Raw genomic sequence first — 123,661 nt, 5'->3', positions numbered from 1 at the left:
TAATAAACATATTTCAAGTTAATTAATTTATGTTATTATACCCACCCACCCTTATTTTCAATGTGTAGCGACCGCTACACCTAGTAATAGGGTTGGTCGCCACTAGTGATGTGCAACTTTTTTCGAACCTCAAATTTTCTTTCGACCCTATATACCGACATTACGTCTTATAATAGCGTATGATATTATAATATACGATATTTATATATTTTATTTGTATAAGTTAAATTGTACGTCATATTTTAGGCGATTTGATAAATTTATTCGGTTTAACTAGATAATCCAAAATTTAAAAAAAAACAAGACAATAATATCACACGACCGTGTACGACGTCACATCGTGTAGAATTACGATTAGGTCGGCGACGACGGTACAAAATGTACGTACTCCATATAAAATAATAGGCATACGTATTGTCGTCGTATATTATATTATGACTTGTTCATTCGGTGTTAAAAATACTTATTTCAAAAAAAGTCACAAATTAGTGTTGAGTATATATTGTGATATTTATTTATTACGTTTTCATCTATCGTTTATTATATTTTTTAAAATAAGAAGAACTCTGAATGCATTGTGTTGCAGTAGTGTCTTTACTCTTTATACAAAGAAATCATTATCTAGATAGCTTGCTAAAAGAGCATGTTTAGAATTGTTCAGTTAGTAGTCTTCACTGACAATCGCACAAAACATCTACCAAAAACCGTCGAAAAAATATGTCATGTAAGTACCGCAACGAGTATGTTTTTTAGCCGAGGTCAGAACCATTTATCAAGTGTTTTGATTTGTCGTTGTTTTCTTATTTAATACCGAAACATCATACCGAGTTGAACGAAGTAAAATGCTCTTTTGAGTTAAAACACTAGATTTATACGGGGCTGAATTTTTCAAATATAATTTATAGATTTGTAATTATTGGAATGTTTTCCACCACCGTCATTATCGAGTTTCTTAAGATTAAAAATAAACTTATATTTTAATACCGGTGATGAATTTATTAAGTTACATAAAGTCAGCATTATTGTCTTATGTTTAATATTTATGTCTGAATACCTTTTCAGTATAAACTACCGAAAGTTTGTGGAGGTGTATAAAGTAATTAGGAACCTACCACCTAGATATGATTTAAATTACATTTTATAAGATTATAATTATATATACCTCTACTCTATTTTAATTAAAATATTTATAATTACTCATTTCAAATGCAAGAAGAACATTTATAATTGAAAACATTGAACTATTCTCGACCAAAAATACATCAGTAATTGGTATAACAAGTGGTACATTTTCAATTCTGTACAAACAATTATAAAATAGTATAATATGCAAGCACATGCGCGAATATCAAATATCTTTATTTCTACTCATTGTATTCGTTTAAATCTTACAAAAAAGTTTGTGATACGAGTTGCAATTTGATCGAAACTACGGAGTAGCATGGTATAAATGCCACTCGACAATCCGGAAAGGAGTGGATAATAGTGAAATGCATATAAGTTTACATTGAAGAATAAATTGGTGGGAATTCGGGGGACTTGGCCTCTCCAAAAGTTTTCCTAACCCCCCCTAAGATCGGTAGAACAAATACTTTTAACATTTTAGATTTACGAATCTAATCTACACAAAATGGTTGTAAGTAGGTAGATTTATAACTGAAAAAAATATGTCTGTAGTCTGTAGAATATTAAAATATTTTAATAAATATTTTCTAATAAGTAGAGTACTATAGCGTATTCTAACAACTTAAAAAATGTTGGAAAATTATAATTTTGACATTGTCTGCAAGATATTGCACTTTTTTGCAGTCAACTATAATTATTATCGTCAAGTTCCGTTTCACGGCCACGCGCATCAGAGGGCGTTTTTCGATTTACAACATTAAAGTTTTCTTTTAGTTTAATCCGTGTTCGTGATTTGCACGATTTCTAGCTTATAAACTTACGTATAATACTCGCGTAAAAAAAGTTATTTACTTTACTTACATAATGACTTTCATAATATAATATTTATTATAGCAGGGGTCGGCAATAGGCGGCCCGCAGGCCTAATTCGGCCCGTGGAGTGTAAATAACTGGACCGCCAACAATATTTTTTTAACGCTAGTTTTCTGCACATGTAGGGATAGGATATATTTTGATATATTTTTATGTTGTATTTGGATGTAGTTTGGCTCCGCATACATATTATGTGAAACGTCGTTATTCAAAATTACGTTTTTAAAGAATAATAATATCATTCAAGATTATCTGACCACCACCTTCAAAACACTCATCGTATTAGTTGTTCTCTAAAAGTAGGTACAACATTTAAAAAAAAACTTGCTAATATTATATTGTATTAAATAATTCGCTTTACGTAGCTTACACTGTATTTTTAACACAAAAATAAACACATTATATTATTAACTAATATTCAAGTTTCTCCTGGCCCCGGACAATTTTTTTTCACACCGTCTGGACCGCCATATAATTTAATTGCCAACCCCTGTATTATAGAGTATGGTGTACACCCTGCGGACGCGGTGTTTGGCGATGTCAGAAAAAAATAAATACTGTACAAACGTGTCGCGTTGGGATAAAATGTCAGATGTAGGCGATTGTAGCCTCTGACTCTATAATAGTAACATCATCGGGTAATCGAGGACTGGAAATAATATGTCGGAGCGACTTTTTGTCAAGCTTAAAACGGAGAAGGAGAGATTCTTTTTTCTGTTTTTCACACGACGCGTTAGAAAATTGCGCGACGCATATAACGATCCGTGTCGACGTACTCGACTCTTCGCCATATATTCGACAAACGGTGTGTACGGCACGCTGTAGTGTATTATTATTATTAATTCGCATCGAGTAAGTACGAATGTCAAAAGTGGTGTTTGTTTGTTCGTTTATTTTATTGATGAATATATATCGCTGCGACTCGTGTTAAAAAATTCATGTTTTCGATATCGTTATATTCTTATTGAAACGACAAAATATAATATACCGACACCGCTAATTGGATAGGCATAAGATGTAATAGTAATAATAATAATAATAAAAAAAAAATGTCATACTATTATGGGCTCATTGTGATTACGACACGATTTCCCTCGTTTTGTACGCACGGCAATTATAATAATAATAATGTTGTTTGAAAAACCAATCGATTGTATTATACCTATAGAACACATTAAAGCACATTATATTAAAACGCATTTATTTGCTTAGGTAAAATTATTGCCCATGGCGCGTATTCCGTTTCAGATACTACTTATATATAGCGCGGGTTATATATTCCTCGTAGCAGATTAACATAAGTTGATACAACTGGGAATTATATAAGTATACGAAATGGAAACTTGGGTACATTGTTTGCCCGCACCGCAATAACGAATGATCAAAAAACAATAAACTTAACGTCGATTTCGTATTAAATTATTATCTCGGCTAAGATGAAATATCGAGACATCGGTCTTAATGCAACATTGTTTCAGGACGATGAATGGTATATATATATTATTATGTTATATCTGTGTCCATAAATAACAATTAATATGAGAATTGTGGTTTACACTATTTAGGTGCACGAACGCACTACATCGAAATCGAAAATTATAATTATTTTGATTGTATATTAACCTTGAGGCTTAACGCGTGATCGCAAGTGAAATGATGACCTTATATTATACAAACCGTGTTGAACACGTTTAAACGTTCAGTTACATACTGAGCGATTTCCGTATTTATTATAAGAATAGTAAGAATAGTCAATATTATGTATTATATAAAGAAGACCCTAAACTAAAATGTTTAACGATTTTCCAATAAAACTTTTCCAGAGCTTACGAATATTGTTCCTTTTCATGATTCAGTTGAATACTGATTAATTATTTATTGGATTATAAAGTCCCGAAGCAATTTTAACTCCACTGTTTAATGCTGTGGAAAAATAAACGGTTTTGTAATTCGTTAAATTCCCAAAATGTACGTTCTGGTTTTATGCATCAAGCAGATATTTACAAAAATTAAAACTTCTTTTTTTATACATCTATATTTATAAATAGTTATGAAAATAAATCATTTACTTATGGAATATAACTATTACTTCCTAAATAATATTGTGGATACTTCAAGTTTATAAAATGATACAATATATAGGTACAACATTATGATACTTAATCATTCGTATACAAGCTAAGCTATATTTTTTATAAAATACACGAAGATCTTGAATCATATTTATTCATATTTATTCATATAAATTGATAGTTATATGTAACTTTTTTAATCCTTATACCTTAAAGAATATTGTCATACCTAGATATTATTTAATTAGGTTACTGTTCGATCATTATGTGAAAATGTTGTCCACAAATTTTTCAAACTTAAATCGTACAGTTCTTAAATAGATTTTACTGCGGTTAAAACTTTTCCAGTGTAAATTACCATGTGAAGTGTGGTTGTGGGTGATAAATTGGGTTGCATTAAGATAAATAGTTTTGAACTAGTTATAAATTGTTAATTCACATTGTGTACATTTATTTACAAATTTAATTCAGTGCATTAATATAATTTGGTTTTGTCCTGAGATATAACTTCAGTGGACTTCAATTATAGTCTTATCACATTTGTTGTAATGATGGTTGGATTTACGATAAGTTATCAACCTATATTTAATAAAAAAAAAAATCGGAAAAACACTCAGAGATTATAACGGCCAAGATCGTTAATTTAATCCGATTATTGTTTTATTTAATTTTTAACGAAATAGTTTTACACTTCCTAGTTTTAAGCTAAACCATTTTATAAGAGCATCACGTCACAGCAGGTTTTATACAAGTATAATATGTATATATTGTATGTTGAATTTAAAAAAAAATCAACAACAAAATTAAAAACATTAATTTGCAAAATTTAATGTTTGTAAAAATTATTTAATCTTAATGAAAAAAGTCTTAGGTTGGCACTTTCCCGGAACTATAAACGAAATAATTTTTTTTTTTCAGACATTAAAATGAAACAATAAAAAAGTTAAAATGCTTATGAAATAAATAATAATTAACTACGAATAAGCGTATTTTAAGCGCACTTAAATTCTGTAACAATTTTTATATCGTTGAAATAGTGAATTCCAGTATAATTTAAGTTTAATTCACTCATATTAAAGTTTTGTTACACAAAACATCAGTGGTTACAAATTATTACATACCATAAAAGTTTTAAGAACTGTGCTAAAATATTTAATATATAATATATATTTCCCAGCTCTTCAGACATCTGCGAATAAATAAATCAAAGTATTCTGTTAAAAACAACGCACATAATTTGGCTTTTGAATTTGGGAAATTCCTGAGAATTGTAACTTGGCGAGAAATCTCAGGAATGCACGAGAATTACTGGACATATTGAATAATTCATGATAATCAAATAATGTTTATGACAATTATGTTATCTAATGGTGCTTCTAAAAAATATAAATAAATAATTAACTAGGTACTATAAGTGAAAAATAAAATAAGTTGTGATTTTCTTTTAACACCTGGTTTAATATTAAAAATTATAATAATAATAATCAAAATAATAAATAAATTGCGTCGTGGAAACAAAGAGTGGAAGATATATCATGATGTTTCTATGCGAATAAGTAAATGTATAATGTTAATAAAAAATATTAAATTAAAACGAAAGACGAGACAAAAATTTGTATAACTATAGTTATTGATGACCGGTAACGTTATAACATTCGCGTGGTGCTTATCACTGCAGACATTGTACCACAGAAAAACTGAGAGATAAATATAATTGTTAATTATTTTTATAAAATATGAAGAGACTAACTCAGTTCAACAATAAATAGTTAAATAAAATATATTTTAATATAATTTTGAAGTAATATTAAAATGTAGGTATTTCATTTCCTGAGTTAGATTTTTTTTTTATTTATTTTAAAAAGTATATTTACAATCTATACCAAACAAGGTATAATGAGTGAGTGTGGTGACACATTAGACATAAAAATAACATTAATAGGAAGGCTCCCAGCAGTGACACTTGACCAGAAATATTTCCTAAGTTACTGACAAATTTTATTTTCAGCGTAGATTCTGTTACTCTATTATTATAAATAATATTTTTATAAGTGATTCAATTATTAAGTACTTATTATTAAAAAAAATTACATACAAAAATAAACTTTTTTTTCGTAGGTACTTCCAGGCATAATCCCGTTCACGTGACCCTCTGGGAATTCCCGAGAGTGTTTCCGTTTCCGTGAATTTCCGGTAGTGCCAACCTTAATTTTGAGCGAATCTCAGAATGTATACATTTAATAAAAAAAAAATAAATCTTTGTATAAAATATAATGTATTAAGTAACATATTATTATTAATAATTTTTTTCTTTTGGTGTAAGTCACCGAAAAGATTCACGCTTAAGGAGATTGGAGCAAAACTTTTTTCATATTTAGAATGTTCATAGTACACGTACATTTGAACTGTGCAATTGTTTGAGCTAGTAGTTAATTAAAATTAGTATGGACATTACTATATACGTTCCGTATCGATCAGCAAGGTGAGCAATAGATCACCCTCACCCGCATGCAAAGGTCACCAAATTTATTTTTTGACTTGTTTTTGTTTTTAAAATCGGTACAATATAGGCTAAAAGAGAACAATTTATTTTGCTACTTACCGTGACTTGATTTAAATTTTTCAAAAAAAATCTGTATTTGGTTACTTTTACCCTAGGTAATGTACGAAAAATAATAGATGATTTAGAACTGGATGTATGGGTAAAATTGAAAAACATTTTCATGGTTTTTGAAAATTTTAAAATTTTTTAAAGTCTTATTGAAAATTGAAATCAAAAACTTCCTACATAACAGATTAACAAAATAGGTTAAACATCGAAAATTATGTAAACTAATCTTCCGCTTATTGGTCTAAAACCACAAAAATTACGTTATGCTCCAACAACCTTCATGATACCAGATTACACGTTCGCCTGGCTATTAGTAACACGGCGCCTTGAATAGGCTATTTAATAGCATACGTGTGTACTATGATCATTATTATAGAATACCAGTTAGGATTTTTTTGTTTTTATCTCAAATATTAAACAGATTTGATTTTTAATCATCATTATTGGGAATTTATATTTTAAGAAAAATTGTAATATTATATAATACTTTAAAATCCATTACATTTAATAACATTTAAAACATACAATATTACAACAACTATTTGAAAAAAAATACATAAAAAGTATGAAACTATTGTAAAAATATTAGAGCTCGACAAATTGGCGAATAACATTGCTGAGTACTTACACATTTAACCGACACTGTACCGCATTAATTAGGTACCTAAACTCATAAAATTATTTTTCAAAATTCATATTATATTATATTATCTCCTATGTTTATTCGAATTTAATGATTATTTTCCAACTCATATGTTACACACATACCAATACTTTATTATAAGGTTAATTATAACCTATTACCCTTGCTGGTTTTCATTAAATTAAGTCAATAAGTGATAAAACGAAGACCCAAAAGTGTATACACACTTCACCTGGGGATTTTAGTACGCTCAGTTTTTCATACAACTATTAATTTGAAGTTGTTTAGTTTGTAATACACTTTTAAAGTTTTTAAATATAAAAACTTGTTTTAGGCTTCTATGTGAACATTATATAATATATAGTAACCTTATATTCTGTTCAGCATGGCATGTCTGTCTGGTCTCGAAGTTTTTTCATACATTTTCGTTGCTAGGGTTACTACAAGTTTTACAAGTATGAAAATGTATTCATAAAGTAAATTTACAAAATAATGTGATAGAGATTAAACAGGATGTTTGCTTTAAAATGTATAATAATAACGGTAATATTAATTTAACTGTACGCACAAATGAGAGCTATAATAAATATTTTTAAGTGAATAATAATATGGAAAAAAATTTAACTGGCTCGTCATCTGACACTCTGTACTTTAAAAAAAAAAATAGTATACTAAACTTAAATATTAGACTATCGTTTTTTTAATGTGAGTACATAATATAATAGTAGCGCCATGCTGAAAACGATCCTCGCCAACATAATATTTATATAAACCCTATAGAGCATGAGAAAAATAATAAATTCTCTTAATTTTTAATGATTTGAAAATCGACGAGACGATAAGCTTATAAAATATATACATAACATGTTTTTGCAATAAACGTTTGAACACTTTTCTCATACTCCTCTCGAGTATCGTACACAATTTTTTTTGTCATAATAACATTATATTGTTATGTCTCAATCGTTATTTATATTTTAACTATTTTATTTATTACAATTCCAACGCCCATGTATAATAGCGTTTTGCTATTATAATATACGGCGATGTGTATTATACCGATATACCTACGTTATAGTTGTTGTTGTTTCTGTCGTCCTACGATCTGTTCATATTGGAATATAACAGTGGCAGTAGTTACCGGCATAGCACACAAAAGGTATATAATATATCGACGAAAATGATCGGCCAACTCTTGAAAGCATTAACGCAGCCGACGCGACGATGCGGTTGTTGGTTACTTGGCAACAGATTAAACGATAGGTCGTTCAACAGATTATAAATTTGTGATTAGACTACACTGGTTTCAGTTTCTATTGAAACACGACCAAAATGGCAGTTATACACAATTAATATACATATATTATTGAACAATTACCAAACAACACGCTGTGAACATAAGCTTGAGTTAATCACCGGAATATAACAATGCGTACGGGCCAATAATTACAATTACGAAGTTTTCTGCAATGGCATATTGTAAGTTATATTGTCCGGTATCCGATCCGATCACGTAGGTGACAAAATCTCGTCAGAAACTTAAAAATAATAAATATTCTGCTTCCTGAGTAAATATTATCATGCGTCTATTACTCACAAAGAACTAGGTATACGATAAAAATAAAAAAATCAACAAAATACTATGACACGGAACTAGAAACGTGTCAACTATTGAAACTTTAAATGTCAAACGAATAAAAATATCTTATTTTTTTTTATTGAAATAGATCTACAATCTATTCATTTTTTGTACAATAAGTTAGTTTGATAAGTGGAAAATAAAAGGTTAAAATGAATCGTGAGATAAGGGAAGACACCCAATGGTAACACCCTATAAAAAAATGTCTAAAACTATTCCATAGCTGGTAACTGTATATCATAATGTATTAATTACGGAAACAATTTCTATCGAATTCGCTCAAAATACTGAGATAAAATCGTCAACTTACTCTTTGCTCATATAGTTAAATGTATGATATTTCCGTGTTTTATATTATATTTCAAAGCGAGAAAAAAATCTATCGTGCAGTATACGCGTTATATTGGTATCGACAATAAAATATAGGTTTGTTCGGTGATTGAAGTGTTACAGTAATATTTTTTCAGAATATTATAAAAACGGGCTGCTAATTAAAAAGCGGTGACGCTGATTTTCTTCTAATTTGTCACGATTTAATTTTAGAAACAATACAAATTTTCAACGAAATCCAATACAAACGCGAACCCTTACAATACAAAATCCTGCCTCGACGCTCAAATAACGAGCAATAACTACTCCACAGCATAAGATAATAATAGTCTATATAGGTACGGTCTATTCATCGGTCGTACGACTGAAGTATTACGAGAAGAGGTTAAGAGTTTAGAGTACGCCACGTCTCGGTAGAAACGGTGGCGGCGGCGGTGGGGGAGGGGCACATAATATAGTAAAATCGAAAATCCGAATACTTCCATCACGAACTGCGATTGCCGCCTTGAGTTGAACTAAGAAGAAAAACAATCAGGTTAGTGGATGTCGCTCTGCTGTACAGTAGGTAGGTTACAAGTGGGTCACTGTATAATGGATGGTATTGAATTTAAATTCAATGACATAATATCATTGTACAAAACGATTCTGAGTGGAGATGGTTTGTCAGTCTATTTTATTATTTTATATTATATTTATATTATTATTACTCGTTATTAAGAGGCTGTCAGCGCAATATTTGTTTTCTCTCTCTGGCTCACATGCAACATAGACAAAATGACATATCGATTTGTCTAAATATTGTCTCAAAACAATTTAAACATCATTTAAATTTACAACATTTTTTTATTTATTTTGAAAGTCGAATACAAAGCCAAATAATAATAAAATATAAAATCGATATGTCATTCCCTCAAAAATATTATTCTATATCTTTTTTGTAATAGGTGACTTTACTCTAAGATTACTTAAACGCATAGAAAAAATGATTTTGCGTAAATATGTTTTGTCTATGTTACGCTTGGGCCAGAGAGAGATAACAAATAGTGCGCTCACATCATCTTAATACGGTAGCCGATAAGTTAAATTAATATTTAAAACTATACAAACAAATAACTAAAAACGTTATCTTGGTTATTTAATATGTAATTTCGTCTAAATTTTAACATAAAATAACTATAAAAAAAAAAACGCTTGCCAAGTAAGAGATCAGCATGTAAACTTTCTTGATTTTTAGTTTTTAGAAATGTAATAACTGATATCACACCCAAGCGGTATAAAAATTTGAATACAGAAAAATGTCGGTGTGAACAGCCCCAAAAAAAATCATTTTCATTTTAATTTAGTGAGATAGATCTCCGAAACCATTGAGCAGATTTTGTTGTTTGGGCTCTTGTACTCTTTTTAGATTCACATTGGTTAGTAGAAGTGCAGAGAAGATTTTTAGAACTATATCTTTAATAGTTAATTCACTACAGAACGTTAAAAAAATAAAAACACATTTTATTGGGCGTTTTTTGATGTTTTTTAGTTTTACAGCTTTATAGTGAATTAACGATTGAAGATAAAATCTTCACTGTACTTCTTCTAGCCAATGTGAATCTAACAAGACTTCAAGCAACAAAATCCGTTCTTCAGTTTCGGAAATCTACCTCGCTAAATGAAAATCTAGCGAAAAATAACTCTTTTTTTTTTTTTAACTGTGAAAAAAATAAATAATTTTTAATTCCACATTATGTATCTATTTGATAATCCCTTTTTAATGAGTTATCAACCAACTTTCTAGCTATCATAGTTTAGGATAAAAGTTAAAAAATAGAAATTTTGGAACTGTTCACGCCAACGTTTTTATGGATTCAAATCGTTATACCACTTGGGTGTGATATCAAAATCTCCCTCATTAATATTTTATATTAAATCTAGCTAAATTATCCAACTGCTCATCATAACATAAGTTTTTAAAATTCAGACTTTTCATTAAAGTATTTCACACAAGTATTTTTAATCAAGTAAATTTACTTGATTAAAAATCAAGGAGGTAAAACTGTGTTTATAAATTTTTTACAATTTTTGGTTATAGTTTAACCTATATATACGCGGAGCCTTGTTTTTAATTTTCAATCCATAGCTATAAAAATTGAACATTTTATACATTTTCAACTACAAAATCATTTTTTGTAAAAATTCGAACTCTAAATTCTTATAAGAAAATATCGTGCGTATGTATTTTTGATACTTTTCAACTAGCTTTTGTTACTATAACTATATACGTTTCAGAACGGATTCATTCGGTTAAACTGTGTTTGCTATTATATACACGATGTCACGATATAATAGTGTCCAATATCATCTGTAGTAGTTGTACACAATACGCCGCCTGCATCATTGTCTCGTTCAAATAGATAAAAGTTTTTTTTCAACGAACAAAATAAACATTTATTTTACTGAACCCGTACAGTGAAAATAGTCAAAATGATTGGTAAAAACGTTGACATTTTTAAAGTAAAATATCATGATGCTACGTTCCCCGCAGGACGAATAACTGTAACGATGAAAGCGTCGGCGGTGGGCCACATAATAGTATAGGAAAATCGAAAATCCAAGTGAAATTTCGTGCGTAAGTACCTTTATATATGCGGATAACAATATATATATATATATTGACGAGTCCAGCCATTTACGAGTGGACCAAGAAAGGATTCGGTGGGTTTAACTACGTCTGCTATTATGCACGATAATATTGTCCAATATCTGCAGTAGTTGTACACAATACGCCACCTGAAATCATTTTCTCATTCAAATAAGTGATTATTTAATATTTCTTTTTTTTAAACGAAAAACGCAAAGATCTATTTTACTACACATGCGTACCATTGTAGTGATATGACTATACGAGTGATATCATCTCTCAGTGAAAATGGTCAAAATCACTTTAAAAAATTCGTTATTTCCAAAGTATGCTATACTCCTCACTAGGTGAATAATAGACTAGGTATCTACGATTTCAAATAACAACCCAACTACGTACGCCGTATTACCTATTAGTGATTTATGACCGTTCATTTGTCTTTATATTAACTACTGTAATATATTATTATAGTATCATAGAAGTAACAACTCTTATTTATATTTATAGTAAGGGCAGGTAGAGGTACTAAAAATAAGGGTTTCGTTGTAATCTCTGAGGTGTACGCGTTAGCAGTACCCTTTAAATTATGTGTGAATTATGACGTAAGGTCTAGTTATAAATCAGGAACTTAGAACTAAATATAATTTAATTTATAGGTGTATTCCCCTGAATAATACAACTATTGGTCTCAAATTATGGATATATTATAATTACCCTTATTAATAATTATAATATTATAATATTAATAATTATATTGTGTGTAATATGTTAATATACTCATGTCTGTCAATGGTTGGCTGTTTTAGTTAAAATATAATTAAATAAATAAATGATACAATTTTAGATTATGAACGGAACGACGAATGTATTGTTTTATTTGCATTAAGTGCATAACATTTTTCTGTTATATGTACCTATTGATTGTTTTATAAAAAATAAAAAATATTTATTAACAAAACACTCTTTCATTCAATCGACTGCGGTATATAAAATAAAACATTTTGAACGCGCCGCGATGGTCCTAAAAACATGTATTTAAATAAAATACAGATCCAAATTTTTGAAAATGTGGCCGCTGTATCATATTATTTTTAAAAAGCTTAGAACGTAAACAAGATTTAGTATTTTAATGTACTCGCTTATTTATATATGGTTGTTACTTACTTTTTTTTTTGTTTTAAGTCTATACGATTATGCGTACCTTGTATAAAAACAAAACTAAAAATCAATTATGTCATAATATATTCAATGATATTGATCATTGATCGATCAACCTACTAAATAATAATAAATATAACAATAGTTGTAGCCATTGCTTGTAGTTTATGAGGTTACTGGATCATAATAAGTAACAAAGAATAGTAAACTTAAATTATCTCACAGTATTGTTATATTGTCGAATGCCGACGCCTGCGACTTGAAAAAATAAAAATATTGTGTATGGAAATTAGTTCTAAGTGGGGAATCCAATTGATTAAATGACCAATCGTTGTTATAAATTTAATTTCAATATTTAAATAAAAGTTGTAAAATGGCAAATAAAAAAAAACGATCTTACTTAACAATGATTGTAGTAAGTAATCAGCAGTTTTTATTTAGAATATTTATTTTTAGTTTCCCGTCCTTTATTGATCATCCCGATGATATTTTTCATACAAGTGAAGTACTATCATAGCAGCTTAGTAGTTTTATAAGTAAAACAATACCGTAGAAACTCTTTGCATCTCGCAAGATATATTTATACGTGTTTTGTATAGGAACTAAAGTTTTAATACCTTCTTCATATATTTGGCCATTTGGATACTTAACTGACAGACACCCGGTAAATATTTACTAAGAGCTGTTTGTCTTGTAGCTTGTTTCTTCATACTATAAACATATACGATATACCTAAACATAATATCTAAACCTAAAACCATAGTAAAGAAATAGAAAACATAATTAATTAACGATAGTTATAAAGTTTAATGTAAATTAATATGTTGTCGTTTCAACATAATATAATATCAAAACATATGAGTAAATAATGATATATTTATTGAACTCCATATCAATAGAATATTTTATTATTATTTTTAACCAGAGTGCGATATTCTATAAATATATTATAATATTATAAATACTAAATATATTTCACAGTCTGTAATTTTAGTTTGGTTGGGTGGGTGGACTTATGTTAATGTTTTTTGTTTCTAAAATCGATTCGACATGTTTTAATACATGTTAATATCGTTTTAATGAATAAAAATGTGAATAAAACTATACAAATATTAAATAACATAATTAATATTCTGCTTTGATGGCAACAATACTACGCATGTACTATAGATTTAAGTTTTAAACCTTAAATTTAAGAACATATAATATTATAATCAAATTGAATAAGATGTTAATTTCGTGTTGAGATAAAACGAAGAGAAATTATTTTTCTAAATTGATAACAATTACGTAATAATTAATAACTACGTGTGCATTGTTTTCTAACTATAAGCAAAATACACGCATCTTAAACTTTCAGTCTTTAGAACACTTTCTTTAGGAGTTTCAAAAGTTTTACCTTCATTACTACAACTAAAGTATGTAAAAAATTTTAATTCAACACAAAGCCGCGATATTTATTTTATGATAATATTACATAACCCGTTATAAATTATAATGTTATATTATTATGCATACACGGTTTTACTATTTGCCATCTATTGGAAGTAATTTTCAAATGTAATTTCTATAAGAGCTTGAGTTTTCCGGACTGTATAATATAATATATAGTTACACATAATTTTCCGCTAGTTACACAATTTTACAAAGTTTTACATTCCTATTTTTAGGTTAAATATTTCCCATGATATTTCAAAAAAAAAAATAAATAAATAAATACCTCTCATAAAATGTATACATTTTACGCACTTACATTATAGTGATAAATATTTAAAGTAGCGCACTTATTAATGGTGATATAAAAATATAATAAATGGTTCATACAGATTTTTTGTTCAATTTTTTAGTTCTCTTTGATTATCGACAGTATTTGATGAGTTTGATGATGAATTTAAAGTCTTGCAGTTCAATAGTTGATAAAAATGTGCGCAATGTACGAAGATTTTTAGTTTTTCTTTTCATGTGGCTCATTGTAAAACCTTAAAGTAGGGTAGAGTTTTCTCAGCCCCCTCCACACTGTCACTTTTCCCGCCAACTCGTCACCTGGCCGGGGATTTATACTCCCTTCCATTTCAAACTTTTCTCAGTTCCGGATTCTCGACCTATACCTTTCCAAACTCGACGATATTTCTCTATCCCATCTCCGTCTCAATCTGCTCCCTCCTATTTACTATTTCCGTTTCCACTTCAGCGTATCATATATCAATAAACGTAAAGCTGTGATATATTGTGATGTATGCCATTATATTTTTGACTGTCCTTATTACTTACCTTTATCACGATCGTTCTGTTCTTCTTTCTCGTCTATATAATATATACATTTTCTTTGCCATATCTCCGTCTTTCGCTCTACCTCCACCTAAACTCAGGTTTTTGTATACCTCATAATATTCTCGTGTACCTACCTAATTTATTACATCGTAAACTCTGTCTTTTCGATTTAATATTTCTTTGAAGTTTTTCCAATTGCTCATTTCCCGTGAAACCATTTAATATCGCGTCGATCTACAATATGTATACTTTTACCTACCATAATATAATGGCTGTACAAAAAAATATATCGACGTGTACTGCCGCAGTGTGCATGAACTTTTACTAATCACCGGCGGTGTAAACTTTTAATCAGCACAAATATTTAAATGATAATTAAATACCCATTGAAAACTTAACTCACAATTTATAACAATTTTCCAATAGGTTCAGCTAATTTTCGTTCAACGCGCATATGAGTATTGAGAATAATTTTTAGCGATTACTAAGATAATATAATGTTTTTAACCCTTCAAAATGGTACCTATATAATATCTATGGTGACCCACCGTGCATGCTCACCCCACACCAATTGTATCCTTTAATATAATGCATAATATTATAATATAGTCTTTGTAATAATGTTTTTACGTGAAATACGAAATGTAGGTAATGTGATTTTAGTCTATACGATTTGCTGTAAAAAAACGATTGGTTTCGTTTCAACAAGTTTTTATCGCTACGGAACACCCTTTAAATGGTATAAAAGTATAAATATTTAAAAATATGCTTTAATTAAATATACTTAAAAACGTAAAAAATCAGAGTTGATATCCATTATGTGATTCAGACCATACCGAAAAATGGGGGTGAGCATACTTTTTTAGGCTTTTATTATAATATTTTTCACTATAATATCATTATGTTTTCAATCAATCTGGCGACGAAACACCGTTTTTAAGCACTTGTCAATTAATTTAATTGGTACGTAATAATTTGACGTGTTAGTGGGGTCATTAATATCACTCGTCAATTGGTAGTCGGCTTCTATAAAATAAATAAAAAAAAAAACTATTGGAAACCATATAGTGCATTATCTAGCGTATAATAGAACTAACTTTAACTCCAATATAATACATAAATCAAGTCCCCTCGTTGCTCTGAGGAGGCTACACTAAGATTTGTTGTATTTTTTTTTCACGCGTAACAAAGCAATAAAAAGTTTGGTTGGTTGGTCTCAAAACTAAGGCTTAGGCCTGAAGATTAATATTAGAATTTATTGATCTATTTACTAAAGGGTAACATTATATAAGGACATTTAAAGAGAAAAATATCACTAGTAATTGTTATGGTAGCTAGTGAGTACGTACTGAATACTGAGTAAAGTACCCTACATGGGTCGAAATAATGTATATTTCTATTTTGAAGTTCAACGTTAAAATATGTTTAATTTTTAAATTGTATTTTTATAATATTCAAAGTAATTGTATATAGAATTAATAAATATTTCCTAATTTGAAATCTACTTTTTTACGGTTACAAAGCGTAATTTTGAAGAGTCAGATTCAGGAAAGAGAGAAAGGATTAAGATGTAAGAATAATCTTTTAATTATTGTTGATAATATTATGAAACTACTCAAACTAAGATTGAATTCAAAGAATGGGTATTATGAATAATTCAAAACAATTTCATAAAACAGCAAAGTGAATTATTTCCAGCTCTTATACAACTATATATATATATTATATATATATACCTTATATACACCTAACGGATAGCACTAATATAATATTATAATATTTTGAATCATACTAAAGTCGTAAAAATAAAATTATAGGGTATAATATAAGCCACGATAAGCTATCATTAGAGAGAACATGTTTGAATACAAATATTATATTAAAACGAAGAGGATATACCTATATATATATATATACACATAATATATTTATGTGTATAGATTAAAAGTAATGTTTGTATATAGGTTAACGAATGCATTTTTTCTACGTGTATACCTACATCTCAATGTTAAAAAATTCCATTATTTTAGCGGCCCGGACATACATAGTAGTAGTAGTAGTAGTAGTAGTAGTAGTAGTAGTAGTAGTAGTAGTAGTAGTAGTAGTAGTAGTAGTAGTTGTAGTAGCAGTCGTTGTAGTAGTAGTGGTATGGGTTTTTGAGCTCATTGGGTTTTTTGCAAATACCACTCAAATAAGCTTTTTGAAAACGCGTTGGCTGTGAAATTAGATGTCAACGTTTTTCTCGTGCTATAGCACCGAATAACGTAAACGACCGTAAAAGTAAATTGCTTTCCATTGCATTTAGTGGAAAGGTTTCCGCCGACGAAGCAGCGGTGAAACAAAACTAATACACACCCGCTTGCTATTCAATGAATCAGCAGCCAATTTAATTGGACACCGTAAAAGTAATCAAGGCATTAAAACCGTTTTTATGAAAACAATTTTTGATCACAGTTATTTTCGGCATTAAAGATAATGTCACGCGTTATTGTTGCACTATATTATAGGTTCTCTGCAGTATAGATATTATATGTAAATTATATTATAATGATCGCATATTTTCACCCATGTGGCATCTGTTCTTCTGACTTATCGCCGATCCTCGGTAGCAGAGTAATCAAAACAACCCACTCGACAGCTGTGGTTAACCGTGAAACGTGATTGTTCAAAATACTATCACATTAAAAGTCACGTTTGTTCTTCATATCAACTCAGTATGTGGAAATTAACGAAAATACATTTTGAACAAATAAGATCGCAACACTTCTTTCATATACACACTCGTCGTCCAAATAGTAAGTTTGTTTAGTATTTAGAAATTGGGTTACGTATAAATGAGTTCATCTCGAAAAGAGACTTACCTATAAGTACCTACCAACATTTGGTGGTCTACTTGTATCGAAAAACCAATCCTTGAACTACTGTTTTGCAGAGACACAAATGGAATTATTATGGTTATACTTATAAGACAAGTTCTAATTAGTACCTAATTAAACACAGCAGTACACAAATTATGGTACCTCGCCGCAGTAACTTATGTTCATTGCATTACACAGATATTAATTCAACGACAAATGTATTATCGCAATTAGTAAGTAGGTACATTTATTTTGAAAATTACATGCAATTTTAATATTTTAACATTAATTAAATTGCTTCGCTATAGCTCAGAACCAAAAGGCATGCCATCTAAAAATATCAAATTATCCAGCAGGATAACAATTTCAAACTTCAAACTATATTACCTACCTATATTCTTACTTAATAAATGATTTTTCATGATTGTCAAATCTAAAAACTAAAAAAGTTTTCTTCGTTAGTCTTGTAATTTGGATTTTTTTAGGGTAACTTGACGAAAAAAAAATACAATGTAACAAATTTCAGTTAAGTACCAAAAGCTACACGGATAGAATACATTTTATTGGTTGTGTATACCATATTATTTTCACCTAATTAAAACTTTATTGTCCTATGTTTCTATAAATTGATGTTTCCTGAAAACAAAATTGGCTGAAACAGAAGAAGTTGTGACGTGATGTTACAAATCAAATAATATGGTGGTACATTTATTTACAGAATTTTTTTATTTTGTTTACAAATGTACAATATAATTAATAATATTGTACGAATATCATATTATTATTTTATAGTTCACACAATAAATATCACGCTATTTTATTATCAGTTATCACTAATTTATTTTTATCGTGTAGATAGTAAATAGGACCTGTAAAGGTTTTAACACGATTTAATTAGAACCTTTCAGCTCTAATTAAATCGTCCCTATGAAATAATACATATTTTGTAAATGGTATTGATTTATAACCTTTTCGCTCTCAATCATTTTTTTTTATAACGCATCTACTCGGCTGATCCTGAGTTTGAACTATAGAAACTATAGAGCTTTGATAACTAAACCTATATGCATATTGTATGAGAAAAAAAAGTGAATATAAAAAAAAATTCAAACTATAGCACCTTCTGGGTTTGAGTCCATGACCTTATAATTTTTATATTAAAAAAAATCTTTTAAATATTTATTTATAATAAAACAAACACCATACCAAAGCTCTGCTCAGAAAAGTACTTCTAATGTGAAAATTCATTAGAACGTCCAGACTTAAATTATTAAATAAATAATAGCGAATATACGCCATGCTGAAGTGAGTGGTGCGAGGCGACTTATGACGATAATATGTACGTTCGTTTACTTAATTGAAATAAAAGCATACACATAATGTTGATATTAAAAAATAAAAAGGTATATGTGAGTAGGTAAGAGTAGATACATAAAAATCATATTAACCGTATTGAAGAGTTTGAATGTTTGATACATTTCGAATATCAATAAAAATTGTTTTAATACTTTCATCACTTAAATCAATATACTATCCAAATTTCAAATACATCCAAACACATGCCCAATTTTTGATGTACTTAATCATTTCATAAGGTTTCTCGTTTATAATTATAAATTAATTTATTGTAGTATTGTAATACGGGCATGCGAATGTTTAATGCTTGTAGAAATAACCACTGCGCCGATAATTTGAATTCGTTTTTAACTTCATAGTATATACTGAAACTCAAATAGGTTCATGGGTACTATTATAGCTTTAAACATTTTAAACAATGGTGTACCTACAATAGCTACTAAAAAAAAACTAAAAACAAAAAAATCATATGACACACAATTTTCAATTTCCAACCTAAATATGACATTAAACCGACACTAGCAGTACCAGCTATGTACTCATTACTATTTTTGTAAAACTTATTTTGATTAAATATAACAAGTTTTCAATTTAACAAATGCATCTCGTCGTTAGGTATTAGGATTTAGGATACCTAGGTTTCGAGATAGATCAACGGTCTGTTTGAAATACAACGATGTTGACTAATACGAAAATCATATCGTTATTTACAAATCATCAATTTAACTTTGCGTATATATAAGCATAGAATAACACGATGCACATCATATTATGTGCACAAGTTATTCAAAATAACACAAATATAAATGTTGAAATAAAATATGTACTATTTTATATTCAGCTAGTTAGGTACAACTTACAGCCTACAGGTTATTTGTATTAATTTCCTCCTAGTAATCATATTCATAGAATTTCTATTCCATTTACCCTAAACGTAATGAATATTTTTGAGATGTATATTGTGTGTAGTTTATTTAAAAATGTTGACTCTACTTCGTGTATTGAAATAATTTCCGCGTCAATTACATTTTTTGACATGACACTCGATTTGTTTGTCAACTAAATTATTTTTATGATAAAGTGCTTATTCCTTAAATCGCAAGGTATGCGATTACTACAAGGTATACGTTACTCATTCTAAACCGTAACATTTTCATAAAAATCGAAACACAAAATTCATCATTCATCAATAAATTATCATTATTTGGCTGTATTTAATCATATCTTGTTGATCTTCGCATTATTATTTTATATTATTGACGCGTCTCGCAAGCATTCAATTTCAGATGGAATATTTTAATTTGCTTACCAATGCAGCCTGGGAATAGGCAATAAAAGGGTTTTAGTGCCTCCTCATAAAAAATAAACATTTTGTAATACGAGTATTTCACGTAGTATTTTCATAAGTGATACATCAAATTGAATGTCGTATAATTCTATTTTGCCCTAAATAAATAATGGTAACAGCGAAATAGTATACCATATTATACCAAATATAAAATCATAGGGCATGTTATTCCAATGAATATATGGATGTGTGCGTAAATAAAAAAATCATGTAAAACCTACATACTTCAACGAAAAAAAAACCGTGACTTTTGTCTTAAAAATGTATTTTCTTAAGTATTAAATTATTTTATCAAAACTAAATTCGTATAAGGATTAAAATTGCGTTTTAATCTTATTAAAAATCTAGCTTAACCATTATAATGCCTTTTCGACTATGATTAGATTTTTTTTTAATTAGTTTAAAATATGGCAATGACGAAAAAAAGAGATAAGCGAAATATGCTCGGATGGCGAAGAATTTAATATTTGATTTACTGTGAACTATTATTTTCGTTTAATGTTTCTTTTATATTATTATAATTATTATTAAGGAAGAGAATATATTTTACAATCTGTATCACTAAACACAATAAGTATGTACGAACAATAAACGGACATGATAGCTTGTTTGAGGGGTGCCCATTGACTCAGCTTCAAAACTTGTTTAGAATAATTAAACGGTTAAACCATCGATAAAGTTGAAGCATATCAATACATAGATATATGATCGAAGGATAGAAATATTTTTATTAATAATTCGTGATATATTTTTGTAATTTAACCTCAACCAGGAATAATAAGTAAATATTTATTCAAACGAAAACGTAGGTTATATTCTACCATAGGCAAATATTAAACATTTAAACTACGTATTAAACGCAAATTATTTGAGATGCACCTTATCAACAAGAATACTAGTAAGGTATAGCAACCACTACCTAACACGTATATAATTTTGATCTTATATTTAAGTAGAAAAATGTATATGGAATTGTATCATACATTCATATTCCTAACCAATCAAATATCAATCAAACCTAAGGTCATTCCTAGTAATTATATTATGAGAAAATAATATAATAATATAGGTACGTACAATAATAATATTATTAACATCGAAGTTTAAAAGATGTAATTATATATATTTCTAATAATATTATATTATGCACAATCATACACTCATAATTTATTACTGTAATTAATTTTGATATGATTTATTAAATTTAAAGGACAAAGTCAAGTTGTATTTGATCATTCGGGGTGCAAAGGAGTTTAATCCCCGCGAAACGCTATCTGTATATGCATATAAGTACCTACTCAAAATAAACTTAAATAATGAATTACTTTATTTTTTTTTATCGTCAAAATGAAATTGTCAATAGTATCTACTTATACTCGGACACATAAGATATTATGAGTACCTATACACCTGTGTAATATGTAACGTGTATTACCTCCTAAATAGTATTATATAGTTATATACAATGGCATCCCCAAGAATTTTCAATTTGGGGGGGGGAGGGCGTTATAACTACTTAATAATATTGGATTCAAATTAACTGTGGTGGTAATACCAAACACACAAATGAGGGGATTTATCTGTCGGCGAAATAGATTTAACCATAAACCCCCCTCCCCCCACCGGCGCGGCCAATGTACACCACTATAGGTATACCTATAATTACGCCTGTATAGTTGTTGCAGAGCATTATATTCTTACGTTCGACTTTTGACACTGCATAGAATTCTGCGCACAAAGTGAAAATATCAACAAAACGCGCGTACCGCACAACAAACGTACCCATGTGTATATAGGCGGTAACACGAAAAAGGTCTTAGCTTTTCGAGCGAGCTTTTACACTCGCGGAATATGCGTACCTCGATGTACATATACACCATACATAATAATATGTAAACATAACGAAAAGGTCGCCCCGGCAAATAATAATTGCGCCTGGTGCACCTTTGCAGCCGCGGACAGCGAAAAGGGGGGAAACGTGGCATTTAGGTTTTGGACCGGCGGCGGCGGCCAAAATGTCAGATCGCGCGCACTCACGTCTCTCCGAAGTAATGCACTAATGCGCACGATCGGTGCGGATTAGTTTGCGGCGGCGGCGGCGGTGACGACTACGACGACGACGACGACGACGACGACGACCTATTGCCATTCATACCGGTCGGGCAACACGACGCGTATCGCACCGCATCGCGCACACTTGCACGCGCACACCGTGAGGCGAGCACACGTGATCGGTGAAATTTTTTTTGTTGAAAAATTACAATTTTCGAACGTTACACCCCTCCCCCCGTCGATATCGTGCCGAGCGACTCGTTCGAACGTGTATTTACGCGCGCGTCCTGTCTCATAACACCATCTATATATTATTGTATTATTACAGACGTGGTGCTGGTGGGTATATATTGTTTTCGTTTCGGATATTTTCTCGACGATCAAATTCAAACCGACACGAACCATGGTTCTGATCAGTTTCGTCGTACTTGGGTTGTCCTGCAGTTTTGCGTTGGCGGGTAAGTCTAGTTTTATCTCGTATACACACGGGTACGTGTCTCTAGGGCACGGTTAACGGGGCCCAGGGCCTCACCATGATACCTGTATCTTAAGCTAATTGTTCGACAAAATTATGACCCATCAGTTATTTGGTGTTCATATCTTATTTTAGTTACCTCATTGGCCTCATTGGTCATATATTTTGTAATATTAGGGGGACGTTATTATAGTACCCACGTGTGTTGCGTGTCTCCGTCTCACTAAATATACCTATACAATTTTAAATTGAGAACAATCCCTTTTATACTCTTTTAGAATTGACTTAATATAATATTTTAAGTTTTAAGATAAAATTATTTATTAATATATTATTCTAAAGGTTCATGTCGCTGATTTTTTTTTATATTTAAATATTGAAATGAATTTTGAGCATTTTAAAATGTTCATAAATCGCATAGAAATTAAAATTAAAAACATCTAAATAAGACCTACGAAGGATGGAGACAACACATTTTACTTGTTTGATAATAAGTCGACAGTGAAAACATACAAAATATATAATACAATATTATTATTATATTATTAGGTGTATGATTAAATTTACTTTTTTTCGTATCGATAAATATACCCTCTAAAGGCTCAATTTATTTTTTAAAATTTAAATTTTTTGTCTGTACCTACTGCGTTTGATTATTTTTTCATTTTCCTCGCAATTTTGTATTCGCTACGGGCGGACCCCACAAGTCCTGCATAAGGACATCCCTGCGCATACCCATATATACTCGTAAAGACGATAGGTATAAAATAAAACCGCTGGCCGTGAGGTCGTGTGTATGTGCTGGAGTTGCAGTCGTAATATTATTGTACCTATATAGGGTGGTCATAAATAAAGTGACATAAAAAATTAATGTTACACTGACAACAGATAATACTTATATACACCTACGTAATTCCGAAGAGCTCAAGATGTATATTTTCAAAGATAATTTGATGTGACGCGTTACCTAAAGGCTGTATATAATATTATGAAACAATATTTATATAATATAATAATATTAGGTATAACAAATTGTAATAAAATTGTTGAATGTATAAAAATCTGAGAAAAACAAAACGTAAGTATAGTAAAAAGATTGAAGATCAAGATGCGTGATTTTTTTTTTTTTGTCACTAATAAATTTAAAAGAGAAAATTTCTTTGAAATAAAAAATAATATTTGAAGTCGCTCTTTGAAGAGTGTTCTCATACGCTTGATGGAAAAATAGAACGTAACATTTTTTATTTAAAAAACATTTTTTTATGATGAATTAACATATTTTGTAAGACTCCTTATATACACAAGGTCATAAGTTAGCCATATTATAATATGTCAGTACACAAAAAACGTGCTAAATAACATGATATAATAATATACAATATTGGACACAAGTTATTTTCTTCGAGCATATTTATTGCTATAGCTTATAAGTATGGCATTTTTGTCCATACTATGGACAATTTTACTTTGTCAATAATATGCATTTGAGCATGTGAGGTAAAATCTATGTGACAACGTTTATGGATGTAGTGAGGAATAATTCCTCTTTAATATATCCAAAATACAATATGAAATCATTCGATGATCTAATATTATATCATATTATTATAATAATAATTTAAAGTTCATACAATCATACTCAAATACCTAGTTATCGAACATTTTCAAAACAAATCAATTTACAATTATTTAATGCAAACATTGTAATAGTATTTTCTGGTTATAATAATTATTATATCTCTCTGTCCATTAATATAAAGCACAGGTTTGTAAGCCTATTTTGTTGCATACTTGTTACAACTTACTTTTTTTACTCTTCGCGTGCCAGGAAAGGTCTCGACACCATCGTGAGTAGGTCACCGTACAATATACACACACACTACACCCTACAACAATAAACCTTAATTCAATTAAAGATAAATTCGATTTTTAGATTATGATATTACTTCAGATTATGGTAAGTTTTCTCAGCTACATTGTTATACTTGTTAATTATGAAATATTACTCGGGTTGTTACCGACCAAAATATAAGAAAGGTACCAACGGAAAATTTGGGAGCGATCGTTTTCGATCTGGAAGAGCTGTAAGAACACTATACGTATCCACTTGCAATAATTTAATTCATTGATATATTATTTATGACAAAATTATGAACAGACAGAGCTAAAAAAATATTTTTATTAAAAACGCAAATTTAAATTTATTTTTATTATAAATTGTATTATGTAGTAGGTAGGTAGGTACGCTATAATACAACGAAGGAATATTATAATATTATAATATTCGAATTTTAAAATTATTTTTTAACAACGCTTAAGTATTTTTATTCTTTAAAACTTGTAAGTACCTTTATTTTAATCTCCACATTAATTAATTAATTATATTATATTTAAATGAACATATTAAAAAAAAGTATCCAGATGATTGTTAAGGTTTGAGCAAGGATTTATAAGTTATACATCTGCATATTTACATAAAAATTACAAAAATGAGATCCAACTTATTAAGTATTAATGACAATTTTTGCAAAGAAAACAAATTGAAATGGCTTGTGAGTCGATGAATTATTGCATAAACTTAATATATTGTTTTCATTAATATTTTTCTCAGTTTACGTATTTATTTATATATCAAAACGGAGAACGTCGAGTGGAAAAACAACACTCAGCTTCATACAGCAATTATTGTTATATTGAATTATATTTTATGTAGGTATAAACTTATTCGAAAATCAACAGTTTTATATTTTTATTAGTTTGTTCAAATTATCTCGATTCGTCTTTTTTTCATTTCTATTATTATTATTATTAAACATCGGAACAATAAAATACATCTGACAATAATTTTTACCTCAACAAGGTATATATTCGAAACTTGTTACGCTAAATCATACGTCATATTTTTTTTATTACATTCAAAGTTGTACTTTCAAATGATCGTATGTAAAATTAAATATTAATAATACAACTTTGTTAGCAAAACATAATGTTTTATGTACGTACTCGGGGGGTTTTTTTTTTTTTTTGAAACTCCTTATGAAATAATTTATTATTTCAATATTTTATGTATATTTTTATTAAACCGCATATAAGCATATTATTTATAGTTATTCGTTAAAATGATTGATCTACGCATATATGCATAATCATAATAATAATATTAGGTAGCTACCGGCACTATTATTCAATGTCTATTTACAATAAGCTTAGATTTTTTTTACACAATATATAAGTCGATTGTAATTTAATATTTTTTTGCGGCCGAAAATCTGATTCATATAATTCAGTTTTATTTACAAAATAATATATTAATGCATGAGTTTTTTTTTTATTAAAGTTTATTGATATTTAAAATAATTTTTAACCTTTGTATATTTTATGTCAAAATATAATGTGTACATAAATGGGCTCGTTTTATACATATTACGTACTATATTGTACAATGTTTATGCAAATCATAATTAAATCAAATATTTATTTAAGTTTTAAATCATATAATATATTATAAACTGTAATGGAATGCTTTAGTTAAATTCTAAATGTTCCATTTACATCAAAAAAAAAAAATCAACACAAAGTGTAATATGAGACCAAAATTATGGTTATGGTATTAGGACATATAGTGCGCGTTTTAAAAAGTCTGATTTCGCTTGTATTTCGTGTAGGTAATAATATTATTCACTCAAGTCTTTAAGCTATACATATAGTGTGTTCATTTAAAAATAATAATATGCTCTACAGCCGGGTGGTGTTTACTATTAATTGTTACCTGCACATCTAAATGGACTATGGTCTAATAACTCGCTTTAATTTAATATGCATACATTTATTATTAAGTAATTGATTTATTCAATAGATTAATGTTACTGCGGTAACTGGTATAGTGGTATATGTATATATAGTGACCAGTGATATAAAATATGTATACTGAATAGATATTTTATATTTGTATATTGTATAATCTTATTTAATACTTTATATAATATATTAATATGTATACTATGAACTCGTATGATATTCAAATGAAACCTTAACCTCCTCTCACGCGCGACGCGCAGCTTTCGCATCAATAACACTAAGCTAAATAATAATATATTTTAATATTGAACATGACGTCTTAAATAAAATCAACTCATTCGACTTTATTCAATGTATTTAATTTAACCCACCCTCATAAATAATAATAACTATCAAATATATAGCTATTGTGACCATACTGCAGATAACGTTACGTGTTGATTGATTACATAGTTTTCAATATAAAATACTATACATCATTATGTACAATATATTGGTACTTACATTTTTCAAAGCATTAAAATTCAAAGTTTAAATGCAGAAATGTGCAAGTGCAGAATGAATAATATATTCATAGTGTTATTCAACTCATGTTACAAAAAACTAATGAAAAATGAAACTTGCACTGAGAAACAATACATTTATTTAACATAATAAATTGTAAATTCGTGGATTCGATTAAAAACACTTTGTATACATTTACATGCGTTTATGATGTTCATACTTTTTTTACCAGCCATCACGTCATAATAAATCATCGAACTATAAAAACAGTAATGGTTGGCGAACGCAATAACGATACTCCAAAGTCGCCATGATTTTATTAAAAATTATCGTACATTTCTTCACTTTTTATCGCTAAATTATTTTAAAAATCAAAAAGTACAGAAACTACAGATATTTGTCCTCGACGTCCATTATATTTATTGGAGTATTTGGACTATAAGTAGGTACCTATACCTACGACACGTATACAAAGCGAATTTATCATCAAAAAAGTATTTTCTGAATATCAAGAAGGTAAAGTAATAAACTAATGAGTAATAAAATACACATAATTGTAAAACCAACACAGTAGGTACCGAGTCTTGTTTTGATTGCAATTTTTAAAATATAGATTGGTAGCATAATATATCAAAATAAAATCAAGATACAATAATACTTATGTTCATAATAAATTATTTTATATAAAAAAAAAAATAAATTATTTTTGTTTTTATGTATACACTTCGAAAGTTGATACATACAATTTCGTATTATTGTTATACCTACCTGCATATTTTTTTGGGGAAATGTGATACATATTAATTTCATCATTCTCATTTGTTTAGCCTTTATTTGACTTCTTTGTTTAGGTATAAGGCAGGTACTTATTCAAATAATTATTTAAACCAAACTTCAAATGTACTTGAGGTAAATTGTGTTAAAATATGTACGTGTCGTGTTTTGAAGTTATAATTAAGACTTAAAATTAAATTAAAAATATTCAGTAGTTAAGATAAAACATTTGTTTTAATTTGGTACTTCAAGTTTCAACTATATAATAATTGTTTAATTTTCAGACCATTCTTTAAAAATATAGGTATGCATTTTGAAAAATATTAATTAACTTTAAATAATGAATTGTTTTTAGAACGATTGACAGAGTAGGTAGTTGTACTATTTACAATTTTTAATAGAACGTTATTTAAAACATGGCATAATTTCAATATAATGCCTCTGCAGCTCATTACCTTGTATGAATGCGCATTGTTATTTTATTACGAGATAAATAACGATAACGATAATAAAGTAATAACGATAAAATATATTGTATGGAACGCCAATAATAAAATATTATTTTCATAGTTTTCTTATTTTCAATTACCAACATTATATAACAAATACTAGACTATATTAAATATGTAAAATAAAAATACATAAATATAAATTCTTGCATTTTCGGAAAACAGCGTGTAAGCATTTTTCTTGACGGCGCAAAAATCGATCTCTGCGACATAACAAAGAATGCAATTTATAACAATAATATGATTTATCAAAACGTTCTAAATAAAAAAAAAAAATCTGTCTTATCAGATCTCTCGGCGAAAGACTTTTTCAATTTACACAAATAGGAAATCGACAAGTCGACGCGTGTACGAAAATACACTGGCAAGTTTTTAAAGGTATATTATCAAACAGTAAATAAGGTGGTTCTCCGAATCAATGATTTGAACCTTTAGATGTGATATAACACGCACGTTCTTAGAGCATATTTTAGTTAAATTGTTTATATTGTATTATTATAAAATACGTTTAATTAATATTGAAAATCGAGTTATATTTATAAATATGTACAACATGAGAACTAAACGAAACGGTTATCTATAAATCAAACGTTTTTTGGCGAGACCAACAATATTATAACCAATATATATTTTATGCGTTGCGTATCGCAGTTTTTAATAATTTTTATAAGAATAAAAATTTGACAAAAGTAATTAGACTCTGCAGAAGAAAAATATCAATTCGTAGAACTTATTGAATCGAAAGTTAAGTCGGTCAATAATTAAAAATGTAAATATTGACAAAACTTTTTGGAAAAAATGATTAACTCTAAATGTAATAATCTTAAAATCCTACCTACTTACTACCTCCCATCATCTGATATTAAAATTCTATACGTATCCGTTATGTATAAGTCAAATTAGTTGGGAATTTCTAATTAGGTACTGAAAACTTTCTATAATATTCTGCTGAGAGTACAACAAATATATTGTTTACAAATGTAACATTTATTTTCATTTGTGTATTATTTTCGACATTGATGTAGTTTTAAAAGTTTGATGCAATTAAATTTAAATAATTAGTCGTATTTTCCCTATAAGTTACCGCTATGGCCCGAGATGAAACATGTTACGGAATTGTTGAAATAGATTTGTCATCAAACATTACGTTTATTATCATAATTATTATTTATTAAACATACAACGTCTTTAAAATATGCGAATTCACATATTTTGATGTAACTTCATTTCACGACAAAAGCTCACGGTTTATTAACCATTTAAAGAACATGGTCTGTGTAAAAATGAAATTAATCTCCCACAAAAAAAAAAAAACTTTATAATATAAGCTTTAATAAAATACATTTATATCCTTTTTGAATAATTTCTTTGCGAATTTCTAGAATTTGCATTTTAAATTTTACTTCAAAGAATATTATGTTAAATAAAACTACTATATACCAATCTAAAAGCTATTTCGTATTATTATTATTATGATTATTATTTAAATATCAAGGAATTTGTTAGCACTTATATAAAAGTGTTTTAAACTTTTATTAAGATAGATACTTAAGATTTAAAATACAAACTCAAGAATTGAGATATACATAAGATGTATAAGTATTTTATGTTTGAGTTCCAGTTACTGTACCTCCTCGTGACTTTCACGAATTTTATTATTACAGAAATATTTTGAATTGTTGAAGAAAGAAATACACCAAGTATTTTTAAACAATATTGTTTGTTTTTATTTTTTATTTTTTCGTATAACTTTTAAAATGTTATTGGTTATTATAAGAAATTATATGAACAGACGATTTCGAAACATTGATGATATTATATATTATTTTTGAATGAATCGGACTTGTGCTATATATATGAATTGTTCGTAAAACCAACCGAAATTCAATAAGAACAATATTACACTAGGGAACAATAACGCGTTATACTATATATGTATTGTAAAAGTTTTTTTATATATCAACCGATTTAGAGATATTTTATTTTCTAAACATTAAAACTGATATTAACAAGGACACTCGTGTATTTTCTCAAAAAGAATCGATTCGTGTAGAAAATAACCCACATAGAACTTAATACACCACATTTTTTATAAGAGTCGGATGATAACTTTATCTGTGCGCTTTAGGTTACTGCAGTACGACACATAATATAGAAACTCTATAAATATTATATCCGTCTGGCTGTACTTTCAGTTCATTTTCGTGATTACATATTGCCTACATAGATACCTATCGAAATATTGAAAGACCCGATTTCCCATTTTTTTTTTTATACATTCTTGACCGCTCTGATGGCAGTCAAAAGATAAAGTTGATCATTAAAGAAGGTTAGGTTAAAAACACTTAGACACAACAGACATGATTATTATGTACTACAATAAATAATTACTATTTCGATGTGATACGTAGAAACCAGAAAATCGAACACTAATTTTAGTCGTGAAAAATGTGTTGTACAAAATATTTAACGTATTATAATAAACAGTATTTCCTTTGTATATTTTTGTGAATAATTGTATTATCCATTGCTAAAATACCAACAAAAAAAAAAAACAAAATATTGTAACACTAAGTTTATATGACTATTGTCAGGAAAACTTTAAAATAAAATAAATAAATAAACTGTATTATAATATAGTATAACATATTGCGTAGGTATAAATAATTATGAATAGTTGTATGTTTATATGTTCTATGTTATTATGATGAAGTTTTGTAACAATGTAACATATTATTATATTATTATAGTTTTATCATACTTCTTTTTTTTGAATTTTGGTCCTCAACGATGTCAACTAAATAGTTTTGATTAATATACGTAGACCATAGAGTGGTGTACATATTTTGTAATTTGTTCAAAAAACCTTTTTTTGATAAAATAAAAATACCCAAAAATGTTAAATAGAAAATTAAATAATCACATTGTAATATAATCGCCACGATGACATGGCATTATATAAACGCGCGCAGAATTCCAATTGATTAGATAAAAAAAAAAAATTATTCAAAATGTATCGAAAGTTGTTATGATAAATAAATTATTTATCGAATTATTTTTCAGACGAAATTCAGTAATATGGCTATAAAGCCATTGGAATATTCCGTTAAATACTTAAATTTGTATATTTACAGCGGTAGAACCATTGTTTATAAACGCCACGCATATTATATTTATAAAGGGGTGCCTTGGAATATATAATAATATTATAATAATATATAATAATGGAACTATAAATAACCCCTTTATAAGCGGTCGTTAACGTTACAAATATCACACCCAATAATGTACCTACTAATACGGTCTCACAGCATCAAACTTGTTAATGCGAAATTAAAATTCAATATTCGCAATATTCTCAATATTATATTATAATAAAATATACGTTATATATTTTAACGATGAGCTATATATACCAACGTGAAAATATCACACAAAGTACGACATAGGTGTACTTAAAGTATTATTTGTTCTGTTGCACCTAATGGGAACATTAAAGTCAAGCTTTAAAATCAGAATCGAGTCCATTTATGCTTTCAGATTCCATTAGGTATAGTACTTTGGTTTTAGCGGAGCAAGGGACTTTAATTCCACCTAAAATAAATTATTCGTGTTTCCTAGGATTTTATGTTTTCCCCACTCGACTAGGCGAAGACATAATATATATTCTACAATTTGAGGATCCATTAAGAACACGTTGATGTGTGGATTAAAGTAACGATAAATCATCATTTCTTCCTCCCAATCTATTGTTTACATATTGAAAATTACCATAGTGAGAAAAATATAAACGTTCGACACCAAACTGCAATGCATTTGGACCTGACATTATATTCTGCCGTCGTCGTTATAATGTTATTTCCTTTTTTACAAGGACCCTATTGTAAAGTGAAATACTTCGAATTCGATTAAATTTATTTTACGCTTCGTCTAATCTATTTTAAAATATCAAAGCTCCGAACGCGTAAATTATGTAGGTAGTTAAAAACACATTGAAAATATAATATAAAAATGATTGATTTCTGTTCAATTTAAAATAAATTCGATATCCAGTTTTAGAAATAATTTTATTTTTGTTATTATTATCATTTTCATTTTATAAATTAAAAACATTTGATCACTTACATATAGTAAACTATAATAAGCACTGAAGTCTGAACTGTGCTAACGAACCTGAGTTGAATTACTCAGGTGCTTTTTTAGAATGGGTACCGTAACGTGTTAAGTGGATAATTTAAACAATTTTATATTGTAAATTGATAACACATATATTATGACGTCATCCGAGTGTCCGACATCATTTATTCGTCCGAGAGACTTGCCCAAAACGAAGGCCTGTGTCCGACTTGCAAACAATGTTGGTCATTAGATTATTTGAGTTAAAAAAACGAGCAACTTCCATTCGTTTACCTTATATAGCTTTCCCAATGTCAATAACGCGATGATAAAACGTAAACGATAACGACAATTAACAATTAACAAATGTCCTGACTTGATTGTTAAACATACAATTTTGTAGCGTGTAAAATTACTAATGAGCGATGGACAGCGTTAACAAAATGGTCGAACGGATTATATACCTGGTCAGTGTTTAAGGGACGGTACGCAGTCCGTACATTTTAATCTCACGTCCAACTTTAGACGAACAGATAAGCTTTTCAGGAATTATTCTTTCGAATTCCGTTAAGTGTGAACACATAAAATAACTTCACACGCACGCTTTACGTCATATTATATAACTCGTTGAAACAAAAACTTATCCATCGATTTTTATGTCAACGTTCGTTTTCTCGAAATCCTTTGCAAACATTTATTTTAAATTTCTCGGCTGAGAATTTTTTATATGGCCAATTATTATCGATCGTAAAGAATACAATAATAATTTGATGGCATCCAATTTTTTAAAACAAACATAATCATTATTTCAATGGTCGCGTCCATTACTTACCCGTCGTAAAACCTTGCAGATATACCGTTTTTTTCTTTTTTTAAACACAACCGTCACAATATTTTGTACATTTTACAAAAAATATATACAACAACAGATGTCGGATTCTTTTTTATTTTTATTTTACATTTAAACTATAAAGTGATTGAAATTTATCAAATTAAATTCATCGATAATATAAACTATTATCGATGAACTTAATACACGAATTTTTATATAAATTATCATATTGTTATATTATTGCCACGTTGATAAAAATAATAAACAATGCACTATAGTTGCAAGTATTGGAATATAAATAAAAATGTTTAAAAACAAAAATGTACACATATTAGGAAGGTATATGTATAGGTTAGGTATATTTAGGCACCTATACAATTAATCTTTTCAGGCGGTTTCGTTACAAATTTAATACATTTGGCCATTTGGGGATTTGAGCATCAAGGGATATTTTATAAGAACATATTTTTCATATTTTAATAGTTTATACCAGCAAGAAATATTTTTTCTTATAAAAGCTCTAAGCACAGCGGTCACAGATAGGTTAAGGCACTTATCGCATACACATTGTCTGGTGTGGTTGTTTGTGTGTAAAGCGGTTAGGTTAGTTTTAAGTCAAATTGTAATATCAAATAAAATACGGTACACTATAGAAATACTCATTGCCAATTTCGAAAATAAAAATTTAGCATTCCGAAACGAATAAACTTTGTTCTACGAAAATTATAACAGTAATAGCGGAGAAGAAAATACATGCAAATTGTGTTGAAGATAAAAAATGCACAGTAACTATGGTAACGGATTTTCTGATTTTTCTACCATGTATGCTAGGTAGTTAAAAAAACGCATGTGCAAAAGTAAACATTTTTATATCCACTGTCATCCCAAATGCGTCTGACTGATTGCAGATTTCCACTTGTTAAACAAATACCGAAGTCAGTAGACGTAGGTAGTAAGGATGTAAGTTTACATAAGTAAGGATATACTATAGATAAAGAATTAAATAAAATCAATTTCGAAAGAAAAAACAATCATTGTAGACGGGCAGGTACATATACTTACTACGTGATTGATTATTAATTTTTAATTAATTTGTTTATCGTCATTAAAAACAATTTTATATTCCTTCAACATTTTGAGTTCAATATAGTCAACTGAATTATCTCAATTATTATGACTAATTAATACAGGAACGTTACGCTTAACATTAGCTTTAGAATATGTACTGTGAAAATGTATAAATCACATTTTTACGAGGTAACAAAATATATTATAACTATACACTTAATAAAGCCGGGTCAACACGATGATAGTAAAACGCCATATAGTTTCTATCGTGAAAGCTGCTATTACGAGAGTGTCACCGTGTGAACAGGTCGATATTGACCCTCGTACTATTAGACGTGCAGGCGTGCTTGATAGTGTGAGAGTTGCTATCATGAGAGACGTGGTTACTATCACCAAACATCACCGTATGAACGTATACAATCGCTCTATCTTGAAAGTAGTTATAAATGGTTATAAATTCTCTTATCAGTGGTACAGGAGCTAACTAGGACGGAGCTATATTCACAGACATTCGAAGTTTACTATCGCTGTCACTCGTTTACCATCGTTTGGATAATCCCTTCTATGATAGTCAATTATTGCAGTCTATCGCGATAGTAGCTATCGCATTTTACTATCATCGTGTAGACCCGGCTTAATGGTATGTAATTTAAAGGAAATGTTTTCAATAATTTTAAATGTGTCCAAACTAGTTTTTCTGTAATTTCCATACATTTAAAACACATTATGTTATAATAATATTATATATAATATGTGTGTGTATAAAGTTTAAAAAAAAATGGCCATAATAACTATAAGTTTCCACGAGGATCGCATTTATATGGATTTAATAGCTGATAATATTTACAGAATTCAACCCTTCAAAATTACCTTTTTTATGTTCTAAGATCATGATAATATTGTATTAAGTACCTTTATCAGTTTTTCAGTTGTTGTGACTTAGTAGTTAGTACTATATTATAATCGATCATCGTAATAAATAATGTTTTTGGTAGGTACCGTATATGAATTTACTAAGCATTTAGAACACATTAAATATTTTATTCAAACAAGTGCTAAAAGTACATAAACACGAGATTATAATACTCAAATAAGCAATCGGCATCGTACATCATATTATTTTATTGTACGATGAATAATTATAGGTTAGGTTAGGTTAGGTAAATTCCAAAACCTAAACAACATTCTAGGCAATCATATATATTCTTTGCCTAGTTAAAAAAATAGAACATTCCAAGTCTCTATAGGAATAAAGCGTATTTTTTATCACAATCAAAATCGGATAATAATTTTTCTAAATTATTGTTAGACTTTTTCACTTGTACATAATATACGCTTGATAAAAAGTAACTATACATGCACTTTAGAAATAAAATAAACTAAAACTTAAAAATAAAACTTCAAAGTTTACCGTCTAGATGAAATCGTATACACCTAAAAAGTTGCTGCGCAAGAAACTTTCTACATATTGTAACACCTAAAAACGTGGTACGCATATACGTAGGTACAGAAATACATTTTTTTTTGTTTAACCGTATTGCGTGAAAATAATTCTCACGTCTTGTCTCAAAACCTACGACGGGAGGAAGACAACAACAATTACAACAACGATAACGTTGGAATTTTCAATGAAGACAAATAAAATAACGCTCAGGTGATATAATAAACAATAATATGCAGTATATGTAAATTGTATAAAACGGTTTGCATCAAACACCTGAAAGGCTGCCGCAACACAATAACATACAATAGGTACACAATACTAATTAGATGTGTATTGTATTATATATTACTATAGCTAACTCAGGGGCGAACTGGGTCACTACACGGCTACTGTGCAATTTCACAGTGGGCCGGTGTCATATTATTTCCCCATGTGGTGAGTAACCAAAAGTCAATAATTAAGTTCTGAATGTAAAGGGTACCTATAGTAATAGAATAGGACCGATTTCGTTCTCATAATAGTGGTCCGAATGGGTCCCAGTCCACCCTTATTGCTAGATGTACAACCAGAATTCGCCCGGGAAAAAATGAGCAAATATATAAAATATAACGCTATAATAATATAGGTATCTCACTTTTAGACAGTTTTAGTGTGTCAGTGTGTCCAAAGTTTTGTGAAATAATTCGACCTATAGATGCTTAACCTCAAGTCGTGGATTGGATTTATCTGCACTCTATTTTTTTAACGCGATTCAAACTTCAACTACTCTCTAAACTTTTCTAAAACAATTTCTGAGATTTTTGTCAAAATCAATCTAGTATTGTTTTATATTATTATATAAGCTACAAACATAGGTACATTTAGTCTTAAAATATAGTTTAATTAACCGAGGCCACGAGTAAACGAAGATTTGATGCATGCTTTTATTTCGTCTTCCCGAGTAAACCAATTGCATCCGTTTATATTTTAAAAAATACTACTAATTTCTACTTAGGTACCTACTATTATAATCTGCAACCAATGTCGACCGTTTATATGAACAAAAAAAATATTCAATTTTTAACGTAAATTTCAAAATCATTGCATGAGGACCACTTAAAAATGTGAATTTTAGAAAATCCTTTCTTAGTGTACCTTGTTCTTTACATTATGGTACGAATACGGAATAGGTACCATGAAAATGTCAAGTGTCAAGCTCTATGTTGATAAGTCAGTCAGACAGTCAGTCAACGCATGTCCGATTATATAAATATATGTTAGCTTTAGATACGAATTATTCTTACAGGTGTTGTGCAAAAGGTAGAAACGCTGCAAAGTATTCCTCCAGAATATATCCTGTCAGTGGCGTGGCGTCGTATTGGTATCTCCAACAAACCTCTTGACAAATTCACCAGCAATCCTGTGATACCTTTCAGTGCACGGTAAACCTCCGGTGAAATATCCTATATACCTCCGTGGATGAAATCACCTCCACCGCGCCGGTGACATCACATCTACAGTTATAGCGTTTTCGTTACTTTAGTTATTTCACATCCAGCTCTTTTACTACCTCCATACTTCCACTGCGTGTTGTACCTTCCACTGTTCACCACTGCCAGAAACCATCGCTTCTTCGTTTCCAAACAGTTCCCGAACGGTCACCGGTAATCTATTTATATACCTGTGGTCGATTTAATGCTGCGGTGGCCTCTCCACCTCGATGGTGCCATTTGTCTGCGTGTCGCAACGAGAAAACCGAATGGAAATTATAGTTTAGTTAACTTTTTTCCACGCAGGGCTGAGAAAAAAAATTGTATCCGTCTTATTCATTCGAAATAAAGTTGCATGTCCACGGGCAGCTAATTATAATGTATTACATTATACATAATGTTGTAGGCAAAATAAGTTTTTAAATATAATTCTTTAAAAAACCTGTCTATAGATCAGAAAAAAGAGAAGAAGTTTGAATTCCAACTAATTTATATATTCAATGAAAATTGAAAGTAAGTAATAGAAATGATTTGCTTAAAGTTTATTACCAGTCGTATAATATGTGAAATTTACAAGTTTAGCGTCTTTATAATATAGTTTTTAAAGTATACATATATATAGACTATAGGTACCTACCTAAGTCTGGAGCTTAACTTTCTGACATCCTGAATATTTTCTTCACATGATCTATTCATATTTATTTATGTATGATAACATATTTATATAGGTATATACAGTTCCGTAAGTTATTCACATCCCGCAATAGAATATTCAATATGAAAAACATACTGTGTAGTAACTGTTAAAGTCACCCGAGAAATGTAATAATTTAATGTAGTAAATACGAGTAATATGGTAACTTAAAATGATTGAAAATCCACCCGTTTTTGTGTGCGTTTATACGTGTAAATAAAATAAATAATTCTCATTTTCATTTAGTATATGTACAAAATCAACTGATATACCAGCTATACTATATGAGCTGCAATATGTGCAGGTAACGCAAATAAATTTCGTTCAAATAACGCGGAAATTTGTCGTTTGATATTTCACTTAATTATAGGTACACAGCTTTATGCCAATCAAATTGTGTTTCAGCTATATATATTATATACTAGGTGAAGTACGCACCGTATTCATAACGGGGGCGGCTCCAGGGGGGGGCCTTAGGGGCCGCTCCCCCCAAGCCCGTATTTATAAAAAATGTATATTGTTAACAAAAAATGCATATTAAATTATTATAATATTGTCATATGGACTATATGAGCCATAGAGGTTTGACGGTGTATACGATGTACCTGCTGGGTAAATGGACTAAAAATAGACGACTTGAATTTGTGTTGTAAAAATTGTTGTTTTCTTTTTGTTATAAGATTTTGTGAAATTATAACTTGGCCCCCCTTAACCAAGGCTCTGGAGCCGCCCCTGATTCATACAAATAATCTTAATCAAACCAAAACCGTTGGAAACGAATATGCGTATATATAATAATAATTGTATCGGTTCTTATATAACTTCAATCGCACTGACACGAGAAATTAATTACAAAAACGCGTATCAATAAACACTTTGTATGATAATGTTTTTAAATTTCTAATCATCCCGACGTCGCCTCTCGAGTATGATTCATTATAATATGCACCTTCAATTATAATACGAAGACCTTCGCGGAATTTTCAAGAACGACATTTTAGACTCGTTTAGTCAAAATATTTGGAGGCTTCGCGTGAGTTCTAAAAATGAAAACTTTCGTCGCTTTTTCAACAATGTGCCGCGAGAAACTTTATAATTATCGCATCGTATAGACGCAAAATATAGTCACGCGTACCTATCTATATATATATATTATACGTACTTGTATATTTTATCTCCGAGCAATTATTATTAATTTTTCCGAACCACCGGCGACGACGACGAGACTAATATAATAGGCACGAAACACAGGCCCCGAACAGAAACCTTTAGGTATAAACACCGGAAAAGTATTGGCCGGAAAAGTCACCCACCTGAACCGGCATCCATTGGTATAGCTGCAGTGATATATATTATATCATGATAATGGGATAATATTATATTGTAGAGGTCGGTCGCACAAGTTCGGAAGCCATATGTTATTATATATATATATAAAGGTAACAATATCGTATATATATTTTACATCCGAGTCGAAGCGCAAAGATGTACGCTCGTGTATAGATAGATTTACTACGTTAAACCCAAAAGATCTCTCACGCTGTTATTATATTATTATTATATTATATACGATGGCGTCCCCGTTGACCGTTATATAACCGCAAACCTATAATAATAATAATAGTAATAATAATAATTGGCTTGTCAAATACGGACGGTGGTCGTTGTATGTATGGCGCATAATATATATATTATATATATACAATTATACAAGGTGCAACAGAAAGACTTGACGAAAAAAAAAATTATGCTACTTAAACGTATGACAAAAATTGTTAAAATTATGTGATTAGTTAATAATTTGAGAAATATGCTCATGTCAGCAAATTCCCGAAAAAATATTTGAAAAAAATTATTACGTTCCAAATTCATTTAATCAAAAAAATATTGAAATTAAAAAAAATTCTAAAAAGCAAACTACTTAACTTAAATAAATGTTTTTAGTATCAAAATTGTTCTTATAATCAGATTCAAAAATTGGCTATTTTGAATATATCCAAAAAAATGAATACTGTATACAAAGTTTCTACCAGAAGGAGTGCTTCGATTTCAACATATAGTATCTTATCTTTTAGCAAATAGGATCAAGATGGTACTCTAAAGTTGTTATTTTTCGTATTTATCAATAATTACTTAATGCCACGGGAAAAACCACCGAAAAATTACGAATAACCGCTAAAAATGGGATTTTAATTTCTAACGCTTTGTTTATCACCATAGAAACGAATAAAAAATAAAAATATTATAATATTAATTCAATTTACATGATAAAATAAATAATAACAATATAAAATATCCAGACTGACAATTCATCTCCGCTCAGAATCGTTTTTCTTATACAATGATATTATATCATTGAATTCAATTTAAATACAATCCATTATACAATGACCCACTTGTAACCTATTGTACATCAGATTGACATCCACTTACCCGCTTTTTATTTTTTATTTTCAGTTAAAAAATAAAAATATTTTTTTGTATAATGTATGTGTAGCGCAAGTGACAATAAATTATATACAAAAAAAATTTTAAATATTGATTAGAACAAAAGTTATTTCAAAAGTCAGTTATATCTGTTACATCCTGTACATCATATGTCTTATGTATACTTATGTAATATGTGATATATAAATATATAAACATAATATATGTGACTGCAGTTGGTCGACGTCGTTTCAGACGCACGCAAGCCCCGTTTGATGACAAACAAATATAAGGATCAGTGGAGTGTTGTTTTTTTCATGCCACGGCTTTGTAGTCTCGTTCGTAAACAATGTAAATATTGTGAGAATTCGAGGGATCAGGGCTTATCATGAAATAACGCGATAGCATATTATAGTGTATGCACATGTATGTGCGTTTTTTGTTTAACGCCGCGAACCACTCATTATTTTTATTTTTTTATAGAAAGACTGTGTGTACACGCTATTAAAAAATAAAAATAAAGATAACGAGTGGTTCGCGACGTTAAACAAAAAATCGATTGTAAATGATTTTTTTTTTCACAATAAGCGTACGAGAGTCGAGAGAACAGAGTAAATGTTAACATGAATTAGCTGATACAAAAAGAAGACATACTCAGCGGCGACAATTTTTTTGCGTCACTCCTCGCACTATCTCTGTCGATTTTCTAGTTCGTCAAAAACATTTAATTTTTACCATTTTTTTGGGGGGTTTTTCTATGTCTTTGACGACAATCCGATATTAATATCGAATTCATAATCTAAAGATATTTATTTTTTATAAAAATATTAGTGCATTGCATTAATTATAATATTATATTATATGATGGAATATCGAACTAATAGAGTATTATTGATTATCATTTAAAATTTAATTAATTTACTTACTTACCTACTTAATTATACAGACACCAATAACATGAGATATTAAGTATCTTAGTTATTCATTAATTTATCTTTTCAAATGTTATTTATCAAATGTTTTTACCATACCTTTATGTATTATATAATAAATTACAATCTTTATGTAATTGGGTTATTACCCGTAAATAAATAAATAATAATAATAATAATAACACTTAAAACATTTTTTAGAATACCGTTGTATATATATACGGCATTCAAAGTATGAAGGTATACCTTATAAGTAATCTATACTATTATATAAAATGGTAAGGGTTTTCTTGGACCGCGCTAACCGAGAAAACTACTGAACCGATTTGGCTGAAATTTTTTACTGTTATACTTGACAGTCTGCTGGAGGTCATAGTACCACTTTTGTTTAGAAAAATCCACCAGAAAAGTAAGAAATACGGATGTCAAAAATATAGCAGTGGCGCCATCTGTCCAGAAAAAAATAAACTATAAAATAAAAAATTTAGTTTATTGTTGCAAATTAAAATAATAATAGTGTATTATAATGGTTGCTATTGGTTAATCGGGCATGTTGTTGATTTGTATTATTATTTTTCGTCAATATATATATAAGTATATTGACGACCTCTGAAAAGAAGTTAGATTAATTTAAAATAGGTAAAATTTGGTTTCTTCTCATTCGTCGGATTTTAGTACGGTTAGCTTAGGTTAGGATTTTGTATTAGTTGGTTATGTTATTCCATCGTAGGTGGAATTAAGTAAAAATGACAAACTTGGTATAACTTTGATACTCTGGAGCTAAATCATACACTTACGTATGGGTACAAACAGCACGGGGTCCGCGATCTACCGCAGGTAGATTGCTTACCTGATAATATACTGCTGCGAATCAGAATTTTTATTCTGGATAACAGAAAAGTTAAGATAAGTTTTGAACACCATACACCGAACATTAAATAAAAAATTGAACAAAGTTTGAGTCATATAGAGTTGGTACATTTAACGGGTAACGAAGTGCACGGGATCAGTATTTTCAGTGAAAATGTATTTATCATTAATAGCAATAAAAACATTTCAATACGTTTTCATTAACCATTTTTATATTTACTTACCGATCACATTAAACGATAAAATTTTAATGAAAAATTATACATGTCATCGTCCGGAACAAAATAAACAACTAATCACGGATGAAGCTGTGACGGTCAGCTATAATATTATAATATTAATTCAACATAAAGGCTATAATAAATAATAAATATATAAAAAATAAATTTATAAATATATAAACCGTCTCCATTCAGAATCGTTTTTCTTATACAATTAAATTATATCATTGAATTCAAGTTTAATACAATCCATTATACACCGATAATTTATGTAATTATTTACAATTTTTTACGGGAAAATGAAGTTCATGGGTTCTGCTATAAAAATATATAAGATAAATACCGCTAGAAACATTTCAACAGGTTTTTAATGACCGTTTTTATATTTACTTGCCGATCACATTAAACGAAAAAATTGCAATAAAAAATTATACATATCATCGTTCAAAGGCAAAATAAACAACCAGTCACGGGCGAAGCTGTGATGGATCGGCTAGTAACTAATAAAATGAATAATATATATAACACATTATTTACTATATGAACACGAATGTAATGTCCTATCTGATTTTCGTTAAAACTCAAATTTTTTTAATACAGCACGTCATGTAGGTATGTATTACAATGTGTATTGCTACTATAGTTACTGCAGTCTATTTTTTTGGCGTATGGCACTGAAGAACAAATTTACAGTCGCAATGGAAAAATATATTTTAGTCACGTACTTGACAAATCGTTTCATTCTCCTCGTGTGCATTGTACGAAAATGATAAACTTTAGACTTTTCACTATCAATATTTTACATTGATATTGGAAAATTTGTAAGGGGAAATAATAAACTCAAGTAGTTGACTTAAAAATATGTTTGATCCTTGCATTTACCGTGTCAAAAGTTCATAATAATTTATTACGCGGGTTTCAATAATACAATATATAAATAAACATTTTCAAAAAACTTGTCGAGATTATCCGCTTCACATTAATAGAAAATATCTTTTATTATGTTGTGACAGTGACAAAATACCTTGTACCGAGATTCTTTTGACAGCGAACACTCAATATCTTAGAAAGTATTGACGTTTTTGAAAATATTTTTTTTACATTGTTATAAAATTGTATTTTAAAAACTTTAAATACTGATTTACCAATTAACTAGGTATTTGATTGAAATTTCATTTTATAGCTACACATTACTTGCGACCCCAAAAAAAGGTAAATCAAGGGGATCGTAAATGGACAATTTTACTATTTCAACCGAAATGTATCAATCTTTTGTCAATGATACCGATGGACCCGACAACGGGACAAGACTTCTGAAAACTCATTTGAATTCGTTAGTTGACGTACTTGAGATCGATCAGGCCATTTTCTTAAAATGTTGTTCCTAAACTCCTGTACATTTTGTTTGAATATTTAAAATTTACGAAATTTTAAATGTTTATTATTCGAAAATTAAATTAAGTAACCTAAAATGTGACCTGATTGATCTCAAGCAGACATATTAACGAATTCAAATCGGTTTTTAGAAGTCTCATCCCGTTATCAGGTCTATTGGTACTTGGTAGGATTGACAAAAATTACATACAAATGAGCATAAATCGCTAACCGTTCGGGCAACCAAAAGGTGGGACTTGTACGTGCGCATGCGGGAGCATTCAGCTATTTAATTTGCACATAGTCCCACACACTAATCATCACTTACTATGCGCACATTAACAATACCCAAATGCATACAATTTGAATATTGCCTATTTTGAACTCCTTAAAAACTATCCATTTGCAATCCCCATGCAGGTAATTAGTTGGAAATATTATAATATAATACACATTATTAACATCGATGGTTGAAATCAAGAGTTAATAGCTGATACATACATACATACATACATACATACATACATACGAGTTGACCATACGTTATGAACTATAGAAATATTAAATCTATAAGGTGCAAGTATTTTTAAGGAACGAAATTTTGAAATAATAATATTTAAGATTGTATGGAAATTATTTCTTTTAAATTTCAACCTGTATAACGTATTTTTATAGCAATTTAATCAAGTATAAATTATGATTCTTATTTAATGCAATTTTATTATTTTATTATGATTATATTTTTAACTTTTAATTAATAAAATATATACAAAAAAATATTTGATTTTAACCTGTATAAATAACTAATAATTATGTACCTATATAACTACGGTGTATGTAGTATATACTATATACTATGAATTGACATATTATACATTTCAAACAATTTTGAATTAAGGGAAAGTGCACTCGTAGAGTGGAAATTTCCCTCTGATGATGACGCCATGCGAGGGTATAGGTCGTCTATTTTATTTTCGCACCTATACAGTATACGAGTGTACCTATTCATTAAACTTATAAGTTATAATATACCGCTGTTGCTATAGAAATACGTTTCTGTGGTTACACATCAACTCCGTCGTTATCTAATATTTTTTTTATAAAATGTTAACGTTATCACGCGCAATTTAGCTTATTAATATATAATAATAAAACAGCTGTTTTTGGTTTCCCCGCATTTTAGTGTTCATACAAGTAATCTGAATCACAAATATCTACGAAAACCAATAACCAGACACGCAAATAAAGCTTTCAACTTTACTCTGTTTGATATACAAAAAAAACCACTTACGGTTATTAGCACTGGGGTGTCGTATCATCTAATCTACCGCAGGTGGATACCGTGACCTACAGGTCCGACTTGCCCATTAATCGACGTACACAAAGTCCCGTGAACAAGGTACTGCACTCATTAAACCGATTTGTTCATAAAGTTATTAAACTTAAACTAAAATAAAACCGAGCACTGTATCCAATCCGCCGCCGCCTGAGGTGGACTTCCTGTCTCATTCGGATTCGTCCATTAAAAGTGTATAGACGCCAATTCGTTTGCTTACGGTCACAAATATACACCAGACACGCATCTATAATAATCTCGTCTCGTGTAATTAATGTTATTTGCATAAACAAAGATGCATAGGAAGTCTATTTCGATATCAAAAAAAAAAAATAAATAAAAATGAGGGTACTTTTAGACTATACCTATTCAATGATATTCTTTAATAAAATACAAGTTATCAGCAATATAATATGACATATATGAGTACCATATAGCACGGCGTATACCTATATTATAATATGTATTTGAAACCTATCGGAGTGTCGGATGTATAGGCTTTGATATTGTGGCATATTCGTGTGTGTATATTATTATAGTATACGCTCGCAATAACACTATTATGATATTATATTATATTATTTCAATGTCGTATTACAGTGAGCCCCGCACGACGGTTAAGAAAACATCGGTTTTATTATTATTCAAAAAACTACCTTATTTTCTTATAATTTATAATAAAATGTGTATGTATATAAGCTGTTTGTATACTCGCGATATCATGCTAATTCCGGGTGTTTGTTCAGTTTGTTATTAATAATACGAAGTCGTGTATACATATATAAGGTATAATATTATTATTAATAATAATAACAATAACAATGTAACATACGATTAACAATTTTAAAATTTTAAAACATTAAACTCAAATATAAATTATTGAAAATGTATTATTTTGCAGTACGGACAAAGACTGAATATGCGTATACAAATAGATCTATTATCTATGCGTATAATATGCGCTTCGTACATTATAGATTTTGCAGATCGATCGACAGTTATAAAGTACACCCATCGATTACACGCGTCACAACTATAGTTGGTTAAACACCCAATTAGTTAAAAAAAAATTATAGTTGGTAGTGTCAAACTAGAAATGTTGACTATAGTTTTTGCACCCACGAAAACTAATCTCAAATCACACATGTCACACAATTAATTACTAAAATAAATAATAATATCATAAACAATGAAAAATAATCTTATTTTACTTTCAATAAAAATATGCAAAAATACAAAATATTATTTTATTAATTAATATTATTTAATATTTTTCTTTTGACATATTTATGATATGATTAAAAAGAATTATATAATATACAGCATTGCAGTTATCTGGCACAACCGAAATTCTGCGTAATTTATGATTTCAGCTCTTAAATATGTTGTATAAATATTGGAAATTGCCAAGAAAATAAATAATAATATACCTATTTCTATAATATAGTGAACTATTGATTTTCCACGTTTATTTTTATTTGTTATAGAAAAGAATTTACTCCGGGTTAAAGTAAAAATAAATAGCATAGTATAGTACAAAATACTGTTAACCTTTCTTTAAAAACTTGTAGATGCGAGTATATAACAAGCAATTTCTTTTTATCAAAAGATCAAATTTTAGAGCCATAATCAATTTTAATTTATTCAAAATTGTAATTATATCATTGGATTAATCAATGGATAAATTTAATAATACAATATTCAATATTGCAATGTCACAATTACATTTTTTTTAAATTTAAAACGTCTATTTAATAAACAATTTGAGTCAATGTTAGGCTACTGGTTGAAATAGATATTCGAATTTAAAAATGAGTTTTTTTGGTATAATTAGTATTATCCAATTATGAGCAATGCCAACACGATGGTCATGTCTTAATAAATAACTGTAATTATTAAATATATTTTTAAATATATTTTTTTGTACGATTAACCGAAATGGTATATTTTCTGAATAGTGATTACCTTTAATAAACTTTCTAAAATTAATCATCTACAATATTATGATTTTGGAAAACAGTCAATTATAACAATAAAACATTAAAATATCATATTATCAAGGCTTAACGTATCAAACGTTTTCGCTTTTGTTTTTAATTCTTTATGTATTTCGAAAACACCAAGCCTGGTTAAATAAAATGCGCGCCCAATTATAATAATAATTCATAACACTACGTCGATATGTGTATGATAATTAAATCGTACTTTTTAATGTGCGACTGTGACTTTCAAAAACATAAATCCTCCTGTTATTTAGTTTGAATAATACGTATTATTTAATCGCGATTCACGGCAGTTGATAGCGAACGTCGTCGATAAAAAATAAAAATCACCCTTCACGTGCACCACTTCACCGACAAAAATAAAATACTCCGAAAATTTATAAAGCTATACATTATAATACTTATTCGTTTCAAATTCTTATGTAGTGCATTTTGCGTTCTGCGCGGTGTGCCTATATAGAGTGCACTCAAAAACATGGAGTGAAAGTTGTCATCGATGCGTATCAACATATAATGGCACTCAAAGACTTAGTTTTCTGCAGTCTGGTAGGTACCGTCTACCATCATCTTAAAATATATATACGTATATATGTGTAGGTATGTGTGTGAGTGTATATATATATGTATATGTATAATGTACCTATATATAGCACGAGTCACTCCACTGCAGAGGAGTAACGCGTGGCCTTGAAAATAATGCACTGTACTTGACTTTTTGGTATGCAAATTACAGGAAATAAATCACTGCGAACGAATCTTGTGCAATCAAAAGCACGTAACCCGCATGTTTATAATATACACGTATATATATAGATAGATACGGTACATCAAAACGACCGAAATGTATTTGACACTGTCGTGCTTTTCATTATCTTCGCGAGAGCACTCTTATAATGTACTTGTGTATATACACTGTGCACGGTATACAGAAAGTGTATAAAGTAGCTAATTAAGTCCAGAATTTCGTCGGCGGACGGTTTTCGGTGCGACTTCATTGCAGCGTACCTACATATATATAGGTACAAAAACGTATAGGCGGTACCTACGTCGCATAAATTATATTTTATCACGTCACCGTATCACACACTGCCATGTCGTATAGGGGTGGTATAGGTGTCGTACTGCAGCAGCCATCGTATACATTACCTATCATATTGTATTACTATTATATCGCTCCGACGCGTCAAAACGAATAAAACGACGTGCACTGCGCCGCCGCTGCAGACGAGAAATTATATTATAAATGTCCGGCGGACGGTTATATGATAATAATATTATACGACGGGAGAAAAACAAATTTCGCGCGGAAAATTATAATATATTTTCACCGTCGGACCATATGCTGTATGTGGAGTTAAAATATAACATACAAACACGAGTGCATGTCAGCCACACAAATGTTTGGACACTCAGCAGCTCTATACGTCGTCCCTGTACGCGTATACAATATAACAATTTACAGACGAAAAAATTTCCCTATCTCGGCTTGTACAAACATTATATGTACGTAATATTATACATAGAAAGCGATCCCGAATACCGATACACGTTGTCGTTGTTGTTGTTGTTGTTGTTGCTGTTGTTGTTGTTGTTGTTGTAATATGCAAAATGCCGCGTAAGAGAAAAAAACCTAAGTCTCCGGGCGACGTTTTTTTTCCGCGTTAAACGTATTTTTAATTTAAATCGTAAACCTGACAACGGCGCTGCCGTGTATCGTTTCATTTCAGCAGCCGTTCACGTTTCATACATAGGTATAATATATATATAGTAATAGTTATACTTATCGTATATATATATATTATATATCGATATATGCGTATATGTCACGCCCCGGTCGTGAAATTGTCCAATACATGAAACGGGCAATTTTTTTGCTCAGTTCATGAAATGGACTGTCTGGTGCGGTCGTTTCATGAACTGCAGGGCGTATTTTTATCCTTTTTTTTTGCAGCAGGACTCACCGCTAACTGGACATGATGAAAACCTTCCCAGTTTGCAGACAACAATAATACATATTAAAACAAACAAGTAATGCGCAGACGACAATCTATTCCCAAAAGTTCGCAATAGTATGTGGTATGTCATTCAATAATTATCGTGCATTTATTACGAGTGTGCAGCGAATCTCTTCGGCAGGATATATTACTGAAATAAAAAAACGGAATTTCCGGAGAACGATTAAATAATATAATATTACTTAGTATGTCATAATTGCGATGGTAATTTAGACAACAATAGTATAGGAATACCGAAGGCGGCAAAATAATCTTACATAGACCGATAATGATGAGACGAGTGAAGAATAAATGTCAACAATAATTTGACAAACGGCGCAGTACAAATTTGAAAAATAGCATCGGACAATATTGGAAAACAATTTAGCAGCATGAATGATTACACGCACAAATAAAAAACTAAAAACATTTTCAGTTGGTGATTGATTGTGTAAATGTGTTTGTGTCACGATTTGATCGTGTCAGGGATGATCCTCCTAATAATATTAATTATTATTATTATTATTGGAGTAATAACGAGTATACAAAATTAAACTTATGAAATCGGAACTCTATGGATAGAATCGAAACATATATTTTGCATAGACATGCACTTGAAAAAACGAGCTTAATGGACTGATGAGTATTGAAGAAGACGTAGTGAACGAGAAACGTATTATAATAAATTTACGTGAGTTATTAAAAATTATATCGGTGGGTACAGGACAATTATATACCAAAAATGATCATGTACCCATAAAAGGTACAATAATATTCTAATAAGAAGTAAAAATAATATTATATAGTATATTAATATTATATTATTATATGATTAAAATAAAATATTATGGACTTATATAAAATAATGTATTTTTTTAAAACTATTATTCAAATTTATTTTTTTCAAAATAACTTGTACATATTAATACATTATTACAGTTTTGTAGAAAATATTGAAATTGTATTAAACGTTTTATAAGCATGTATACCTACAGTTTGTGAATCGTGCAAAAAAGAGAATTCAAATATGCCCAGTTCGCGAAATCCCCACACAGACAGACCATTCACGATCTGACCAAAAATTGCTTATTTCATATTGCATTGGACAATTTCACAACCGGGTGTAACATATAATAATATATAGAATTGCTCCATACAATTATAAACTATGTAAACCCCCTTCGATCGGCGGCTGCCCGTCCATCACTCGACCGAATGAAAATTAATTAAAATCAAATACACCGCGCTCGTCATTAGTATAGGTACACCCGTAAATTTTTTTTCGATAAGTTAATAGGTACACAGGTTAAATACATAATTTGTGAATTTAATCAATGGCTGATATATATCGCGCCTATATTATATACAATCAACGTGAATCAAAGTTCAACATTTATATAAATATAATCAGAGCCTAAACCGAATTTTGCTACTATATACTCACCCGCTTATATTCCACTCACCAAAATGTTTTAAAACAATAGACTTATAGTGGTGTGCGTATGAATTAAAAGTCCACTTTTTAATTTGCTCCTGCACACAGTACGACGTGCTATACTGCAAACAATTTTAGACCCTGCGAGTATAAACCGCTTGTACATACGGCACCAGAAATTAAGAATTTATGCGAATACTGTGCAAGCATAATGCATATATCAGTAGCGTATCTAGGATTTTTTCAAGGGATAGGGGAAATACAAATTTGAATAAACATTCAGTATTCACATACTATAGTATACTAGCTGAACCCGTGCACTTCGTCGCCCGTAAAAAATCGCAACAATTCTGATTGTTCAACTCATTTTGGGTGTAACTTGCACCAGTACCTAAGTGCAATTCAGCCACCCTGGTAGGCAATTCGACTACATCAGATTGCGGACAAAGGGCAACGCTTTCACTTTGGTAGGCAATGTTCAATAATTCAATTTAATGCAAACTTGTACCCGATCTGCCCGAATAACCAATGGCAACCAATAATAAATAAATACTAATTTCTACTATAGACTCTGACCAATGGCAGCTATTATTTTATAAAATAAATGAAAATGAAATTTCCAATTTCCATTATGAACCTCAAGTCCCCGTTTGAGCACCTCTTTAAACTCAACATTTTTTAAAATACTTTCTTATTGCACGGTAAAAGTATTATAGGAACCACCATTCCAAATTTCAAGTTCGTACGTCGAGTAGTTTTTGAGATACAGCGATCAGTGGGTCAGTGGTATTTGGATTATAATATATATATAGACACATATGTTGTGTTGTGTACAAAATTTGGTCTCATATCCCCCATATGACCCCCATACCCCCCCCCCCCCGTAGATACACCACTGGCATATACCATAATATATATGTGGCGTGAGATTAGGTAACGATAAGTTTTTAGTAAAGGTATTATAGTAGTACCTATATAATATAATATCGTAAAGGGATGTATAGTTTAAATGTTTTCTTCTATGGCGCCCTGCCAATTTATCTCGTACATAACGGGCATCATTAAAATTGCACCACTGCGCTCCGTATCGGCCTCGCATTCACTTGTCGCACAGCATAAAGCAATGACCGTTTAATATAATATACATTATGTTGCTGTAGTTGTCCCTGCAAATACAATAATGATATTTCAGGAGAAATGAAATAAAAACCTTAAAGGTAAAATATTTCCGAGATTTTTATACGATTAAACATTATATATTATTTCCCTTTGTTTTATTTCAGAACAAACAAGCTGTCGGGTAAAATAGTGTATAATATACACTTTTCTTAAATATACATAGCTGTATTTCACTGAGGATTGTATGTACAAAAGTCGATAAATAATTAAAAACTGATTGGAAATTAAAAAACCGTCCCGTTCAAAGTTTGTTTTACAAACACAAATGACAAAACCATCGTCATCGTGATAAAAATTATTATGTTTCGATTTTTCATAATGTCCACGGTACCGCGATTTTCTATTGTTTGTTTAACAATGTCTTGTCAGTGGATAGTGATACGTGAAAGCTCTATCATTCCCAATTCTCAATTTTGGTATCGTTCTGCCCACTCAACTATACAACAAGTCCACAGAGTCGTCGATGTTATATCTTACACATTAGAAAAAAACCTTATTGTACAAGCACATTTTTAGACATCTCTTAGGCGTTCGATAGCGGGTACGGCGCATAACAGCCTCCTCTTCAAATTAAAAAAAAATCTGCATCCCAATTACTGTCTTGTTATCAAATCTCCTATCTCTCCGATCAAAGTTTTCGAATTCGCGTCAGTAATGCTTTTTCCTCCATAGACAATTTCTGGTGTCTCTCAAGGGGATATTCTCTCCTTTGTCTTTTACAATATATACGCCTCTGACGAACCAACTACTCCTTACACAATGGTTGCTGACTACGTGGATGACAAGGCCATCTTATCTATTCTGTATTCACTATGGCTCTTCCATATCAATACAAAATCTCAAATCAACTAAAATCAACCGTTCAAAATCGATTAATACGACGTTCGCCATCTAGCCTGTTCACCATAAACCTGCCATGACGTCTTTATTTATGGCACCCAAATTCCAAATACTCTAAAATTCTAAACTCTAAATATCTTGTGCTAATCCTAGATAAAAGGCTGACCGGGGCCAGAATATTAAATCCGAAAGAGTAAGCTTAAATCTACGGTTACGCCTACTAAAAAACTTCATTAATAATAACAAGCATACACACGTTAATACTAAACTTATTATTTATAAATCCTTACTTAATCCTATGTGTACATATGGCAACTTTAGGGAATTGCTAAGAAGCCTAACATAAACAAAATACAAACTTTTCAAAATATAACATTATAGTAATATACAAATTACTAATGTCCCTTCTTACATCTCTAACCATACTATCCACTCGGACCTCAAAATTCCTTTAGTGTATGTTAAAGCTAAATAATATTACAAAAGTTTCCAGCTTTGCTTGCCTTCTCATCCCAATCCACTTGTTAGAAATGTCACTACTTCAACAATACCCAGTGACCCCCCAAGGAGATTAAAACGTAAATGCGTAAATGCGCATGGTGTCGTGACCTGCTTGACGTCTAAAAAATAAAAAGTAGAATAATTCCTCCAGACGAAAGTGTCGCTAATGGGTGGCTGCTTCATTATCTTGTGTTGTGTTCGAGTAATTGTAAACTTTTTTTTCTTAATTGATTTTTTTATTACCTTGTATGTATGTTTTTCGCACTCAATTTGCTCACTGTGCAACTATGTATAGATTGTAAATTTTGTTTAAAAGTAAAAAAAATATATATATATTATAGAGTTTGTCTCGAGGAGAACCATCGATTCTCAAAAGTTCTCAAGGCGCAATTAGGCGCAATTAGGAGGGATTTAAGGGCTAAGCCCCCCAAAAATGTCCACAGCCCCAAAACATGTCCTACATTTTGTTTCAAGCTTATTCAATATTATCAAAGTAAGACTTTAGCCCCCCCCCCCCCCCCCAAATCCCAAACGCTATTTGTGCCTAAGTTCGGAAAGATTTTAAATATAGGTATAAGGTAACCTGTACCTTATACCTATATTTATACTTGTACTTCGATAAAATTGATATAGGTACCAGGAAATCACGTAGAATCACGTACCACGATTACTTTTTAATATTGCTCACTTGTCGTTTTCGGCGAAATCATAAAAGTGAAATATTAACGTCATCTGCAGATGCAGTACAACTGCATTGTGCATATTCCCGATCTATATGAAATTGTATTCTATATAATATGTAAGTTACTCGTACTGCCTTTATTGGATATCACAAGCATTCGTATTATATTACATAATATAATATACCTAGTAATTACAATTTAATTTTGCTGTTCCCAATATTGATTACTTTTTAATATTGCTCACTTGTAGTTTTCGGCGAAATCATAAAAAGTGAAATATTAACGTCATCTGCAGATGCAGTACAACTGCATTGTGCATATTCCCGATCTATATGAAATTGTATTCTATATAATATATAAGTTACTCGTACTGCCTTTATTGGATATCACAAGCATTCGCATTATATTACATAATATAATATACCTAGTAATTACAATTTAATTTTGCTGTTCCCAATATTGATTACTTTTTAATATTGCTCACTTGTAGTTTTCGGCGAAATCATAAAAAGTGAAATATTAACGTCATCTGCAGATGCAGTACAACTGCATTGTGCATATTCCCGATCTATATGAAATTGTATTCTATATAATATATAAGTTACTCGTACTGCCTTTATTGGATATCACAAGCATTCGCATTATATTACATAATATAATATACCTAGTAATTACAATTTAATTTTGCTGTTCCCAATATTGTTCAGAATAATATTCTCGGTATAATTGAGAAGAGATCTAATGACATCACATTATTATTATTATTCCAACAGATCTCTCATAATATTATATTTTGAAATACATTTTTATTTGTTCTCTCTATATACTCCGGCGGTGCCCTATATATAGGCAATATTATGTTCACGTCGCGGGACATAATATCGTATAATTGATTTGCAATAGGTAACGGTAACCAGTATAAAAACGTGATATTTCTTTGCATCAAAATTGTTTGATCAACTAGAAACATTTTTAGAAATGTATACAATTTTAAAAAAAAGAAAAATTAATTTATACTTTATTGAGTCTGCGACTATTCTACACTCGCGACCAATAAGCTCATTATGTGCTGCAGGTCTTGTGTGTGTTATAATTACACGTAAATACTACAAATCAATTTTATGGAAACATAGATGATTACTTGTAAAGGTATGTAAAATACCTATATACAAGCCTGGGCATAAACGCGTTAAAAAGTTAAAAGTTAAGGTAAAAGTTAAGTTAATTTTAACTTTTAAATTAACTTTTTTAAATTTAATTTTCATTAACTTAATTTTTAACTTAACTTATTTTAATTGATATTAACTTCATAAATAACAAGTTACTTTTAATCAAATTCAAGTTAAGTTAATTTATAAATAATTAAATAATAAAAATAAAAATTATTATTGATATTACATAACCATTTACTAGAATAGGGAATTACAAATATAGTTAAATCAATTTCTTACTGAAGTATAAAGTTGGCTATATTCTATAACAGTTTTAGACTTTTAGTTCCCTGAAAAAGTATTCAGAGTTTAAAATTAAGTGCATTCTTAAATACCATGTTATTTTTATTTAAGAATTTAAAAAATGTATATTACTTATCTGTATTAGTGTATTAATAAATCAAAAGGTTGTATTTGTTTTGGCATTTTCAGTTTTGTATTTTTTTCGTACCTACTTTATAATTCTATTAATTCAGTACCCCTGTATAGAAAAGCTATTGGCTATTTCCTGTGTTCAATAATATTTATGATTTTTATTATTTAAACCATATTACTGGGTATTTATAAAGATATTATAAAAAAAAAAATAAATAACTTAACTTAAGTTAATAAGTTAATTGAAAATGTTCATATAACTTTCAACTTAACTGAGTTAAAAAAAAATTAAGTTAACTTGTAACTATTAACTGAGTTAAAATGTTTTACATTAACTTAACTTAACTCAGTTAGAAATTATCATTAATTTGCCCAGGCTTGCCTATAATATATACGTACGAACTGCGCAGAGTCTACCCGAATATCCGAGTTCCGCGTGATAAGTACAATAATATTAGGACGTTTATCATATAATGTAAATAATCGAATGCACGCGATTATAATATATCGCCGCCCGACGGTATTATATATGTTATGATTTATGATATTACTGTGATCAATGCGTATCTCGACTAACGTCGGCAATATGTTATCCAAACCGCAAACTGATGTTCGTCGTTCGTATTTTAAACGAGTCGCACAAATCGGCGGCAATACATTTTACACCGCGCAACGGTCGCGGTGCAACGACTAAAATACGTTTCGAAAATATTGTCATCGTTAGGTACCTACCAGCTGTATTATACATAATATAATAATCATAGTATTATGCATAGCAATATCAGTGCAGCTTTTATTATAATATTATTATCGTCGTCGTCGTCGTATACATTTATAATATTATTTTCTGTGAAATCGTCCCGCCAGCATACAACAAGAAAAATGTCCGCGTTTTATAAAATGTGGCATTGTGTATAATTTTGTCATTATAAAACAATTGCACGGCCGTGGCGGGGGTGGGGGAAAGAAAAACCGGAGAAAATGACGCCGCGTGAGGGTGTAATTTATAAGACTTAACTGTTAGCGCGCATGCATTATGTAATATGTACGAAACGCGGAATATATATATAAGAAACCGGTAAAGTGTAAAATTAAAATGTATATATAGTTATGATGATTTATATAATATATAAAGGTGGGCGGTGGTACGCGTATGTGTGTGGAAAAAAAAAAGTCTGTGGCAGGTGCACGGTATAATAATAATAATAATATACGTTTATAAAGTTGTGCAGCATCACTTTCCGCTCATCGTCCGCGACGACGACGGCATGGCGTTCCGCAAACCGCGAGTTTTGAAAGTACGAGACATTTTCAATGATACGAAAATGTGATGATATAGATATTTTACTTCGGGTGATTATATCTTATATATGACGGTGATTCGATAACGTCCACGTGTCTTTTTTTCCGCCACGTGTGAGATAGGTCGCACAGGTCACACATCTGATCATAACGCATTCATTCATATGTATAAATGTATAATATACGTCTTCGTCCCGAGCGATCCCATTTATTTTTTTAATATATGAATAAAACATAATACGATATGACACTCGTCACGCGACCCGGAGAATCCAATACGACTTCCCGTTCTGCAGAACAATATTTTAATGTTATACATTTCAGTTGTTATAATTTAACTACACAAGAATTCACCTTTTTCGCCGTTATATACCTACCATTAGCTACCCGCGACAAAACGATCGTAATAATAACGGACCAGAAAACAACAACAAAAGGCGAAAAACTTGGCGCCTTTTAAATAAACGTTTGGTTTTCGAAAAAAAAAATAGCAGCAACAACTTCGTGTTGGTTAGTAAGTAAAAAATATGAATCATAATTATTATGTATCGCCGTATCGGTTCTTAAAAAGATAATAATAAAAATACCTATATATACACGAAAACGCGCTCGATCGTTTTATTTTCGATATCCTGAAAGGAAATTTTACTTAATCATAAATCCTGCAGGACTCGAGAGATAGATTAAAACGATAGCCGATTATTTTCGGTTACTATATACATAGTTTAAAAATTGATGATTTATTGTTTAAAATAAAAAATACGAATAATAAAATATATTTTTAAAATGTAAGTCGTTATTGGCGATGTACAATATGCGCCTAGCTAATAAACTTTATAACTGTGTACCCAAACCGTTTTCGCACATTGTAATTTATATCCGATAGCGACAATATATTATTTATGTCATGGAGAAGAGTGTACCGCCGTAGTCGACTTGAGTATTCGCTCGGAAGTAGGATGAGCGATTGTAGGTATATATCCAATTTTTTTTTCTCCCTCTCTGTCTCTCTCACTCTCTCTCAAACGATACGATTTCCATTCGAGTTATCGCAGACCGAAATGTTTACGGTTGCTTAACGCCGTCATAAGACACGATAATTCGATGTACCGCGAATAAAACCTAGGTAGGTATATAATACCGCGGTATAAACGAATAGTTAATCGCCCCCAAAGTACTTTTCTGATCTAATTTCATACGCGTGGAACATTTCACGACGATCTATAGTTGGCCAATAGGAATATAACAACTGTTAAAATATATGAAAATACATTTTCTGCAGTATACGTGATGCGTGACCAGTGGGAAGGTACCTATGTTTGTGTCCCGATTTGATCGTGTCGTCTGTTGGAATTATTCATCGCATATGTTATACGAAGAGATGTGAGAAATTCAATTGGTTTTGTGCATTTCAATCGTAAAATTACGGTAGTGCAGCGTTGAAGATATAGATGCTATCGTGTAGGTTCGTCACTTTGGTCGGCAGTTTTTCCACCACATTGCACCATTGCGATATATTTCTTTAATACATTTAAAAACGTAAAATTACAATTACCTGACATTGAACCGTATTACATAGGTATATCGTATATAATACGGTTCTACAGGGTGATTCACCGAGCATGTTCGACTTCCCTTATTTCTTTAACAATGTAGCTATTCAAAATCTGATTTTTGGAACCGTTAAATATACTTTAAAAATATTTTCAAATTTTTTGTACTACTTAAGGAGTGTCAAAGGAGTGTAACAATTTTAAAAAAAATGGTCATTGAGTAAGTACCTTGGTTTATTTAAAAATTCCAAATATTAGAATTTGAATAATTTCATTATTAAAGAAAAAAGGGAGTGAGCATGCTTGGTGAATCACCCTGTATACGTATATACTATACAGTTTATACATATATAATATATATTATACGGTTATATACATTATACATAATGTATAAAAGAAAATTGGTTTGTTTTTTACTAATACCCATTTTATTCGACAACAGCGTTTCGAAACACCCGACTGGTTGTACGTGGAGATAATTTCCATGAGAAAAAAAAATTATTTTCAAGCATAACATAATATAGTCTAATATAATAAATGTTCTTCTTCTTCATTTTCTTATCGTATCCGAATATAATAAATTATGTTATACACAAGATTATACATTTATACGCCTTATTCTGAAGAATATCAAATACTAGGTTGGTACCTAATTTAATATCGAAATAACTGATGTAAATATGTAAACGAGCTATACAATATATTATAATATATAAATATTATACTGAGTGATTTATCAAGCACGGACGCACGGTCAACCCCATTTTTTCTTTTAACAAATAAATTTATTCAAATTCCGATTTGTAGTGGAATTTGAATCTATAATTATTAATTAAAGACCAAATTTCCAAACACTCGTGCCGGGTTGCACGAAAAATGTTTTAAAGTATTTGGTTCACTGCAATATTAAGGACCACTGTATAAAGTATAAATCGGGAAAAAAATTACCTCACTAGTCACTACTATTGGTTCATTAAATGTTTAGTGATTGCGTTCGTGCAATTTCTGGCATCGGATTTGTATACCGTTCAAGGTAAGCGTCCCGTGGCGAAACAAACGTCTTTTTTTTCCAAACGAGAATCACACTTTTTCGCTGGGAATCGTTCTGAAGACGATTTTCTAGTAAACGTTGATGACATGTGTAAATCAAAATTCTAACGAGTGTAGTCTTTACGCGAATCGCCTCCTGTGTGTTGTGTGTGTAAATACTAAACGTATAAACGACCCGACGGAAATTGCATTTCCTATCGTTCGGGCTCGGCGAGTCTTTTACGAGTTACGACTGTATATTGTTTGCAATGCGCCCGCAGATTTCGCGTTTGCATTATTATACCAACTCTCGGACTTTGTACGGAGTCTTTGTATTTATTATTGTTTAGCACCCGGCGGTGTCGTATAGTAACAATTTATTTATGTAACGTCACGGCGGTGGCGGACAGTGATAAAGTCGTTGGCAAATTGCAAATTGAAAATTTCGGAAAAAAAAAAACACGAAACGAAAACAATCTAAACGCGTGTATACGATGTTTTTAATTACACCCCGAAAAGTTGTTATTAAATTTAATAGCGCCCGCGGGGGCAGAGAATAAGCGCTGCAGCGACAGTATAATATATATAAACGCGTTTATATATATTATATTATTATTATATACGTATGCCGTATATCTAGACGTATTACGAAATATCTTAAATTTCACTGCGGCGCTAATAATTCGGAAATTAAATCCGGCGTAAACTGCTTACTCGTCGATGTGCGTGCGTGTATGTGTGTGTGTGTTTGTGTGTATATACTATTATCCTACATAGTATATAATACGGATATATAATATTATGTATATAAACGTATTTATGTGTGAGTATATGTATATACAGTGAGTGGTTGAGGGTGTAGGCGCAGCCGGAACGAACGGCATAAGATTGAGCCCCGAGGTATATAATATGGTCTCGACTATATTATATAATGCATATTATATACATATGGTGGTTTTGCCGAGACGGGCACATTATGTACAGGAATTATAGCAGTTTGCCGGATAACAGTAATTATTATTATTATTATTATCATCATCATCACACACATGGTCCGCCGCTATACAAAGGGTCTCCCGCGAGGTAGTTGCCTCTAAAATATATAATATATAATGATTACTGAACCGGCGACGCGCTTTGTACATTATACACATATATATATACGCAGACGTTACTATTATTATTATATATTAAATATTTACCTGTATAATACACGTGTGACCGTCCCGTCCGCATATACCTACTCATTATTAAAGTTATAAACCAGGTAGCCGGTAGGTGTGCTCGGTAGGTGTAAGAGATCGACACGACGAGCGATTCGGCGCGAAAACATTGTGTACACAGGACGGTCGTTTTAATTACATACTTACATGTATCATGTATTCATGTACAGTTTTTATATATATAACAGAATATTTTCTTCACATTTTTTTTTATAATGAAACTAATTTTAGATTCTGAACGGAATGTAAATTCCTCAAGTTGATAACCCCCTGAATTTTCTAGTAAAAAATATAAAATATTTTTGAAGTAAAATAGTATTATTTTTTCATCAAACATCTTCATAAACATATTTGAAGTCAAATATTATTGGAAGGTTGTCAAAATGTCATGTATCAGATATTTTAAGTTAATAAAATGTTAGCCCCTCGAAATGGAAATATAGTTTTCTCGGAAACTGTCTGGTTACAAATTGTTTGATGTCGGTTAAAATTAGTTACTTAAAGGTTACTAAATGTTGAAATTGGTCTGGTATCGATTGGACATAGACAGAGGGCCAACTTCATAAACGTGCAGCACCCCCCCAACTTAAAACGTTTGTAACTTTTTAAAGCATTCGGTACAAATGATGATTTTTGAGGTACAAATCGGTACAAAATACAAACGATCGCCCCGAATTTTTTTACGAAAGCTCAAAGTGGGGATGCCGGAGACATGGACCTCTCACTCCACTCATCAAAACTTTTCATTCAAAAAAAAATTACATTTTAAAATAATATTTTTTTCACAAACGTGTGGTGAATCGTGACAAAGGTAAAATTCTACAGGTTTTCCAGGCTACATTTTAAAAACAATCAACTGAAATTGTGTTGGTGAAGTCTGTTAAGCATATCACCCTGTAACTATATGTGGTTTGACAATCCTAAAAAACGAGATGTGCAGTGTAATATATGCTGCACGATCCGACAACTTTATAATATACTTACATAGTATAAAAATAATAAATTGAAATAAAATGCGAATTAATTACGCGAGTTGTTTTTAAATTATACTGTTTGTGTTTGTTCTACGAAAAACAATAAAATAAAAAAAGCGATGCTGATACCAATTTCGTCGTTTTGAACGCTCGTCAGCGCATTGATTTAAGTTTTGAAAAAAAAAATTAGACAAACGTTTAAACAGATTAAAAAAAAAAAAAAAACCGTTAAACTAACGGCGTATGCTTTTCTCTACCATTAGTTAAGTGAAATTTGATTACGCATTTTTAACAATAACACGAACATTTTAGACGTCGAGATGCGAGACTTATCTTCTCCGTGAATCACTCGTCTCGTCTTCTGTAGTACGCTCGCCCACCTATATATTTTTATATTATATATTATAATAAATAAGTACCTACGCCGTTTTTTTAATTAAATCAAGATAGATGTAATATGATATTATTGTTTAGGTGGATTATTTAAATTATGCACTTTGTAACTTATCACTTTCTAGGCTTCGACGTTGTTATTTTCTGAAACCCTATCATTGTTGGGTATCTGAAAACGAAATTAACTTTAATGAAAAATGCGAACATATTGATTTTCAAACTGAAAAACTTTTTTGTCGGCAGCTAGTATAAGCATTGTAATAGTTTTCAAGAATTTTTTTTTTATAGGAACTCTTGCATTTTTAAGTATTTTCATTTATAAAATATGCGCAGTTATGTTATGTGTACATAATACATATATATAATATACAGTTATATTCACACATCGACATATACACTAAGAATATTATAGACATTGTGAGACTTACCACTTAATAGCGTTCAAATTATTCGGGTTTAAAAATCCGTGTTTCCATAATATACCTAATTTTACGTTTTATGTATTATAATTTATAAGTAAGTATATAACGTTGTTATCGTTTAACTATATTTTGGCTCCAAAGCAATTAACATGACCGAAGTGTATATTATTAAAAGCAATTTATTTTATTTTACCGGGCCCCAGGTGCTTAAGAATAAATTTATGGGAAGGGATTACGCGAAAAGTAATTTTTCATTGAAATAAGAACATCCGGCGTCTGGACTTTTTCTTCAATTAAATCCGAAATCCATTTAAGTCGCTTGTCTATCAAATACCGGACGATAGATATTAAAACATTGGTTGTTATATTATGAGAGACTGATGGGTTATTGTAATCCCTAAAACCAAAGTATAAGAGCAGCACCAGCATTTTCCGTTCGGTAAAATCTGATTTTCGGTATTTTACTGGGAAAGTGAATTTTTGCACAAAACCGCCACACAAGCGATTTTATGTGCGATGGTTGTTGTTACAATGAATACAACAGTACAAAGTAAAAACAATAAGATAGAAGATACACGACATAATTGTTATTATACTGTACAATGTATACAAACTATAAACACATAATATAATAAGGGTAAATCAATTTAAATAATTATATAATTATATTCGTTTTGCTGATGGGTAGTAACATTGTAACAAATAACTATATAGGTAATAAACTAATAAATAATCATTATGATGAACGGCCTTTAACCAATTAAGATTTTTTTTTCAAGATCCTACTTATTTTAACGAGTTAAGAACAGCATATAATAATATAGTATATACCTACTAATAAAGTGACACAAGTAGACAGTATAGTCGCTCGCTACAACGCTACGCTTACCAGGTTCGATCGCCAAACTCGAATTCCTACAGATAAGAGTTATAATTATTATATGAACATCGAACGAAAATACTATATCTTATTGTATAATATATATTATAATATAATATACATGTTATCTAGGTATCGTATAATTTATTAATTCCTAGTTGGATGCTCAAAAATATTGTTTAAAATACAAAATTTGTAGGTATCTATGTATATAATACCGAAAAAGGTTTAAAAATTAAAAATCATGAATGCATCATTAGCAAAAGCTATAATTTATTGCCACTTGGGCATTTGCCCCCTTCGCCATCCCCTAAATGCGCCACTGAGTATAGGCATATACACTTAATTTTTACCGAACGGTTTACACTCAGCTCAAAAAATATTTTAATTAGTAGTTTTTAATTTGCATTACTTGTGTTAGCTGATATTAGTACTCAATATGAATTAGTATCATAAACGAATATAAACATTAAGAAACCGAAATTAACTTTTAGTTTACTTGTGTCTCAGTTGGGCTTGCAAAGTATAGGTTGGTACCGCAGTGGTTACGCCATAGACATATTACTAAATAAGAAAAGTAAAATAAAAATAATAATATCTCTATATGGGTTACGTAGATGATCACGATATGGTCATAGAACAATGTAGAATAGAAACTTGATCAGCTGATCGACATGGCACAATGCAGATAATTGTTTGGTTTCACGCTGCCATCATCCTACGAGCGTTCATAAAATATGCGTCATCCGATTTCCAGCTAATAGTTTGACACTAACAGCCTAAACCATTCGTGTTTCCTCTCGGAAATGGTGGTAGCGTCGTGCGTATACCTACATAATTAAATAGATCACAAAATCACCCCAACTACCCGTTTGCGATAACTGCATTGTTTCCAGTGACCGGATAATCGTCTCAATAAACTAAAATTAGAGAAAATTTAAAATGCAACTTGTAAAGTTGTAACACGGTTATTAGAAGGTAAACATTATAAAAATAAATCAATATAATTTACTTTGATGAAAAAAAAAGTATTAAAATCGACATCAATTTTGTATACGTATAGTTATTATTATTTCACGTTTTTGATAAATAATAAATTGTATTAAATCAACAACATTTACCTTCTGGACACTTAAAACACTGAATTAAGAAAAAACGTAATAATTTTATTTTTGTACAAATCGTATAAGCCTTTCGTTGTCGTTTATGTACGACTTGGCAATGTGTTTAATATTCATTCGCTTTATACTAATATAATATTATTTAAAGGTTTATGTGTGTGTGTGTTTGTGTGTGTGTGTGTGTAGAGAAAATCAATTGCATGAGTAACACACTACACGACGGACATCTTTTGTTTTATTTTTCGTTTCAGATATAGAACCCAGCTGTATTAGATACATTTTTACACCGTCAACCGACGCTATTTTTGTCCATCATCCTGAATCCCTAAGGTCTAGTATACCAAACACCGTGGACGAAATACCTATACGTATACCTAACTATTTTACCAACCACAAACTACGTCGAACTGTGCTGTAGACAATATCAGTGACATGGACAGAAAGCTGTTAGAATTCACTCTTTATTTTTTATAGACTCTCTTTCTCACTCTCTATCTCTCTCTTAGGGCACATTTAACAACTATATCATATACTGAATATATATATATATATATATACACCAAAGTCAGTTTCAAAGAGTCGTTTTTATAATGCAAGTCAGATGCACCGTCTTGGTTTATCATCGTCGAAAACGTACCTACGCACAGCGGTCATCCTCACCCTCACATTTTTATATACCTAAATGCATTACCTAGCTATTTGATGAATTAAAGTTTAAAAAATAAATAAATAGAAAAGTCATTCTGCTGTATAGTAGTTTTTGAGTGTAAATCGTCATTGAGTAGATCTCTCTATGTATGTGTTTAATTCAATGATAAATAATTGTACCCGAAAAACGATTGGAAACTGATTGGAGAACGTCTGTTAGCCTATATACTTCTATAAGGATTCTTATTATATAATATAATATTTCTATTTCTATTACCAATTTATTTTGCTATTAATAAAATTGTGGGTTAAACTATTTTTTTCAAAAAGAAATCGCATATTATAGGTATTATAATATTACTATATTGGCATTACAGCTGTTTGCTGTTATTACTTATTAGTTTATAACTTTAAGTCAAAATACCGACGTGTTATATAACGGTGTGAATAGAATCGAGGTATAATAGCTTGGAATTAATTTAAATATTTTGAAAGTTTCGTTATGTAAATAATGATAAATGCAATGGTGAAAAGTTTCAAGTTCCTATAAGTACGAATAAAATTTTTTAAGTTTCAACAGAATAACTGAAATTGTTATTTTCCGTATTAACAGTTAACCGATTTCTTCAAAATGTGAACTTTAAATGACACATTAAAACACACCATCGTAAAACCAATACATTCTTTGCTCAGCTCAACATCTATGAACGCAGTTGTCTATTGACGGGTGGAGCAGGGACACTCTTCCATCAGCAGTGATAAGAATAACCGTGTTATACCGTTGTGTTTTGTTATTAATCATTATTGATTATTATTCTATAGTTCTATACCTATGTTTAAATGCTACCGCGACAGCTGTATTAAATGACAATCGAAAAACGATTCTTATTTCTTAGAGCGGTACTCTAAGTCATCCCAAAAATTGTCACGGTTTTGTTGGAATCTGAACTTTTCATTACAATACTTCAAATCAATATAATTTACGTCACATAAATAATATCGTTGTATTTATTATAATTATTATTATTGATTAATATATATGGATGTGACGTATAGTACGTTCATTTTAAATATTGTTAGGAATAGTCCAGTTTTTTTTATAAAATATATTTTGTAGAAATCTGCAATTGACAGCTCTTTCGCTCACCTAAGACCCTGCTTATAACGAATTTGTTTTTAACTCGTTCTTGGAAAATAGTAAAAATATAATTTAACGACGGACAGATTAAAAAAAAATGTAATTCACCAATACTCACACACATGTATTTATTTTTTCTAAAATGCAAGTTTTAGAACATAAAAAATATCATATAAAATATTGAAACATTATATTTTATACTCCGCGCTGTGTTTTATTCGAAGACGTGAGGTTTTGCTTTTATTTTTACGGTTTGGCAATAAAATTATATTTTCCTGCAGCGCGTTCTTTAATGATTACTTTCAATTTTGTTCTGTATATATTACATAATAATTATCGATGGTACATTTTAAAGAAATTTCCAAGGCAACATTATATTCTTAAAGTAATTTTTTCTATTACAGGGATACTTTTAAACTATTCTCGTTCCGTTAATTCGATTCACAAGACCAATAATTATTCTATTATAACTTGGTATAATGATATACTGTATACTTACTGCAGTTTAAGACTTTCCAAGTTAAAACATTTTTAATCAATAATTGTGTTTTGATGTATACTAGCTTCTATTATATTATATAGTTTATTATAATATCTACTATCTAGATGGTACATTGGTACCCAATACCATAATATTTATTATACTACAATAAATGGTATACAATAAAATATAATACACGGCGGGATTGAGTGATGTTGGATTTAATAAAACCACATCGTTGTATATTTATAAATAATACATAATATATGTCCATCTGCATAAATACGACGATTTTATTAAAATTTAAAACTATACTTAAATTAATTGTTTCGCGTTCAAGGCTGTAATATAATATTTTAGCCCGTAGAAACGATTTATTTTAAGTTGGTGCTAATTAAATTCGTGTTTATTGTTTCGTATTCATGAGATATTATAATAGTCGGATTTTGTTAACTTATCAACGGGTATGGGTAGTAAATAAAATACAATTTTCAAAACGACCGTACCTACGCCAATACGTGTGGGGTTAATACATTATGAATTACAAATTAGACAAACTTTAAAGTAAAACACATTCGTTGTTATCTTTATACACAGATTGATACATATTTTGTATTCCCATTCGTACTCACCTGTCATTAATACTGTAGGTATCTGTGCAGTGCCGTATATGGGATTTAATTTCGGGGGGTTTTAGAATTCCCGAGTCGGAATTCCCGATAGTATAATTAATAATAATAATTCTACACACACATTTTTTTTATTTTCATGGAGGGGTGGAACCCGTAACCCCCCTTATATACGAGTACACGACACTGTATATTATATTTATTCATACACCACGTGTTCTGTCTAAACTTTAAAACTTTTACGTTAGTATCTTAATGTTGCTTGAAAAATTAATAATTTGTTTTTTTTTTATTAAAAAATACAATTTACAATCTGTACACAATAATAATTACAATAAGCAAATTAGACAAAAAAAAAAAAACAGAATAAAGTAACATGAATATCATGTTGAGACTTGAGGAAGAAACCCAATGGTAACACCTAATACATATTTACACACATTTTGGCTATAAGGAATATCATCGATTTTTAAAAAACTAACATTTTTATTTATCGGCTTCCTCAGAATTTAGATAAACTAAAAATCTATAGTTAAACTATCTAATATATTAATAGCATAAAACCATTTTATTTTTTTCACATTACTGAAATATTAGTTAGAAAAAATGCATTGACACGTTTGGAACTAACTGTTTACATAAACATGAACAATATACTATTATATTATAGTTAATATATATAAAAAAACATAGACAAAAAAATTGGGTCCTCTCAATGAACAACACAAGGATAAAAATATATGAATACACACTCATACACATGCACTCATACACACTTATTAATTATTATACTCATTGATAGAATAAAAAAAATGTACAATATTCATTATTATAAGTTATAACTGACTATAATTCTTAGATGTAGGCATTTTATCATTTTAACTATAATTAAAAATAATATACCACGAAATGCTAAATTAAATTCTAATAAGCAGGTTGATTTTAGTGTTGTTAACGGAATAGTATCAAAAAAAGTTTAAATTTGAATAATTGAATAAATTAATGAAAAAAATCTTTCGGCAATTTCTTTTAAATATTTATAAAATAATTGTAAAAATAATTTACATTGCACACCCTTTGTAGTTTTTAAGTGCCTTACTAAATTGCTAACCACTGACTTGGAATCTAATTATTAGACCATAATATCAATGTTAATATTTCAAATTGTAAGAATAAAAATTAACAATATACTTTTTATAAGCACTTACTCAATGTTATTAATTCTAGACTGTATTTTCTTTTATAAACTACTTTTTAATTTTACTTTCTTCTCGGTGTGGTATTACTGAATTTGTTTGAATTCCACTTTCGTGAATTTAGATTCTGAGTGGAGCAATGGTTTTACAATGAATGATGTTTGGTTTAATGTTTTTGTTTTGTCCAGGCATCACCTTTTGGAGCAGAAAAAATGTCTAATTAAAACATATAAAATGTATTACAAGATCCCTAACAAATTGTATTTGTAGTTATTAAAAATATCGAAAATAACATAATAGTCGGAACTTTTTTAATGTACATAACGTAAAATTGTTGACATTAGCACGAAAATGTTTAATTATTTTTTTAGTTTAAAATAGCTAACTTGAACATCTGGTGTGCAAAGTTCTTCATACAAGTTCATCTTAATAAGATATATGAACTATTACGTATACAGCTGCAGCAGATTAGCGAATTCCCCGGTTTTTATCTTTTTAGTTTGTAGCTTTGTAAAACATTTTTATTCCCTTTAGTGCATTTCTATAACTTAAATAATTTATATTCTATCAATGTAGTGTCGAATCCATTAATATAACATGTTATTATACAAAATAAAAAGTAATAAAATATACTATGAAACTTTTTTCTGTATTATTTAGGCAACTCGTATAAAATCAATTTTCTGAAAATCATCGTTTTTATTCCAAACGCGTGATACTAATGAAAAAAAAAATCATTGATTACCAATATTTAATACATAAATACATAAGTATATATTGACTAAACGAGCCAATTTGTGTCACGTGAGATCTAAACGAAGACGGATGCTTTACTCGTTTCTTCATCCACTGCGGTGTGTGTTGCCGGTATACTGACTGCAGGAGAGGAGTACGAGACCAATGTAAACATTTAAAGGGGAAATTCATGTTTAATGCATGGAGAAATTGTATAATAATATATTCCACAGCTGATGTGTAAAAAAAAAGGTCTATACTCCGAATTCCTAAGTGTGTAAAAAAAATTCAGGAAGACAGCGAGTATTATTCCAACAATAGAAATCGCAGATAAGATGAAATTGACGAGGAAATAAGACTATACTGCTACTGCTGCTGCTACAACAACAAAAAAAAAACGAAAAAAACTGTAACGAGAATATGTTTACCTCATTTCCGTGCCTTCGTCTTACCTCAAACTGAAATAGGAAAAATGTGCGTTCATAAAAAAAAACCGAAATAAATAAAGTGTTTTATTATTATTAAAATAACCATATTATAATATACGTAATATTAGACACATAATTATATGTCTCATTTACCGAGTACAATCATATTTTATGAGTACCTATATATAGTATGTATATACCGACGACGTTACTCTTAGACTTTCGTATAATATATTATGTCTTAATTTATTCATTCGAGAGATCGCGTGACCAATTAAAATGTAATCCATACAGTTATTAGGAAAGATAATATTGTGAGAAAGATTTGAGATAAGTGGATTTTGAATTTTGATAATTATAATAGTGCGTTAGTGTAAACATATTAAATAGTGTAAACGTTATATGGCGCAGAGAAGCTATAATAGTATGAAGAAGAGTTCTAATTTTGTGGCCCTAGATTAAACACGTTTTTAAAATCGCGATCGTTTGGGTCATTTGAATAAAACCACTGCCGATCTAATTATCAGATATTACGCTTACATTGTACGTATATACATTAAACGTATAGTGACACACAAGCGAATTTTTTTTATTTCTTTTTTTGTTGATTCACTAACATTTGAATATAAATGTTTACGTCCACAATCAATAAACCATTGTTCACTGGGTATTGATTTTTTGTTATGCATATTGCATAATATATATACATAAAATAAAGATATTGTATATATGTATAAGATTTTGATTTGCACGCGCACGCAAATCAACTGAAAATGACATCAATGATTGACTAGATGGAAAAGAATTTAGATATAGAAAATTGGATGGCCTGGAGGACTCTGTTTTTGGCAAATTGCATTTTCCAACTGACTTGGCTAGAACTGTTGGCGTTAACACTATCAAATATATTACGGTTGAACGAGTCAAATGTGACGGATGATCATGGGTCCGAAAACATGTAGTGTAACCTTATCAATGTGCACAGTACTGTAAAATGCGTCTTATTCATTTTGACGATTTTCTTTTTTGTTTCTAGACCTTTCGAGTGTACCAGAGTCAAGCACTTTTAACACAAAAGAACCTTGTACAAATAAATCGCATTTCCGCGATCTTTCACTAGGTACCCAAAGTAATCACAAACGAGAGAAAAAAAATAATGAACATTTTTCACGACGGTCCAAAATTTTTAAATAATTATTATTACTAAGAAACAAATCCTTTCGAAATGTTATTCATATAATATGACCTAGTACAATATTATACTTCATCATTTATGATTTATCGTGATGAGTATATTATCAAAATATAAAAAACATTTAAGTTTTTGGGAAATGTATCTGTTCAGTAGATGTCGTTAAAGTGAACAACTACCTAATATATTGTAATTGTTAACTAAATATAAAATAAAACTCAGATACATTAAAAATATTACTTCAATTCATTTTTACATTTTGAATGAACTGTTTTAAGGTATAATGTATTTTATTAGCTTTATAGTGGTAGTTTTGGTTGTGAAAATCGTATGTTTTTAATACATAGGTCATTATCATTTTTAATTATTTTATACAATTGTCTTTCAAATTATTTTTATACAGATATATTTTATCTTTTATTAAACATGATATAGAAAAATATACATAAACATAATGAAAACACTAATTATAATGAGACTCCAAGATGTTTATTACACTAAAAGATTTTCACATAAATCTTTTGTAATAGTTAGAACTTTTGATGAGCATGCTAAATTTCTTTTTCGACAGATTAAGGTGTTGTTCGTCTGATTGTTTATTGTTTAATTCAATGATAAATATTACAACACTCATGCACAGTTGTTAAAATCGATGTGTATATTTAAGAGCAAGTTGGACATTTGTCATTTACACACATTATATTTTAATATAAAATTATTAATAATTTAATAATTTAAAACCATTGCCTAATACATTCCTTGATATTTCCATTCATTTCAAAAAATCGCATTACCTAGAATCAGGGCACCCCGGCTGAGAATCAATGACACTGACATAGAGTATAATCGTTGAAATCGTCCAAAAAAAACCAATTAGTGGACCACTGTAATGTTTTTTTGTATACCTAGTTACTCCGGTATACTGTCACTATTCAAGCACAAGACCACTGATTATTGATGATAGAAGGTAGTCCTTTTACATGTTTTTATTGCATTTGCTCGCTATATATTATAGTGATTCTCACAGAGATATGGGAATGCTTGTTTACTTTTTTTTTACATTAAAATAAAAATGGGACTGATAAGAATTTATTGGTTTTAATATGATGTTAGATTTATCTAAATAATATTATAACTAAAGATAAAATTATTTTTAAAGTAAATATATATAAGTATAGTATTTATATACGTTGTAGGCCGTCTTGAGACATTATTCTTTATTCAAAAAGCGCTATTAAATCTCCTTTAAAGCGTCTGACCATTTTAAATTTTACTCAAATGCCGGTTGACTTATAGGCTTAATACAAATAGAGAGTACAGACTAGAGATCTATGGTAGTTAAGCTCTTTGGAAAAAGTGAATATTAAATATAGATTATAGTATATAAGCAATATTTAATTTATCTATTGCAACAAATAATACAGATAACTATAATAATAAACTATAGTACCTATACTGTATATTAATAAATTTAATTATTTTAATATTGTAATTATTGACTATTGCAAAAATAAATTCAGGAGCATCGCTACTGCCATCAGTCTTAGCTCAAAAAACCTTAAGTTTTGACAAAATTAAAGTTAGTTTGCGTTGTCAGATTTTGATTATGAAAAAAAATTATTTGCACTCTGTAGAAAATTGTCTATATATCTTAGGTAACACAATTGAAAAATTGAAAATATGAATTTTTCAAATCATAGTTAAAATTAAAAACGAAAAGTTTTTGGTTCGATTTAATTACAAATATTTTTTTCTGCTGAATTCAAATATTTTTTCAGAATCAAAATCAGACAACATTAACTAACTTTAATTCTGTCAAAACTTAATGTCTTTGAGCTGAAATTGCCTGCAGTAGCAAGGCTCCTGCATGTTTATTATTCAGATTTAAAATTTTAATTATTTTGAACGTTATTTTTATTACAACCAATTAATTAAATAAAACAAATAAGTAGTATATTCAAAATAAAAATAATTTTACATAACCGTTTTTGGTTTATTTATTACAACACGTTCGTATATTAAGTAGGTACATAATATAATATAATTGGGAGTTGTGACACAAGCAGCAAATAAACAATCAATATTTGAAGGACAGGGTTACAGCAATGTTCATTTATAACATAATATAAAACAAATCTATATAGTTTAAGTATGCATTATAGTTTTTACCTCAGAGTGCCACGAAAAATGAACTTATTATAACAAATAAAAAGTTGTTAGGTAAAATTAATTTTATTTAAAATATATTACTTATTTTTTTATTTAATTAATATATCTTTGATGAATATTTTCTATAATTTTCTGTCACAATAAATTTAAATTATTAAAAATATTAAATATCGTATTACCTAAACAATGCCCTGATTTAAATGTACTTATTATATTATTATTATTGCCTATATTAGGTAATTGTTGTAATAAATAAATTAAACATTGATATAATAATATACTATAGTCAATTTTCAAAATACAAATTGTCCAAGGAACTACATTCGATACATTTGCAGTAAAATCAAATAGGCTACAAGCTATAGAAGGCTGAATTTTCAAACGCTCTACATAGTACATATTATTATACATACAACTTACCTGTACGTTTAACCGTAATACACAAAAGTACCTATCTATACGAATATTACACTTTTAGCTTATCGAAGAGACCAATCAATGTAACATCACTTCGATGCGATTCGTAATATTTATTAGGAGTTGAATATTTCTGGATCAGTTAAGTTAAAATCTTATTTTTAAAGTTTTTGTACTCGAAAGACCTGAACAAAAATAATAATAATAAATATTTTTTGGAAGTATAATATTTTGTTTTAAAAATACTTACGAGGTAAAAAAAACTATTTTAATATTAAGTTTAGGTACGACATAGGTAAATATACCTACATATATTGTGAAAGTTATAAAGTATTTTCAATTATCATATAGGGCATCATTTTTCTTTAAAAAAAAATAATTCGATAAGCTGTTAGCTGAAACCCATCTACAAAACGTGAAAAAATATAAGCAATATGCAAGTTTTGTACTAAATAAGTATTACAAATAAAAATACCCGTTCAGCATCACTTAACATTTAACGGTATAAAAAGCATAATATTTTACTATATTACTGCAACAGTAGTACTTCGAAAGTATACGAATTTTATTTGAACTACTAAAATATAAAATGAATAATAAATAATGTACAATACGATTCTAAAATAAAGTTTTTGTTTTTAAATATATTCAAATTAAAACAAAAATATTTTCATTTATTTAACGTTCCCGAGAAACGAATGAAAACGTAAATGACTTGTAATATACAATATAATGAAAAACAAAACCAAAGTTGTTATTAAGTTATTTCTTTGAATTACGTTATTTCAAGTGTGTACCGGAATAGTAAAAAATGTTATGTGGACAATAATAATTGATTCCTAGGTGTAGTGTTTTAAATATTCATACAAATGTTTATTTTTCAATATTGCTTTAATCCGTTTGTGAGTGATTACATGAGGTAATTTATGACCCTTAAAACTCATGAACTTATACCTATACCTATGTAGTAATGAGATTTTTTTGTTCTCAGCGGTTTAAGATTATCGATAACATTTTGTACGAGTACGTCTGAGTAAAAAGAGTTGTTTTTAAGTCGAAACCACCACTACACTTATTTTTCGCACACTGTTGATATTCGTTTGATTATTTTGATTCATGGTCGCTGCTGTAACATTTTCGACTTAAAATCGAAACGATGCTGCACCTACTGCAAGTATCAACCTACTCTTGAAAACCATATATATTCACATTGAAAGCGTAAAATTATCATAATCATACTGTCATAATTTATTTCACAATGAAAACCTAACCAAAAACGACTCGCCACCCTTTTTTGTTGTTTAAATTTATGGAAACCTCGAGCATTGTTCTTGTTTTGTATTAGTGGCGTAATAATAATAATAACTCGGATTTCGTTCGTATAACAATTTGGCCGCATAACTCCTTTATTGCGCTATGATTGTTATTCCGCGAGAAATAAGTAAATACAAGTATATGGCATACAAGCGCAATAATAATTGTTCTGTCTTCTAAGCCGAATCCACGTGGATAATAAGAAACCATTATATCGCTGTTTGTTAAAAAATATATTATGTTTGAATTTTATTATTATTATTACTATAGGTAAACGAAAATACTCAAGATATTATGCGCGTTTTATTTCAGATGTTGTATAGCATAATAATATTATACCAATTATCAGTATTCAGTACCTACCTATATATTGTTATTTCAGTTACGAAATAATATTATGTGTTTGTACACAGTCATATACTTTTGGATTGTAACAAATTATTATGTTTATGATTTGAAACTTTGATCATTGATGTCAATATATTTTAATATTTACTGGGCGTGCAGGGCGTGGGTTACCGTACTTTTGGTTTTCCTGTTTTATGGTTATTGGAAAACGTCGATGACCCACCTTGTATTGTAAAAGTTAATATAGTTTATGTAATCCCGAATCAGAACGAAAAGTTTTGTTTTTCATTTATATATATATATTACGAAACTTTTTATTTTTTGTTTTTAATCAATCATTAAGTATATGAGTTTATGGGGTCGGTAAATGAAGAATCACCGAGAACCACTTAAGCCGAACCGTTTATATTTGTTTTAAAACTTCGGCTCTGTTATTATATATTAGTTTGTTAGCCACGACAAATTGTTTTTCTATTCGAGGAAATATCTCGAAAAAATAACTAATACATAATTGACATTTTAACGATTTTTAACAAAATGCGTGTGGCTAATATTATGATCTAAAGCAAATAACCAGTTGGTTATATTCACCTATATTGGTGCTATAATACGAGTACCTACGTCGTATTTCGACAATCAATAGAGTCATAGAGATATCAATAACGAAGTATATATAGGGTCTATTTAACTTGCATAGATTTATTGATGTATATACCCACACAGCATATGGGAAATTATAATATTTTGTGAATATTTTGGAGTGCTTGAATAATTAATATTTGACTAATAATATTGTATAAATATTTTATTCTCATGATAACAAAATATATTGGACTATATGGTTGCACAAAAATGTTGACTTACTATTTTTATAATGTTTCCACGAAAAGGTTTTTTGAAAAAATATGATTAAAATGTTTTGTTAATGTTTTTTACAAAATATTTTTCAAATGTGAACTTTAATATAAATAAAATATTTCCTTATTATTTACGCAACTTTTTCAAATATTTTGACAACTATTTTTTTCCTGAAAATATTTTTACCATAGTTGGGAAATATTAAAATGCTGTGTGGGTAGTAGATAAAACAGGTATGATATAAACTAAAGTTTTCGACTAAGACAATCATCTATTAATTTATTTACTTTATTAAAAAAAAATAAAAACCTCGTGACTGTGGCCATTGGTCCGACAGTAACTTGAACTATTACATTATTACATTTGATAGAATATATATATATTATAATACATTGCTTAAAGCTTAAACTAAGGTACTTATAGACTATAGTTGTTACTTTGTTGAACCTACAGATTAAATTTTTTAGATATAGTATATACTTAATTGAATTATTAATTTTATAGAGCAGAGGATTTCCGGTGATGACGACATTCAGTGAGAATTTGCTTGACATTGTCATTTGAACGCCACATTCGGGTGACTCCTCTTTTGTTATCAGATGTCGATGAGTATAATAATTGTAGTGTGGCCTATTCTAAGACAATTTATAACTATTTTATGTCTTTTGGAACTATCTGAACTATCTAGTGGGGGTGCACGCCAAGTGAGTACTGATATTTTGATTTCATTCAGTTTTGAGTTTTGACCAATATTGTTTCCACACTTTGATAGTGGGGTTTTTATATATATTTTTTCTATCAGTGTAGGAGAATACAGGTATAGTAAGAGCTTTGTGTGAGCTGTGCGAAAGTTTTACAACCTTGTCTGGTCTTTCGTTGCCCGTTACATTACTATGGCCTAGGAACCATCAAACATTTATTATTGTTAACACAAAACATATTCATAATTTATCCGGAAAATAATAATACAATCTATATACTTTGTTAAATAAGTCGAAATCTGTTTGTTGTGAGAGTAATAATTCCGATAATGTGATTGTATAAAATATACATCCACGGTGATTTTTAGGAGACAAGCGATCGACCACAATTTAAAACAATTGAACGTAACTAACATCAGTATATGATTAATATCAATCAATGCAGTAAGCTTGTTGTAATGCATTTTCCTTACATAATAATATCATATTATAGTCGTTTGTAGGTATAATACCCTATGTATAGAATAGTAGAAGATCGATAGTTTTATTCTTCGGCCACGCTTGGGAATCTAAAATCTAGGATGTCCCATCTCCCATATTATATATTCACTTTACATATTATAACAATATTATATACAGTGTATACACCACGTGGGGACGGTACGCTATGTATATATTTATATACCAGTATAGAGTATAATTGAATTCAACGGAATAAAGGGTTAACGTTAGCACATAATGCCCCCAAACTTTTTTGGCTTAACCTGATCCGCAAAAATAGGTTTACCACTCACCTTTCTTCAGAAAAAAAAAAAAACATTTAGCGTAACCTTTTTTTTTTTTTTAATGCACGCTTGAAATTTATAATAATATACTGCTCGCCGGGGGATGAGTCGTAAAACAACAATCTCTCGGGCAACGTAACCATTATATATTTAACGGTCAAAGTGCTGCGCAGCGCTATTACTAAATCCACAAATATCCATCGTGTTCGGTTATTCGAAGAAAATCATATTAATATACACGCCGTACAATGTGTAGCTTATGTTCGCGGACCGTGGTTCTGTGCCTGTACGAAATTCCGACGAAAGTCTGCGAATATGGGGCAATATTATAATACGTTTAATTAATTAGATAATATATTTCATTAGTATAATAGGTATATATAGTGACTGTATCACATATAATAGTGTCTAGTGCGCGAATTTTATAGTTCTTCGTCGTCGCGTGTTGCACAAAAATCACGCGTGTAACATTCAGATAAAATTTCAAAATAAAACCGTTCGAGACAATTTAAATTTAAATAACTAATTATACCTATTACCTAGTGAATGGGTTATACTTTTAAAATAGTATATATATAATAAATACGTGTTTTTGTCGCTATGTGTTATACCTATATATTATCGTATGTAGGCGGATTTGATTTTTTCTCACGGTACCTCGTATCAGATGTCACTATGTCAGACACAAAAAATCCTAACCTGACCGATAAAACCGATTCTATACCGCGGTATCGGTATCGGTTCTGCTGTAGTGCTGTACCTACGCGGTATCGCCCCCCCCCCCCTACGGGCTACGGCGTGACCAAGCGCTGTAAGCACAAAAACATTAACGCGTATTTAGGACTACCTATACCATATCACGTCGATATTATACATTTAATCATAGACTTATAGAAATAGACGGAACATTAATTGTCCCGAGGACTGGGAGGCGTGGTCGTGCCAAAAAGATTAAGAGAGAGATAGAATGAGTTTTATCATAAGAGTGCGAGAAATGGCACTGTTCCGACTGCAGTGGCGTAGACATGTTTTCTGAAAGGGGGTGTCAAAAAAGAAAACGTCATACCTAAATGGGAGGGGAAAATTGGAAAATCCCCCCCTTGCTTAAAACTTTTTACTTAGGTAGTAAAATATTTAACGATAAGGAACAATGAATATAATTTGAATTGATTCAAAATTCACAACAACCACAATATGAAAGATTATCCACTCCAAATCCAATGGGAAGGGATCCGACCCCCAAGTCACCCCCCCCCCCCTTTGTCAACGCCACCGATTCCGAGGACAGCCAATACATACGACCGATCCTCGTAATTACAAACTCCACCATTGCACACGTTATCGTACCTATAATGTTCCGTCTATTTCTATAAGTCTAGGTATGCATTTAATACACACGATTGAATTCTCCGCAGCATCGTACGAAGTATATAGGCAAATATAATTACGTGTACTTTCATACAGCGTATTATATACGCGTACCCATAGTAATAATAGTATTAAGTTTCCTCGCGGGTTTGACTGTGTTAATAATTATTATCCGCCGACGTTTGGAATTGTAAAAGTTCTTCCTATCGATTGCCATCGCGCACACACACACACACACATAAATCGGAGGTAATAATTAACGCGTTTATAATATGAGAAGACTAAGTGCGGGAGGGGGGGGGAGGGTAGTCGGTGTGTGCAATATTTGATGAATGTATATTATTACATTACAGCGTATTAGGCAAGCCGCCGCCTATCCGATACTGATCACAGCAATATACAATTAGTAATATTACCAGTAATTTACCAATATAATAATTCGTCATTAAAACCATCGATCGACCAAACCTCGGCCGGATCATTAATTATAATATTATAATATGTGCGTTTCGCGATCGCGGTATACCGTCTGTATTATTATACAGATACCCATGTATATAAACTGTGGGTATGGGTATATATTTGATGGTATAATAATATACTCCGCGGAGGTTCTCTGCCGCTCATAATATTTTAACCGTAGATATGATTTATTATTTGCAATGATCATATTATTATATATTATTATTAAAAGTGTAAAGTATTTTTATATAATATTTATAACGCAATTTCGAATTTTACCACGGGAGAAAAATAAAGTAACAAAACGAAACGTCCATTATATTCGTCCGGTGTCTAATCCGCTCTAACTAGAAATAATATTATTATTTTTATAGTAATCGATCTACGTCAGAAAAAAAAAACTGATATATATTTTATATCTCTCACTCCGGCGTGTATATGGTGTTATAAACCCGCCGCGCAAACGTAATCTCTTGAAGCAAAAGAAAACGCCAGCGGAGGATTTATTAATCAATTTTGACGCAAATACATAGCGCGTCCTAACATTTAGGGCTTTTATTAAAACAGTGTAAGCATTATCTATGAATTATACAATAAGGAACACTAAGCTCTTGTGTAATCTATAACGTTTTGACCGGAAGTATATAAAAGAAAAAAATTGTATCCGAAATACTACTGTTGTTCGAACGGGTTCTTGAAAGTTTAAGGACATAATTCGTTACTATATATAATGTCTTATATTATTATATTCTATCCGCGCCAGTATAATAATATTTGGTTGAAGTTTTGTAGGCTGACGACGATGTACATGAGTAAAATTAATAAATTATTTTTTTTTCAACAATCCGGCAGCCGCGTGCTATAAAGGCGATTAATAATTTATTTTTATAACATATTATATAATCTCCTGATGTTTATTAATGAACAAGATATTATGCAACTTCTGTTTGTCTTGTGCTTGTCACTCGTACACAATATTAACGTCGGCTTTTATCACTCTCCGACCACGTTTAAAATAATATGTATATGATATGTCGTTGTATGGAAACATCATAGAAACGAGAGGCAAAAATCTAATACCATCGGCAAACTATAGGTACGCTGAGGTACATAAATATGGTAATATATAGATATACATATATTATACAGCGTAGGTAAGTTAAAAGTGTTGTATGTTTATGTATGTGTATTTATCCTTAACCGGACTGGACCGAGTGAAAAACTCAGATACACAGTAATAGATTTTATTATTCGCCACTTTGTACCCGTGTCGCAGGTTTTTTTTGCCAGAAGTAAATTTACTTTTAGACAGTTTTCGTCTTGAAAAAAAAGCTAATTAAAATCACCGCCGAATTTCGCCTTTACGCCGCCGCCGGCATCTCGTCGATTCACGTTTTCGATAGAGCCCAGCCAGATGAAAATGATAATAATATATTGGTATAAGATAGTAGGTATAATATACCTAATATAGCGAATGAAGTTACTATAATATACATACGATAGTATATAAATGTATTGTTTAGTTACCGCGGTGGTGGTTCCAAATAATATTGAATATTTCGACGATATATTCGTCAAATGATTTATAGACGGAAAATAAGGAGAAATGGAAAGGTATTATGTTATACGCACCTATATAGATTACACATAGCAGCTACAATATGGTGTATGTCGTAAAGCGTTTAAACCCTCGACCGGTCCACGATTAATATCAGTTGCGTGTATACATACAGGGTGATACTTTCAAGTTTAACAGACGTGTTCAACTTAACAGTGACTCATTGCATTCAATTTTTAGCTGTCGAAAAAAATTGTTTTTACAAGACATGAAGTATAATGATATATTATACTCATATAATCTACATCAATATCTCCTACAAAACCTATTTTTGAAAAAAACCTAGTTTTTCATAGCTGATTTTTAGATTTATTTTTTAATGACGACCCACGCGACCTAAATCTGACAGTACGAAGTGAACATTTTTATGAATATCAATTAATTTATTTGTCTTGACGTTTCGCGTTGCCACTATTGGTAAAATGTTTGAAAATTTAAATATCGCAACATTCAAAGCATCCTAACAACATTAAAATACGTAGTTTTATATCTCGTAACTCATAAGTACCATATAAGTATTTCATTGAAAGACATCCCAAAGTGGCTAGCCCCGGGAAAATTATTATGATGTCACGTTCACGCTTTTTGTTATTCATGTATATAGATACAGCATAACAACTATAGGCGTATATTTTAATTAAAACGTGGAAATCGACCAAGGTGCCTAATGAGTATACTTGTTGTGAAAAAGAATCACCCCGTATAATGTAATAACATAAAACAGACACCCCGACGTGGCGGTCAGCTGGATAAATGCGAATGCGTGAACTTCAAATAGGACAGGTCAGACCGGTCATTCGCCCAATGAACCGAGCTCAGCTTGAAATTAACTCGGGTAAATCGAATCGGATGTTGTTCGCTCCCTCGCGGCTGGCTAATCGATAATCTGATAAATCTGGCTGTATGTATATATATATTGTACGTTTTAAATTACGTTCGGATACTTCTTTCCAATTGTGCCATTAAATAAAGTTATATACCGCTGCAATTATAATAATATGTAGAAATGCAGTGACTTTTGTTTTCAAAACCGTTCGCACTCGCCACTACTTGTTTGTGCTTCGTGGCGCTTTGCATATATAACTGCGATAGTTACTTCCAGCAATGTATATAATATTGTGCTGACTCGTGTTATGATTAACGGATGACCGTTGCAAAAAGTAAAATTAAGGAAGACTAAAATAATATATTCATCATAATACAATAATAGGAATAAAAATAAATAAATAATTGCGAGTTATAAGTAAAAAATATTGGTATCCCTGCGCATAAAGATACCTACTAAAAATGACACTCACACGAAAAACTCTGCGGAGTAATATTTAAACAATTGCTAATGACGCCGATCAGTGGTCTAAATGACGAGGGCATCATAAACCCAAATACATTTGTAGAGACCCGAAAATCATTATTTCATAAGTACTTAATTTTCTTTTATTAGGTACGTTCGTTTTGTAATTAGTAAGTCATGTAGGTTAATAAGCTATTATTGAGCTGTAATGTACTATCGTTAATTACCTATATAATAATTCTACTAATTCTAGCACTCTAATGATCCTTTTAATCCTGTTATCCTTTCTCGATTATAACGAAATAATAAAATCCATGTAGTCGATAGCTGTTGTTGAGTAAAAATTCTCGTTTACCCACTGTTTTTATGGGAATTTCTCACTTATTAATAAAAGGGATTTTACTGGTTTTTACCCCGCTTAAGTACCGCAACTGCGTCAAGTTTTCTGCTAACCTAACCCTCAGCAATAAAAATTAAAGCAAATTTTCTGTTCCAAAACCTACTTAGTAACAAACAAAAATTAAACACATCATTTATGATGATTTAACGATCCGCTTAAAAGAAATATCAAAAATATCGTTTCACGAATAGGTATGCAAAATATTGCAAATTTTTTTTCTTAAAAATAATATTGGTTTATATTTTTTGTAACATTTTCAATTTTATTTGAGAATAAAGACAGTATGCGATAGCGGATAGATGGTAGACACAAAAAACACAATTTTGTGAAATGGTAAATTTATTATTGAATTTAATTATAATATTCTTGATTTGTTTTTAATCTTGTTAGTTATTTTTAAACTTTTTATTAGATTTTGCTCGGACATAAGTTTATAATTTCCTCGAAAATGTATTTGCAATCCAGAATAATTTATAACAAACCATCAGTGTAATTTATTTTGTAAATTTGTACGCTCGTCACAACATTTGATTATTAATTGTTCATCCTATAATTATCTATGGATTTAAAATTTTTTTATGCACACTTTTTTTTAAATCTTGACCATTTTTAGTTAGGCTAAGCTCTACCAAGAATAGTAATGCGATTGTTCATCACAGAAGCTTTCAAGATAAGATATATATATGCACTCAATCACTCAACGTCCTTAATACGTTTTTGTTTTAAATCCCCGTGTTATTTCATAAATAAATTTTCTTTTACGTTTATTTGATTTAATTATGAGTATTTTGCGTCGTTTAAGAAATAACAACATATAGGTACCTCGTACCTACTACTTTCATAAAAATCTATATCTTTATAATATAATTAAATCTATAACTCTGCAAATAAAAAAAATAAAATACTTTCCAGGGATATAATTAAAGTATCAAAAGGCACGTTCACATTTTTTCAAATTCCTAGCGAGTGGTTATTACAATGATACATTTTTCTATTAACACTTTGAATAAGGTCTTGAATAGTATTTTTTATGTATGGTCTATTTTTATACGGTATCCAAACAATATTTTGTTAATAGACTATTTTTTGATGTACAACATGTTCAGATTTCTAACGCAATGACAATAAATCATTGCTTTCAAATTTGTATTAATAATATTACACAACACATAATGTTCACCACTACAACATCCAGCACTGACTACTGAGGCAAGCATAACAAGACGAGTGCTAAACGACAAACATTTGAAATTTTTCCATAGTGTTCTGTAATTACTACATACATCACGTGAGTGTTTACTGTGCAATTTCAAAATTCAAATTAAATTGCAAATACCTACAAAACTTTACCATTACCGACCTCTTGTAACAGAGTATACAGAAACCACCATCTTTCGACACCCTGCAACTTTGACATAGCTAGGTATGTACCGAGTACATTTTCTGCGAAATAGTTTTCCACACCTCTACTATATATTAATATATAACGCGTGTAATGAAATAATTTAATTAATGTGTTGGTAATTCGAAACTATAGTCGCAATTGCCAAATAGGTTGTGCATAATTTAGTTTTGGAAAATATTTTTTTTTCCTGTTTACCTACCTATAGGTACTTAGTGATGAATCAAACACAATTTTTTAATTAATAAAAATTGTTTTGGTGAACAATGAAAATGCGCAATGTAATAAATGTGGAAGTGAAATAAATTTATATACATACGTTAAAAAAGGGGCAAAGAAATAAGAGCATTACATTGCAAACGACAGGGATGTTAAACAACTTTTTATTTTTTTTTTATGCAATGATACTGTCCTGTTTTAAAGAATTTTTTATTTCTTTTAAAATTATAATTTTTTGTTTGCCGGTAAACCGCATACCATAATATGACAGCTGGTACTTATTAGTCATTATTATCACGCGGGAGTGATTTTTCAATCATCCTACAACAATGGCTACCCATCTTAAAGTATAATGTGCCCTATGCCTACCAGCTGATATGTCCGACGTTGAAATTTCGCTTCAAATATAATCGTATGCAATAAATATAAAAAAAATAAGTTATGATTATCCGAGCTTAGTTCAAACTATATAATATGCAGAATTGTAGAACACTGCAGAGCACACGCCGAATGTGGTTTTGCTTACGCTGCGTATAAGTAATAGACGGTGGGGACACCAAATAATAATGGCCGCCGCCCTTATGGGGTTTGGCGGCGGTATAAGTCGACCTTTGTCCCTACAAATTATTTTTGTCATTAATCTATAGTATTATACTTATATAATAATATTATTGTGGTGGCGTTGCGCCCGGCGCGTTGCGGATAAAATATTGTAATTATTTGTCGTATATATATATATATATATATATTATTAATTGATATTGTTACCTACTTAATTTATTGTGTAAACCTACAACTGTTATTTTAATTAATTTAATATTATCCGTTTTTCAGCCCCGTACAACATACGGAACTTAAACGACGCCGTGTTCTCCAACCCACTAGGGACAAAACAGTGTACAGTTTCAGGAGTGCTTTATAATCACAGTCAAAAGGTACAGTGTGCTATTTTAACATTTTATTACAGCCGTAAATTAATTTATAAGACGTATATAACGGCGATGGGCCGCCACGCCGTTCGCAGCGAAACGTAGCTGGATGCATATTATTTTTGATTCGATGTGCGTACGAACTTAAATAATAGTTTAACTGTGCACTAAATAATATATTATTATACTTTGTACTATTTGTTGTATACACACCTGCCGCAGCATTTCGGCGTGACGGTATATACAATTTGCGCGATTAATGGTATATATAATCGCTTTTTGTATACGACTTTATGTATACCTAAATTATATGGCTATAGATGTATGGTATTATACATAAAACATCGTACGTTGTGTTAGGTTACGCGTATAAGGTACAATAATATTATACCGCCGTACATAATGTACATAATATCAATAGGTATACCTACTACCTAATATATCCATAATACTATATAATATTATACCAATGTTAGAGCAGTAGTAGGTACTACCTACGGAGAATGTTTTTCATAAAAAGAAATGCTACCTGGTATTTTACTAGAATAGTATGATTTTTGACGTTTTTCATTCGATTTCATATCACCGAAATAAGTTTAGTTTTCTAATCATTTTGGGTGGGCCATCGGTATATTATGCCTATAATACGTATAACCTAAATAATTTTTACGACGGATCAAGTCTCCCAACACTCTCGCTCTAAGGCCCTTGTCGCGCCTTCGTCAGTTCCTATTTAATATTATATAATATCGTGTTTGTCATAGTGTTTATGATATATAAACGCTCGACACTAAACTATAATACCTTTGGCCGTTGCCAACCAGATCGAGACTGCACCCTTAAACGACCGCAGGCATACAGTAAATTAACAATTTCTAAATTACCGGTAAATTCGATTTCCCGCGACCCGTGTACTACATTCTTTGCTTAATCAATTTCAAATTTCCTTTTCGCGATTCCCGAACATCGTACCTCATCTCGATTTACCTATTCCCCTCATTGTGGATGCAAAATTAGCACGTCAGACGATTGCAAAATTAGTTACGACCGCTGCAGGCTGTGGCGATGCGGACACCCATCGTCTTTAATTTTTAATATTTATCGATCATCCATAAAATTATATTCTACATGAGTGGCAAATTGTCTGGCAGCACAACCACTCCCTACCCAAAACAGAATTTGATTACGCAATCAAAGGGCGTGGACTGCAGCAGTTAGACCATATAATATTTACATAATATATGGTACATATTATATTAATATTAAATAATTAAATAGCATATATATATATATATATATATACGAACGCAATATGTAAATATAAATCTAATATTACGTACGAAGGCGATCATAAATTCAGCAGTAATATGTAAATATAAATATAATATTACGCACAAAGGCGATCATAATAAATTCAGCATTCATAGTGTAGGTGTACTGTTTGTTTGAAACTAAATTCATGTACAGCCAAGTCATTCAAATTTCGAATGCTGATACAAATTAATTCGACTCGAGTATTTCTCGAGGTATTGAGTTTTACACCATTAACTATCGAGTGTATAATATTATAATATTATACCGTATAGTACGGTTTAAGAATTGTCAATAAGAGAAAAGAAAAAGATTCGAGTTATCGAAGTTTTTGAGTAATAATAAAAATTGGGAGTCGGGTTATCGAAACTCGACAGGTATATATGTTACGGGCAATGTCCGATACCCGGGTAATGACGTTATTACCCGGGTAAACCCGACATTACCCTGCATGTACAAGTACAACATTATACCCTGTCTGTAGTTTATGTTACACTTTGAGTAATTTGGAGTTTACCCGAGTAATGTCGACATAACCCAAGCATCTTCGGGCCTCGGGGTAATATTAACTTTGCAAAAAAAAGAAAGAAATTTATTATTTTTATGTTTATGTTTTAGTGTGGTGATTTTTTAACTGTTAAAATAATATTATCATTATTATTTAAAACGTATAACTAGCTGCGGTAATTAATGAAAGCATGAAAATGGTAGACGAAACAACAAAACTTGAGACTGAAATAGACCATAACAAATGTAGGAACTTATAATAAAAGCTGCAAAAGACCTTAATGGCCAGAGCAGAGCAAAAAAAAATTATAACTATCTACTTGTTGTTACATGTTAAGCCATTATGACGCCTCAAATTATACATAATACGCCAGTGGCTTAATATTTACATATTGTACTTGTATCACATTTTGTTTTACATAAGCATTTTTTATACCCCTGATCCCCATTGAAAGATTTCACATTAGCTATTTCTCTCTAAGATTTTATTAAATTATTAATGACATTTTCGATTTTTATAACACAGCTTCCGAACTACTTACAGTTAATCAGTTGTTTGAGTAAATCTGTGGTGATGTACCGTTTATATTTCCTGATTTATAATATTCTTAGTTTTTAATATAAATTACAACAAATAAAAACATTTTTTGATCAGATTGTACCTCTGTCTGCATTAGGTACCGAAACTAACAGTGTCACCTATTTTTGCAGCATTTATATTTTATAATTGATCTGGATTTCATTTTTTCCGCATTTCGTTTTAAATAGTCTTTCGATTTATTCAATCTAAGGTCTGTATATGAATTTGTTTCAATTAGTTACTACTTATTATTAACAACGGGGCAATCTACGATAATATGTCAATGTATATTATACGTAATGTCATATTTTTCAATTGCCTTATTTCAGAAATCGACTGACAATATAATATTGTAAAATACCTACGTAGTTATTTTATAGGCACGCAATTTGTTTATAATTTTTTATAACATTGCCCGAGTATGATCGACAATATTATAACGTTCGTATTATGATTGACATTACCCAGCGACGATCGGGAAATGTCGACTTTACACACAATTCGACATCATCCGTAACTGAACGTTTATACTATAATATAGCATAATTTAGCCAAAACAAAACGTCTATAGAATGGGTACCTATAGCCAGCTTTTATTTAATATTGTATTGTTTTTTCCCTGTTACGCGTGTATACCTGTTCCGTTTGATAAGAAACTCTGACATGCGTTCGGACGAATGTACAATAGTACAAAATATACATAATAATATTATCACCTGACACCTATATCATTATAATAACAATGACCGTGTTTGTGTTTCGACAGATACTGTTTACCGACCACTGTAAGGCGTGCATTTGCATCGACGGGCAGATATTTTGCTATTGGCAATGCGACGACACAGCCCCTGCAGATACAATGGACGAAGAGATCGACAGCGAACCGCAATCCACGTCCACGACGACAAACAGTAATATAATATATAACAATAGAAAGACGTTTCAATGCGTGGGTGGTCTATAAATGAATAATATATGTATATATACGACATACGTGTATTGAAACCTACACGTACAAACTATATATATATATATATGCTATATAGATACGCGGGGATCACGTCCGTTGGTTTTGGATACTAAAAAAAGAAAAAAAAACAATTTACAAATCTGTTTTCGGACGACCGTTTGACATTATAATTTATCACCCGTATACCTGTATGGTTTACTGGTGCAAAGTGTACGATTCAATAGAACTGCAGCAATAGAGTATATGTCTGTGGGTAGTTTTCGTTTGTTTTCTTCATTTTTTAACATTCGCAATATCAAACACGTGCCATCGGTATAGTATACTATATTATTATATACTGCTGCAATTTCGTTATAAGATATTCAAAGGCCACTATTTTAAATTTGATATTTTTTCATTAAACAGGTACTTTGCGAATTTGTTTTCCAACCACTCGTTTTCTTCACACATATTTTACACTTAGCTCGTTCCTACAATCTAATATTATATATATTTTGTCCTAAAACTTCCCAACACCATCCGTCAGTTATGATGAGTTATAACTTATAAGCAATAACTATATATTATAATACGTTTCGAAAATCTTAACAAGTAGCACTTATATATTTTTTGTAAAACGTCCCGTGTTGACACTATATAGTATAATATTATGTAGTAAATCGAGCTCCGCGCTGAATCGTTTTCGTAATGTGCAGTGATTTATTATTGCTTTCAAATGTATAAAATGTATATAAATATTATACAACCATATACACTCCAACATATGTGTACGGATTAGGTACGCACGGTGGAGAGCGAAGCGGCAGCAGTATCCATATCCGCGTCCTGTCCGTTATTTTTTTTTTAATGTTTTTACAAAGCTTTTGTCTGCATACAGTGGTAAAGGTATATAAATACAACGGCTTGACATTTGCAATATTTACGAGTTAAAACAATTCTATACACCTAAAAAGTATACGTGAGTGTGTGTGTGGGTGCAGTATAATATAGGTATAATACGTGCACGGTAAAACGCACTATAACCTAAAGACAATAAATAATCAGACAGAACAAAAGCCCGGTGTATATGAGGGGGGAGGGGAGGACGTTAAAAAAAATAACCGTCATTATTATGTACATGTAAATAATGTAGCGATGATAGTGATAACTGCGTGCGTATATATTATTGGGATTAAAATCTTTTATATAGTATATTATCATCGTCTCTGTATCGGTCTCGTCCGTAGTGTATAATGCACGGACGTGCAGGGTGCATAGTGCACCGAGATCCGCGGCTGAAGGGTTAAATATGCAGTTTGATGCACTTATTGTAATCTGCACATAATCTATATACCCGATATTGTGTTGAAGTGTTTTTACCAATGACGTGACGTGGGAATGGAGAGTGCGTGGTTTAAGTGCATTTAAAGACGTAATATTTACAAATTGAATATTATAATATACAAATTTTAACATTTTATCTCAAACAATAATATTATTTTTCCTTTCTCGTCCACGCTGTATAGTACCTAACTGCGGTATACTACCTACGTACCACGTTTTTGAAATCTTTATTTTAAAAAATGAAAATTATTTAGTAGGTAAGTACCAAGGCTGGGCATTAACGAGTTAAAAAGTTAAAGTTAAGTTAATAAGTTAATTTTATATTAACTTTTTAACTTAACTAGTTAATTTTGGCTTTTCATTAACTTAACTGTTAACTTACTAAATTTCTTTTTTAATTAACGTGAAATTAACGAGTTAATTTTTCATTTCAAGAAGTAAGTTAAGTTAATTTATTTTGTTTTAATTTTATCATATTTCACTACTTCAGTATATCTCGTTTTCATGTCAAAAAATATTTACCGTGAATTGTTTAAAGTAAAAAATGTATACAATTCGAATTTAACTAATATGGAAACACTGTATAAAATATAAACACTATAGTCTATAATTTAGTTTTGGTTTGGAAAAAATTAAGTATGTTAGCGTTATATAAACAAATTAACTTTTTTTTAACTGAATAAAAAGTTAACAAAGAGTGTGTATTAACTTTTAACTTAACTGAGTTAACCTATAGTTTTTAACTTTTAACTTTTAACTTTTTGTTATTGGTGCATATTAACTTAACTTAACTGAGTTAAAAAAAATCATTAACTTGCCCAGCCTTGGTAAGTACTATACCTATGTGAATGTTACCGCGACAATTTTCATTGCATTATGACATACTTGGAGTGCTTTGATATCTGAATTATAAACATATTCGTTTTTTGTCCTGTAATTAACACGCATAGTCTTAAAGTGTACATATTTTTTAAAATGAATGAGTTTATTGTACGAGGGTTGACAATAGAAATATACGATCACATACCCTTATCCGTGTCCTGCAGTAATCAATAACCAGAAGGTAACATAATATGAAGGTATATAATAATAATTATGGTAGTAAAATATAACCAACTATGAAGAAAATTAAGCTTACGTTGAAGAGTAAAGGTAGTAAAAATAATAACATTTTTCAAACAAAAATGAATTATTAATTTATTTGACTAAGCTAATAATATGTTAAACCATTTTATTGCCAATTGTTTTATTTTATTATTTTTTCACTCGGTTTTATGTGAGAATATCTATTTAAAAATTTACATTTTTGGATACAATCATATTTAGTAAAATATGAAAATTTTTAAGTTCAGTTGTTATAATTGTAAAAGGAACAATATGTTTTGGCCGAAAATGGAAGGGTACATTTTGGCCGAAAACGGTGACGCCCCATCTTACATGTTAATATGGTTACTCTTTATCTCTATTAGACACTATTCACCTATTTATATGTAAAATAATGTAAGCAGGGGCGTGCCCAGGAATTTTCAATGGTGGGAGGGAGGGGTGTTATAACTAATACTACATTTAAATGAATTTAATACCAAAGTCACAAGTAAGGTGACTTATCGGACAATGTATAGCCCCCCAACTACCTCCCTGGTGTGCCACTGAATGTAAGGTTACAATAAAAAGTAAAAACGGTTTACGTTTGACATTCTAAAGGTACAATCGCGAGAAACGTCTATATAACTTTGTGTACACACATCTCGCTTTGAATAATGTTTTAAAATTTATTATTTTTCAGTAATTTCGACTACCTTCGAAATCGATGCGAGTTCGAAATCGACAAACTTTGTACCGCACTCGAGCCCCTCGGACGTTTCGCAGACAACCGCCGTGACACCCAACGAAGACGCCGAGCCGTTTTGCCTCGTTATGGGTAAACAATAATATATTATAACGCCACAGCGACAATGCAGATCGCGTCGATCTGTTATTGTTATTCCGATCGAATAATAGTTATTATTACCTAATACCTGTTGAATAATTGTTGTTCGTGATATCGAATCTGTTTCATCCGCAGGTGTCAGATATAAGCCGGGCAGTGTTTTGCCGAGGGACGCGGGATCCTGTCTGGAATGCCAGTGCGGCCAAAACTCGCAGATCGCGTGCAGCCCGAAGGACTGCATAACGTTGAATTCGTTGACCGACGAAGACACTTCCGAACCGGATTTCTACGGCAATAGCGGCGGTGATCAGAACAACGGAAATTTCAACATGGACATGTTTGCCGTCAACGTCGTTTGATGGAAACCGTAGGTGGAGCGAGAGAGAGAGAGAAAATTATTGATATTAAATGATGCGTTTTTTGCGATTAATATGCGTTTTGTTTTACGAAAAAAGTTATAATAATATTATTATACTACCATATATTATAATGCCCGCCAAAACGTCTATATAATAATAATGATTATAATATTATGCCCTTATTATTTACTCAAAACAGTTATGGTTTTTCGTCTCAGTGTTTTCGATTTGAGTTTACGCATACGAAGTATTATAGCTAGTAGGTATATGGTTTGTTTTTTTTCATTATTATTTCATTTTTAACAATGAGTAATTAACTTTTTCACCTACAGAGTAATATAAGTAAGAAATCCCCGCAATAAATAAAAATAAGAGCTGTGACCGTTTAAAAATAAAAATTCCCTCACCTGGACATATGAAGACGAGTTCCCCGGCGAAATTCGTGGTTTCGTCGTTAATGCTAATGCCCGATAACAGAAATCAAAATTAATTTAAATTTCATTCGAAATCTTAAACCCAATTACCACAAACAGTGCTCGTCTTGCTACTTTTTATTCAACAAATTAATATAATATGATATTCTTGTACATTAAACATTTAATATGAGGTATCGTATACGCACTATTATTACCTATTATAGTAGGTGGTATATCACGTGACAGGTACATTGGAAACTGAATGTCGGAAATAATGATCTTCTGCAACCTATATATGCCTTGCAGACATAGGCGCAAATTGGGGAGGCTTGAGGGCTAAGCCCCCCAAACTTAGCCGTAGTTCCCCCCAAAAACCTAGGACATACAATTTTAAATTGCTATATTGCAATGGTCTGCTTGCCTTTAATATATTCAGCCCCCCCCCCCCCCCCCCCAAAGTCAAAAATTGGAATTGCGCCTATGCTTGCAGAACTCGCAGTTTATGTAAAAACAATAATGTTGTTAATGGTGTTATATTAATTTTTTTATTTTTACATCCATAAAAAAACGACAATTTGAAGCCGATAAAAAATATACCATTTCAATATGCGGAGTGTATGAAAGAATGACAAAGTCGCCTAGGATATCGCGGTAATCTGGTTCAGACGTAATATAATTAGGTACCTATAATTTATATTATGCCGTAGACATTGTGTGATATAATAATAATAACCTGTACATAATAAGTAATGTTCTAATGTCGTTGTTTCGTTGCCCATATCATATTGTATTGAAACTGAAAGAAAGTTTAACATATTCATAGGTTATAGACGTATAGTACAATAGGGAGTTGCATAAAACATTAGCGATTCGGTTTTTTGGATCAGCCATTTTTTGGAATACCTTATTCAGCTTTGTTTTTCTTAATTTTAAAAATTATACATAATGATCATCCCGTTAAATTATCGATCTCCCATTTAACTGTACATACGTGTGATGTCCGACTTATCGATTATCCGGCATTATAATATATAGCCCTCCGTTCAATAGTTGTAGTATAGGTGCCATATTAAATTGTACATTTTATCTTGAGCGACCCGATCTTTCTGTCACCATACTGTTTTTCATTACAACACAATAACTTATCTCGACCACGTCAACAGACCACAATATTATGATAAACAAATTATAATAATGTAAATGCCTATATTATAGTAGCTACCTACTTATTGTGTTTAATAACCCAAATGTATGTACATATGTTTTTTATTTTTACAAAATATATTGTAAATTTTCATATACAAACGATAGTATCTGACTATTACAACGATTATTAATTATGAATTAATTAAATATTTTAAAGTTTAAACTATCAATTAATATATTTTATATCGTTTTTTAGTAAGTATGTATTATCTGTGTGTTTCACAATATCATTATTATTTTCCATTTTACAAATGAACGAATGATTTTTTTTATATTATGATAAGTTATAAGTAGAATAACAATTTTATTTGTTATTACTCATAAGTTATTTTAGTGTAGGCATCCTTATTAACTATTCATGATTAAATAAGTAAAATTTTCACTCAGACGAAAGGATTTCAAGTCCAAAACCACCGTAAAGAAAACTCTATATTAATACATAACTTCTCTCTTGCAAAAATACATTTTTTATCGTCTGAATTTAAATTTTTTAAACTTCTATGACTCTTTCATTAAACATACATTTGTATAATTACCCTTTTTAAATATTGTTAAATAATTAGAAATTACTATTATTATAATTAATATTATCTTATACTAAATTATAATTTAAGTACCTCATATCTGTAGTCATAATCGGTATACTTAGATTTGTATACATACCTATTATAATACATATCTACATTAAGATATCATAGTATTTCTAATAAATAAAAATGTAATAGGTAACCTTACTTACCAAAATTATGGAAATAATATAATGTGTGCGTAATCTGAATATTTATATTTTATATAATTTACCAATTATTAGCATAGTACATTGCCGGTTATTTTATGTTACATGTTTTCAATAAATATTATTATACATTATAAACCTTGCTATTCACCTCGATTATACTACTGTTATTAAAATAACGTGGAGACATCAATTATATTGTCGTCTAATAATTTAATATTCATTGTTTTTTTTTTTTGTTTTTTACACTTGCTTGATCGTCTATGAAATACATAATAACATTAATATATACCTACTGCAGTACATATAAGTTAAATGTCATTGTTTTTATTACGTCTAACTTATATTTCAGCAACTTTGGGTATGGATGCTATAAGGCAATAAGAGTTGAAGCACATGACAATAATATTATGAGGTACCTATAACAATAAAATTGAACCACGATTGTATTGTAGCTAAGACTGCCTATCTAGAACGCCGCGTGCTGATAATGTTATTATTATTGAAAATATTATTATAATATCAATGATATTAGATATCAAAACCATTATTACGAAGTCCTATAGAAAAATATAACCAACGATAGTGCAGAACAGCCGGCTGCAACACGACTACTACACAAAATACACGATTTCGCATGGTTTTAAATGCAACGTTGCTATACCAAAAAATATGCCTAAACAAAACATATAATTATTATATAATATTGTTTATTTGTTTAATATTATTATTAATGAGATGTTGACAATATTATATTATTATTGTGAAGTACATATCGTTTTAACAACACTTTAGGAAAAAACGTGATTTTAAAAAAGATATTGTAGGACATTTTTTTTAACTCGATACTAAGACATCGAGTTTTTTTCGTACGATGACATTATTTCCAAGAAAAAAAACATTACATTTAAATTATATTACAGCAACTTACTATTATTTCATAACAATTAATGATACAAATGAATAAATCTAAAAATTATATACGCTTCAATTCCATACATAATAAATATACTTGACACTTTGGTTCTCATGGCCTTTAGTACTTTTTACTTTTAAATTATAATAAATTATAATATAATAAATGTACACATATTATAAATTATAATTCACAATAACGAGAGCAAACAAATGTGACGGCAACGTTGCATTAAAAACCATGCGTGGAATCGCGTGTGTAGCAATATGTATACAATATATAATATATACCCAATGGTAGCACTTAATAAAATCTTAAGAGGAAGTGATAAAGTGATAACCGCATGACGTGTTGTCTCCGTCTTACAAGTGCGTAACATGGCAAATTGTATGCTCAGTAGAAAACGTGTAGCTCCGTTGGGTTGAAAATTAGAGTGAATTGACCTCTTATAAAATCTAAAGGTAAGATTATTATCTAGACAACATAATGGGATTTTTACTATATTTTAATTTTAAAGTGAGTTATGAATATTTTAAGATGTACAAACAATTTACTATTTTAAAATACTCATAACTCGCTTTAAAATTAAATTATAATAAAAAGCCTATGAGGTTGCCTAGATAATAATCTTACCTTTAGATTTTATTAGAGGTCAATTCACTCTAATTTTAAAAATAACGGAGTTCTGTCGAGCGTAGAATTTGCTATGTTACGCACTTGTAAGGCGGAGACAACACTGTCGTACCGTTTTTATTATTTGGATAACATAAATAAAATTAAAATTATCAGTTTGAGGACATTAGGATTTTTTTTTGTTTTTTTCATTTAATTATTAAATATGATTGGTAGATGCTATCAACAAAATAAAAACGCTACGAGACAGATAAAGTTGTTCCCTGTGCGTCGTGGAATTTTGGTAATACTACTATAAAAACCGAGAGAGTGGTTCTATCCCGCGCAAAACAGTTTTTTGGTATGTTGTACATTTGTAAGACGGAGACAACGCATGCGGGTATACGTCTTCATAACGATACTGCAAATTTTTGGAATCGTTACCTACCGTTACAGCCAACGTTGGAACGAAAAGTGAGAAATTTCGTGTCGAATGGTTGATATAGGCGTATACCTTCAAATATTTAAGTACCATATTTTTTTTTATACCATATTTTATTATTAGATAGTAGACTCACATTTTTATGACAGATCTTTGGGATCGGAATTCATTCGGGTAAGGTTTTTTCAGCCTAAGTATTTTTACAAAAAAAATAAACACCATTGTATAGGTAACCACTAGATCCCTCGCTCCGCCTAGAATCTAAAATACTTATGCAATTAAAGAAAAACTTACCCGAATGAATTCATAGAGATGTGAATATCTAATAATAAAATATGTTGCACATAACCTCACAATAAGAAGAGTCAGTACAGCGTTACACTTTTTGACATAGAAAAAACCACCCACATGAACCGGAGCGCCGTATTCAGCCAAAGCTTGGTTTGTCCGCGAGCGAATTACACCAAACTTAATAATTGCACTCAACACGAGATACGACCTGACCCAAACACACTTAAACCGTGATACGATTCAACCCAAATACACTTTACACTTAAACCGTATCGCCACCGCAGTCGGATTTCCCAATGCCATCAAGTCCTATTTACACTATACCTAGTAGAGGCGGATACAGATGCCACGAATCTATGAAGTGAGGGGGGAGGGGAAGGGCTAAGTATATTGTATGTAATATACAGTAGGTATACAGTATATACTATACACTATGTATAATTTATTGATCACTAAGTTGATGGTAAAAATATTAGATGTATAATAAATAATAATATACGTAGTTGACTTAAACTGCCATAAAATGTACAAACTTGCGATGGCCCATTCATATAAAAGTTAAAATATATTATAGAAACCATAATGCGTACAATATAATTGTTTTATGTGTATGGAGGTAATATAATATATAATATTTATTATTATAGCCATAGAGCCCGTATAGGTATCGCTGTTATTGGCATGTCATATGCATGTTAAAAGCGTTTTTTTATTTTCCAACTTACAATTTTCCAAATTTTTTAATTCATTACAACATTATATAATTATATAATATAACCAATCAACACTTAACGTACATCATACATTCATGCATGATGCATACCAGCATACACGATATTATATACTTGGATAAGACACATTTATTTACTTTGATGAAGAAAAAGTAGCCTGGCATTAAAAAAAAAATTGGTCTGCAACTTAAAAGTTGTCACACCCTCACCATAAAACTCAGATGACGCCACTGGATTACTGCAGACTGTTGAAAAACCCCTTATTTTGATGTAGGTATTGATTAACCACGGAGATAATTAGGGTGATACGGGACTTTTGGAACAAACCATATAGGTACTTTATACACAAACTTAGCTTGAAACTTAAATGAAACACCGGAAGTACGGAACACTTGCAAAACCTAAGTTCTATATGTATATCCAATTTGCGGCAATTGGAAAATAGGGTGACCATACCCTACGTTGATACGTCCCGTTTTTGAGCGTCATGTCACCTTGTCTCGGCAAACTTCGAACTGGACGCTTTTTGTCCGTTTTTATCCGTGGTTTATCTCCTGACATTAATATATACTCAGTTCTATTATATAATTCATTTGTAGTACCTATCGTATTAAGTGGATCATTAAACCATATAAGTACACATCGTACTACGTCATGTAGTACAGTATATTAATATTATGATCTATGTAATCGATTTCTGGATAACATGTAATTCTCCCGTGAATTAAACCGACTGCTATACGTACTACACTATAATATGAAGTATGAAGACTATATTGGAATCTGTGATATTGTATTAGTAGTATAATATAGTAGTTCGCATCACAGATAAATAAACCGCTAATCTGGGTTATGAAAAGAACCTTAGCGACTCTGGTACAAATCACAAATTTACAACACGATAATGAGAAATGATCATATTGTTTTTAAACCACGTGTAGCCCGAAATTGGAAATATAATTTCAAAATCGTATACGACAGCGCCATTTAGCCGCGAAAACGGGACGTCGTCGTGATTCGCTCACATGTTTAAAATATCAAATATCCAACCATAGATAGCGCTGTTATTATCATCTTGACTCGTGGTTGTTGTCTGAATTCACGAGGGGAGGAATCTAAGCGATATAGTATTTAATCTTATAAATTGAGTTGTAATCCCTTGGATTTTTTTTATAGGGTTTACAACATTTTGAAACACAATTTTATGTGTTATACAACAAAATGTTATAAATTAATTGTTATTTTAGATTTTTAATTTTTAGTATTGATTTATTGTCATTAGTCTTGTCAAATGATACGAAATAATATTTTACACAAATAATATTTATACTTGTGATGGGATTTTTTTAAACCATACCCTCTATTCTATTGTATTTTGCTATTAAACTTTGCATTAATTATTTATATATTTTTTTTAAAAATGTCCGCGCTTTTTAATTTTTATGCTTCTGTCGAGATTTTTTGATATTGTCCTGTTTGAGTACCTAGGTAGGTACCTAATAAATTATTTTGTTCCTAAAAAATCAAATACATTTCTGACTATTCGGCCAGTCATCCGATAGCGGGTAATATTTCACGTTCTACCAGTGTAAGTAGGTACTCTATCCAATTATATTATGGCTTTAAGATCTCTGACTCTGTTCTTCACAAAAACATATTATTTGAAATTCGATTTCATTTTCAGCTTTTGGTAAGTTCAGAGTCTCGCTGTGGCACTATGCGAGAAGTTTGTACCCACTTCGCAAATAATAAAAACTTGTATTTTGAGTTTACGATTGCCATTAAAATTATACTGAATGTAATACGTATATAGGTATGTTTATAATAATAATGGTAGGTATAAACCCTCTTCTCGGAGGAGCAACAACTTGACCGTGCGTAAAAGTAGGTACCTACTTTGATACTATATATAGACCGCTCTTATAGACAACGTGAAAAATGCCACTTTTCTTCAAACTCTTTCACTGTAATTAACGTTCCATTTACTTTTTTAAAAAACTTAAAAAATATGGTAAAAATTGTACTTAAAAATAATATCAGGTCACATTGTTTTTTTAGTAGTTAAAACATTATTATATGACACGCGCGTGCTCTAGCGTCAATCGATGTCAAACTCCGTCAAACGACGTGACGATTTTTCGTTTTTATAAATAGGTACATAGGTATTTTGATTTCTATATCAAAAATACGATGGGTACTTTCATTGTTTCCCTAGCTGAGGAAAAATATATTAAGCCATCTCACCCAGTCTAAAAAATCTAAAATCGTTTATACTTTATCCTATATCATTTATTGACCAATTTTTGTTGGTTACACTATAACTAAATTATATGTAATCTATCTATTTGCAAGTCATAGACATATATCGGATGAATTAATATTTTTTGTTATAAATGTTCTAATACTTAAGTGTCGTTATAACATAAAGTATATTATTATAATAAATTATTAGTACCTAATACCTATGTAGGTAGAGTTAGATTCTGAGCGGAGCGATGAATGGTTTTAATTAACATTGGGTGTGGTACTTTTTTGTGTCTGTTATCAACTTTTAGTGCAGTAAAAATGCTTCGATATTCTATTTCAGTATATCTTCTGTTTAGAAAGTGAATCTAAGTGGCACTTTTGGGGAGTGGTTTTCAAAAACGTTGGGAAAAACAAAAAAAAAATAAGGAAAAACAGAAAATTTTTACGCAAATCCAGACAAAATTGATTTTGTTTTGGCGCAACTAAAAAAAAATAACTGTATAGATACTAAGAAATACAAAAAAAATCTTCATTTAAATCTAAGATTTTAAAATTTAAAGATTCCTTATTGGTTTTCTTACCTTTAACGAAAAAAAAGTTTACTGGAAAGTCAAATTAATTTTTGATAAACAGTTGAAGTTAAATTTGTACAAAATTGGATATTTTCCCGATTTCTTATAGTACCATTTCCTTATATTTTATTGTAATTTAAAAAATGTAAGCCGTAGATCCTTAAAACGTTTACTAAATGTTTATAATATTATCGGTTTCTATTAATTATACAATTTTCAAAATATTTTATCTATTTTAATTAAATCATTCTATTTAGGTTTTTCTATAAATGTCAATAACAATTTTTCGTTGAATCAAAAAGCTTTAAAATGTTATAAAAATTCTTCATACCTAAGTCGTTATAATAGTTGAAAGTAAAATATAAATAAAAATTATTCAATAGTAATAATATTAATAAGTAATAACTAATAAATATTGATAAATGCCATGCTATCTGGTGGTATATTAACTAACCACGTATCGTGGTCAGCGTCGCTAACCAACAAAATTGAGAAAAAATAAATAAATATTGCAATCAGTGGAAAAACGATGTGGTCAGCAGTACATGCCGGAAAGAGATATCTATATTACTGGACGCGTGCATTGGACAATTCGGTCATTCGATCACTCAATATTCATCTACTCGAGTTAAAAAAAATAGAGCCTTCAATCGTGTATCACAATGTGTTGTTAGAAAAATAGGGGCAGGGCTGGTCTATGATCAATCATAATATTATTATGCGTTATGCATGGTTGCCACTGTTTATAATACATTAATATCTACAAACATGATATTATAGTGTGCGTTATAATTTATAAATAATAAAGTAGTGAAAAAGTGTAGTGGTGCTGGTAAAATTCTATTGTATTGTAGGCGCCGCCGTGTTAGAGGTAATATTGTGTCCGGATACATATTTTTTCCGCTAAAGTCGCAGTATTATTAATAATATTATTAGCATTATACTACTGACGTTGACATTTATGAATGTAAACATTTTACGTCACTTTCATAATTTTTCATTCATCCGTCTATCGGTATTCGAATTTTAAAATATTGTGATAATTTTTGTTATCCATTTGGTTTCCTATCATGATAGTTTGTTGTTTTCTGTTATGTGTGTGTTGGGGGGGGGGGCGCACTGGACGTCGGGCCGCACTGCAAGTTGTCTGCAATTAATCTGCATATTAATTATCGACCATATTTAATTTTCTAATTAAATAAAATAATTAATATGTAATATTAACCGATGTCCGTAGTCCGTTGCATATAAAATATTATAATATTCTTAGGTGAAATATATGCAGTAATCGAGAAGAAATAAGACCAGTAGCCTACGAGTAGGCGGCTATAAATAATAGTACATACTTACTACTTGATTAAAAATGCTTTCTAAGTATTGTAAGATTGACAGTACTTATTCTGTATTACATAGTATTCAACTATATCGTCTGTATACAATGTCAGCTGACTCTTAGACCCTATCCATTTATTTATTTCAGCGGGTCGCGCCCAATGTACAAAACAGTAATATTATTGTAAGTTGTAACACAATCAACACAGTAACAGTATTAATAGTATTAGGATAACAGAATGAAAAAAAAATAAAGTATTGGTTGCAAATCTTTAAACAATCCTATAATTGTTCAAATGTGTATTATACTTTTCAGAAAATCTAACTTGGTAGAAGGTAGAGCAAACGTGGATCTACCATAATAATAATGCGCCGAATCTTCAGGGCCCACGTTACATTCTACACTCCTGCAGGCTGGCGGCTACCACCGAGACCCGTCACACGATGGCAGGGTGTCACTACGGGAGATGCGCAGAAAATATGGGCGTGCTTGAAGGGGGTGATTATGGGGTTCACCCCACCTCCTCCATGGACACTACGAATATAAGATAAATTATAATAATAATATGTACTTATAATAATTTATTGGGAACAAATCCAGTTCAGCACTCACAATAATTTTTAAATTTTTTTTTCGGACACCTATGTATTACAACGAGTTAATAAGAACGATGCTGTGAAAAATAATTAGATTGAATAAATATAATAAATTTAATTGAAAATCATTGGTTTTTAAGTTATAGCCTTAAAAAGTTCACGATTTCCGGTGTTTTACGCATCAGTACAACTCAATATATTACCGCGCATTTGGAACTTTTCTGTCTTAATAAACAACCTTTTTTTTTCAATTTTCTTTTGTTTTAACGTACCTATATGTAGTTAAGCATGCTGAAAGTGATAGGGAAGTCTGCACTTAGCAGTTAGACATATTTTAAAGTTATAGCTAATTAAAATTTTTTAAATTTTCATATAAACCCTGCGTGGTCACTGGTCACTCGCTCGCTCGGACAATTAAAATCGAAAACATCCCTTGACTTGTTATGCAAAACCACCATAGGTGGGTGGCAGAATTATTTTTGCACCAACATTTTTAAAAGGTTGATTTACCTAGGTTTAAAAAAAAAATTGAACATTTGTTAGCACAAAAGACAAAGCACCGAAAATCGTGAACTTCGTTAGACCATATCATAAAAACTAATGATTGCCGGCAATTAATTTTTACGCCATCGTTCTTAGCTGTTTGTAATAATAGGTAGTAGGTACATATAGGTGTCTTTACAAATTTGCGTGGGCGCTAAACTAGATTTGATAACGTTAAACTTAACAAATATTTTGTTTGAAAACAATTTTTAACCGACTCCCCCGCCCCATAATTCCTGAGCACGCCTTTGGCAGAAAACCTATAAACCTATGCATATTCTCTCACTGGACAGAGTGTAATATATTATAGCCGCATGCACTTATCAATATGTCAACCTTAATATACCTTCATATATACTAGAGAATATAACTATAACGTGATTAAGTCGAGCGTTAAAGTAACGATTGAATTCTATCGATAATTGAAATTAATAAAAATTTGCAGCCATACGTCTATGAATCGCTTACAATGTTTATAAAATCATAAAACATTGTACCTATAGCCATGTTATACGGTAATACAAAAATGATTTTGTTTATACATTTTTTAGTAGCTTTTGAATTTAATTTTTAATGCAATTGGATTTGTTAAAATAACTAAATATTAATTGTATAATAACGATTGTAAAAATTTTGGTATTATGGAAATAATGTATTCAAATTTGTTTAGTTTTTTCCTATCATTGTTAATAGAAAAATGTCTGATAGGATTGCTTGGTTAAAAAGTTGGAAAATGTAAAATACCTATGATTTCTCATAAGTAATAATTATGACAATTTTAAAATATTGAAAATAGGTACATAGACGGAATTTTAATTATAAGCGCTTTACAAAATTCATCAAAATCGCGAAAATTTTGAAATTATTTTGTAGTTACCTATAAATTAATAAATTCCAGATTTTAATTGAAACGACTCGAGAATTTAATATACAGTTAATGGTTGTTCATAAGTTGTTCTAACACATACCTAAAAATCTCAAAAATATAGATACAATCATAAAATTTCTATTGTCATTTCAAGTTTAAATTTCGACGAAATATCGTTGTTTTGTTGTAATTCAAATAAGATTTGTATTCGTATATAATATTATTTTAATTTTAAAGCGAGTTATGAGTATTTTGGGGGGCAAAGTCCAACTTTGATAATATTGAATAGGCTTTAAACAAAATATAGGTAATGTTGTGGTGGGGGGAGGGGGGCTTTAGGGGCTATTTGCGCCTATGCACCCTGGGTAAATTATACGCGATACACATTTGCACGGTTTGTTTGATAATATTATAAATACCTAATTGATATATATTTATAATATTATATTATTCTTATATCTATATCTATATTCTATAGTTGATTAATCATGAGTAGGAATATAATTTGAAGCCGCTAGACTGCGTGACGCATGATTTGAGCTTGGCACTTATTTACTGAAAATGTCAGATGTGTACAGCACTACAGCTGCAGGCTGCAGTAAACACGTAGTACTCTGTAACAGTGTTCACACGTATTGTGTCCCATGAAAAATAATTATTTCGTCATGCGACGTCCAGTCTTATAATTAGGACAATATGTTGTTCGCGGGTATCGACTATCGGACGTAAAACGTTGTGTTTTGCGTCGCCTATCAATCGAAAAACGATAATGATAATAATTAAAAATGATACCGTTATTTCGAAGATAAAGAAAATATAACACTGTAAACCGTCGGTAAGGGGAAAATAATAATAATACAATTAAAATATTACAAAAAATATTATAACATAGTACAAAAGAATATTATTATAATAATATATTATCGTGGCTGTTTAGAGCCGTGGCGGCAGCTCTCAAAAGTCGGAACCTCCTTGGCGGCGATAATATGTGAACGCCGCTTACAGTGTCCTTGCACCAGTCGCGCGCGCGGTTCTTTGTTGTCAGCAGCGGCATTCGCGCTCGGTATTATGGATGCGGCGAGGGGGCCCCCCGTCGACGACGACTCGGGATAACGCGGTCCGCAGTGCTGCCAACGTGGAACGGTTCGTGCGTCGACGCCACGGCGTCGGGGGTCGCGGTGTCTGGCCGTCCGATGGAGCGGGGGTGATGGGACCGTGGCGGTCGGGCCCGACCGACAATGATAGCCAAGCCCCCCAGCCCCGCCGCCGCCGCAGTCAGAGCAGGACCGCCATTTGCGTTTACCGAGATTAATAATCGTCCGTGTGTGATAGCGTCATTTCGTGTGTACACGGTTTATCGTGCGTATTGCCCGTCGGCCACCCGCCAACGATTGACACTCAGCGTTCCGAATCGTTTTCCGACGATTTTTTTTCGATAAAAAATACACCTTCCGGGACGACGAAGAGTTTTTATTATGTAGTGACGCGATCGGCCGGGCCAAATACGCGTGCTAGCAGCCAGCACAGTTAAAACCGACGACAAAGAAGTTCAGTCGTTCGTTTTCGGGCAGAAAACGATCCGCTCATCAGTTCCATCCGCACGCCGCTATAGACGCCGCGATGGACAGCAGCTCTAACGGCGAGACGAAGGAGCCGCCGCCGTCGTCTTCTCCAACTCCGCCGCCGCCGCCGCCAGCTCAGGCGACGTCGACGACAGCTGCAGCGTTGACGACAACAACGATGACGACGACGATGTCCATAACTAGCCTAACGACCACGATCACGACGACGATGACTACGACGAGCCCGACGGATATCTATCAGATGTGCCGTCTGTGCCTGAACACGCTGAAGGCGGACGAAGGCGAATCGGTGTTCAACAACCAGGTGCCCTCGCTGCCGGAGAAAATCTACCGTGTATTTGGGGTAAGGGGACGGGCACGCGCCCAAATCGTAATAATCCTTTTCAATATTATTTGTTTATGGCGGGCGGTCGTAATGTTAACAGGACGGGAAATATTGTTAACAGGCCGAGATAATACGGGAAAACACGAAAATGTGATAATGCGTTCGGCGGCTGCCGATAATGGCGTTGCGCGGTTTTATCATCGCCGCCGCCACTTATTGTTATTATTATTATTTCTCTCCCCTTTATCTCGTTCACTCCGTCTTTATCTATCCACATTTATTTATCTATCCGTCCGTGCGTACTTCGAGCGGCGTCTTTCGTTAACGCGTATCGTGCGTCTGCGGTGCGCGCGGCGGCCACCCCCCGAGACACCGCTCGCGTATGTCCGGACGATAATAATCGGCCACCGCGCCAAACCCGTCCGCCGTATCTCGGTCGGCCGCTCGTTTCGTAACGGGCGTGCGCGCGCGCGCTGACCGCCGCCGCCGCCCGCGGCCCGCCAACGTTATTGATAATGGCGACCGCTTCATGATAGGCCATTGTTTGGCAGCGCATAATCAAGCGCGCGCCTGCGCGTACGTATATGCGCGTGTGATTGCGTTGTCACCACCACCACCACCACCACCAGCTACCATACACGATAATTATCATTACCGCCGTCGTGTGGCCGTGGTTTCTGTTTTTGTTGTTATGTCATGAGAAATTTATAATAATAATATGATATCGTAATGATTGTGACAATATCACGGCGATGATAATAACGATTTCCGACGAAAACCCGGGAATATTAATTAATATTAAAATATTATATAATTAACAATATCATTAATATTCGTTTGCCCGTAGGTATTCTCTATTACTCTAGTGAGAAATCGTCATTATCATCGAACAATATTGTCGTAATGTCGTACCGTAATGATATTATAATATTATAATAATGTGTATTATATTGACATTTTGGCTCTCCGTGTCGTTTTTATCATTGGCACACACATGTTTTCGTACCACGTATGCGCCCGCGCGCGTGCGTGTGTGTTATTTTTATTTGATATATATTTTTATTTTCGTCCTTCCCTCGTCGCTTGTCCCCGCACATTTCTCCCCCCCCATGCCCCTCCATTCGGCGCAAACAGGTTTTATTTATAGCCGCCCCGGTATCAGCTCTTGTGCTTCTAAGTCGACGGCTGTGCCCCTGGTTTTTTTTTTACTATCACCGGCGCGGTCGCGTCGGTTCTTTCATCACTCCTCCGTCCATTCTTTGCTCGACCTTATTGTTCACCATCGTCGTCCTCTTCCTCGCGGCACCCGAGATTCTGGGTCCGATTTTCGAAAATATTAAAACTCCACCAGACAGTTGTAATGAGGGAGGAGACGCTTTGGGACCTGCCCACTCCCGCGCGTCACGGACGAAGATATACTCGGTTGCACGTCTTCTTAGTAGTTCTTGGTCCGTGCCGCAAATCGTCGCCGCCGCGGTCGAAAACGTAAATACATCGCACATCTGGCGAATGCGCGCGCGATCATAGGCGGCCGGTTTTTATTTTACGTCGTCGTCGTCGACGTTTCCAATAATATTGTATAATTCTATAATACCACCATTATACGATTGATCAGTAGGCAAACGATATTCTTTTATTTAGCCCTTTGTTTATTCAACACATTTCGAACAGTAGTTGTTTTTGAGATATTACGTAATATTATCGCTTACAGTGAAGTTATAATAATATATTATACAATAATAATATATTACTGGGTAAAATTTATCCGATAAATAATGACCATTATCAGTAATAGGTAAATAGTTATATAGATACTCTTCATTTACAATAAGAACTACGAACGGATTTCAGAACGGTTATATTATATGAATTGTTTAAAGTAACACCAAATAAGTTGCCTAATTAAAATATCTATATAATATTTTCTTAGATCAACAAATTGGCATGTATTATTGTCATGTACACGCGCTATTAATGTTGACACTAGGTATATTCGAAAACTACTATTATTTATTTATAATTTGTTTTCCTTACTTACTCTAATTAATAGTAAGTTTTTAATTTGTTATATAATACCTACTATTAAATATTTTTTCTAAATTAAACAAAATTCAAGATATATTAATTTTATAATTATATAATAGTTAATCTGATAATTATTAGAACACCTATTTATGTGTTATCTATTGTTTGTTTTTATTAACAAACAGTTTTACCTATCTTCATGGTTAAATTTTAACAATTCACTTAAGAATATATTTTATAATGTTGTTCTAAAATTTGTATTTTAATTAACAAATTATTTTTTGTTAATAAAAAAAGCTGTATCTACCTATCTAACGGTTAATATTAATGGATACTGGCTAACTAATTTAAAATCCAAAGTCTATGCTTTTAAGACTCAAAGGATGTATTAATATCTAATTGTAGATTACAAGTTATAACATAGTCTCATACCAAAAAAATACTAAAACAAATGTGTTTCAGGTACAAATTACCGATGCTAAAGATTTGCCAAATAAACTTTGCTCAAAATGTGTGCAAAATACTGAACAGTGTTACAGCCATAGAGAAACATACAAGCGTCAAGAACGTGTTTTGTATGACATGATTAAAAAGCCAGCAATTGTAAGAATATTTTTTAAATTTTAAAATGAATAGATTTATAAATGTAATTTATTCTAAATACAAATAGGAGGAAGCTAAGAATTCACCAAATTCTGAATATGTGTACAGTCCTGCGGATTCAAATCACTCTTCATCATCGGGTGTATCATCTGATCCCCGTTACATTAAGGCCAATAGTTCAGCTAATAACATGAATAATAGTTCTAATTCTCCACCTTATGAAACAAATGCATCTCTAGCTTCTCATGGTAAGTTTTTAAAAAAAATACACTTGAAATAGTGTGTATATTTAAATATACACAAGTATATAAGTTTATATCACATTTATTCATATATAGTTGAAGTTATTCAAGGGTGTGATGAAATGGCAGCAGAGGTGACAATAGCTCATGACTCAGAAGAAACCGTTTCAGGAGATGACACTATTTGTACTGACAACAATGCTGAATATGGAACATATAATGATGACGAAAATATTATTGTAGTTAAAACTGAACCAGACGACGATTATGATGAAGAATAGTAAGTATCATTTTGTACATTTTTAATATAAATTTATAATTATTTTTTATTATTGACAACCAAACTAATATATTATATTAATAGTTTCAATGGTTTGTATAGCACTAAAAATGACGATGGAAATGAAAATTATGAACAACAAGAAGGACCAAAAGTTATTGCTAGTGTACAATTCCCAATGGTAAATGGTACAATCGTTAATGGTACCCATAAAATTGGCCAAAAGCAATTTTCTTTAGTTAATTGCATTCCAACATCCTGGGTAAGGTTCATTAAATTTTATAAAATTCTAATATATCTATTATTTTGACGGTGTTTTATTGTTTTGATTAGGCTTCGAGTACGAGCAAAGACCGTCGTAAACAAAGTTGTCCAACTAGAGCATTGGAATTAAGCGGTTTCCGAACACAAGTTGCTGGTGATGATACTAATTCATCAGATGAAGGAAATGTTACAAATTGGACAACTAAAAAAATCCGTGCCAATTCCCCTGCTGTTATAGTGAAGCCTGCTTATGCATGGCCTAATTTACAAGGCAGTGGCCAAACCCTAATATTTCAAACAAAAGTTAGTACTCAAATTTACCATAGCTTTAGTACTTATTATAGTACAATATATTTTATTTTTATAGAATCCTGATGGTACAACTTCTGAATTACGTCCTCAAGTTATGCAAGTTGGTGAATGGGCCAACAATCAGGGTCAATCGAATGCTCCTACAGATCCATCAGATCGCATGGGTATGCTGTTATTTGCTGCTACTCATATTCAAGAATTATCCACTGAGAGTGATGATGGTCAGTCTCCTGGCACACCCAAGGGCGCTACTGTTGTACGTGGTAAATTAGTATCGTCAGAACAAAAGCGCAAGATATATCAGACACAAGCCACAATTAGGCGGTATTCAGATGGTCATCAAGTACAACAGCAAGTTAAAGACATAAATGCTTCACCAAATATACCCAGAAAACGTACTGTAAGTATAATGATAAGTGATGGTTTATATAATATTTATTTCTTTATATACTTATTATAATCAATGTTTTCATTCAGGCTAGGGAATCATCTGTTCAGAGAATGTGCAGTAATTGTGGGACTACATGTTCAACAATATGGCGACGATTAAATGAAGACCCAGTATGCAATGCCTGTGGATTATACTATAAACTACATGGAAAAATTAGACCACCCACCATGAGACGTGACACCATACATACTAGACAACGTAGAAAACGATCAGACAACGGTTAGCATTCTCGCCTATATTAATAAACTAGAAAAAATCAAATATATTTCCTTCTTTATTTAAAAACCTAATATATTTCTGTTTTTAAAAAAAATTTCGGACGTCTCCTTTCTGTCTTAAACTAACACCCTCTTCTAGTTACTTTTATTATTCACGTTGTGTAGTAAAACTATAGCTAAGTGCCAAATAATTGTATTTTTTTTTTTTTTTTTTTGGTACACTAATATATTTATGCAACCGCAGCACATTAAAAACTAAAATTAAGCGGTGGTCAGGACAATTATACAAGATTTTACGCTTGCTTCAGGTAAGAATGCCAATGCGGTAAAAGTTGATGACACTAAGTCAAATTTCTTGTTAATTATTATTTTATTATATTAAAAACAGCTTGTAATATGCTTAGATTTATTATATTTTTTTTTCAAATTAGTTTATTGTTTATATTTAAAAACTCACCATAATTACTAACTTATCACAAAAAGTTTCATAATAAACGCATTATTTTTGTTAGCATGAACATAATACTTTTGTAATTAATAATAACATGTTAAAATTGAATTGTGTAAAAATTGAATATGTTTAAAAATATTAAGTATTTATAATTTTTATAATATTAAGTATTTTTAAAGAAAATTAGTTGTCAAAAATTAGAAATATTGGGTATATTAAAAATGAGATTTAGTTTATTAAAAAAAAACTTATATCAACTTTATAGGATAATAGTATAACATTTAAAATGTTTTATATTATGCTTACATTTTTGATATATTGTTTATTATTTATTATAGTACATAATAATAATTTAAATATTTAATTAATTGATACAGGATAATAATTTTAATTACATTTTTCATTATAAAAATTAACTTACTCTTAATCTTTTTTTGTAACTAGTAAAATTTTAAACTTGACTAGATATGTGATTAAAGTATTAAATGTATGTTTAAAAAATCCTGTTCTTCATGATTATATTGAATTGGACCATATTGATACTTTTTAATTCATGTTCTGTGATAATTCAAATTTCATTCCAACTATAAGCATTTTCCGGTGGATAGTTATAAATGTTTGCTTTTTTCTTTCTAATATTAGCTAGTGGGTGGTGGTTGTTATTATGTTATTATCTGCTTAACTAAGTATTTAGTATCAGGATAAATTAACCTGTTAAGAATGTAGTATCTTAAATTATTTTTATTCTCATTTGTAATGCTTAATGGAAATGGGTTCAAATTTGTTAACCGTGTTCTGGCCTATGAAAAATATTATTACTATTATTATTATAATAAACATTTATTTTACTATTTAATAATGTAAGCCGAAGAAGTATTGGTTGTGAATTTCACATGCCTAATTACAGTTCACTGTGGAGTCGTCCGATTATGCATCAGAACGGTTAAAAATACTTAACAGTTTATTCTTGTGTAGGTATGGACATAAGCATGAATAAGAAAAAAATCAAAATTAAAAAAACAGAAGAAACTAAATTAGAAGAAGATTGCTATGAAGTAGAACAACCGCCATCGCCCAATTCAGCGGCTGTTCAAACTATAATTGAAGAACCTGTTCAAGATGAAACACCACTAAATCTTGTCAGCAAATAATGAGCGTGCGTAAAACGCAAGGTTCGTCATAATATTCCTCATTTTAATTTTTTTTTTTTTTTTGTCCTTATTTGTACGTGAAATATAGCTTAAGATATAATTTGAATTAAGTATCAATTCTGTATTCTTGTTCTTGCACACATTCGCATCAATAGATTTTAATATTGTGCTAAATCAAATTCAGTTTTTATCTGCTTTTATTTTTCAATCCAAACACCAAACCATAATTCATAATTTCTATTAAATTAGTCAGCATTCATTTCTTTTCCATTCCATTTTATTTATGGAGCAAAACAAATTTAATTAATGACCAACAAATCAAAAAAAAAACTTACTTAAAATAATATGTAGATTACTGTATTAATGATCTGTTCAGTTGACTATTTTTTTAAATTATTTTTGTCATTAATATTTTCTTCTAAGAAAATGTGCTCCTCATAAATACCTTTTTGTATATTAAGTATGTATCTCTGACACACCAACATGATGATAGTAGGAGCCCTCTAATCTTAAATTCCCATATTTGTGGTTCCCTTGCTAAGTCTACATAAAATGTCTACCTCCATTATGATGCACTATAACCTCCCTACAATTATTTTTTGAATGTAAATTTTACTTGAGTTGTATATACTATAATATTAATGTATACAAATTGAAAATTAATCTTACAAAATATATATTTATATATAATATATATTATATGTATATTGTATATATCTTATATATTATTAATATTTTTACAGATTTTTTTCTATTAAATTTGTATGTATAAAAACTGGTGTAACATTGTAAATAAAAATAATTATTTAGGCCATTTTCATTCAAAGGGTAATCTCGTGTAATACCTAGTAATAGTAATAACAAAATAGAAATATATTCTGATTTAAATTTAAATGAAAGTATTTAGATCTTTGAGCTTAAGTTTCTGTCAGTGCATTATTTGGTAAGCATTTAAATTACATACTTTTTTCTATTTTTAGAATTTAATGGTGGTTATAGAGCATATTATATAGCTTTAATCTATAGTGGGCACAAATTGATGTCCACTTGAAATTTTGCTTAAAAATATTTGTCTTCACTAATATGGTTTTAAAAACTATTATTTTACAATATTATTGTAGAACTAATATAGTATAGTATGATGGATAAGTTACGAAATTAAAATTAATTATAGAAGTTGATAAGACAACCAACAGAAAACATTAGTTTTCTCTTAATACATAATGGCGACTGAATTTAAATAATACATACTTTACATATTATGATTATGTATGTATGGTAGACACATGTATATACCTTTGTGATTAATGAAATATAACTTCTGTATTTCAATTAGTACTCACATTAATGATAATTAAAAAAATTATATTTATGTCGAAAAAAAAATAATTTTATAAAATGCATAGTTTAAAAATCGATGCATCCATCGATACACAAAAGTAACATGCATTTTTATACTGCACTATATTAATGAAAAGAAGAGTTTCTTAAAAACTTGTTAAAGTATATAATGTTTATTTATTTTTACGTGCGCTTTTACTAATAACAAATTATAGCAATAATGTCCTTTCCATTAGTTGTTGTATAAAGAATATTTTTTCAATTGGTATCGTGTTAAAATATATTTATTTCTTTGTTTTGTAAACATCTATCTGTACTTATATTAATTATCTTTTTTTTCAACATCTGTTTTAGATTGCATTTATATTATGTAGGACTCTTGTTGTCTATGTTATTTCCTGGTATTAAAATCATACACTATTATGTATACATACTTAAGTAATCTTTAAATTATTATTTTTTTTCACAATAATTTTATTACTTTAAACAAGTTAGTTATATGTTTATAATATAGCTTCTAATGACATTATAATTTTAGAGATATACCATTCAAAGAAAAATATTAAATGTAAAAATTAAGTAACAATAAACATTAAAAATATTATTTTATTAATTAAATGTATTTTTATTGTCATTCGATTAATATACCTATAGTTTCCTAATAATTAAAATGTAAACATTATAATATATTTATAGTAGTTAGCCATAAACTTTCAATTAACATACCTATATACATTTTATGTTTGAGGGTGCCTAATTTTATTTTTCATTTATGAATTAAAATAATATTGACTAACTAATTTTAACCGGTTTATTAATTTCTCAACAATACTAATATACAATACTGACCTTAAAATTATAGTTAATTATTAAACAAATTCATAAAAATAACAAAATGTATGAGTATAACATAACAATATTTTCTTAGAATTAAGAATATTGAAACTTTACAAATACTCTAAAAATTTTAAAGTTCAATAATATTGCTATAAGAAAATTAAATAGACTTAATTAAAATAATTTATCTAATGAAAATAAAAATATATTCTAACATTATAGGTCTTGTTTTTGTCTTTTTGCATTAAAGCCTGGAAAAAAATGCGTGCATTATTGTCAAAATTAATTGTGGTTATTGTGACTGATTAAAATTGTTTCAATTGTGATTTTCAATATTCATCAAAACTAATAGTACCTAATTACTAATTAGTATTAAATAATATAGATATGATTATATTATAATTTATCTCTGTATTTTATAACAAACATACAAAATTACAACCATTATATAATTATCATCGAGTAAGTATCTACAATAAAATTATTTATTTTTTTAATGCTTTAAAAATCAAAAATCTATATAATTATGTTGGAGCTAAATAGCTAATACAGTCGACTCGCAATATAACGAATTTCAAAGGACCCAGAAAGAACTTTTACAACAAGATTTATCAAAATTTAAATCAACACGCTTATATGCAAATTAATATTTTTATAGTTTTAAAAAAAGATGTCTCGTAAGGAAGACCTAATCTATATATTTATAAAAAATAATAAGAACTATGACTTTATGGTTAATTTATAGGACTTCTTCAAATATGAAAAACAAAAAAACCATCTTTAAAAAAAAAAAGTGTTTTTTGCAACCCTATAGGTAATGTTCTAGAGCAGCGTTTCTCAAACTGAAGTCCGTGAATTATTATGATGTTAGGTTAGGTTGTTTTTATTGAGGGGTCCACAATAATTTTTACTATACTCTACGCGCTACACTAAGGGGGGTCCGGCGGTGGAATAGTTTGAGAAACGTACTGGATCATATTATTGGATGATATAACAGCCAGAAAAACTTCATAGTAGCAAGCTATTTATTTATATATATATTTTTTAGAGCCGTTACCTACTCGTTATGCAATAAATTCGTAATGGTTCCAAAATTGTGAAAACTCATTACATCGAAGGGATTAAAATACGTTGATTTTTCAATGTTACGACAGTTCATTCGTTTTACATATCGTGAGTTGACATGGTATTGGCGATAGAAACGTTATCAATTTTTAGGCCAGCGGGGGTTGGATTTGTAACGGGCCTCTGGAGAAATATATAAGAATATAATATAAATGATACACAGCGTTCCCGTCACACCTTATTACTTTCTATCGCCAATAGCACGGACAGATCTTTATGGCCGTGGCCAATAAGCTAGTAATTTGCTATTATAATTTGACCAAATTAAAAATATTGGGAATTTTCTATTTTTCAATCGGCGTAGTGCCATAATAATGTTTATCGTTTTTTAATGAAAATTAAGTCCCATTGATACCTATACGTGATATTCATATTATGATTTTTCAAACAATATGTAAATTCCCTCCTTTTCACTTGTTGCGTCGTCGTAATAGATATTTCTTTCCGTTTGAGTACATCTCATGGAAAAGCTAATGTAGCGGTAACCAATAATAAAATTGTGATTGGGGCATTGGGCCGTATATTTTCGGGAAAAGTATCACAATGGCCTGATCCCTGCGACCCTGCATGATGCAACAATTTTGTCAAATCTCATTTAAGGTTCTACTACTTCCACTTCTAAGTTTTCTTATTAATGAGAGTGAGTGATCATTTATCCTGGTATTAACATATTTCATCAAATGGAGAAAATGCGCATATTATTTGTCACAGTGGAACAGTCAAGTATATTATGTAAATTCGTATATTATAATGTAATATTAATATCTACAATATAGGACTAGGAACAAGGCCTAAAACCGCGAGCTGTTATTTGTTATGTTATTTTTTAATTTTAATTGTACTATTCATAATATCGTGTACCTACTAATTTATTTAATTTCAAAGGCACATTAAATACAACGATTCCTGTAAGTGTGCCTCTAAACGTTATTTCGTATGCAATGGCATGTCGTGCGTAAATTAATTATTATCAATACAATTTAGTGCGGTGGTGTCAAAACCCTCCACTGGCTTTTTAATTTTTGGTCACGATTTTTCAACGACACAGTAAAACAAAACAGACAAGTAGGGGTAGGTACCGCTCTGCTGTAAGTACTGTAGCGCTACTGGTCCATTTCATAGCCCTGCGCATCATATGCCTGTTTTTTATTTACATTATTTAAATTCGTACTCGCCGGCGCTTAGGCCATACGCGCCATCGTGCCGCCGACGCTTATACGAACTTGAAAATAATATAAATAGAAAAACGCGCGTACGATACGTTGAAAGTGTCAGGTGTAAATACACCTTCAGTGAAATTCAGTAAATGCGTCCTTCAGTAGGTCACGAAATATGTGTTAAATTTAAATTCAATGATAAATCATTATTATTCATTGCCTACGAAAAACTATTTTGAACGGGCACGATCTGTCACCCTATATTAAGGGTACTCCTTACCTATATGAATTTACCTATATAGGGGGAGGGAGCTTAGGGACCTAATGAGCTATAGCAGAGGTGTTCTAACCCTTTCATTATCATAAAAAATTAAAACAAGACGTATAAAATATTGCAATACCTATGGGTGATGTGCAATAACAGTGCTTTATAGTATAAAAAATAAAACTTCAAATAGACGCTCGTAATGTGTTTCATTATCGTTTCCATAATCGCAATAATGTTTATAAATAATATTTATATTAACTATGCACGATCTACATGCGGCTATATTCATTTTGATTTCCGGTATTCTGACGAGGCTCCCTTCGCCAACTCTCGCGACGCCTCCCGGGGACCGTGACGCACAGTTTAGCCTTTCGTACACAACATATATTCTTAAAATGTAGGTAACTAAAAAAATGTACGGAATGGAGTCCAAACAAAATTCCAGTGGGCAATCGCCCTTTAGGCCTATCATTCTACACCCATTCTTATAGGGTGATTTTTTAAGCATGTTCACCCACATTTTCCCCATTCATTCAAATTCTGATTTTTAGCATTATATAGTATACCTACCTAAAGACTATATTTTCAAATTCCTGATTTTTATTTTTAATAGGTACTTAAGGGGTTTCCTGTGGCGACAATACAAACTTCTGTTTTTCCAATGAAATCCGCCCTTTTTTACTGTAATTTATTTAGCTGATGATTTTCTTGAAAATGTATCTTAATCCACATTTTTATGAGTAAGTTCTGAGTTATTAAAATAATTATATGATATATATGTACTAATGATAATAATTCTCAAAAAGATTTTACAAAAATATAAACTATAATATGTAATATTAGATGCAATACGTATAAAACTTGGATAGTTGGAATAGCTGTTGAATTTTTTTTACAAATTATTTACCTATCTATATTGATAGATCAATAGTGATTACTGATTAGTAATTACCAACATTTTCAAATAATTTAAGCTTCTAAATCTACTAGACCCATTACACCATAGAAATATTAACCGTGGTCCACTACCTAAGTTATATAACTCAAAAACTCTACTCTCTCGAATCTCAAGTATTCTAAAATATAGTCTTCAAGTATATTTAATAATTTCAAAAATCTGAATTTGAAGTATAAATTAAAGCTTTAATTAATAATTCAAATATATAAATAACCAATAGGGTAATCATGTTTTAAAAAAATCACCCTCTATATTATATTGTATTACTGGTAATAGTTATATGGTATAAACTATAAACTATAAATAGGAAATAGATTAAAATTAATGTAAATATTTTGAAAATGTCATTGTGTATTGTGTATTGTGTATAGTAAAATATAAAATACCTAAAAATTTCAAGTACCTACTACAGATATTTTTGAATTACAACAAAATAACTAAAATTGTTGTTCATTATTTAGGTATTTATTTTCGTCAAGTTTCATTGAATTACATATATCTATGAAAAATAGTGTGCCTTTATTTTTTCAGATTTTTGGGTTTCAGTAAAACTATAGGTACTTATGAGGAAACTTGTATTAAATTGTCAATTGAAGAATTTTTAGCTTTAAAATATTAATTTTAAAATTTTCACTTTGATTAATTTCCTCATAATTCTATTCTAAAATATAAAAATATATAAAAATATACGCAATAAATCTATTATAAAATTATACAATTTAAATATAAATATTCATAATATAGTTGTCATATTCCGGATAAGCAAAGGTAAAAGGTTTATATGGAAAATTTCCACTGGAAATCCAATATCTTATTATCTAAATATAATATTATTGTTATTATATTATTATAACAGTCAATAACAGTAAACAAAATGAAACCGTATAAACTCCAATAGTTATAATGAAGGAATAACGATACGAATATTATATTATTTAAAAATATGGATTAGAGGATCCAAAAATTATTTTACAACAAAATAAAATCTTTTTTGAAAATATTATGGGAGTAAAACTCAAGTTAATAGGTAATGAAGAGTAAATATGTAATCTGTTTTGTGAATAAAATATGAACAAACACAAAACGATTACAATTACAGCAGTAATAGGCCAGTATGCGATATAATAATATTATATCGCATACATAATAATATATTATATTATTATGTATATTATCCAACTGTGGATGGGTTCAACCGTTCAACGACATTAATACATTAAAGGTACCTTTATGAAATCAAAAAACCAGGATAGTCAATAATTTAATTTATAATCTGGCACCTCTATACATAGGTATAGGTATTAATATATTTTTACCTGAAAATATTCAGACGATATAAGGTTATATACTTATACCTATACCTATAGGTACGATAATAAGTCAATACAAACTGTGCCATAGTTATGATTTTGCTTTGGGAGAGAATTTTTTAGATACATGTCAGGTTGAATTAGTTTTTAAATTAGGTTGAATTAATTTTTGTCGAAAAAATTTAATTTTAAGACTAGGTACCTACCTATAAAATATAATAATATACCTACTTTAAAAGTTTCAAGTACCCACGTCCCACCAATATTATTTTGAAATTGCAACTAAATCACTAAAATTGTTATACTTCGTTTTAAAACCTTATTTCATCCAAATTTGAATTTAAATTATTCATATAAAAATAACTGTTGATGTATTTTTTAGATTTTTTGGTTACAGTATGAACTACTTATGAGATGCCTTATTCTAAACTTTCAATCCTAAGTCATACAAATTGAAAATTGTATACATTTTTAACCATAAAATAATTTGCATATTTTCGATATTTTGATGAATTTTGTCAACATTTAAGTTTTATATATTTATGAAAAAATTCGTGCCTATATATCTTTGATAATTTTCAACTGCTATTATAAAAACGTATAAGGAACCTTGTATTACATTTTCAAACTTTTTACTCAGCGATAAAATTGTATAGATAGTTCATAAAAAAAAGGTGGGCAAGTGGGTGACGCTCTGCTGTACAGTAGGTTACAAGTGAGTCACTATAATGGATTGTGTTAAATTGAATTCAATAATATAGGTAATATCATTGTATAAGAAAAACGATTCTCACTGAACATTTTATAAATTTACTACAAAATCATTTTAAATATTTTTCAATTGCTATAGTAACAATATATCAGGAGCATTGTATTAAATGTTCACGTTTTTTGACCAAACAAATAAAATTGTATTGACAAATATATAAAAAAAATTGAAAATAGAAAATAACCGCAAAAAAGCTCAATAAGAGTCAAAATATTATGAATTTTTTTTCAAATATGGGAATTGATAAAATAAACATATGGTGTAAATTGCATGTATCTAAAGTTATTTGTTTTTTAATTGAAACAAAATGAGAAAATCGAGTTAATATTCAATGTTGTAAAAATATGAACTTCAAACGCTCATAAAAATTTAGCATAGGCACCTATGTTACGCCGTTATGGGAGGATATTTGAGTATATCTAAATTGGTAGTATATACTTGACACTTAAATTGCCTCCAACATCACCTGAGGCAATTCAAATAAAATAACAAAATTTATCTACCTAGATTTAGGAGACAATTCGTGTATTTGTATGGACTAGAATTATTTCATATTTTATAGGCTTATAGAGTGAAGAGTGTGTGTTTGAACGTGCTAATCTCAGAACTATATAGGACTGATTTCAATAAAAGTTACATCAATATACTCCTTGGGACTCTGAGGGTGTTTTGAGCTTATTACCTTTATTGGTTGGTATGGAGTAGGTAGCTCACACAATATGAATATCGTTTGACTCACGAAAATCGAATAGCTTTTATTCATATTATAATATAGGGTTGCCATTGATTATAGCAATAAAATGTAAAAAATAATTGGTGTAGATTAGCCAATCTACTACCTATAATCTATATGCATTGATATGGGATTTTTTTTTAATAAAATAATATTAATAGTTTATTGTTTGTTGTTCAAATGTACAACAAAATGTAATGTTCTTATGTTTGTAGCTTATAAACTCAAAAAATACTCGACCAATTTTAGCTTCAGAGATTGTTTTAATCATACATAAGCATACATTTTTTTATAATCATTTAAAGTTCGAATTTTGACAAAATTTATCAAATGTTCAACTTTTATAGCTAAGGATTGAAAATTTAAAACTAGGTTCTACGTAAATATAGGTTATATATAAATTGCTTTATTCACAATAATATCACCAAATTTACTTAGTAATACATTGTCTGACAGTCTTCGCTCAGAATCGCTTTTCTCATACAATGATATTTTATTATTGAATTCAAATTTAACACCACCCATTACAGTGACACACTTGTCACCTACTGTATAGCAGAGCGACACCCACTTTCTCACCTTTTTTAGTATTAACTTTACTCTAAATGCATTATTTATATTAAGCTACTCGTATTATACAAAACACGTACCTATATAACTGTACGTAGGTATATAATAATATGTAGATATTGGATAACCGTTGTACCAATATGGCTATATTATAGGTAATATATACCATCGAGAGCACATAAATCACGTGTTTTTTTTTCACTTTTTGACTGTTTATTTGTAACTAAATACTAAATAGTATAGTATGTTATGTTTCAAGTTTCAATAATATTGTTTTATTTATTTTAAGAATCTGGCAAGTTACCCATTTATAAATATGCACGCGTATAATGTACACAAACTTTTAGACTGTACTTAACTCTGTTGTTTTTTTAATTTCTTGATATTATGCAATATGAAAAGTATAGTTGTTTTATGTTTTGTAAAATTAAATACTATCAAGTTATAAACAGTATTTTAGAAAATTGAATAGGTATGTTAAATTAAATATAATATTTTATATAAAATAAAATAGATTTTTTTTTTTATTGATCCAAACAAAACATCGGTGACAACGGCCATTAGTTATAGTTATTACATTAATTACAATAGTTTTTTTTTTTTTTTTAATGTATATTTTTAAATATGATATTTTAAATTAAATTGTACAATTCAAATTTTCTTTGGGGGGAAGTAATGCTAATGGGGGGAAGTAATGCTTGGGGGGAAGTAATGTTTGGGGGGAAGTAATGCTAACGCGGTCCCCCCTCTGGTTCTCGATACCACGGAAAAAAAAAAAAATTCAAATTTTCTTAAAAATTTTTAGATTTGGTAGGTGGTATCTGTGTTTGGTTCGAGAGCTGCGTCTAGGGCGTGCTGGGGATGTTTAGCTTGTCGAGTTTCTCTGTGTATTGATGGCATTCTGTGGAGATATGGTTGACTGTTAGTTCGGTAGGTACCACAGGTTGTGCACGTAGGTTAATAGATTAATCTTCGTTGATATTAAATATTATTTTATTTCAGAATTGTTGGTATTTGTGTAATGTCTACATATTTTACTGATAATTAAAAAATTTAAATAGGCGTAATGCTAAATGTATGGTGATTTTTACATAATGCGCCTACATTTTTTTAGCATTATATATTTATACTTAATAATAGCATCTGCTTACCTAGCCTACTTATATAGTAATATAGAAATCACTATTTAATAGTTAAAATCTCTATGATTATTATTTTGTGAGGTATAACTTATAAGTGTAAATTTATTGTTTTTGTATGGATACATTTGTGTTAAATTTAAGAGTTGTACCTATATATATTTAATTTTTCAGTATTGTTGATTTCAATAGGTATGTAATTTTCAATGGGAACAATATATATATAGGTAATTCTAAAAAAATGCATCAAAATAAAGACTCTACATAAGTAGGTACATAACTTGACAATTTTTAATAAAAACATAAAATAGGTATGTAATATCAAAATTGCTGATAAATGCTTATAAATGTATTATAAAATTATTCAATATAATCGATGTTTAACCAATTTTTTAGATTTTATAATTCTTTGTAGACTGGCGAAGAGTTTAGATCATTGTTAATTGTACCCACATAAGCATAAAATAAACACATTACTCATCTAACCACCATCATATAACTTTATCATTAATCTGAAAATTTTATTAAAGCATATTTTATAATATTATACTTATATTATTTTATTTTTATAATAATAATAAATAACGGCTATTATGAGCAAGTCACTCGTATAATATGCCTCACATGATAGGTTTTAGGATTATGTTTGTGTAGGTATTACCTATAATATGTCGCATCAATTAAACATAGGTACCTAATAATATAATATAATATATATTAATATACATTTTGAAGGTAAACAACGATTATTGTTGTCAGAAAATATTTTCAAATAGATATTCGCTAAATGAAAGTTCACTGAATTATTATTAACTCAAAACTAGGTCAATATGTTAATACACTTGTTGAAATTAATTGCTATAGGGTTGCCCCGCGAGGATTTATCAATTTAAAGTGGTGGGGTAATGCAGACTCGATTTTATAGTACCGTTTTGATTTAGTGAATCTTCGTGGGACACCGTATTGTAGTGCGTACATCAGTGTATTATATATATAGTATTTACGATTTAACCATGCTCTAAATAGGCTATACTGCAGCTGGGCAGCTAGCTATAATATGCCTACAATATGATAGTAGTACTTACTATCATATATCTTATATAACACATTGAGTGCCATGTGTATCAATTTCAATACACAACTAATATGTTTATTTGTGCCGTGTGTATTGATACACATTTATATGATACACACATTATAAAAAAATGTCCCGGTCAGAATGGTCAGTTTCGTCATTTTTGGCCTGGCACTCAAAGCGATAACACACAAGACACAACTATATGCATACTGTATTCAATCAAACGAATTATTTCTTGTAAAATATTGAAATATTTAATTGAATAAATTTGTCAGCATATTAAAATAGTTACCTATATAAATATATAATACATTATTGCCTATTGACCATA

At 30.2% G+C, this 123,661-nt stretch overlaps 2 protein-coding genes across 8 annotated transcripts; both read left to right on the top strand.

Annotated features, from left to right (window-relative positions):
- The first annotated feature begins 23,038 nt into the window (after positions 1–23,038).
- Positions 23,039–95,208, top strand: LOC100568861. Its single transcript, XM_003243835.4, has 5 exons — positions 23,039–23,420; positions 85,557–85,657; positions 88,816–88,960; positions 92,129–92,263; positions 92,408–95,208. Exons 1-5 carry the CDS (start codon positions 23,366–23,368, stop codon positions 92,629–92,631), a joined length of 660 nt encoding a protein of 219 aa, XP_003243883.1. The 5' UTR covers positions 23,039–23,365; the 3' UTR covers positions 92,632–95,208.
- Positions 95,209–105,413: 10,205 nt separating this feature from the next.
- Positions 105,414–112,681, top strand: LOC100167435. 7 transcript variants are annotated; one of them, XR_510624.3, is made up of 10 exons: positions 105,415–106,066; positions 108,536–108,676; positions 108,744–108,924; positions 109,015–109,198; positions 109,283–109,460; positions 109,532–109,765; positions 109,830–110,174; positions 110,252–110,444; positions 110,688–110,751; positions 111,870–111,906. XR_510624.3 is itself a non-coding variant. In XM_008183899.3 (9 exons), the coding sequence occupies exons 1-9, from the start codon at positions 105,761–105,763 to the stop codon at positions 112,043–112,045; spliced, it is 1,932 nt and encodes a 643-aa protein (XP_008182121.1). In that variant the 5' UTR covers positions 105,414–105,760; the 3' UTR covers positions 112,046–112,162. The 7 variants fall into 7 exon arrangements, 6 of the variants coding, with proteins under 6 accessions (XP_008182121.1, XP_008182120.1, XP_001951486.1 ...); XM_008183899.3 differs by lacking the exon at positions 110,688–110,751 and having other exon boundaries at positions 105,414–106,066; positions 109,021–109,198; positions 111,870–112,162; XM_008183898.3 differs by lacking the exon at positions 110,688–110,751 and having other exon boundaries at positions 111,870–112,681.
- The last annotated feature ends 10,980 nt before the right edge of the window (positions 112,682–123,661 follow it).

Source organism: Acyrthosiphon pisum, chromosome A1, assembly GCF_005508785.2.
Source record: "Acyrthosiphon pisum isolate AL4f chromosome A1, pea_aphid_22Mar2018_4r6ur, whole genome shotgun sequence".
In the NCBI taxonomy this organism is placed as follows: domain Eukaryota; kingdom Metazoa; phylum Arthropoda; class Insecta; order Hemiptera; family Aphididae; genus Acyrthosiphon; species Acyrthosiphon pisum.
The sequence above is the reverse complement of the archived record's forward strand: the minus strand, read 5'-3'. Positions and strand labels throughout refer to the sequence as shown.

Excerpts from the sequence above, each read along its gene's own strand:
- LOC100568861 (XM_003243835.4), top strand. The coding sequence starts at position 23,366 with ATGGTTCTGATCAGTTTCGTCGTACTTGGGTTGTCCTGCAGTTTTGCG. Across the intron at positions 23,421-85,556 it reads CTGCAGTTTTGCGTTGGCGG|CCCCGTACAACATACGGAAC; the intron begins GTAAGTCTAGTT and ends TCCGTTTTTCAG. Across the intron at positions 85,658-88,815 it reads TTTATAATCACAGTCAAAAG|ATACTGTTTACCGACCACTG; the intron begins GTACAGTGTGCT and ends GTGTTTCGACAG.
- LOC100167435 (XM_008183898.3), top strand. The coding sequence starts at position 105,761 with ATGGACAGCAGCTCTAACGGCGAGACGAAGGAGCCGCCGCCGTCGTCT. Across the intron at positions 106,067-108,535 it reads AAATCTACCGTGTATTTGGG|GTACAAATTACCGATGCTAA; the intron begins GTAAGGGGACGG and ends AATGTGTTTCAG. Across the intron at positions 109,461-109,531 it reads ATTGCATTCCAACATCCTGG|GCTTCGAGTACGAGCAAAGA; the intron begins GTAAGGTTCATT and ends TGTTTTGATTAG.